At 45.1% G+C, this 144,179-nt stretch overlaps 2 protein-coding genes across 3 annotated transcripts; one reads left to right on the top strand and one right to left on the bottom strand.

The window, feature by feature from the left end:
- Positions 1–24,327: 24,327 nt before the first annotated feature.
- Positions 24,328–111,132, bottom strand: ALDH16A1 (aldehyde dehydrogenase 16 family member A1). Its single transcript, XM_073656454.1, has 17 exons — positions 110,858–111,132; positions 93,801–93,903; positions 83,619–83,745; positions 80,291–80,469; positions 80,020–80,097; positions 75,064–75,248; positions 74,767–74,919; positions 69,553–69,750; positions 67,933–68,031; positions 64,559–64,695; positions 63,923–64,028; positions 62,312–62,481; positions 54,690–54,857; positions 41,009–41,213; positions 40,397–40,582; positions 30,621–30,746; positions 24,328–25,563 (listed from the first exon to the last, which is right to left on the bottom strand). The coding sequence occupies exons 1-17, from the start codon at positions 111,035–111,037 to the stop codon at positions 25,390–25,392; spliced, it is 2,574 nt and encodes an 857-aa protein (XP_073512555.1). The 5' UTR covers positions 111,038–111,132; the 3' UTR covers positions 24,328–25,389.
- Positions 111,024–135,760, top strand: LOC141172347 (PIH1 domain-containing protein 1-like). Of its 2 annotated transcripts, none has more exons than XM_073656457.1 (11): positions 111,024–111,320; positions 113,935–114,065; positions 114,276–114,342; positions 114,569–114,754; positions 115,112–115,173; positions 115,255–115,336; positions 119,748–119,847; positions 120,367–120,414; positions 120,816–120,906; positions 134,572–134,715; positions 135,607–135,760. In XM_073656457.1, exons 2-11 carry the CDS (start codon positions 113,985–113,987, stop codon positions 135,640–135,642), a joined length of 897 nt encoding a protein of 298 aa, XP_073512558.1. In that variant the 5' UTR covers positions 111,024–111,320; positions 113,935–113,984; the 3' UTR covers positions 135,643–135,760. The 2 variants fall into 2 exon arrangements, with proteins under 2 accessions (XP_073512558.1, XP_073512556.1); XM_073656455.1 differs by having other exon boundaries at positions 111,024–111,230; positions 135,607–135,759.
- Positions 135,761–144,179: the final 8,419 nt, after the last annotated feature.

Below are 144,179 nucleotides of genomic sequence, written 5' to 3'. Positions count from 1 at the left end.
ATTTGGAAACATCTTTATAAGCCTCTAAACATGAGAAAAGCTGAAAACTACAACGGGGTAGAGATACAGCGATTTCAGAAAATATTTCTGAGCACATCATGCTTTTCACAGTTATCTTACAGCCTTATTCTTAAATTAATAATATTCGTTCTTTCTCACACTGGGCTCCTGAACGACAAAGTGAAAGCAGATTGTTTAAATATATTTTTAAAAAATTGCATTAGAGAGGTTTTCCTGGAATAGCTTTTACCTCCAGATTGACTTCCACTAGGTTAAAATAGTAAACTCATGTGTTTTTTTGTCGTCTCCAGGTCTAACACTGTGTCTCCATCACTGCCCCAATTTTTGTTGACAGGCTGCAGCGGTGGCATCAAAACTACTAGTTAGAGATGAGCAAATATATGCGAGTAGAATTGAATTATACTAAAATTTTACAAAAATCCAAATTTTTCAAAACGCGGATTCAATGAAATTATGATAATAATGATGATAATAATGGAAGGATCATATTATGGGGATATTTTCGAATTGATGGAATGGGAGACTAGCCAGGATTGTGGAAAAGATGAATTACCATGAAAACCTAAAAAAAAAAAAACCACCTCCGGTATGAGGTGGGGTAAAGACTAAGTTTCTGTCACGCCAGTGAATCGCACAGCTTGTAAGCGCTGCCCTACTGACCACGTGCAATGCTCTGTTCCTCCCAGGGTTTGACCATCGCACTGGGCTGCCTCTTGACATTTCCAGCACTATTACTAATTGCTCCTGTTGCGTAAGAGTCTCCACCAAGCTATAGGGAGGCACGGCCAGACTCTGCAGTAATTTATAATCACTGTGTCCTCAGAGTTCTGGTTTCCTGGCCTATCCCCTGCCAGCAAGTGGCATATTAGGCAACTCCTCCCTCCATAAGTTGCCTGAGTTTAGCTTCTAGTTTCCATTTGCTCTAGTGCTCTGTCAAGGTGTTGTATTGTTCTGACTTTCCTGTTACTGATTCAGCTTTTTCTCTCATTTTTTTTGACCTCTCCACTCCTGAATCCGTCTTTTGAACTTGTGCAGCCTGCCCCAACCTCGGACTTCTTGACCACGTCTGTGCCTATGTGGCACCCCAGGGGGTCTGGTTGCCACAGTGGTAGAAATACCATGTCTGAGAGTGAGCATGGGTTTTCCTGGTCAGGAGCACATTTGCATGCAACGCCTCCTGCCCCAGTCCAGGGAGGGGAGGAACCTGCCCTTTATAAACTGGATCTGGGGCGGGGTTAGTTAGTGAGTTCCAGAGGAAGGGACAGAGCAGAAAGGAGCTCTGTAGGAGACGGGAGCAGGAAGCCAGGGATTGGAGCTGATAGAGCTCATCCTGGCAGAAGACGCAGAGAACCGGACACCGGAGTCCGAGGCTGTGAGGATATCCAAATCCAGCAGCAGAAACCACCTGGCAGGGAATGTCAGGTCCTCTGGCCATAGAAAGCCCGGAGGCTCAGTCACACGCAAGGGACCGGCACCACCATCGAGGAGCGGAAGGAACCAAAGGCCCCAAGTCACCAGCCATACGGGTGAGCACCACACGGTACACTCAGGGAAGTGGGCTACTACACGACTACAGCAGGGTAGCCAGGAAGAATGCAGTCAGACGGGAAGGCCTACACCGCCACCTGGCCAGGGGGACTGACCAGGCCTCTAATGTTAGCCAGTACTCCCGGCCGGGCCTTCTTCATTACCAATAGTAAAGACCCTGAACTGCACTGCACGGACTCTGAGTCATTTCTGCTGCGCCCATGCACCACAACCCTCACCATCTACACACGCTGCCCTGAGGCCATACTCCTCCCGTGGGGAGTTATACTACCCTCTGCTGCGCACACATCAGCCACAGCGGTCTGCCCCGCAGTGGCGGTTCTCAGTGACCGCAATCCACGGGTGGCGTAGTCAGACATTTAAACATTAAAAACCTAGTAAACAGATCCGCCACTGGTTTGACCACCCTGAGCCACGGGACCGGGTCGCCGCCACGGAGACTACAACCCCTGACATTACACAGAGACCCGGCTCCGGGTATGCCCCCACACACGGCCCAGGGGGCACCTACGCCCTCGGTGCCTCGTATCCCTGCCTTGACCCATTGGTCAGCCTCTGTAGGTCAGGGCATTGCTCTGGAGTGGCACCTGGTGGCTATATAACGAACCAAGCCTAACCTCACCATTATAGACTCTAGTGAAGACCAGGTAGCCACTTAATTACGTTCCTCCAGGGTAAGCCCGGCCAATGACGCATTGGGTCCACACCCACAGTCATCACTTTCTAACAAATCAACGCACACAGGACCAAGTCTCTGAATGATGTTCAATGATCCAGCCAGAGGAGAGACTTCAACCTGAGCGAATATTTATGGAAAGACATAAAATGGAAGTCTATCTGTGTTTTAACTGAAATATCTAAGCTTCAGAAGTTCTCCACAAAAAAAAGGAGCAAAAAATCCTCAAATACAAAATGTCCCAAGCTTGAAAATTCATACTCGAGAAGATAAAAGGCTGTAATTAAAAAAATACTAAACAAACTACTGACTAGCTGATGTGAATACGTATGCAAATTGGATGAGTTGTTTTTTTTAATTGCAATAAATTTGCACAGTCCTCATTTTGTTAGTGGAGCTCAATGCGTAGATAGTTGAACAAAAAGGTGAATGAGAAAAAATACGAAGGGGATTTCACCCTACGAAAGGATCACCATTTCCCATAGAAAATTTTTGAAAGAAAGTCTAGAAATAAAATAACTCCTTAATGGACAGATTTAACACTTGTGTCAAAGAAATAACTTCTGTTGCCATGTAAGAATATAATCATTTGACGTATTTCATTTATTAGTGCTGCAATATTAATGTTAAACACATGTTTTATGTTGCAACAAATGTTTTTAACATTTCCTATTATAAAGTATGACTATTTTATAGCCTCAAGCACACGGAGATCACCGATCTGGGTCTTATCCTTTTATTACTAGTTTTTGATTATTATTTGTAATATTGCCTCAATAGGCTTTTATGAGTAGTTCTTCTGGGAAAAAAACAAAATGATCATGTGAATACACCCTAAGTGATATAAGGGTGTTTATTACATGGGTGTTTTTTTGGGGATTTTTTCCCATGTGTGAATAAACTTTTATTGTGGTGCTGAATCCACCGACTGAATTCTGCTTTGGATTAAAACCAGAAATTCCAAAATTGAAATTCTGAGACAAAACTACAATTTTACCCATAGTGAAATACAAACATAATTGTTCCTTATTTCCAGCTGAGGGTAGACTGAATAAGTGTTTTTCCTACGGAGGAAGTCGAGAACAATTCCTGCTGCTATGATCGCTGATCTATCTGCCACATCTTCAGTTCCGAGAAGCTTTGAAGTGTATGAATTTCTTAGCAGCTTTTTTTTGAGTTGCACTTTAGCTGCAGAACTTGCTTTAGGTTTCGTGCACTTTGCAACGGAACATCTCTGAATTTCTAGAGGAAAGTACTGACCATAAAGCCCCTGCCACAAGCAGCTACATATACATTTGTGTAGGTCCCATGCTCTTTGATTCAGACCACAACCCACTCATAATGGAGCTATAATTATACTTTGTAGCAGACAAGGCTCTTAATTCTTAGTAAAATCTCCTGCACAGGAAGTAACCTTCACTTAATTGTTACACACTTGTGAAAATAAACAAAAGTTAACCTAAGAATATAGAATAGAAAGGTTTCAATTCAGCAATTAAAGGGAACCTGTTATGTCCCCAAATGCTTTTTACATGCAGATAAAGTGTTAATCTGAAGGTAAAGTGTTCCAATGCAGACCTCCAGCCACACTAAAGGCGTGGCTAATGGGAGAAACAGAACTTTATTCCTCCTGGGAGCCGCCGGCTTTCAGTCATACACGTGCGTCCAGACTAGCTACAGTCACAGTGGGTGACAACTGTAAGCACACCCCAACACTTTGATTGACAGCTTACTTTGCAGTGCAGTTGTGTACAGCGATTTGTCCATCAAAATGCTGGTGTCTGCTTACAACTCTGTAAGCGAGGATTGAAAGCCCGGAGCTCGCCTCTACAACTGAAAGCAAGGCGGGAGCTCGCCTCTACAACTGAAAGCAAGGCGGGAGCTCGCCTCTACAACTGAAAGCAAGGCGGGAGCTCGCCTCTACAACTGAAAGCAAGGCGGGAGCTCGCCTCTACAACTGAAAGCAAGCCGGGAGCTCGCCTCTACAACTGAAAGCAAGCCGGGAGCTCGCCTCTACAACTGAAAGCAAGCCGGGAGCTCGCCTCTACAACTGAAAGCAAGCCGGGGGCTCACCTCTACAACTGAAAGATGGCGGTTCGCCTCTACGACTGAAAGCCGGCAGATCGCCTCTACGACTGAAAGCTGGCAGCTCTCAGGAGGATTAAAGTTTATTTTCTCCCAGTAGCCACACTTTCAGTAAGGCACATAGACAGCATTGTAAAACTATTAACCTGTAGGTTAACCCCATATTTGCAACTTAGTAGTGTTTGGGGACATGACAGCTCCCTTTAAATAGGTTGTCCAGGCTTGTAGTATTGATGACATGGTCAACGTCATGATTGCCCAGTTTTCTCAGGCAACTCTCATCTGGCTTCTCTCAATTCACCTTTATTGAAGGAAGACAAAAGTGACTACCGCGAATATGCAACATATGTCATTGTATGCACTGCAATGTTATGCATCTGGGTTCTATTAACACACATTTTATTATATATATAAATATCTATATGTGTATCTATTATATACATATACATTTTACAATATAAAAAGTGTATATATATTATAAATAGTAATAAAATATAATTATATAATGTATAGTGTATTTATAAACGCTTATAATTATATTTTATTATTTACGAGCATCACAAGCTTAAAACAAAGTTGTTTACCCACAATTTTGGAAAGGTGTCAACAATTGTGTGGCCCATTTCAGTTCCAAATCTATTTTACTACTGTTTTGCTAATGTTTTTATGCATCCAATAAGTTTCCCTCATCTCTGTAATTAGATTTAACCAGTTCAGCCAGCAAGATTTTTTTTTGTGATAAGAATTTGATTATGCTTTTTTAAAGGAAGGTACTTTTTTTCTTTTTTTTTTTAAATCATCGCTGGGGTCTAGCTGCTGAGATCCTCACCAATGCAAAGAAGAAGGAACTCAAAATCCCCTGAGTGAATGGAGAAGCAGTGAGCATGTGCAACCGCTGCCCTATCAGTCTTATAGGCAGTAAATAGACCAGTGTTCGCACATGCTCAGTCCACACAAAACTTTAGGACCTACTTTCTCATGATTGCTGGGAGTCCTGAGGGCGGAATCCTTTAGAATATACATCTACTACTGTGTGGACAGGTGTCATATGGGATTTATATGATTTCGTTGGGATAAAACATTTTGTTAATTTTTCCCTTTTTTGTTTGCCTATAATTATTTTTCAATTTTTGTCCTAATCTTCCATACATTGGTACCTTAATATCAGCAATTAAAAAATAATATATATATATATATGTATATATGTATTCATCTAAAAAAAGTGATATGGTCCTTTATGCCCAAACTGGAGATAAAAATGGTTTTCTGCTTATTTGTCCTGGATGGTTGTTACCAGTGTCCCTTTTTCTTCAGTAATTTTTTCCTCCTCCCTCATTTTCTCCGTTTCATCCTCATCATTATGTAATTGTATTTGCTGTTCTGTTTCTATAGTCTCAGATTGCTTACGCATGTGTGGTGAGAATTAATTCCTAGCGGAGTTCAGAATACAGCTGGTACAACTGTTCAGGTGTATTTAGAACTCCAATAGACGAGAATGAAGAGAGCCGTGTTTGCGCGGACATTAAAGGTGATCAAAAAGATTCAAAGGACGTCAAGGGGGCCCTGTGAATGCCAAATGTGCCCGGGATTCTGGCACATGCCAGCTGAGAAAGTTTGCAGGACTGGGTATGGCTGCCATGGAGCGGCAAAGTGGAGGCTGAACCAGGGTCCTGCAAATCTGCGCGCTCATCTCTCAAGACTGTGCATGCGCGGCTCTCTTCATTCTCTTCTATGGGAGTTCTGAATATGGTTGAGCAAGTGTGCTAGGCAGTATTCAGAACTCCTCTAGAAACGGAGAAAGTCACTAAGATTTGCAGGACCTGATCTGGCATGCACATTCGTACTTTGCAATTTCCTCGGCTTACGCTAGAGTCCCAGCATCCTGAGCGCCTGTGACGTTTAGACCAGTCATAAGGCCATACGTCGAGTTATGACATCACTGAGGCCTTGTAAACATCGATGGTGCCCAGAATGCCACCATTCGAGTTCCAGCCAAGGAAGTTTGCAGGACCCTCGTCCGGCTGCCATGTAGTGCTGACGTGGGCGCAGGACCCGAGTCCTCCATACCTTTCAGCTCAACTCTAGTGGTCACCTTTCCATCCTCCTTGGTTGCTGGAGAACGTAATGGGTCTATCATCTATTTATTAAATATAATAGTTGGGCACTACAGTGGTAGCGGAAAGCCAACAAAATGGAAAAGAAAAATAACCAGGACATTCCCAAGAGATGCAATCAGAAAATCAAATTTAGCTTTATTGTAGGGTCAGCATAAAGCTCCAGTATGTATGATGGTCAACGTTTCGCTCATCTGTGGACCTTCCTCATGGCCTGTCTGTATCATGGAGCTTATCCTGTAGTGCGTGTTCTCCACATCCAAGAAAAAGGGTCCGATTTTTCTGATCAGACTTTGATCAGAGAAGCATCAGTTTTTCTCGGATGTGGAGAGGGAAAAAAGAAAGGTTTCTCCACTTTCTCCATTCTGTCACACCGTGAAAATCGATGTCATCCGAGTCCAGTCCAATTTTTTTCACAGTCCCATTAACTTGCATTGCCGATTTTGATCCAATCGTCAGATCGAAATAGGACTGGTCTTCAATTTTTTCCGCGGACCACTCGGTCCGAGGGAAAAATAAATTTGGACACATGCACAGCCCCATAGAGTATCATAGGTGGTTTTGACGGATAGCACTCGTATGAGAAAATTGGTCCTACGAATCTCTCATTCTTACGAATGAGAGAACAACCATTTCTCATTCAGAATGCAATAACCAATAAAAGATCCACATAAAAACAAACTGGGATGATGAGATGACAAATATATCTCATTTTATACGTGTAATTATTGCTGTTAAAAAATAGTTGCAAAATGTAAAGATAAGACACGAATAGGGCAGAGCACCGACTCCGCTGATATAAACCAAGCAGCATTGTTAGACTGCAGTGGGGCGCGGCGACCGTGCTTTATTGGCAGCCACAATTCATCTGTGCGGATATTTTTACAACCTTCTAGATCTTCTAGTAAACACTTTTTATTTAGCCACTAGACCACCAGGGAGAAATATATCACCACCACCTCCATACAATTTACCATAGGAAAACAAGAAAGGCCGTGCTACCCCTAAACCACCAGGATAGTGACATTTATACCCCTAGTTTTCTTTTTAATTAGGATGAAATATTGTTTTCTACGTTGCGTTGACTAATTCTGAATGCGGACTATAAAATTCATGATGATGAGGCTTGGCCTTGGCTTATAAGATAAATACAGGATGACATTTTGGAAAAACAATTTCCATTAAGCGTACACCCCAAAGGAAGCTGGACTGCGAAGGTCAGGGTTAGGAGGATCATTGGGTGCAACAACGCAATGATCTCGCCTCTTGGAGAAGCTTTATGGCTTAGATAATTCACCGAATCTCTATGTGATCTGATGGAGCAACAAGTGTCATCCTTGAAATTGTTCCAGAAAATGAAGTACTTCTCCCCGAAAATTATTACAATTACACATGTTTTGTTATACACATGTTTATTTCCTTTGCGTGTATTGGAAAAAAAAAAAAAAAAAAACTGGAGAAAAAAGGCAAATTGGACATAATTTCACAAAAAACCCAAAAATGGGCCAGACAAAATTGTTGGCACCCTCAGTTTACTATTTGGTTGCACACCCTTTGGAATAAATAACTGCAGTCAATCGCTTCCTATAACCATCAACTAGCTTCTTACACTTCTCAGCTGGAATTCTGGACCACTCTTCTTTTGCAGACTGCTCCAAGTCTCTTATATGTGACGGCGTCTTCTCCCAACAGCAATTGTAAGATCTTTCCACAGGTGATCAATGGGATTTAGATCCGAACTGGCCACTTCAGAACTCTCCAGCTCTTTGATTCCATACATTTCTGGGGGCTTCTTGAAGTATGTTTGGGGTCAATGTCTTGCTGGAAGACGTATTACCTAGAATGCAAACCCAGCTTTCTGACACTGAGCACTACATTGCCACCCAAAATCCTTTGGTAATTTTCAGATTTCATGATGCCTTACACACAGTCAAGGCACCCAGTGCAAGAGGCAGCAAGACAACCCCAAAGCATCTTTGAACCTCCACTATATTTGACTGTAGGTACTGTGTTCTTTTCTTTGTAGTCCTCATTCGATTATCGGTCAACAGTAGAATGATGTGCTTTACCAAAAAGATCTATCTTGATCTCATCTGTCCACAAGACGCTTTCCAAGAATGATTTTGGCTTACGTACATTTTCGCAAACTGCAGGCTACATTTTTTATGTCCGTGTCAGCAGTAGGGTCCTCCTGCCATAGGTCATTTCATTCAAATGTTGACGGATAGTTTGTGCCGACACTGCTGGACCCTGAGCCTGCAGTGCAGCTTGAATTTCTTTGAAACTTGATTGGGGCTTCTTATCCATCATCCAGACTATCTTGCATTGCAAACCTTCATCATTTTTTCTCTGCCGACCATGTCCAGGGAGATTAGCTACAGTGCCATGGGTTGTAAACTTCTTATGTTGTGCACCGTGAACAAAGGAACATCAAGATCTCTGGAGATGGACTTGTAACCTTGAGATTGTTGATACTGTTCAACACTTTTGGTTCTCAAGTCCTTAGACTGTTATCTTCTCCTCTTTCTGTTCTACATGCTTAGTGTGGCACACAATGCAAATATTAAGTCAACTTTTCCCCTTTTTATCTGTTTTCAGGTGTGATTTTCATATTGCCCACACCTGTTACTTGCCACCGGTGAGTTTGAACACGCATCAAAGGCTTGAAACAAAGTTGCTTACCTACAATTTTGGAAAGGTGCCAACAATTTTGTCTGGACCATTTTGGGGGTTTGTGTGAAATTATGTCCAATTTGCCTTGTTTCTCCCTTTTGTGTGTTTTTGTAACACAAAAAAAGTAAACTAACATGTGTATAACAAAACATGTGTAAGGGTATGTGCACATGATGCAGAAATGCTCAGGATTTTTTCCTGAGCGTTTCTGCATCTCTCTGGCAGGAAAAAACGCATGCGGATTGTACATGCGGTTTCCTGCCAGGGACATGCGGAAATGAAGCGGTCTTCACTTTCATTTCCGCATGCGGGTTGACAAGCGCTTCCCAAGCGATTTTAGCATCACTTGGAAAGTGCTTGTCAACTTCACACTATATAAATCCATGCAACCGGCATGGATTTATATAGTGTGTGATGTCAAAAAATAAAAAATAAATCTATACGTTACCATCTGATGGCCCCCGGTGTCCTGCTTCATCGGTCCCGGCTGCCGGCAGTGAAGACTGTAGGACCTTCCGACGTCAGCGTCACGTGACCCGTCACATGACTCTGACGTCAGCGAAGGTCCTTCATTCAACCGCGAAGTGCGCGGGAAGCCGGCAGGACGCAGCGCGGGCCGTCAGAAGGTGAGAATATATATATTTTTTATTTTATTCTTTTTTTTTTAATGGTACCTGGGTCTGGATGAGAGTCCTCTCATCCACACCCGGGTACCATCCGCACATTAGACCGCATGAAAAGCGCATCAACATATACAGTGATGCGGATTCCATGCGGTCTAATGCAAGTCAATGGCGGCAAAAGAGCAGCGTTTCCGCAAAATTAATTGACATGCTGCGGATTTTTGACCGCAGCGTTTACGCTGCGGAAAAATCCGCATCATGGGCACAGCACATGCGGATTTCCATTGGGGAACATTGCTGCCCTTCTACCATGCGTTTTTCATGCGTTTCCGCGGCGTTTACGCAACTGCAAAAACGCCGCGGAAACGCATGAAAAACGCATCGTGTGAACTCAGCCTAATTGCAAAAGTTTTCTGGGAGAAATACGCATTTTTCTGGAACAATTTCAAGGGTGCCAACACTTTCGGCCATGACTGTATGATTCAACAGAGCAAAACTGCCTGAGATTAAAAGGAGTGTTCAGTATTACAAAAACATGACTGCATCATTCCAAAAACAGCTCCCCCTCTAGTACACAGGTAGTTTATGATATTGCAGATTAGCATCATTCAATTTAAAGGAAGTCTTTCAACCCCAAAATGCAAATTAAACTACTTACACATTTACAGTATACAGGGGACTTAGCTCCTATAAAAATCACACACATTATATATATATATATATATTGTATAAGAAATTGTATAAGAAATTGTATAAGAAATTGACCTATTTTCATCCTCTGTTCACCATTTAACCCTCCAATTTTTAGATTGAGCAATTTCTCTGGTTTTGAATGAAAGAGCTCACTTTCCCAGGGTGAGCACTGCTTGGACTCAATCTGTGCTCTTGCGTTTGCGCACTGACACTGGAGGAGCCCAGTGGCACACACAATGCAGGGTTGTGTGCGCACTCCTGATTTCTGGCTCCTGTTTGCGGTCACCTCTTGCTACACGTAGAAGTATAGCGAGTGGCTTCAGAGAAGAGCCTGGGATCAGAGCGAGCCCACAACCTGCATTGTGTGCGTCGCTGGACTCCTCCAGTGTCGGTGCGCATGAACATGGATTGATTACAAATATGAAAGTAACTGTGCACTGACGGACATTCATTTGCAAACAAAAGTTGATTTCTCTGACACAAATGTATTCTGCTGCTATGATTTATATAAGGGGCATTATATGGGGGGGTGACATGCTGCATGGGGCATTATATGGGGGGGTGACATCCTGCATGGGGCATTATATGGGGGGGGGGTGACATCCTGCATGGGGCATTATATGGGGGGGGTGACATCCTGCATGGGGCATTATATGGGGGGGGTGACATCCTGCATGGGGCATTATATGGGGGGGGTGACATGCTGCATGGGGCATTATATGGGGGGGGGTGACATGCTGCATGGGGCATTATATGGGGGGGTGACATGCTGCATGGGGCATTATATGGGGGGTGACATCCTGCATGGGGCATTATATGGGGGGTGACATCCTGCATGGGGCATTATATGGGGGGGGTGACATGCTGCATGGGGCATTATATGGGGGGGTGACATGCTGCATGGGGCATTATATGGGGGGGTGACATGCTGCATGGGGCATTATATGGGGGGGTGACATGCTGCATGGGGCATTATATGGGGGGGTGACATGCTGCATGGGGCATTATATGGGGGGGGTGACATGCTGCATGGGGCATTATATGGGGGGGTGACATGCTGCATGGGGCATTATATGGGGGGGTGACATGCTGCATGGGGCATTATATGGGGGGGGTGACATGCTGCATGGGGCATTATATGGGGGGGGTGACATGCTGCATGGGGCATTATATGGGGGGGGTGACATGCTGCATGGGGCATTATATGGGGGGGGGTGACATGCTGCATGGGGCATTATATGGGGGGGTGACATGCTGCATGGGGCATTATATGGGGGGGGTGACATGCTGCATGGGGCATTATATGGGGGGGGTGACATGCTGCATGGGGCATTATATGGGGGGGGGTGACATGCTGCATGGGGCATTATATGGGGGGGTGACATGCTGCATGGGGCATTATATGGGGGGGGTGACATGCTGCATGGGGCATTATATGGGGGGGGTGACATGCTGCATGGGGCATTATATGGGGGGGTGACATGCTGCATGGGGCATTATATGGGGGGGTGACATCCTGCATGGGGCATTATATGGGGGGGGGGTGACATCCTGCATGGGGCATTATATGGGGGGGGTGACATCCTGCATGGGGCATTATATGGGGGGGGTGACATCCTGCATGGGGCATTATATGGGGGGGGGTGACATGCTGCATGGGGCATTATATGGGGGGGTGACATGCTGCATGGGGCATTATATGGGGGGTGACATCCTGCATGGGGCATTATATGGGGGGTGACATCCTGCATGGGGCATTATATGGGGGGGGTGACATGCTGCATGGGGCATTATATGGGGGGGTGACATGCTGCATGGGGCATTATATGGGGGGGTGACATGCTGCATGGGGCATTATATGGGGGGGTGACATGCTGCATGGGGCATTATATGGGGGGGTGACATGCTGCATGGGGCATTATATGGGGGGGTGACATGCTGCATGGGGCATTATATTGGGGGGGGGTGACATGCTGCATGGGGCATTATATTGGGGGGTGACATGCTGCATGGGGCATTATATTGGGGGGTGACATGCTGCATGGGGCATTATATTGGGGGGGCGTGACATCCTGCATGGGGCATTATATTGGGGGGGGTGACATGCTGCATGGGGCATTATATGGGGGGGGGTGACATGCTGCATGGGGCATTATATGGGGGGGGGTGACATGCTGCATGGGGCATTATATGGGGGGGTGACATGCTGCATGGGGCATTATATGGGGGGGTGACATCCTGCATGGGGCATTATATGGGGGGGGGTGACATCCTGCATGGGGCATTATATGGGGGGGGTGACATCCTGCATGGGGCATTATATGGGGGGGGGTGACATCCTGCATGGGGCATTATATGGGGGGGGTGACATGCTGCATGGGGCATTATATGGGGGGGGGTGACATGCTGCATGGGGCATTATATGGGGGGGTGACATGCTGCATGGGGCATTATATGGGGGGTGACATGCTGCATGGGGCATTATATGGGGGGGTGACATCCTGCATGGGGCATTATATGGGGGGGGTGACATCCTGCATGGGGCATTATATGGGGGGGTGACATCCTGCATGGGGCATTATATGGGGGGTGACATCCTGCATGGGGCATTATATGGGGGGGTGACATGCTGCATGGGGCATTATATGGGGGGGTGACATGCTGCATGGGGCATTATATGGGGGGGTGACATGCTGCATGGGGCATTATATGGGGGGGTGACATGCTGCATGGGGCATTATATGGGGGGGTGACATGCTGCATGGGGCATTATATGGGGGGGTGACATGCTGCATGGGGCATTATATGGGGGGGTGACATGCTGCATGGGGCATTATATGGGGGGGTGACATGCTGCATGGGGCATTATATGGGGGGGTGACATGCTGCATGGGGCATTATATGGGGGGGTGACATGCTGCATGGGGCATTATATGGGGGGGTGACATGCTGCATGGGGCATTATAAGGGGGGGTGACATGCTGCATGGGGCATTATATGGGGGGTGACATGCTGCATGGGGCATTATATGGGGGGGTGACATGCTGCATGGGGCATTATATGGGGGGGTGACATGCTGCATGGGGCATTATATGGGGGGGTGACATCCTGCATGGGGCATTATATGGGGGGGTGACATCCTGCATGGGGCATTATATGGGGGGTGACATGCTGCATGGGGCATAATATGGGGGGGGTGACATGCTGCATGGGGCATTATATGGGGGTGGCATCCAGCATGGGGCATTATATGGGGGTGGCATCCAGCATGGGGCATTATAAGGGGGGGGGGTGGAACAGCCTGCATGGGGCATTATAAGGGGTGGAACAGCCTGCATATGGCATTATAAGGGGGAAACAGCCTGCCTATTGGGGGCATTTACCTGCCCATTGAGGACCTATGCTGCCTATTGGGGACATTTACCTGCCTATTGAGGACATTTACCTGCCTATTGAAATACCGGTTGATTTAACTTTACTTGTTCTTCATTTTAAATATTGTATTTGTTCCTGTATTGTTTTTTTTACTACAAAATAAGATATGTGCAGTGTGCATAGGAATTTGTTCATAGTTTTTTTTAAAAAACTATATTCCAGCCCTCCAATGGTCTGAGGGACCGTGAACTGGCCCCCTGTTTAAAAAGTTTGAGGACCCCTGATCTAGAGGATCAAACTAAACAGGGTTTGTTTGTAGAGCGCTACCACTGAGACACATCGGTGTGCGCAGACAAAAAATGGTGGGATATTTGTAGTGTAAACGAACAGGAAGCCTTCATAGATGTCCTGTTTAAAAGATGATGAAATATCGTTGGTTTTAAACCCTTCCCGATGTAGGACGTGATGGTGACCTGACAAAGGACGTACTACGTATGAAGCAGCGATGTCAGGAGCAGAGCCCACATTATCAGCCTGGAACGGCAGCGACCAGAGTTTGAATCGATTGCTGCTGTTAAATCATCTTGTTTCTGCTATTAATCACTGAGTGCCGCAATCAATTGGCGCCAGTATTGGCAAGTGCGTGCAGTGGCTCCCATTGACCCCCCCCCCCCCCCAGCCCACATGTGCGTGCACTGGCTCCCATTGACCCCCCAGCTCACATATGCGTGCACTGGCTCCCATTGACCCTCCCCAGCCCACATGTGCATGCACTGGCTCTTATTGACCCCCCCCAGCTCACATGTGCATGCACTGGCTCTTATTGACCCCCCCAGCTCACATGTGCGTGCAGTGGCTCCCATTGACCCCCCCAGCTCACATGTGCGTGCACTGGCTCCCATTGACCCTCCCCAGCCCACATGTGCATGCACTGGCTCCCATTGACCCCCCCAGCTCACATGTGCGTGCACTGGCTCCCATTGACCCCCCCCCAGCCCACATGTGCATGCACTGGCTCCCATTGACACCCCCAGCCCACATGTGCATGCACTGGCTCTTATTGACCCGCCCAGCTCACGTGTGCGTGCACTGGCTCCCATTGACCCCCCCCAGCCCACATGTGCATGCACTGGCTCTTATTGACCCCCCCAGCTCACATGTGCGTGCACTGGCTCCCATTGACCCCCCCCAGCCCACATGTGCATGCACTGATTCCCATTGAGCCCCTCAGTCCACATGTGCATGCACTGACTCCCATTGAGCCCCTCAGTCCACATGTGCATGTACTGGCTCCCATTGACCCCCCCAGCCCAAATGTGCATGAACTGACTCCCATTGAGCCCCTCAGTCCACATATGCATGCACTGACTCCCATTGACCCCCCAGTATACATGTGCATGCACTGGCTCTCATTGATCCCCCCAGCCCACATGTGCATGCACTGGCTCTCATTGACCCCTCAGTATACATGTGCATGCACTGGCTCCTATTGACTCCCCCAGTATACATGTGCATGCACTGACTTCCCATTCATCCCCCAGCCCACATGTGCGTGCACTAGTTCCCATTGACCCCCCAGCCACGTGTGTGCACTGGCTGCCATTGACCCCTCCCAGCCCACATGTGCATGCACTGACTCCTGACTCCCACTGACCCCCCAGCCCACATGTGCATGCACTGACTCCCACTGACCCCCCAGCCCACATGTGCATGCACTGACTCTCATTGACCCCCCCAGCCCACGTGTGTGCACTGGCTCCCATTGACCCCCCCCAGCCCACATGTGCATGCACTGGCTCTCATTGACCCCCCAGTATACATGTGCATGCACTGACTCCCATTGACCCCCCAGCCCACATGTGCATGCACTGACTCTCATTGACCCCCCCAGCCAACATGTGCATGCACTGATTCCCATTGAGCCCCTCAGTCCACATGTGCATGCACTGACTCCCATTGAGCCCCTCAGTCCACATGTGCATGCACTGGCTCCCATTGAGCCCCTCAGTCCACATGTGCATGTACTGGCTCCCATTGACCCCCCCCCAGCCCAAATGTGCATGTACTGGCTCCCATTGACCCCCCCCCAGCCCAAATGTGCATGAACTGACTCCCATTGAGCCCCTCAGTCCACATGTGCATGCACTGACTCCCACTGACCCTCCAGTATACATGTGCATGCACTGGCTCTCATTGATCCCCCCAGCCCACATGTGCATGCACTGCCTCTCATTGACCCCTCAGTATACATGAGCATGCACTGCCTCCTATTGACTCCCCCAGTATACATGTGCATGCACTGACTTCCCATTCATCCCCCAGCCCACATGTGCGTGCACTAGTTCCCATTGACCCCCCAGCCACGTGTGTGCACTGGCTGCCATTGACCCCTCCCAGCCCACATGTGCATGCACTGACTCCTGACTCCCACTGACCCCCCAGCCCACATGTGCATGCACTGACTCCCACTGACCCCCCAGCCCACATGTGCATGCACTGACTCTCATTGACCCCCCCAGCCCACGTGTGTGCACTGGCTCCCATTGACCCCCCCCAGCCCACATGTGCATGCACTGGCTCTCATTGACCCCCCAGTATACATGTGCATGCACTGACTCCCATTGACCCCCCAGCCCACATGTGCATGCACTGACTCTCATTGACCCCCCCAGCCCACGTGTGCACACTGGCTCCCATTGACCCCCCCCAGCCCACATGTGCATGCACTAGCTCCCATTGACTCCCCAGCTCACATGTGCATGCACTGGCTCCCATTGACCCCCCCAGCTCACATGTGCGTGCACTGGCTCCCATTGACCCTCCCCAGCCCACATGTGCATGCACTGACTCTTATTGACCCCCCCAGCTCACGTGTGCGTGCACTGGCTCCCATTGACACCCCCAGCCCACATGTGCATGCACTGGCTCTTATTGACCCCCCCAGCCCACATGTGCATGCACTAGTTCCCATTGACCCCCCAGCCACGTGTGTGCACTGGCTGCCATTGACCCCTCCCAGCCCACATGTGCATGCACTGACTCCTGACTCCCACTGACCCCCCAGCCCACATGTGCATGCACTGACTCCCACTGACCCCCCAGCCCACATGTGCATGCACTGACTCTCATTGACCCTCCCAGCCCACGTGTGTGCACTGGCTCCCATTGACCCCCCCCCCCAGCCCACATGTGCATGCACTGGCTCTCATTGACCCCCCAGTATACATGTGCATCCACTGACTCCCATTGACCCCCCAGCCCACATGTGCATGCACTGACTCTCATTGACCCCCCCAGACAACGTGTGTGCACTGGCTCCCATTGACCCCCAGCCCACATGTGCATGCACTGGTTCCCATTCAACCCACCAACCCACATGTGCATGCACTGACTCCCATTGACCCTCCTCAGCCCACATGTGCATGCACTGACTCCCATTGACCCTCCTCAGCCCACATGTGCATGCACTGGCTCTCATTGACCCCCCAGTATACATGTGCATGCACTGACTCCCATTGACCCCCCAGCCCACATGTGCATGCACTGACTCCCATTGACCCTCCTCAGCCCACATGTGCATGCACTGACTCCCATTGACCCTCCTCAGCCCACATGTGCATGCACTGGCTCTCATTGACCCCCCCCAGCCCACATGTGCATGCACTGACTCTCGTTGACCCCCCCCAGCCCACATGTGCACACTGGCTCCCATTGACCCCCCCCCAGCCCACATGTGCATGCACTAGCTCCCACTGACCCCCCAGCTCACATGTGCATGCACTGGCTCCCATTGACCCCCCCCCCCAGCTCACATAGAATCATAGAATCATAGAATGGAAGAGTTGGAAGGGACCTCCTGGGTCATCTGGTCCAACCCCCTGCTCAAAGCAGGATTCACTAGATCATCTCAGACAGATGTCTGTCCAGCCTCTGTTTGAAGACGTCCATTGAAGGGGAACTCACCACCTCTCGTGGCAGCCTGTTCCACTCATTAATCACCCTAACTGTCAAAAAGTTTTTTCTAATATCTAATCTGTGTCTCCTCCCATTTAGTTTCATCCCATTGCTTCTAGTCTTTCCCTGTGCAAATGAGAATAAAGATGATCCTTCTACAATGTGACAGCCCTTGACATATTTGTAGACAGCTATTAAGTCTCCTCTCAGTCTTCTTTTTTGCAAGCTAAACATTCCCAAATCCTGCAACCGTTCCTCATAGGACATGGTTTGCAGACCAGTCACCATTCTGGTCGCTCTTCTCTGAACTTGTTCCAGTTTGTCTATGTCTTTTTTAAAATGTGGTGCCCAAAACTGTACACAGTATTCCAGATGAGGTCTGACCAAAGAGGAGTAAAGACCGATAATGACTTCACGTGATCTAGACTGTATGCTTCTGTTAATACATCCCAGAATTGTATTTGCCTTTTTTGCTGCTGCATCACACTGTTGACTCATGTTCAGTCTATGATCTATTAGTATACCTAAGTCTTTTTCACATGTACTGTTGCTTAGCTCTATTCCTCCCATTCTGTATATGCTTTTTTCATTTTTATTGCCCAGATGTAGTACTTTGCATTTTTCCCTGTTAAAAACCATTCTGTTGGTTGCTGCCCACTGCTCCAGTTTATTTAGGTCTTTTTGAATCCTCTCTCTCTCTTCTCTAGTATTAGCTATCCCTCCTAGCTTTGTGTCATCAGCAAATTTAATCAGTTTACCCTCAATTCCTTCATCTAAATCATTGATGAAGATGTTGAACAATACAGGTCCCAGGACAGAGCCCTGTGGTATCCCACTTGAGACATTCATCCAGCTGGATGTGAAGCCATTTACAACCACCCTTTGAGTCCGATCACTAAGCCAGTTATGAATCCACCTAACAGTTGCCTGGTCCATTGCATACTTGGTCATTTTTTCAATAAGGATGTTGTGAGATACTTTGTCAAATACTTTGCTGAAGTCAAGATATACTATATCTACAGCATTTCCCTGATCCACCCAGTCAGTGATTGTCATAGAAGGAAATTAAGTTAGTCTGACATGACTTGTTAGTTACAAACCCATGCTGACTCTGGTTAATCACTTCATTCTTATCCAGGTACTTACATACATGATGTTTAATAATTTGTTCAAAGATCTTTCCTGGTATAGAAGTCAGACTCACCGGCCTATAGTTCCCTGGGTCCACCTTCTTCCCCTTTTTGAAGATAGGAACAACATTTGCTCTTCTCCAGTCTTCTGGGACTTCTCCTGTTCTCCAAGAATTTTCAAAGATTATGGAGAGTGGTTCTAAAATTTCTTCTACGATCTCCTTCAGTACTCTGGGGTGTAATTCATCTGGACCTGGAGACTTGAACTCATTTATGTTAGCTAAATATTCCCTCACAATCTTTCTGTTTACAGATAACTTGGATTCTTCTATTCCTTTAAAAGGACAGTGAAGATCAGTTGATGTTACATTTTCTTTCTGAGAGAAAACAGATGCAAAATAGGAATTAAAAAGTTCGGCCTTCTCAACATCCTCTCTTACCATTTCTCCATTTTCATCCTGTAAAAATCCTATAGCATCTTTGACTTTTCTTTTACTTTTGACATACCCCCAAAATCCTTTTTTATTGCTTTTGACATCTCTTGCAAGCCTTAATTCATTGTCAGCTTTAGCTAACCTGATACGTGCCCTGCAGGATCTGCAGACTGCATTATAATCTTCTTTAGATATGCCTCCCTCTTTCCATTTAATAAACATTTCTTTCTTTCTTTTTAGCATGTGTTTAAGTTCTGTGTTCATCCATCCTGGTTTCCTTAAATGCTTCCCATTCTTCCTACTTTTCGGGATTGTTAACGATTGTGCTTTGAGAATCTCATTTTTAAAAATTTCCCATCCTTCCTGGACATTTTTGTCCTTAAGGACATCCAGCCATTGGATCCCTCCTATTCTCTTTCTGAGTCTCTTAAAATCTGCCTTTCTAAAATCTAACCTTGAAGTTTGAGTCTTCACATGTCTTCCTCCTCTAGTTATCCAAAATTCTATAATAGCATGATCGCTGCCTCCTAGGGTCCCAGCCACCTTTACCTCCTCAACCATTTCCTCCCTGTTTATAAGGATTAGATCCAAAGTAGCAGATCCCCTTGTTTTCGCCCCTACCTTTTGGAAGATAAAGTTGTCAGCAAGAGAGGATAAGAATTTGCTTGACCTGTTAGTTTTACTTGAGAGAGATTCCCAACAAATGTCTGGATAGTTGAAATCTCCCATGACCACTACGTCATATTTTTTGGAGAACTTGGTCATTTGATACATAAAGAGTTCATCCATATCTTCAGCTTGCCCAGGTGGCCTGTAGTAAATGCGTACAATGGTGTCCTTTCCGTTGTTCTCTCCTTGTATTCTTACCCAAACAGTTTCCACAGAACTCCCAGTCTCTGAAGCATCAATCTCTGTGCAGATATACGCTTTTCTAACATAAAATGCGACACCTCCTCCTCGTTTATCAATTCTGTTTCTTGCAAATAAGTTGTATCCTTTTAGCCTTTTATTCCAATCATGTGTATCGTCCCACCAAGTTTCAGTGATTCCAATGACATCATATTTCTTTTCCTGCATTAGTAGTTCCAATTCTCCTTGTTTGTTGCCCATGCTTTGTGCATTTGTATAAAAACATTTTAGTTTGTGATTGGTTTCTCTTCCTCCCATATTTTTATTTAGATTTTTTTGTCTTTGTTCTTTCTTTCCACTTCCAGTAGCAGAGATCTCAATAGTATTTGTCAGCTGTATGGCTTTTTCTGGCCTTTTGCTTCCCTTCCCACATTGTTCTAGTTTAAAGCTCTCCTGATGAGTGTAGCAAGGCGACTTCCAAATACATGTTTTCCAGTCTTCGTAAGGTGCACCCCATCTCTAGCAAGTAGTCCATCGTATAGGTAATTCATCCCGTGATCCAGAAATCCAAATCCTTGTTGACGGCACCATCGACGTAGCCAGTTGTTCACCTGTAGAATCTTATTCCACCTCATTGTTCCATGGCCATCCACAGGGAGGATGGATGAGAAGACCACCTGCGCTCCCAATTCTTTCACTTTCTTGCCTAAGTCTTCAAAGTCACTGCAGATGGTTTCCAGGTCCTTTCTTGCGGTGTCATTTGTCCCCACATGTATTAGCAGGAATGGGTAGTGATCTGTAGGTCTGAAGAGTCTTGATATCCTGTCAGACACATCTTTAATTTTTGCTCCTGGAAGACAGCACATTTCTCTTGAGGTTATGTCTGGTCTGCAGATAGCGGCCTCTGTTCCTCTTAACAGGGAATCCCCCATGACCACCACTCTCCGTTTTTTCTTCACAACATTCTTCTTTCTCCATCCAGGAGGATTCTGAGGGCTTACAAGGTTATTCATTGCTGGCAAAGTCTTATTTTGCTGTATTTCTTCATGGTTCTCCTGCGTGAGAGCCTGGTACTGGTTCCTGAGCAGTATGGGTGCTGACTGCCTCTCGATCCTCCTGCTTCTGTGGGTCACATGCTTCCATTCCTCTGTTTCGTCAGGTGCAGTTCGAATTTCTTCTCTTTCTGAATCATGAAGAGATAATTCTGCTCTGTCTAAGAACTCTTCACCTTCCTTAATGATTTTCAAGGTAGTTAACCTCTCTTCTAGATTTCGCAACTTTTCCTCCAACAGGGACACAAGCTTGCATTTCTGGCATGTGAAGTTTGGCTTTTCCACTGGCAAGTCTGAACATGTAGCAGGATATGCAGCTCACCAAATGGCTCCTGGACTCTTCCATGTTCTTACTGTTAATGTTCTGAAAACAGTGAAAAAAGCTTCAAAATGCGCGCGGTTTACCGATGTCCTCTTTTCAGCTCCAACAGCCAAAATCCAGTGTTCTTTGAGCTCGCGGAGACTCTTCACTTACCCCAAAATGCAGTGTAAATATGCAAATTATCTCCTCAGGACTCCTCCCCTGGTTTACCGATGTCCTCTTTTCAGCTCCAACAGCCAAAATCCAGTGTTCTTTGAGCTCGCGGAGACTCTTCACTTACCCCAAAATGCAGTGGAAATATGCAAATTATCTCCTCAGGACTCCTCCCCTGGTTTACCGATGTCCTCTTTTCAGCTCCAACAGCCAAAATCCAGTGTTCTTTGAGCTCGCGGAGACTCTTCACTTACCCCAAAATGCAGTGGAAATATGCAAATTATCTCCTCAGGACTCCTCCCCTGGTTTACCGATGTCCTCTTTTCAGCTCCAACAGCCAAAATCCAGTGTTTTGAGCTCGCGGAGACTCTTCACTTACCCCAAAATGCAGTGGAAATATGCAAATTATCTCCTCAGGACTCCTCCCCTGGTTTACCGATGTCCTCTTTTCAGCTCCAACAGCCAAAATCCAGTGTTCTTTGAGCTCGCGGAGACTCTTCACTTACCCCAAAATGCAGTGGAAATATGCAAAATATCTCCTCAGGACTCCTCCCCTGGTTTTCCTCCCCTGCGTGCACTGGCTCCCATTGACCCTCCCCAGCCCACATGTGCATGCACTGGCTCTTATTGACCCCCCCCAGCTCACGTGTGCGTGCACTGGCTCCCATTGACACCCCCAGCCCACATGTGCATGCACTGGCTCTTATTGACCGCCCCCCAGCCCACATGTGCGTGCACTGGCTCCCATTGACCGCCCCCCAGCCCACATGTGCATGCACTGATTCCCATTAAGCCCCTCAGTCCACATGTGCATGCACTGACTCCCATTGAGCCCCTCAGTCCACATGTGCATGCACTGGCTCCCATTGAGCCCCTCAGTCCACATGTGCATGTACTGGCTCCCATTGACCCCCCCCAGCCCAAATGTGCATGTACTGGCTCCCATTGACCCCCCAGTATACATGTGCATTCACCGACTCCCATTGACCCCCCAGCCCACATGTGCATGCACTGACTCCCGTTGACCTCCCCAATATACATGTGAATGCACTGGCTCCCGTTGACCTCCCCAGTATACATGTGAATGCACTGGTTCCATTTGACCCCACAGCCTACATGTGCATGCACTGAGTCCCGTTGACCTCCCCCCAGTATACATGTGCATGCACTGACTCCCACTGACCACCCAGCCCACAGGAAGCATTTTTCTGGCTACTTTCTTTCAAAAATAGTTGTCTGGTTTTACCGCTTAGCCTAATGACAGGTGCGCCGCTGCTTTTGATAGAAGCCACCATGTTTTTATGAATTCTAGACAAATCCTTTAAGCTGTTGTGGAAAAGATAGAAGAATATTAAAGACTCAACTAGTACAAATATTTTGAAATGTGGAATTTTATTGTAAATCAAAGTTTTTGGTCGGCATTCTTCATTAAAGGACCAATCATCTGTTTTCACCCTCCTCGTTTCGGAAAACTGCTGGCTTCTCTGTAAATGTTGCGGGAAATAGCGATCCCCCAATAAAAGCCAACAACATAAGATATTTGATGAAAGATTCATCTATATTCTGTGCAATCTGCTGACAATCTAATGTGTATTGTGAGAAACAGATATTGGATTGTAAGGAGATCCAGCAAATATCTACATCCACCTTAAAGGGATTGTACGATTTTAGAAAAGCATGGCTGCCTTCCTCTGCAAACAGCGCCACTCTTGTCCATGGGTTGTTTTAGGTATTGCAACCTATCTCCATTTAAATAAATAGAATTTAAAGGGGTTGTCTGGTCTTCTAATAATAGTCTGCAGTCACTCTATGTAACTGCAGACTTCTAAATCCTTACAGCACGCACAACACATGCTGTCAGGACTCATCAGTACTGCTGCTGAGAAAGGGCGGTCATGCATACTTCCGGCCACATTCGGACTAGACGTGCTCGGCCTCTCAGTCCAAGTGTATTAAGCGAGGCCGAGCATGTCTAGTCTGTAAAACAAATATCTCTGGTCACGTGATTGCCAGCTCTCGCCAGCAATACCGGGAGATCCTGACAGCGTGTGGTGTGCGCACTGTAAGGATTCTTAAGTCAGAAGTCACAGAAACTTTAAATTACAAGACCAGTCAACCCATTTAAAACCGCCAAACATCACAGATAAAAATCGTAAAGATCAGTCGACCATTGAATGTGGATGGAGGTTTCCTGACTGTGCCCTGACAGATGATGTTGGGTAAAGAAAGGATCGGGCTGTTGGAAGTCAAAAGGCTCAAATTTCTTGCTCGTCAGTGAGATTATCAGATCATTGTCCTAAAGAACACAGGAACGCTCGTCTGAGCCCAGCATCCCCGTATATAGGGAGTCCGGAGACCTATCCATCTATGCTCATCTGAACCAAGCTGCCTCGTGTATAGGCAGTTCGGAGACATAGCCATCTACACTCGTCTGAGCCCAGAGTCCCCGTATATAGGTAGTCCGGAAACTTAGCCATCTACGCTCGTCTGAACCCAGCGTTCCTGTGCATAGGTAGCCGGAAACACAGACATCTATGCTCGTCTGAACCCAGCGTCCCCCGTGTATAGGGAGTCCGGAGACCTATCCATCTACACTCGTCTGAACCAAGCGGCCCCGTGTATAGGCAGTCCGGAGACGTAGCCATCTATGCTCGTCTGAGCCCAGCATTCCTGTGTATAGGGAGTCCAGAGACATAGCCATCTACGCTCGTCTGAGCCCAGTGTTCCCGTGTATGTGGAGTTCGGAGACCTAGCCATCTACGCTCGTCTCTGCCAAGCAGTCCAGCGTATAGGCAGCCTGGAGACATAGCCAGCATGGCGTCCCCTATGTACAGGTAGTCCAGAGACCTAGCCATCTACGCTCGTGTGAGCAAAGCGTCCCTGTGTACAGGGAGTCGGGAGACATAGTCATCTACGCTCGTCTGAGCAGAGCATTCCTGTGTATACGTAGTCTGGAGACAAAGCCATCTACGCTCGTCTGAGCAGAGCGTTCCTGTGTATACGTAGTCTGGAGACATAGCCATCTACGCTTGTCTGAGCAGAGCGTTCCTGTGTGTAGGTAGTCCAGAGAAATAGCCATCAATGCTCGTCTGAGGCAAACATCTCAGTGTATAGGCAGTCCGGAGATATAGCCATCTACGCTCGTCTCTGCCAAGCAGTCCAGCGTATAGGCAGCCTGGAGACATAGCCAGCATGGCGTCCCCTGTGTATAGGTAGTCCAGAGACATAGCCATCTACGCTCGTGTGAGCAAAGCGTCCCTGTGTACAGGGAGTCGGGAGACATAGCCATCTACGCTCGTCTGAGCAGAGCGTTCCTGTGTATACGTAGTCTGGAGACAACGCCATCTACGCTCGTCTGAGCAGAGCGTTCCTGTGTATACGTAGTCTGGAGACATAGCCATCTAAGCTTGTCTGAGCAGAGCATTCCTGTGTGTAGGTAGTCCAGAGAAATAGCCATCAATGCTCGTCTGAGGCAAAAGTCTCCGTGTATAGGCAGTCCGGAGACATAGCCAACTTTTTTTTTTTGCATAGACAATCGTGGCGCTGGTTATATGAAAAGGCAGCCATGTTTTTCTCTAAGAGATAGGGGGCACATAATGTGTGATGGGTTTACTGGTCCTTGTAAATGCACTGAAGTATGAATTGTAAGACATAGGGTCCCCTGATGGCAATAAGGCTGTAACCAGGTTAGTTTGCAAATATTTCCCCCATGGGTATCCAGATGTTTTTGCACTGGGTGGCATGATACAGGAACTCTTCTCCTTCTCCCTGCTGGGGGTTCTCCCAATCTCTGGGCAGCCCGTAGTTTACCCACGTTCGCTTACAGTTTTCTGCAGACGACCACTCCATGAATTTCGATCCCTGTTGAAAGTGGGAATAAAAATGATTGTCACGAGTCTCTGGCATCTGATCACAGCTGCAAATAGTCACGGACTGGAAATTGTAGAAGTATAAGTTATATGCTTGGTGCTCGTGTTTCTTTTCTTCGCTTCCATGTTGCCAGACTTCTGACCTGAACTTTGGACAAAGTGATTAGTGCACTGATCATTACTATTCGGCTTACAGAGACTCCGGCGCGGGTAAATCTGAGCTTCAATCCAAACTCCATACCCATGTATTTTTTAAACTGAGACAAGTCTCGATGTAAAAATTCCCTCCAGAACTTTACATTTACATCAAAAGTATCACATTTGGCAAAGTTAAGGTTTAACCAGACCCAAGAAGTCACTTATACCCATGTCTACCTGCATTCTTAAAGCATCATCAGGTGAAAAGTGAGTAGTTCTTGCTTTCATTTTATTTCCGCAGCTCCCCTGAGTATTCCATTTTTTGTTTTTTTTAAATCCGCCATATGGTTCCAGAGATATTGGCCATTTTATTTAGTGCTAATTTTTATGGTTTTTATCAAGAGGGCCGTGGCTCACAGGATCCTCGGGGGGCCGTGGCTCACAGGATCCTCGGGGGGCCGTGGCTCACAGGATCCTCGGGGGGTGTGTCTTTAGGCTGCCCAGCATAATTATTCTGTGAATAGCTCTGCAACCGTATGACGGATTTTTAAAAAACAAAAAAAATTGTATACTCAGGGAAGTAGCGGGAATAAAATAAGACCAAAACTAGGCCATTTTTGACCTGGCGGCAGGGTTGTCTTAAAGAAAAGTTCCAGTATCCTTCTTGGGGGTCATTGTCTGCTATACAGGGGTGAACTGACAGTTACAGGATGAGATTTTTTTCATCTTTATGTCACTTGTATCAGAAATTGCCATTGTGGAAATTTTTTTTTACATGACGGATCCACTGTCGAGGACCCAATGAAGTCTTTAAAACCCAAGTAAAAACTAAGTATTATTCCAGCACACTGCGAAGTGTTTGACTCAGAATAATACAGCAGGGTCCTGAGCAGAGTAACTCCTATATACAACAGCCAATCAAAATAAAATAGAGTATTTAAAGGGGCTGTCCAGGACTAAATTTGGATGACGCATGCCGGCACGCCCACCATCTAGCTGTTATCTGCTCCATCAGTGGTGTGATGTACACAGCGTATGGAGTGGATCACCGCAGCTCATTACACGATGTACTGCAGCTCAGCTCCCATTCACTTGAATAGGAGCTGAGCAGTATTCCACAGCCAGTATAAGGAGTGATTTTTTTTTTTCCCCACCATCCAACATCGATTTTTTTTCTACCACCAGCCATATATGGGCTTGCTCTTTGCGGACGGCCAAGTTTTTTTGTATGGAACCATTTAATCTACTACATATAATGTATTCTAAATCTTTTTTTTTTTGTAAAGTGGAATATGAAATTATCAGCAATTCTGCATTTTTCAGGTACAGTTTATCAGTTTAGTTTTCATAGAGTTCACCGAGTGATGAAAAGGTGAGTTTTACAAGAAAAGGGGACCAAAAAAAACATTGACATTGTTACTTTTCACAATTATTGGATATTTTAATAGTTTGGTCCGTTATGGGCATTGAGATATCATTTGTTTGTGCATACTATTGTAATAAGCGGAAAAAAGTTATAATTATATATAAGTCACTTAGCGGGACCATAATAATAGTAAAAAAAAAAAAAGAAGGTTTAATAATTTGCTAATCTATATGTTAATGTTAAAATATACATATACACTGCTCAAAAAAATAAAGGGAACACTTAGACAACAGAATATAACTCCAAGTAAATCAAACTTCTGTGAAATCAAACTGTTCACTTAGGAAGCAACACTGATTGACAATCAATTTCACATGCTGTTGTGCAAATGGAATAGACAATAGATAGAAATTATTGGCAATTATCAAGACACCCTCAATAAAGGAGTGGTTCTGCAGGTGGGAACCACATCTCAGTACCAATGCTTTCAGGCTGATGTTTTGGTCACTTTTGAATGTTGGTTGTGCTTTCACACTCGTGGTAGCATGAGACGGACTCTACAACCCACAAAAGTTGCTCAGGTAGTGCAGCTTATCCAAGATGGCACATCAATGCGAGCTGTGTCAAGTAGGTTTGCTGTGTCTGTCAGCGTAGTGTCCAGAGGCTGCAGGCGCTTCCAGGAGACAGGCCAGTACACCAGGAGACGTGGAGGGGGCCATAGGAGGGAAACAACCCAGCAGCAGGACCACTACCTCCGCCTTTGTGCAAGGAGGAACAGGAGCACTACCAGAGCCCTGCAAAATGACCTCCGGAAGGCCACAAATGTGCATGTGTCTGCACAAACGGTTAGAAACCCACTCCATGAGGGTGGTATGAGGGCCCGACGTCCACAGATGGGGGTTGTGCTCACAGCCCAACACCGTGCAGGAAGCTTGGCATTTGCCACAGAACACCAGGATTGGAAAAGTCGCCACTGGCGCCTGTGATCTTCACAGATGAAAGCAGGTTCACACTGAGCACGTGTGACAGACGTGACAGAGTCGGGAGATGCTGTGGAGAGCGATCTGCTGCCTGCAACATCCTTCAGCATGACCGGTTTGGCAGTGGGTCAGTAATGGTGTGGGGTGGCATTTCTTTGGAGGGCCGCACAGCCCTCCATGTGCTCACCAGAGGTAGCCTGACTGCCATTAGGTACAGAGATGAGATCCTCAGACCCCTTGTGAGACCATATGCTGGTGCGGTTGGCCCTGGGTTCCTCCTAATGCAGGACAATGCCAGACCTCATGTGGCTGGAGTGTGTCAGCAGTTCCTGTAAGATGAAGGCATTGAAGCTATGGACTGGCCGCCCGTTTTAGGAAACCGCAGAAAAATTATGGTTTTGGTGCAGAAAAAGCCCCCTAGGTACATACCAGTCCTTTAGATATCCATGCAAAAGTGGAGGCAGCACACAAAGTAGAATAAAATGATGAGGTTTAATAGCCCATGTGGCAACGTTTCGGTCCAAAATTGTGGACATTTCTCAAGCATAGGTAAGGTGCAAGTGCAGAGTATTTAAGGTTTATATAGGATATATAATTCATAACACATTAAGTTCTCAATAATATATATATGGGAATGAGTCATGTCCTCCGTTGTCCTACAGCACCAGCAGATCTAAAGAATCAAAGATAATGGTGCGATCATGTGATCACCATGTGACAGATGTTTTGAGCGATATGCCCTTTACCAAGATGGCGCCGGTATACCTGGTCTTCTAGTGCACAGATGCGGAAGTCCTTACCTCCTGTTCTGACATGCGTGGTATTAGCTACAGGAACGCCGAGATTTTGGCTCAGTATGACTTCAATTTTAAATAAATCCCCAACAGTGTCACCAGCAAAGCACCCCCACACCATCACACCTCCTCCATGCTTCACGGTGGGAACCAGGCATGTAGAGTCCATCCGTTCACCTTTTCTGCATCGCACAAAGACACGGTGGTTGGAACCAAAGATCTCAAATTTGGACTCATCAGACCAAAGCACAGATTTCCACTGGTCTAATGTCCATTTCTTGTGTTCTTTAGCCCAAACAAGTCTCTTCTGCTTGTTGCCTGTCCTTAGCAGTGGTTTCCTAGCAGCTATTTTACCATGAAGGACTGCTGCACAAAGTCTCCTCTTAACAGTTGTTGTAGAGATGTGTCTGCTGCTAGAACTCTGTGTGGCATTGACCTGGTCTCTAATCTGAGCTGCTGTTAACCTGTGATTTCTGAGGCTGGTGACTTGGATAAACTTCTCCTCAGAAGCAGAGGTGACTCTTGGTCTTCCTTTCCTGGGGCGGTCCTCATGTGAGCCCGTTTCTTTGTAGCGCTTGATGGTTTTTGCAATTGCACTTGGGGACACATTCAAAGGTTGCCCAATTCTTCGGACTGAGTGACCTTCATTTCTTAAAGTAATGATGGCCACTCGTTTTTCTTTACTTAGAAATTGTATTGTGACAAGAAAAAAGCAGCGAACAGTCTATTCAGTAGGACTATCAGCTGTGTATCCACCAGACTTCTGCACAACACAACTGATGATCCCAACCCCATTTATAAGGCAAGAAATCCCACTTATTAAACCTGACAGGGCACACCTGTGAAGTGAAAACCATTTCCGGTGACTACCTCTTGAAGCTCATCAAGAGAATGCCAAGAGTGTGCAAAGCAGTCATCAAAGCAAAAGGTGGCTACTTTGAAGAACCTAGAATGTAAGACATATTTTCAGTTGTTTCACACTTTTTTGTTAACTATATAATTCCACATGTGTTAATTCATAGTTTTGATGCCTTCAGTGTGAATGTACAATTTTCAAAGTCATGAAAATACAGAAAAATCTTTAAATGAGAAGGTGTGTCCAAACTTTTGGTCTGTACTGTAATATATCTATATATATACACACACACACACACACACACACACACACACACACACACACACACACACACACACGGGGAACAATTTATTAACCTTTTTTTTTGTTTACCATCTTTATGGTCCCATTAAGTGACTTGAACAGGCAATCGTTTGATCATTCCTACAATATAGCTCACCACTTCTGCGTGGCCTTTTAGGAGTCACAAGATGGCAGACCTGGGAAGCTTCATTACACCCAGTACGCCACGATCTTGTTGAACTGTTGAGAGGAATGCATGGGTAAACCACCGAGGCTAGCGATTCGCTGCAGCGGTCATGAGTGGTAGACGGCATATCATAGGTGCAGGCAAGTAAACAGTGATCAGATGGATAGATGGGAAATCTATGGAACTTTTACAGAGGAGAACACTTTCTTTATTACTCACTTCCACCTTGGGCAAATTTTACATCATCCCACGTGCCGTGACCATGCTCTGTGACCTGTGCAGTGGTCAGTGCGCAGAGAGCAGGAGGAGGTGAGTCGTGATCATCACCGATTGTGGAAAATGGATCTGGAATTGCCATTGTGATTTCGGTATAAAACAGAACTTATGACACCAGTGTGAATACCGCATGACGGAAAGGAAAAGGACCAACGAATAAAGCGCATTACCTGCTCAGATCCAAAGTACCACATGGCTTGTATATCTTGATGCTCCACAAGGTATTTGGACAAGTGGTCCCGTCCACCGGTGAGTATGTTTACCACCCCTCCTGGAAGGTCAGAGGTGTCAAATACCTGATAAACGAATAAAAAACAACAATCAGAGCCAGAAATGTACATTAAATAAAGTCGAAAGGGAATTTTTGAAACTTTCCTGAAGGACCTTAAAGAGAAACAAAACTTTGGATATTTTTTTAGTTACTCGTTAAATTGTGACTCAGACTCTTAAAACTGGATTTGTCCTTATACTTTACCCTAAGTCTTGAGGTAAAATCCAACTGATGATCGAGGTCAACTAAAGGGCTACGGTAAACTACAAAGACAGATATAGTTTATATGCCACAATTAAGGGGACAAACAGTTTGATAATCTGGTGTCTGAGTGGAAAAGGAAGAAACGAAGAGACTTTGGAGAAAAGACAATGTTCATAGTTTTACATGTGATTATATATATGTTAGTAAAGTCGGGGTAAAAGAGAATATATATATTTGTAACTTTTATATTTTTTGTAATTTTTATACGCTTTTTTGCTAATGTACTAACCACCATTTTGTGTCATATAACAATAAGCTTTCCTTGCTACGTAATACTCAAATCGAAACTTAAACTAAGACAGTTCCAGTGTTGCCAAGACTTATTTCAGAGAAACGAAACAAGATTATAAGCTGACGGCTGCAATATCTGCCCAGAGACTGAGATAAGGAGATGTGGACCAATCAGGAGTGGCCAGACATTGGACTTTCATGGCTTACCCCGCTCCGGACAACCTCTTTCCCCTCCCATTATGTAGTGTATTTAGATTTGTGCATGTAAAAAATAAATTCAGAACATTGCTGAGAACGTTGTCTGTAGTAGCCTTCTGAGCATGCTCTGAGTTTGAACCAGCTTGTTGTCTGACTCATTCTTTGAATGGTTGACCCATGCTCATAGTTTGAATTTGGAGTGACTGGAGGACGAGTGGAATGTCATCACGACCCCCACAAATGGCGCCCAACGTGGGGCGTGGCTAGCGGTACGCCGCCCTCCCGGACCCATATTGCTGACTTCCCTGGTGGTGACCGCGGTGGCTGAATTTGAGGCCTGATCAACCTCCATCGAACACGGTAAGTTGAGATGTATTTTATATGTCTCACTTGCCTGTGTGTCAGCCGCAGCGGTTCCTGTGGGATTGTCAGGTTGGATCTGGGTGGGTGACCGGTCGAGTGGTGAGACCTTGGGCGTCCCGCACCACGTCCTGAACCAGCAAGTGTTAAAACGAGTGACGTCGCATGCCTGCGCGTGCTCGTGTGCACACCAGCTCCTCCTCCCCCGGTCACTGTACTTTTCTTAGATAGCTGCCTCCCGTAACTGATAGTCGAAGTTTCGAAGCATTCCTGAATTGTAGTGTAAAGGAGGTGTTGTGCTGTCAGAATCTGTGACGAATTGAGGAGTACTCTTCGTCTAACACAGAGACTGCTGTAAAGTCAAGGTTAGGAAACCGTGTATTGAGGAGTACTCTACACTGACGGGTGGTGCCGTAGTAGGAAGGAAGACGAATTGAGGTGTACTCTTCGTCTTATACAGAGAAACCTCATAAGGAGGGGTTCTGCTGTAAGGGTCTGTGACGAATTGAGGTGTACTCTTCGTCTTATACAGAGAAACCTCATAAGGAGGGGTTCTGCTGTCAGTCAGGGTGCCGTGGTGAGTCGTACTGTAAAGTCGCCATTCAAGGTTAGGGAAGGGACGGATCGAGGTGTACTCTCTGTCTTATCAGTGTATTGAGGAGTACTCTACGCTGAGGAGTGGCGACCTGTAGACTGCACCAGTGATCTGAGTCGCGACAGATCATTGCATTCTATAAGAAAATGTTGTGTATATTTAAATTTGAAAGATCTCGTAAGTTGTGGAATGCTGCTGTAGGAGTTAAGCCAATTAGTGGAGTTACGGGAAGGAAAGAAGAATGTTAGGAATTTGTATAACATGATAAGCTTATCCAGTACAGGCAGGCTTTAGTTTTCAGTGTAGAAAGAATGTGTGATACAGAAGTTGGGAAAGTTGGGTGAGGATTTTTGCACCAGACTCAAGCACATCTTAGAGTAGATGGTGCAGGGGGGAACAGAGAATGCCGAGCCTTTGTTCGGATACATGAAAGCTGCAGAATGTGATTTGTTATGTGCCCCCAAAATGGCCGTTGCACCTTTGATGCCTGTCACTACACTGAGCCCTCAGTCACCACCCTATAATGGCGCCGACGCCAAATTACCGGAGGGGTGGACGTGTCGGGTGTGTGGAGAGCAAAACCCACTCTGGGCGGGCCGCCCATGGCACGATGCCCAGCCTGCCCCCAAGAATAATCCCACCCCCACTCCCACCTCCTCCCTCCAACGGCCATCTTGCTACACCTCTTACTTGTTGTGGGAGGCCCGGAAAGCCCCAATCCGGCCTATATCCACTACTAGATCCGTCCGGTGCATATTACCAGCCACCAGCACAGGTGGAAAAGCCCGCAGTCCCAGAGCACCCATCTGAAACTAATGTGACACCCTCTGCTCCAGTCCACGATGCTGAGACGCTTCCCCTGTTTCCTATGGGAGTCACCCACAACCCTGGGGATATCCTCCTCAACTCCCCAGAATTTCAGGCCAGACTGCTCTCCCTCCGCCAACATACTGTTACTCAAGACGATACGGAGCCAGATGAGGGATGGGCTCAAGATACTCCAGCCCCCCCCCCCCTCCTTTACCCCATACGTCTCCTATGGCATCCTCCACCCCATATCCATTACCCGTACTACGGCCCTTGCTCCAAGCAACTGCTGAAAGAGCACCACCCCTCAGCCCCTCAGAAGTCTGGGACCCCTGCCGCTCCCGTAATCTAGTAGACCCATCAGGACGCCCTGTCACTCTGTCAATAGGCTATGGTGACATCCTTACACATCGGGTGGGGGCCATAGTCAACCCTGCAAACACCTGTATGAGCCATGTTGGAGGATTGGCTCGCAAAATTTCCCTTGCTGTTGGTTCTACTCTGGCTGCAGAATGCCAGGCTCACTTAGCCGAAAACGGAGAGCTTTCAAAAGGCCATGGTTTCCACAAAAGCAGGACCCCTTAGTACGTATGAATCCGGCCTAGAATACATGAAACAGTTAAAAGCCTGGGCTCAGGATCGCTTGTCAGATCAAGCTGGGTCTGTACAAGATGTTCAACAAAACCCTGATGAATCTGTGGAAAAATATGCTGCAAGACTCAGCATGCATTTTGAGGATCTCGGATACAGTCTTCACGTCAGGACGCAGGCCGCCCTGTTGGTTCAGGCCCTAGTAGATGGCCTACAAGACGCTCTCAGAGATGAAGTCCTGAGAGTACGGCCCGAGATTCGTTCTTCTTCTTTCAACGACGCGGTGGACATCGTTAAAGCTTTCCAAAAATCAATGCTAAAAATGGAAAAAGATACTAAGCCAAAGAAGAAAGCCGCACCTGCCATGCTATATCAAGCTCAAGAAAGCTACCCACCCCCTGGCAACCAACATGGAATCAAGTGGGTAATGGTTAAAGGCACAGGTGATGATACTCCTCCCACATATAGAAAACAAGACAGAAGAGATGACAAGGGATCATCTAGAAACAGAAGACAATCTCGTGATTCTGAAGGATGAATGTTATGTTGGGAGTGTGGTAGCCTTGACCACATCCTCAGAGACTGTCACTTTACAGGTGGACCATCAACCACTGGAGTTACAGGTGGACACTGGGGCGGCCACATCTGTCATTTCCTCTGCACAGCTCCCTCCTTCTGTATCCCTATCACCGGATACCCTCACCTGTGTTGGGGTAGAAGGCCAACATATTTCTTCTCCACTCGCAGTCCCTGTGTCTGCAGGACCGTTCACCGGAGTACTCACAAGATTCTTGGTCTCTGAAACTTGCCCTGTCAACCTGTTGGGAGCCGATCTCTTAGAGCGGATGAAGGCAACAATTACCTTCGGAAACCATGGTATGGAGCTTCTTTTGCGGGACCCTCATTCCAAACAAGGGACTGAAGACCGCGGTGTTCTTAAAGCCTTCCCTCTCATGATGATGACCATACAACCTCACAGTTCCCTCACTCTCTGTGGTCCAGCGGGCCAGAGGACGTTGGCCTCCTGCAGGTTCCCCCGGTCCAGGTACACCTCAAGCCTGGACACAGGTACCCACGGTTGCCACAATACCCCCTCAAGGCTGCACAAGAACAAAGCTTGAGTACCCAAGTCGCTTCCCTCCTGGAATCAGGAGTCCTTGTCAGATGTGTATCTCCATGCAATACACCCCTCTTTCCTGTAAAAAAGAAAACCGCTCCGGGAGAGCCTCCAAGATACCGGTTGGTTCAGGATCTCAGAGCCGTCAATGCAGCTACCATTTTAGAAACTCCAGTGGTACCCAACCCAAACACCCTCTTGTCTCAGCTGCCTCCAACGGCCACTTTGTTTACGGTGTTAGATCTGGCCAACGCCTTTTTCAGTATACCCTTACATGAAGATTCGTGGTTTCTTTCTGCCTTCACCTTTCAAGGAGCACAGCTTACATGGACCAGGACTCCGCAAAGAGCCCAGAACTCTCCTAACCAATTCACTCATTCTATGAAGTCTATTCTGGAGCCATGGGTTCAAGAGAACCCTCAGGTCACCCTTCTACAGTATGTGGATGATCTTTTACTCTGTGGCACTGAAGAAAATTTGCCAGAGATGTCAGTATCCCTTCTCTGGTTTCTTCACTCAGCTAACTGTAAAGTCTCGAAAGGCGAAGTCCAATGGTGTCTGCCCAAGGTCATTTTTCTCGGACATTGTATATCACAAGGTGCTAGACATCTGACTGAAGAAAGAAAACAAGCCATCATGGATATCACCTTCCCAACCACCTACTCCGCTATGCAGACTTTCCTTGGCCTCATCACTTACTGCAGGCAATGGATCCCTGATGCCTCAAAGCTCATGCAACCTCTGTACGACTGTCTCAAGAATGAAGGCTCAGTTTGGCTTCATGCTGAAGATCCACGTGTTTCTCATCAACACAGACTATGTTTTGACCGTCTTAAACAGGCTGTTGTCTCTGCCCCGGCCTTGGGCTTACCAGACTATACTCAGCCATTTCACTTTTTTGTCTCGAAATCGGAAGGTCATGCCTCTGGAGTTCTAGCACAACGCTATGATCATAAGTATCGACCTTTGGGCTACTACTCAGCCCGCCTGGACCCTGTCGCCCGAACTGCCCCCATGTGCCTTAAGGCGGTCCACGCTGCTCACATTCTCCTTGACAAGTCAGCTGATATCGTCCTTGGCCATGATCTCTCAGCTGTTCTGCAACAAACATCTCCGAAACATCTCACCAACCAAAGACACCTGCGGCTGCAGTGTTCCCTATTGTTGCCCTCCAATATAACATTTACCAGATGTCTGACTATCAATCCTGCCACTTTGCTTCCACCTTCTAGGGGGGAAGGTGAAGAGGGTGAAGATCCATTGGTGGAACCTCATGATTGTATAAAAATTTTGCAGGAAGAGACTTCTGCTCCAGAGAATATGGTGGCACATCCGCTCGCAGACCCTGCCTTGCACCTATGGACTGATGGATCCCGTTTCGCAGACCCTCAAGGGAAGTTCCACACGGGATATGCTGTCACAACGGACCTAACAGTCCTCAAGGCTGAAGCTCTACCACCATACATGTCTGCACAAGAAGCTGAACTTGTGGCTCTCACAGAGGCCTGCCACCTGGCAGCAGGAAAAAAGGCGAATATGTATATACCGATTCCAGGTATGGACATGGAATTTGTAATGATTCTGGACTCTTGTGGAAGTCTAGAGGATTCATCACAGCTGCAGGTACACCAGTGAAACATGTCTCATGGATTAAGGCCCTAATGAAGGCCCTGGAACTACCCATTCAGGTTGCTGTTATCAAGGTCAAGGCTCATGGAAGACTAGAATCCAGAGAAGCCAGGGGCAACCACCTAGCTGACCAAGCAGCCAAGACTGCAGCAGTGGAGAATGTGTCATCAAAGTGGCAGGAAAAGGAAGAAGAGATGGGAGAGACTCTGCAAACCGTAGCTGTGGCGCTCACTAGAGCAAGAGCCAAGGAACAGCCGGCGGAAGACCATGCAAGTCCAGCGGAGACACGAGTGGAATCCAGGGGGGTCAGGATGCCTAAAGAAAAATTGTGTGAGGAACAAAGGAAGACCCCCCACGGAAGAAGTCAAGCAATGGAAAGCGGCAGGAGCTGTGCTGGCAGGTTGCAAAGATTCAAAGGTCAACTCGACTCTTTACCAAGTGGATGGGAAGCCTTGCTTGCCTAGACGCATGTACTCAGCTGTGGCAGCATGGGCTCACGGGCCTACACACAGAGGAAAGAATCAAGCTTTGGCATGTATCAAGAAACTGTACTTTGCACCCGGAATCTCTTCCACTGTGACTGCGTACTCAAAATCCTGCTCTGTCTGCGCTACCTGCAACCCAACGTGTATGGCACGGGTCACTCTTCAACATCTGGCTAAACCAGACTACCCTTGGCAGAGAATACAAGTCGACCATATCCAAATGCCTAAAGCAGGAAAATAGGAGTACGTTTTGGTAGCCGTGGATATGTTCTCAGCCTGGCCCGAGGCCTACCCGGTTGTGAACATGACTGCTAAAGTCACAGCCAAGAAACTGATCACCGAAATTGCCTGCAGATTTGGAGTTTCCCCAAGTCATAGAATCGGATCAAGGACCAGCTTTCACAGCAAATATCTACGAAGAACTCTGGAACATGTTGGGAACAGATTTGGGCCTCCACACTCCATACCATCCTGCCAGTTCAGGCAAAGTGGAGAGAATGAATTCCACACTCAAGACCCAGCTCTTGAAAATGACCTAAGATCATCCCCTCCCCTGGCCCGACCTACTCCCTATAGTATTGTATCATATCACACACACTCCTCAGGCCAAACATGGGCTGACTCCCTATAAAATTTTGTTTGGGACCCCACCCAAGATAGGAGAGATTAGGCCCCAAGAGCTGTCTGAAACACATGATAGAGTGGTAAAATTTGTGATTGCCTTGTCTAGAGAATTGACTAACACCCGCTCTCCAGTATTTTCTTCTCTCCCAGAATTTACAGGTGATGCAGTACATGATTTCATCCCAGGCGATCTAGTGTATGTGAAGAAGTTTGTCCGGAAAGACTGCCTCCAGCCGCGGTTCGAGGGACCGTACACTGTGCTTCTCACCACCCCGACGGCTCTGAAGCTTGAAGGCAAGAGCACCTGGATTCACGCCTCCCACTGCACGAGAGACAGAACGAGTCTATAAAAGATGACTACCTTCTTCTATATCCTTTCCATATGCTTACTGTCTGTCCCAGGGTGGACAGCTACCACACAGGGGTAGATACCTCCTTTTTCTCAAGTTGGTTGGGAGGGCTCAAGGGATTCCTCCAACAAGTTTGTCTAGTAATGGGAGGCCTACTAGTATTGGGCCTGGTGGTCCTGTGCTGCATAGTCCCCTTATATAGAGAAATATACTCCTTTGAACAAGCCTGACCAGACCCCCCCCATGATAAAGTCCAATTGAAAGATTCAGTTTAGGATCAGTTGGGAGAACTCCATGTGTCATTCAGGATAGGGCTCGATTGTCTGGGGGCGTCCCATAAGGGGGCAGCTTCTAAGATGATTGGGTGAAGAAATCCACCTCCCCTCTCCCCACACATGGACAGTCTCAAAGGCCCCGAAGCAAAGGAAAGCTTAGTGTTTAGGGGGGAATGTCGGGGTAAAAGAGAATATATATATTTGTAACTTTTATATTTTTTGTAATTTTTATACGCTTTTTTGCTAATGTACTAACCACCATTTTGTGTCATATAACAATAAGCTTTCCTTGCTACGTAATACTCAAATCGAAACTTAAACTAAGACAGTTCCAGTGTTGCCAAGACTTATTTCAGAGAAACGAAACAAGATTATAAGCTGACGGCTGCAATATCTGCCCAGAGACTGAGATAAGGAGATGTGGACCAATCAGGAGTGGCCAGACATTGGACTTTCATGGCTTACCCCGCTCCGGACAACCTCTTTCCCCTCCCATTATGTAGTGTATTTAGATTTGTGCATGTAAAAAATAAATTCAGAACATTGCTGAGAACGTTGTCTGTAGTAGCCTTCTGAGCATGCTCTGAGTTTGAACCAGCTTGTTGTCTGACTCATTCTTTGAATGGTTGACCCATGCTCATAGTTTGAATTTGGAGTGACTGGAGGACGAGTGGAATGTCATCACGACCCCCACAGTAATATTGCTTTACTCATCTAAGAGAAAAAAACTGTAAACTATATGTAATATGAGTATATAGCATTGCTGCATATACATATAATACACTACGCGCAGTACAGCTAGAGAGCAGTACACTACGCGCAGTACAGCTAGAGAGCAGTACACTACGCGCAGTACAGCTAGAGAGCAGTACACTACGCGCAGTACAGCTAGAGAGCAGTACACTACGCGCAGTACAGCTAGAGAGCAGTACACTACGCGCAGTACAGCTAGAGAGCAGTACACTACGCGCAGTACAGCTAGAGAGCAGTACACTACGCGCAGTACAGCTAGAGAGCAGTACACTACGCGCAGTACAGCTAGAGAGCAGTACACTACGCGCAGTACAGCTAGAGAGCAGTACACTACGCGCAGTACAGCTAGAGAGCAGTACACTACATGCAGTACAGCTAGAGAGCAGTACACTACATGCAGTACAGCTAGAGAGCAGTACACTACATGCAGTACAGCTAGAGAGCAGTACAGCTAGAGAGCAGTACAGCTAGAGAGCAGTACAGCTAGAGAGCAGTACAGCTAGAGAGCAGTACAGCTAGAGAGCAGTACAGCTAGAGAGCAGTACATGCAGTACAGCTAGAGAGCAGTACATGCAGTACAGCTAGAGAGCAGTACATGCAGTACAGCTAGAGAGCAGTACATGCAGTACAGCTAGAGAGCAGTACATGCAGTACAGCTAGAGAGCAGTACATGCAGTACAGCTAGAGAGCAGTACAGTACATGCGGTGAAAGTAGAAAGCAGTAGAGTACATGTAGTCCAGGTAGAGAGCAGTACTGTACAGGTAGAGAGCAGTACAGTGCATGCAGTACAGGTAGAGAGCAGTACAGAACATGCAGTCCAGGTAGAGAGCAGTATAGTATATGTAGTACTGGTAGAAAGCAGCACAGTACAGGTAGAGAGCAGTACAGTGCATGCGGTACAAGTATTAGGCTGTACAGTGCATGCAGTACAGGTAGAGAGCAGTACAGTACATGTAGTACTTTAGGACAAGGCTGCTCTCGTCACGTCAGCCCCTCCATCTAATTTGCAGCAACTTTGACCAAAAGATATTCTGTCCCCACTGGCCAATATTCCTACCAAATGGCTACAACATATAGTGGACTCTATGCCACAATGAACTCTTGTGGTTCTGAAGGCCAAAGGAGGTCCCAATGCTCTACTAGAAGGGCGTCACTAATAAAGTGGCCATTCAGTGTGTGTTCACTTTTTTTGGAGACTAATAACCATGTAACGATTGAACTAGTTCAGTCCTTCAGGACACAACGTTTTTCACTTATAATACACTTTATAGTCCAGATCCCATTATTGGCAGATTAAGGAATTTTTATCTCTCCAAAATGTGAACAAAAAGGTATTACACCGCATATCATGGAAATCTCAACAATGCACTCCGATTCAGACCAAAATTGTGGTACCTGGTAAAAGTCGAGAGCCGGAAGAGGGAACTTTTCACTTGGTATAACCACCGCAGCGTTTCCCCGAACTATTGCTGGGGCAAAGAGGCTCACAAAACTGAGGAGAGGGTTTTCATCAGGGCAAGCGATGCCCACGACTCCTACAGGTTCTCGTATAAGAACAGTCGCTCCATAAAGTAACGTTTCCTTAAAGAGAAAAAAGAATCAAAAGCTTCAACAAACCCAATTACGTATGAGCCTACAGATCCTAAATCTGCAAGCATGATCCCTAAATATAGATTTCAGGGTCCTGAAGAATATCATACAATGGTTTGTGGAAAGATGATGCAGAAGATAGGCAAACCAAGAGTTGGGTAGGTCAAGTTACAACCTCTCCAATCAAGTTTTCTTGAGAAACAAAGCGCCACCATTGTTGTCTCCTTACTTTTGGTGGACAAGTCTTGGAACATACTAATTGCCTGACCATAGCTATGTTATGAGTACAGCTTTACTCTGGTCAGGTCTTCTTCTAAGGTCACCAGGTGGAAACCGTATGTGTTCTCACCACTGAGCACATTCATGGCAGATTACAAAAAAAAGAACCACATGATTTCATGGACTGGTGCATCTTACCTGTACAGTGCCACCATATTTATCACAATACGCTCCCCAGTAGAAGAGTCGTTGGATGCTCAGGTCCACCTCTTGTAAAGCCTTCTCCTTACAGTGTCCAGTCAAGGTACTAAGTCTTTGAGCTACCTCTTCCCTCCGCAGCTCAAGATTTTCAGCCATATAGTACACAATCTGGGCTCGATTATGTGCGGCCCTTTTGCCCCACCTGTAAATTTTAAGAATAAAAGGAATTTTAAGGCTAGAACTTAAATGGTAACTGAGCAAAATTGTATGGAAGGACAGGAGAATACCTTGTCCTATACCCTAATATTTCTGATCTATGCATAGAAATTTACAGTCTGTTGAGGGTTGTAGTCATAATATTCCTAATAACACAAATGGTAAAGTTTCCAAAGTCAAGGTCAGTCGGCTGAACCTAAAGCTAGCAGAATTTTGTTGTGCATTGGTATGAAATGGTCATATGCTGCCACTGAGAGAAGGGAGCAAAAAAGATCTCTGTTAAACGGAAAGCCTGTCCAAATCTAATGAGAGGAAGCCACCATACACATTAGACTAAAGTCAATATCGACAAGTTCTGCCGATAGTCTAAGGTGAATGGACAACTAGTGGTCGGAGAAGATGTAGATCTGGCAGGTCCGATTTTGGACTGCCGATCGGTTTGTTCTCATGTAGATAAGCAGTCACCTGAGACGACTGTCGGTGGCTTTCTCAGAGAATACAGGAGCACATGGTGAAGCGAGCGCTCCTATGTATGGGAGAAATGGCCAAGATGGTTGTTGGCCGAACAATTAGCCGAATCACCAGTCGACCAAGAGTGATCTAATGTCTATGGCCGGCTAAAGACTAGCTGTAATTTTGTTTTCTGATAACCTCATAGGTAGTAAACAAAATGTGAAGATTCCTGCTGTTGGAAAGGCAGAGATGGGTCATGGTGTTGTAGGACCATGTCTTAAAAGAAGACCCATCTGCTTTTCTGACATGTAGGCTTCAGTAAATTCTTGTATTCCCTATTATATCCTAGCTCTAGAGATCTTTTTTTTTTTTACTCAACCGGTTTGTCCTTTATTATATACCATCTTCATAATAAAGTATTCATGATAAAAACGATAAAATTAGTGGATGGAAAAGCCCCTTGAAGAAGCCATGGCGAAACGTGCGACTCAAGGCTGCAGTACCATAGGACATTCTGTACTAGGCACTTACTTTTGGCTTTAGTCATTATGTCATTTACTAGCGATATAAATGTGGCGCCCCTGAGGGTTCGACCGCCACAGGAATGCTGCACTTCTTTAATGGAGTGTGGTGTTCCTCCTCTGAGGTAAGGCCAGTGTGATGGTAGTGATCCAGCCTCTTGCATCCAACACCACATTTCTCCACCAGAGGGAGCTAGTATGCACTAGGTGCTGCTCCCCTGGTTACAGGGAAGCCTGGGGAACACAAAGTGGTAGGAACCAGTTAGTGGGTGTGGGTGGAGGAACAGTTAGTTAGTGACATTTCTAATTTGATATTTAAAAGAATGCCATCTTTGATCTTGGTTCTTTGTTGGCTCGTCTTTTGCTGGTCCTGATGGTTGTGTGTGGACCTGTCCTTCTAAGTGGTCGTACTGTGCTGTCAAAATACTGTGTGTAAAGTGACTTCCCTCCGGGAGCGCAGATCCTGTGTGGGCCTGCACCGGCATGGGACACAGCCCTAGTACCCCGATCTATGGGACGAGAGGGAGGTTGCAGACAAGGAATGTCTCAACCCGGCCAAGGACCAGGATCAAGAAGGCCCGGGAGCTTTAGAGTGTGGCTCCCTAGCAAATGGGTCCCGGGGAGGATGCAGACGGAGCGGAGCACGCCACTTGTCCTCTTCTACCTGATCTATTCAGAGGGATTCCGGCTGCAAGAGGGGTACCGGCCCCCGACACCCGACCTTGTACTCTACGTCCAGGACGGGAAAGCCCGGTTAGGCCCTGAGGATCCCGCTGGGCCTCTGATGGAGAGGAATTGCCACCCGAGCCCTACACCTGGGAGGAGCTCAGAGGGAGACCCGGCCTATCTACACACTCACAGACGGGAAGGGGTAAAGTCTGTAGTGCAGGAACACTCTGGTGTAGGGTCGCTACCAAACACTGGACTTCCTCGGAGGTAGTCGGACCCCCGTCCCTGGTGGCCGCAGGACTCCGCGAGGAGCAGGGAGAAGCCTTGCGCTGCTTATGAGAACTGTGAGTAAAGCCTTGGAAATTCATCCCTTTGGCCTCCGGACTGTTCATTACACGCCATACCACGCGACACGGTGCCCGCACTCCCACACTACTACCCCCCTGTATCCCGCCTTGCCTGCCCTGAGGCCACGCTCCGCCTGTGGGGAGCAGCGAGAACTTTAGCCGCCATGACATCGGGCCTCAGCAGACTGCTAGAGGCGCTTCACCAGACACCACAGGTGGCGTAGTCGACAATTACCACTCAACCCGGAAAGCCCTAACATAATCTTCAATGTGACAGCCCTGGGCACGGAACGGGTCAAGGCCACGACTGCATCCCCCTTCTCAACATCTGACCCAGCTCCGAATACCCCATCTTCCCAGGGCAGGGCTTGCGAGCGTCACATAAGCATTTTAGGTTATTGACCATTACCATCTGCTTCATACTGTGAATAACGGGCATGAATGGTATTGAACTATAGGACTTTATGCACTTATTGTGAACCTGGGGCACATTGCAATTAACTAGTGATGTGCTAGATTAGATATTTACCACTGTTATCTATCTCAATCCAAGTCTGTCCCGTCTATATTGCGTTTACACTAAGTCTATAGGTGGTGGCCGGTTTCCTAAGCAAGGAGCGCAGCGCTTGCAAGCTCTGTTCTCCAGTTTGCAAATTCTGCTCTGAAGCTCTGACTATCGCTGGATCTGGATAGTTTCTGTGCTCCTCAGAAACTGCAGAGGCAAAGCCATCTGTGCAGCATCGGAGAGAGAAAACAGTTTGGACCAGAAGCAGAAAGCATACTGCTGGTCCAAAAGGTCAATGCACAGGAGCGCATTGCTCCCGACAAGCAGGAAGTGGGTGGCTGGGGAGCGGTGCGCTTCTGATGATTGTTGATAGGAACAACCCTTTAAAAAAAAAAATCTAAATTTCTTATAAACATGTAGTGCCTTTAAATGGACCAAACTACTATTAAATATCTTGTTATCCAACCGACCATTATAATTATGCTTCACTTCTAGCTTTCTATGCCATTCCTTCCCTCTCGGTTTGGAAAGGAAGGGAAAAGGTTTCTAAGGCCTACATCCTTCCTAAGGTATTATACGTAATAATCATGGTTCTTACAAAGATTCTCAAATCTTTTAAGTCTGTCAGCAAAATACTTTGTGTGTGGCAAGGTATACGCCTTAGAGTACCCTACTGCTTAATATCTAGATCCAAAAACGGTCAGGTGGTCTGGGTCATGAAACTTACTATCTAAAGCTGGCGATGGAATCAAATGGCCTACCAAGCGAGTAGTCCCCAAAACAAAAATTAATGAACTTCAACTGTTACGTGACTGCGGAGTCCGGTTAATATGGGTTGGTCATAACCACAATTTAAGAGAAAAAGACACTCTAAAGAAATTTAAAGAGGATCTGTCAACAGGACAAAATCGGACAGTTTTTTTTATCTTATTTTATTCCTACTGCTCCCCTGATTATTCAATTCTTTTCTAATTTGCCATATGTTTCCAGAGATGTTGCATTTTTTTTTTTTATTTAGTTCTAATTTTATGGATTAAAAAAAGCGTAGTTCACAGGATCCTCGGGGGCATTTCTTTAGGCTAATTACCCTGTAAGTCACACCCCCTTGTAAAAAAAAACAAAAACATAAAAGCCCATATCTCTGGAACGGTATGGGGGATTTTAAAAAGACAAAAAAACAGAATACTCAGGAGAATAGCGGGGAAAACATAAGACCTAAAATTACCCACTTTTGCCCTGATGACAAGTCCTCTTTAAAGTCTCAGCTTTCTTTCCTCTGTCTCCGGCCAGCATGATTCCTTTTATATGCTCTTCCTCACTTTCAAGATAGCTATGGTATATGGCCTTCACTTGGTAATGCCACCATTCTTCAAGTCTTGCCCGAAAAGAAATCTTTTTTGACTCTGCCAATTAGAAACCTAGCTATTTTTTCACTACAAACTCATAAATCCTAAAACTGTGAATCATTTTTAGAAAACTGTAACCCAGAGAAGAATCCTCCAATTTGGCTTGAATCCATGCTAAAAATGTCAAAATCAACTCCTAAACTACTCTACGGTGTATAGGAAATTAACTTCTCCCTTCCAGCTAATGAAGCCTTCCTTTCTCCTTTTTTGGGAGAAGGAATAGCATATTTCTTTTTTCAAGACAGATGCTAATCTAATTCATTGCTATTCACATGCATTTTCCATATTTGTCTTGCTCCAAGAGAATATAGACAAGTTACTTTCTAGGTGGTCAAGGACCTCAAGATATTTCTTGGATAATCTGTGGTTGGAGGTGCACAACTCAACTGGGCTCAGTGTCCCATATTTTGGGGTTTTGTCAGGATTTATTCCCCTTTGGAAATATGTACAATCTCATTTGAGCCAATTAGATGCATTCACAACAGATGGATGGAGTCTTGATCTTCAGACCTTCACCTCCCTCTGAGCATGAATGGATACCTCTCTTCACCGGCAAAAAATTTCCGTACCAGTCATTCAAGAATGGCAGTAGAAGACCTTCAGATTTATCATATGGAAGCTTCCATTTGGGAGAACCTTAAACAAACTTTTGGGCTTCGGGTTCAAAATGAACCCAAATACAGAACTCACCCCATAACCACTCCCGCAATTTTTCCTAATGGTTAGCAATCACACAATCTTCCACTTCGCCTTTAAGTGGCCATTAAGGTAACCCTACCACCATACTCAACCCCTTCCAGCCTTAATCAATTTTATGACCGAACGATCCCAGAAATGAATAGCTTTGATGGTAAAGAATCCTGTCTTCTCTTTCTCCAGACGGAGAGAGTGCCCCCTTTGTCCATTGAGGAAGTTTTACATGAAACAGCTTTTGAGCATTCACAATAGCTTAGGAAAGTATTCACCCTCCTTGGCATTTTTCATGTTTTGCTACGTCACAACCTGGCATTTCAGTTTTTTTTAGGGTTTGAATCAGTTCGGGTAAAGAACATGCCTGCAACTGTGAACATTTGATTTTCTTTTTATTGAGAAGCAAACAACAAATAGGACAAAATAACGGAGAACTTCAGTGTGCATAACTCTTTAACCCCCTAAAGTCAGTACTTTATAGAACCTACTTTTACGGCAATTACAGCTGGAAGTCGATTTGGATAAGTCTTCATGAGCTTTCCTCATGTTGTCACTGGGATTTTTGCTCATTCCTCAAAGCAAAACTGCTCCAGCTCCTTCAAGTTAGATGGTTTCTTCTGGTGAACAGCAATCTTCAAGTCTGACCACGGATTCTCAATTGGATTAAGGTCTGGGCTTGGACTAGGCCACTCCAAAACATTTACCCGTTTCCCCTTAAAAGGGGATGCTTTGGATCATTGTCTTGTTGGAAGGTGAACCTCCGTCGCAGTCTCAAATCACTAACAGACTGAAACAGGTTTTGCTCAAGAATATCCCTGTATTTCGCACCACCCATCTTCTCCTCGATTCGGACCAATTTTCCTTGTCCCTGATGCCAAAAATCATCCCCACAGCATTATGCCAAAAATCATCCCCACCATGTTTCACTGTGGGGATGGTGTTTTTGGGATGATGAGCTGTGTTGATTTTGCGCCAGACATATTGATTACCTTGGTGACCAAAAAGATACATTTTGGTCTCACCTGACCACAGCACTTTCCTCCACACATTTGAGGTGTCTCCCACATGTCTTTTGGCAAACTCAAAACGAGTCTTACAATTTTTATGTGAAAGTAAAGGCCTTATTCTGCCCCCTTTTCAATAAAGACCACCTCTATGGAGTGTACGGCTTATTGTGGTCATATGGACAGATAGTCCAGTCTCTGCTTGAGAACTCTTCAGCTCCTTCAGGGTTACCTTTGGTCTCTGTGCTACCTCTCTGATTAATGCCCTCCTAACCTGGGCTGAGACTTTTGGTGGCCGGTCCTCTCTTGGTAGGTTTGTTCTGGTACCATGTTCTTTCCATTTGATGATAATGGATTTGATGGTGTTCCAGGGGATCATCAGAGTTTGGGATATTTTTTTTTTTAGAGTCCAACCCTGACTTGTTCTTCTCAAAACTTTGTCCCTGACTTGTTTGGAGATCTCCTTTGTCTTCATGGTGTTGTTTGGAGATCTCCTTGGTCTTCATGATGCTGTTTGGTTAGTGGTGCCTCTTGTTAATGCTGTTGCAGCCTCAGTGGCCTTTCAGAAAAGGTAAAGTGTGTATACTGACAGACATGTGACACTTAGACTGCACACAGGTGGATGTCCTGTCACTAAGCATGTCACCTATGAAGGTAATTGAATGCACCAGAAATTTTTAGGGGCTTGATAGCAAAAAAGAGGGTGAATACATATGTACATGCTAATTTTTAGTTATTTGATCCCATGAATTAAATTTATGCCTATATTTTTCTCACTTCACTAACTTAGAATGTATGTATGTATTTGTCCAATTAATCATATCCCTTAGACGTCTCTTCTCAAGACTAAATATATGTATATCTTTTAGCCTTTTCTCATAACTAAGATCTTCCAAGCCTCTTATCAGTTTTGTCAATCTGTCATCAGATGAAGGTGGCTGTGTCCACCGAAACGCGTTGTGTGTATTAATAAATCAGTCCTTTTAATAATTTTGCCCTGTTATTGGCGCTCTGGTACCGCTATTCATATTCACCGATTGTCCTTTTCCCCCTGTTGGGGTGCGGTAGAGCTGCCTTTAATCTATTGTTCTTTCACCTGTGGGAGCAATTTAATTAGAATTACTACCCTGGTTTTCCAAGCTGCGCTGCCCTAACCCCTCCGGAACGCTGCCGGGGGTGTTGGTGAAGCTGGGCGTCCATCTCGGCGTTACATGCTACTAACCTGACCACGTGATCCACCACCGAGAGATCAGGATCTGTGAACGCCGCTGGAAATAGATGACAGCCACCAACAGAGCGGAGCTTGTGGAGCTTTACACTGGGGTTGTGCAGAGGTGCACAACTTCATAAGATTAGTAGCCATCCCCACACCCCTCTAACAACTGCAATATTGAGTCACCCATTGCGCCTTGTTCTCTCCTCTCTTTACATCTTATCAGTTTTGTGACTCTTCTTTGTACCTTTTCTGAACGGTACCCAAAGTGGAACTGCATATTCCAAGTATTACGTCCCCGTCCCGTGACTACATGCCTCTTAATAGATGACAATATCCTGTTGGCCTTAGAAACTACCAATTATTACATGCTGTTATTTTCTCAGTGGTCTACCAGTACACCCAGATCCCTCTCCACAAGTGACTCTCCTAGTTATACTTCATCTAAAACATATGATGCCCACATATTACAGGTGCATAGCTTTACATTTGTCCACATTAAATCTCATTAAACATTCAGTTTCTCCAAGGGATTTATCTTCTTCCAAAACATATCTATACTAGCTATTGAACCCGTTCTACACCCAGATGGCGAGCATTTTTATTGGTATATGGTCCCCTATCCTGGTATATGCTACCCAATCCTTGTCCCCTATCCTGGTATATGCTCCCCCCCCCCATCCTGGTCTATGCTTCCCCCCATCCTGATCTCCCATCCTGGTATATGCTTCCTCCCATCCTGGTATATGCTTCCCCCCATCCTGGTCCCCCATCCTGATATATGCTCCCTCCACCCCACCCTGGCACCCTATCCTGGTATATGCTCCAAAATCCTGCTCCCCCATCCTGGTCCATGCTCCCCCACCCCATCCTGGTATATGCTTCCCCCCCCCCCCCCCCCCATCCTGGTCCCCCATTCTGGTATATGGTCCCCAATCCTGATATATGCTCCCCAATCCTGCTCCCTTATCCTGGTATATGCTCCCCAATCCTGGTTCCCCATCCTGGTATATGATTCCCAATCCTGGTCCCCCATCCTGGTAAATGCTTCCCCCATCCTGGTCCCCGCTCCCCTTCCATCCATCAATTAAAAAAACAAATAAAAAACACTCCTTTGGGTAATATGTTGTTAGAAATGTTAAAGCCTGAAGGGCCGCTCACACTTTATTGAGCACGTGCGCATAGGGCGATCTTCGGCGCAATTTTGAAGACAAATTTACAGCGTCTTCAACAAAATGCCACCGGATAGCACGGTATGCACACGTGCAGATTCCGACACCATTTTATTTTTATTATCTACGCTATGCGCAGATTCTGACGCCACGCTCCTCCTCCGGCCTCTCTGAAGATCACGGTATGTCCCCACTGGTACCGGAGACTGCGGCATGGGGTCAGGGCCTACACATAGCGCTATCTCCAGCATCATCCTCCTCCCTGTTTGGGATGTGTCTTTCTGTCTGGCCACACTGTTGCAGACGCAGTCTATAGAGGCTTCGGACAGAAGGACACATCCCTGCTTATATTATAGACTACACTGTGTTCCAAATTATGCAGATAATATTTTCTCAGATTTTCCCAAATTACCTATATGAATTGCAGTCATTGTAATTTTCCAGTCAAATAACTATGAGTACAATTGAAAGGTTTTTGTACAAACTGCCTATGATAACAGTATATTTTTAAAAAAATAAAAAACTCAAACTGCACTCAAAATGCATGTTCCAAATTATTATGCACAGCAGAGTTTTCAACCTTTTCATTTTAATAAAGAACAAAAAATGGTCATTTTTGAAATTATAAGCATTAGCAGGTTATTACAAACTGAAATCAAACAGTTTTCAACTCAAAACTTTATTCTAGGTGATGTTACATTTGCACATAGGACCCCTTGTTCGAAAGGAGCTTCTGAACTCTCTCGTCCATTGAATTTGTCAGGTTTTGGATGGTTTCTGCTTTAATTATTTTGCATAAAGGACAGAATACCCTGCCAGAGCTGTTGCTTAGATGTGAACTGCCTCCTGCCATCATAGACACTCCTTCTGATGATGCTCCAGAGGTTCACAATGGGGTTGAGGTCAGGGGAGCATGGGTGCCACACCATAAGTTTGTCCCCTTTTATGCCCATAGCAGCCAGAGATGCAGATGTGTTATGTGCAGCATGAGACGGGGCATTATGCATGAAATGATCTCGATGATCCAGATGGATGGAATGGAGGATGGCTGGTTGATGGACACCCCATGCAAACACGGCTACAGAGAGGTCTTAAATCTCCATCCCCTGCGCATTTGGAAGAGACCTAGATAGAACTCACTCTTTCCCCCAAACCAGGAATTTTTATAAACGCCATAAAACCTCAGCCCAGAACAAGCATTATAGTCTAAACTGGAAATCCCCTCCAAAATCCTATTGTCTAACTGTACAAACTTTTAATGTTGATTTTAATAATGCACATGACTGTCACAAACACAGGGACCACATTTTTGAGATGTTCACCATTTTCCAATTGTGATGGTGTGGTTTTCGTGGCTGGGAGACCACCAGGAACCTGGGAAATGGGTTCTGAGCGTCATAGAGATATCATATTTGATATCCATCTTCATGAATATTGGTGACGGCAAACATGATGTCTCCATCTTGGACGTGGGACACCCCCATACCAAGATATGAAATCTGAAGGATTGTTATGTCTTATGCAGCTGGGTGGGTTCACAAAACCGAGCCCTCGTGTGAGGTAAACAAGATGGGTGTCTCCTAGAGTTTTGGCCCCTTACTAAAAACCAGAACGGCCATTTTACTTCGTTCTTACCCCGGGACATCAGACGCATGCACTCCTCGCTGCGCGGAAGAATCACATTTAATTTCTGGGGAGCCGTCCCCCCACAGAATAGGAGACCATAACCTCGTGGCACAGGTTTTGCTATTATTTACCCCTTTTATTTTAAGAACTGTTTTATGAATATATGCAAATATTTTATAATATCTTGTATATCATTTGTAAACACTGCCCACTTTCAGGAGTAAATCATTATTATTTACCAGCTTCATTCTTCTTGTCCTATGTCGAGTAAACACATTCCTCACCCGCTAATTCACGTTACCTAACGGGTACCCGATCCATAAGTGATCGGTGGTGGCAATATACCAGCATTTATGTGATATTGTGGTTTGAGGGTGGCTGGACGGAGGTATATATACGTTCCTGGAAGGAACTGGTGGTATATATACGTCCTGTCACATCACGTGCCACAATAGTCGACATAAATTAGAGCAGCTGCACCCGTGCTTATCCTCGGTCAATACAGTGTTTGACCAGCAGGATAAGGGGGCGCCAGAGGGCTGCAAGGTCTGACCAAGTGTTTTTCGTGACAGAGCAACTGATGTATGCGCCATGATTATTGCCTGGGTAACCTAATTAAAGACAGCTGGCAACAGTATATTTAAAGTCACATGAACGGAAGCTAGGTACGCCCCCTTTTGGAAGAAGCCCAAGGCGAAACGGCGGTGTCGGGGTAAAGACCAGCACCACCACCCACTCTCTGATATTATACACTTGTAAGTAGACCTTTATATTAGTACCCATATAGATGTATATGTAGGAAATACTAAGTAAAGACCCCAGTGTGACTATAGGATCATTGATTTATCCTTTATGTTGAAAAGGAGTTCAGCATTAGCACTTTTATCAACGTATGGAACCATTAATTGTCATTTGTATATAGGGGTATAAAAGAGGTATTTAAAAACTGCATTTGCACTTTGTTTCCAAAGTTGGGGCTGCTGTACCCGAGGACGACAATTTTTCTGGTGATTTGGAGAGGGTTTGGACCAGTGAACGCCTGAATCTTAAAGAGGCTAACTGGAGATCAAAAAGGTATTTTGACAAAAAAAAAGAAAAAAGGAGTCCTTGTTTGCTGTTGGGGACATGGTTTGGTTGTCCTCTAGGAATCTTCATTTGAAAATTCCTTCTAAAAAGCTGGGGCCTAAATTTGTGGGTCCTTTCAAAGTGCTTCAGATTGTCAACTCGGCAGCGGTGAGGTTGGGCATTCCCTTGTCCTGGAGGATTAATTCTGTATTTCATGTGTCGTTACTTAAGAAGGCCGACACGCCTGATAAGCAGGTGAAGCCTACTGTTCCTCCTGTGAATTTGAGATTTTTCGCATTTTGGATTCCAGGTATCAGAGGGAGATTACAGTAGCTTGTGTCCTGGAGAGGTTTCGGCCGCGAGGGTAATTCCTGGGTGAAGGCCGAGGATGTCTCGGCCTCAAGGCTAATTAAGGCTTTTCACAGGAGATTTCCTGGTAAGGCTCGGCCTAGAGGATCGGGAGGATCCTCGTAAAAGGGGAGATACTGTTCGAATCTATGTTGTTTTACTTTTCGGCCATCTTTTTGTGGTTTGCTGGCTTCTAGTCTTTTCCTCTGGTGCTGGGTGTCTTGGTCACGTGATCTCACTCTTTATTACTCAGCACCTGTCTCCCATTCCCCGCTGGACATCAGTGTTGTTTCGCTTGTGCTCTGGCTAAGTTGCCTTGTTAGTTCTTTGGGCTTAGGACAATTGATATCCTGGGACTTCTTGTTCCACCAGTTTTGTTTCCTTTTAACTTTGTTTCTGCAACTTACTTTTCTTTGAGGAGGTCTCCTGTTTTTGCTTCCAGTCCTTAGATCTTTTAGGGACACCCTTTCCCTTTCCTTCTGGTCTTCATTTAAGTTCAGTGCAGGAGTGTCAGTGGGGCTATTCACAAGGAATAGGGCACCCACCCCAGGTAGGGTTTAAGCTTAGTCTCAGTGCAGGGACAGCTTTTCCCTCCTATTGCTTAGTTCTAAGTTGCAGAACATAACACTGAGAATACAGGAGGGTGTACTCACTCACGCTGAGTGCTGTATTTATAACGTACTGAGAATACAGGGGGGTGTACTCACACTGAGCGCTGTATATATAAGGTACTGAGAATACAGGAGGGTGTACTCGCGCTGTATATATCATACTGAGAATACAGGGGGTGTACTCACTTACGCTAAACGCTGTATATATAACATTGAGAATATGGGGGGGGTGTACTCACTTACGCTGAGTGCTGTATATGTAACGTGCTGAGAATACAGGGGTGTACTCACGCTGTATGTATAAGGTACTGAGATACAGGGGGTGTACTATATATATATATATATATATATATATATATATATATATATATATATATATATATATATATATATATATATATATACACATACATATATATATTATACATATTATACACACACATTATATATATCTATATCTCATATTGAGAATACAGGGGGGTGTACTCATTTACGCTGAGCGCTGTATGTATACTGTACTGAGAATACAGGGGGTGTACTCACTTACGCTGAGCGCTGTATGTATAAAACTATAAGTGCACATCCTGCATTCCTGGAGGAGCCAGAAGACTTTGGGATGTGATTTAAGTAGTTGAGCAAACACTTAAGATAAACTCAACTACATATTTTTTTCAGAGTAGAATTTTTGTCTGTGTTTTGAAAAAAAAAAATGTACATATGTTGCATCATCTGCCTCTTGCACAAAGATTGTGTTGGATAAATAGATTGCTTTATCCATTTAAACCTCTTCATCTTAATAGACTTGGGGATTTTTGTAATCCATCTACATCAATGCCTGGCTGATTGTATTTTCTGGCACTGGAGACCACGAGAAAAAAAATAAATCAATAGATCATTAAATATTCCTGTCCAAACAGAATGAGGTCTGACTGTTGGTTTGTGAAACTGGCCATAGATTAATTAAATGTGCACTTGACGGTGTCTTCTAAAGGTCTCAAGTTTCAGAAACAGACAAGATAAGTCAAAGTAGTGAGGCCGGACTGTGTCTGGCTTCTAAAACCCCCTCGATTACATAGTAGGATTGCATGGTTGCCATTCAAATCGATGGCAGTCTACGTAATAAATGTGAGGTTCAGTGTCCCCCTAAATCGGTGATCATTTAGGGCCCCGGGTCAGCCGATAAAAATATACACCTTAGATCTGTGGGACTGCAGATATCTTGGCCGTCTCTCCCACACACAAGAGGAGTGCTCAGTCTGGGTTTAGTCAATGCCAGGAGAACGTTACCCACCTGACTGCATTGTGCCAGCTGTACAGATGGTGGAGGAGGATAATGCTATGGGCTTGTTCCTCAGGGGTTGGCCTTGGCTCTTTATTACCAGTGATGGGACAATTGTAGCTTCCAGGTTTGTGAGAACAGGTTGAGGAAGACCCTTTTCTGTTCCCTATGACTGTGTCCAGTGAACAAGGTCCATACAGACATGGTTGGGTGGGACTTTGGTGGGAAGAACATGAGCCTGGACCTCAACCCTATCCTAGAATGAAGACTGTGAGCCTGCCCTCCCCCCAACATCAATGTCTGACCTCAAAAATGTTCTTCTGCATGGATGAGCAAAAAGTCCCCTAGATACCCTCAAAATCTTGTATAAACTCTTCCCAGAAGAGCGAGAGCTGTTAGATCTCCAGAGAGGCCCACTCCATATTAATGCCTACGGATGTAGAATGGTGGGGTCAGGAAAGTTACTGCAGTTGTAATGTTGAGGGGGCACATACTCTTTCCACATTTTATATATCTAGGTTTGTAAATCTCTTTCATCGTAAGTCCGACTTACCCAGGAGCAGCTTTGTGAGCTGCTTCCACTGCGTTGCGCACATCTTTCCTGTTGCCATCAGCTACATACGCCATGACAGAGCTATCAGATCCAAGGATGGGTCGGGAGTACATACTGTCTGGACGTTTTTGGGAGCCTCCATAATACAGCTTGTAGGTTCGATCAACACTGAAGGCAAACAAAAAAATAAAATAAACAATTTGCATAAAAAAAAAATAGAAATTTTGAAGCTTTCACACTGGGCATCGGGGCTTTTTTATACTCATACTTTGTTGTTTCAGGAAACAACACATGTACATAGCCACAATGGTCAAACCCTGACCCAATCTTTTATATTGAAGCACCTAATGAATATGTGCAAAGGTCATTATGAAGGAAGAAAAAGCAGGGTGAACTGTAACATCGCCGATCGTGATTGTTAAATCCTGTGTTATCAGCTATGTATTGTCTCTCATGATAAGGAAACCGCTGAAAACTCTTACAGAATGGACAGAAAGTAGGAGTCTAAAAATGACCCAGTGTGAAAACTAAGTGAACTAAATTTTTTTTTCTTTTTGAATTTTTTTTTTTAAATAAAGAATGTAATATGAAAAAAAAACACATTGCTGTTTTTTAATATACAAAAACCTGCTCATAAACCATACATGTATGGCATTTTCTGATGAATCGCTTACAATTAAAACGTAACTTATTTTAAATTTTATTTCATAAATCAATAGTGTACATGAAAATAAGTAACTTTGTAATATATCTTATGAGAGAGATCCGCTTCTTTTTTCGCCAGGACGGATCGATCATTCTCAATTCATGGGTAAAATCTGTGTTCATTGAAGATAGAGTTTTATATTATTGAGACAAAAGATGACAGTTGGTGCAGGTAAGACTATGCGGAGTGGAGGAAGGAAGAAGAGGGTTAGAGGCGGACCTCCACCCTCTAATCCCTCCCCTGTTTACATAGAATCTCATCAGCACCAACTGTCATCTCTATCAATAAAATAAAAATCTGCCTTTGCTAAATACAGATTTTACCAGTGAATCGAGAATTTTGAAAATTAATGATTAGTTCAGGAGGGGAAAGAAGCAGATTTCTCTGATAAGATACACTGTGTGTTCCCAAAAATAAGCCATAGCATTATTTTACAGGATTTTTGGAGAATGCTTGAAATATAAGCTCTACTCCAAATATAAGCCCTTGCTACAGCAGGACTGATGTTTGGGGGAGAGTGGTTAAACTGGTCAATTGCCCAGGGCCCACGCTCATTTAGGGGCCCCGGCATTTCTGTTCCAAGGTTAAAACTGCTTAAGAACCTGTGGTGACAACACCATCATGCGACAATGATGTCACCAAAAGTCCTTTAACTGCAGGAGCCTAGAGGAGACAGGCTGGTGTGCAGGGCCAAAGTTAAGGGGGAAGGTGGGCATAATGGGAAATTTCTCAGAACCCACACTCTTAGCATTTCTATTCTGAGGTTAAGACTACCTAAAGACATGTGTATGTGCAGCGTGTGCGTATACACACACACGTGTATGTGCAGCGTGTGCGTATACACACACACACGTGTATGTGCAGCGTGTGCGTATACACACACGTGTATGTGCAGCGTGTGCGTATACACACACGTGTATGTGCAGCGTGTGCGTATACACACACGTGTATGTGCAACGTGTGCGTATACACACACGTGTATGTGCAGCGTGTGTGTGCGCGTATACACACACGTGTATGTGCAGCGTGTGTGTATACACACACGTGTATGTGCAGCGTGTGTGTGTATACACACGTGTATGTGCAGCGTGTGTGTGTATACACATGTGTATGTGCAGTGTGTGTGTATACACATGTGTATGTGCAGTGTGTGTGTATACACACATGTGTATGTGCAGTGTGTGTGTATACACATGTGTATGTGCAGTGTGTGTGTATACACATGTGTATGTGCAGTGTGTGTGTATACACGTGTATGTGCAGTGTGTGTGTATACACATGTGTATGTGCAGCGTGTGCGTATACACATGTGTATGTGCAGCGTGTGTGTGTATACACATGTGTATGTGCAGCGTGTGTGTGTATACACATGTGTATGTGCAGCGTGTGTGTATACACATGTGTATGTGCAACGTGTGTGTATACACATGTGTATGTGCAGCGTGTGTGTATACACATGTGTATGTGCAGCGTGTGTGTATACACATGTGTATGTGCAGCGTGTGTGTATACACATGTGTATGTGCAGCGTGTGTGTATACACATGTGTATGTGCAGCGTGTGTGTATACACATGTACTGTTACATTTGTAATTCTGCTTAATATGGTTTCACATATATCTTGCATTGGTGACCTGTGTTCACGTTTCAGTGGTGAAAGCAAAACTAAAGTTTTTGATGCAGCTTCTATCCTACAAAAAAAAACAAAAAACACGCCTAGTGTGAACATTGACTTAGTTTGAAAAGTCATTCTGTGCTGATATAGTCCCTTTAAACGCATGAAAAAATTGACAGCTGAGTATTACCATCTGTGTACCAACAATATAGGACACAGACCAATCAGCGCTGCCAGTTAATGGGACATAACCCTTTACCCAAAGGGGTTGGTAACACCCAGTTTTCCACTGGCTCACACATTTCCAGGAGGACTAGCAGAGGAATGCATAAAGAAGAATTCTAAGTATCTACTAAACCAGACATGTTAGGAGTGCTCCTCTGTAAGACAGGACCTCGCTTTTATTATATGTACGAGGTATAAAAGGTCAAGATTACTGGTATTTGTCCAAAATTAGGAACAAAGGCCATGTGGTTCTACAGAACTCCCACACTACACAATTGTGCTGGGTGTTTTCTCCACTATGTCACATATCAAAAATACATCATAGATCAGTGATTTTCCACACAAAACATAGAAACCTGTGAGCACAAGAGACCGGGCAATAATATATTCATTAATTATATAAAATATCATGTAATTCTGTGACCCTTTAACAAAAACTTTTGGTGTGAATTAAGACTTTAACCCCTCAAAAAGGCCCTGTAACTTGCCATAAATATATATATATTTTTTTTACCCGGTGTGAATGCCTCTGTTCTCCTGAATCCTGCGTGGTTTTTAATTTTTTCCTGCGCCTCTCCGTTCCCGAGATACAGTCTCATCAATTTTAATCCAGTTTTGTTAGCCAAATGGGTGTATGCTTCAAAGAAAACTCCCATGAGGATGAGTTGATGACTCCGCCCACGAGGATCGCAAGACCAGATATGAGGCCATATCTCGGCAACAGAGTGGCGCAGGCATAAAAGAAAAATTATGCCGGATTCAGGAGAAAAGCAGCGTTTACACCAGGTACAAAAATACATATTTATAACAAGGGACAGGTCCTCCGCTCTATTCTTTAGCTGTGGGACAGTCAGAAAGAGAGAGGAGCGCTGAGCTCAATCATTTTAGGATCTTAAAAGATGAGGGACCAGAAAAAGGTTCTGATATTTATCGCTCGGCATTACAGAATGGTCACAGGGGTGGGGATGACGAAAAAAAAAAAAATAACATTTTTGATTTTTGTCTGAGCTTTGCGAATAAGTGATTACATTGTTGCTATGGTTGTGGGGAAGGAAAATCAGCATCTGTCATTAGCTGACTGGGAAGATGTTCAGAAAAATGGCTAAAACAAACAGAAATAATCCCTGGTATTCTATAATGGCATTTTTCTTTAATTGCTTTTATTTTTGTCACAATGCCAAACTATTTGCACTAAAATCAAATGTTAGGGAAAGGGTTGGGCGACACAACCTAAAAAGAAAAATCTTAAATTATTGTGACCCTTATGGTCGCATGTGAACAAGAGAGATTTCCTGATGATTTTATTCCTGTAGACTGAAAGTTGCTGTTTTTGCAGCAGAAATGGGTCAAAAATGTTCTTAAAGCCCCATTCACATGTATTATACTGTGATTTGCAGTGTGGAATCTGTGTCACAAATCCTGTCTCAACGCAACCTAAGGGTGACCGAAATAAGAGACAAGTTCACAAAGCTGTAATACAGGTATATCTGTGCCCCTATAGTCTAAATATAGGTGCAAAAATATATCCCTATATGTAAAACTGGATTTAGGGCTTGTCCACACACAGCAGTTTTTTTTCATTTATTTATATATGCAGGAAAAAAAATGCAGTGTTTTACAGCAAAATGAACCGCACATTTTTTTCCTTGTCCAGTTTTTTTTCTCTGCATATAAAAAAAAAAAGCATAACTGGAAAAGGAAAAAAAAAGTGCTGTTCATTTTTGCTGTTGCTGTAAAATACTGTGTTTTTTTCCTGAATATAAAAAAAGCATCAGTATTATACAGCAACAGCAAAAATGAACAGCACTTTTCCTTTGTTCAGTTAATGCTTCTTTTTTTTTTTCTTTCAAACGTAACATCAATTCTTTCATGCGCTGTTCATTTTTTGCTGTTGCTGTAAAATACTGCGTTTTTTCCTGCATCTAAACAAAACAGCAGTATTTTACACCAACAGCAAAAATGAACAGCACATTTTTTTTTTCTTTGTCCAGTTATGCTGTTTTTTTTTCAAACGCAACATCAATTCTTTCAGCGTTCTTACTGCAGTTTTTTTTCTCCCATTGAGATCAAAATGGCTTAATTCCAAAAAAAGCACCCAAAAAAAAAAAAATATCACAAAGAATAGGAAGAATTTATCATAGGGTGTTCCAGTCATAGCCTGTGCTCTACATTCAGAAAACAAAATAAAAACAATGTGCTTTGGTTGCGTTTTTTTCTTCATGAAAAACGGAGTGTTGACAGGAAAAATGAGGGGTTTTTTTCATGTATTTTTAGGTTTATTTTTTTAAATCTAATTAATCTTTAAAAAAAAAAAAAAAAAAAAAGAAGATGCAAAAAAAATTGACAAGGTGCATTTTGTGGGGAAAAAAACACTGGTAAAAAAAAAATGCAAAGAAAAATTGTAAAAAATGCAACGCATGTCCTGAATTTGGATGCTACTGTAAAATGCTGTTAAAAAAAAAAATGTTGCAAGAAAGATAAGTGCGATCAATCCTTTACTCTGATCTTTCCTTTCTCAGTAGAGAGGAGCAGAACAAGACGTCTTTGGACTGTATTCAGCTCTCCTCTATTTTCTGGTTGTCAGGGACGCTGCATTTGTTGCCCGGCTGTAGTAAGCAGTGCTCAGTACAGTCTGCAGGGATGTATTATGTATACTGTTTAATCTCACAGAGTTGGTGCACAGTTTGGTGGCGTTCAGGTTTATACTGCGGCAGGGGCTTGCCACCCCATCTGATAGCAGCATGATGTAGGGGCAGAGACCCTGATTCCAGCGATGTTTCACTTATTGTGCTGCTTGCTGTCATTTTGATACAATCACTGTTATCTGATGCAGATCTAGCAGTGTTCGGGAATGCTGGGGAATGCTGAGCTACGTACAACCCAACCCACACCACTGATTGGCAACTATCTGCCTTTGCACAGTGTACACAGCAAGCAGCCCAGTAAGTGACAGATCACTGGAATCATGATCTCTGCCCCTACATCATGGTGCTCTCAGATTGGATGGCAAAAACCTGGTGACAGATTCCCTTAGCGTTTTTTTGATCGTAGAGCGCAAAATCCATCCAACCATGTCAAGATGACCTTCAGGGCCCAGCATCCTTATCCACCCATCTTTCCCATACAAGGTTTTAATTGCAAGCTGAACCTGGTTTCCTTTTCACTCCCCATTTACATTAGGCTGTTCTGGCATATGGAGAGGCAAGACATATTAAAAGGTCACCTTGACGTGGTCGGAGGCTTTTACGTTTGCAGCAATCTTGGACTTCATGTATTCATTAGTCGCAGCGTGCTGACGCGTAGTGTATGTATATGTTCATGTATTGGCCACATAGCGTGTTTGATTTAAAACTAAAGGTATTTTTTCTTTTTTGTGTTAAGCAAACAGGTTATCTGCACCCCTCCTCCCCCCAAAAAAACGCTGAAAAAAAAAGTTAAAATGACCTAAGAAAACAGGTTTTGGCAGCAGGGAAAAAAACGCAGTGAAAATGTTGCATGTGAACATAGACTGAGGAAGTAAAAAAAAAAAAAAAAAAAAAAAAGGAAGATGTATAAGGAAATACAAATGGGGAGAAAAAACAGAGGAGACGATCAAAAGACAGGAGGTGGCGGGTCCTCCAGATCTGGGTATCAAGGACCCTGTAGAGCACAATGCCTGGTGCTTTAATTTGGAGTGAAGGAGTCATTAAACATTATATAGAACATGGAGGTAGGATCCAGCTGTTGTAATATCCCTCCGAAACATGTGCAGGATTTACAGCTGGCAGGGACCGAGATCACAGCTGACCTACATCATTTCTAGGGAAAGAGGACCCCTGCCTGAGGGAGGACACACTGTACTTTAGGCGTCTGCAGCTGTCAGTTTAAGAGCAGCTTCCGTCTTATGGATTGCATGTAAGGAACAAGATGTGACCCGTGATCTCAAGCAGGGGTCCACTGTCAATCTCAGCTAAGATCACTGACAGCCTCCAGTTCACATTTAGAATAAACACCCATGTAGCAGAGTTGAGTTTCTTATGATATTGCACACACTTCATGCTTTGCTCAAATATCTGCGGCATTTACTTGCTAATCGCATTTTCCTGTCTGAATGGAAATTATTTCCAACCCGAACTGACTTTCTGTTTAGTTTTCAGCCAATCTGAATCTACAAAGCTGCAGTGTAAAGCATAGGGGATAAGACCGAATGGTGTTCTGAGCCTCTAAATACAGACACAACGAAGCTAAATATGTTTTTAATGAGAAATATGTATAATGTAATTAGTTGTTACCTTTAGTTAATACAATTGCAAGTTTGCAGTCTGATTTTTTCCTTATGGGAGTTTCTCTCCCAGTAATATAGGCTGGGTGTGAGCTCTGTGTGTGTTCTAGGTGCTGCTGTCTCAACTTGCTTTCATGTTTTAGCACAGATTCTATCTTGTACTTATTTCCTCTCCACCTGTTTTCCGCCTTGCCTATAGTCTGTATTCTCTTCTCTCTATAAGACTTTAGATGCTTTCTCCTTTATCCACTGCAGATCTGTGTACACCCCCTTCCCTCCAGCTATCACGAACACTGAAAAATCGCAACTTTTCAGCCTGATTCAAGTTTTAGATTTTTGCCTTGTGGGAATTTCTCGCTCAGTATTACAGGCTGGATATAAGCGCTCTGTGAATTCTAGGTGCTGCTGTCTATGCTCGCCATCATGTTTTAGCACAGCTTCTATCCTGTACTTATTTCCTCTACACCTACTTTCCTCCTTTGTCTACAGTCTGTCTTCTCTGCCCTCCATAAGACTTTAGATGCTTTCTCCTTTATCCACTACAGATCTGGTGCTATCTTTAACACTGAAAAGCAAGGTGAGAGTAGAAAAAAGACAATCGGAACAAAAAGCTCTGATGGATTGGTGTCAGTTTTGCAAAAGCACTGAACTAGTCAAAGAACTTGCACTCTGCAGCATCAAAATGGTAGAAAAACTTCCATGAAGACTATTTGGAAAGTTGTTTAACTTCACATTTGAAAAGCAAATGAACAAAAAAATAAATGCAAAAACCAAGCTTTGCCCACAGATACCATGCTTTGCCATTTACCTACCTACCTTGGAATTTGGGAATCCTGAACCTGAATGACGGAGGCGCTAACGTTTTTTTGACCAGGAATTGGGGGAACGTCAACCCCATAAGTAACAGCAAATGTTTTGTAGTTCACATCACCTGGGTTTGGCTTGGCTTTGCTTTCCCAAGACGGTCGTACATATTCATACAGCCCCTGAAAATAAAGGATCAACTCATCTTTGCAACAGGTTGTAAAGTGAAGCTCTATTATTGTAAAAAAAAAAAAAAAAAAAAAAAAAAAAAAAACAGTTCTACAACTGCACTTGGATTAAAATGCATCAACAGCAGACCCTGATCCTTTGCACACGCTCATTAGATGCTTTGATACAATAGATAGGCTTGTCATTGATTATTGCTGCTAATGTACATGTGTTGTTTCCTGATACAACAGGAAGATAAGAGTCAAAAAAAAAGCCCCGGTGGTCAGTGTGAGAATTGCAAGATTTTTTTTTAATTTTTAATGAAGATTGTGATATGGGAAAAAAAATCTGTCATAAAAATATGGTGTCCTATGTAAGGGTGGTATATTAGAATGACGAATTCTCTGGGGCTATTATACTTCTCGCCCCCAATAATATTGTGTCACTTGGGTAAAGCTGCAACGAAGAACGAAAGAGGAGCTACTATTAAGTTATCAGCTTGACAAGTGATGGCATCGCCTGATGGTGTCCGACCTCTGGGGCTGCCGTATGATAGCGCCCTAGCACTTGGCTGTGTCCAACTGATCCCAATCACTTGGATAATGTCACACTCGAGTGGGTGGCAGAAAATCTACCCTGTCCCTGTTAATTTTTATTTATTTTACAAAATATTGGATTACTCCCCCGAGGGACTTGAACACATTATCCTTTGATTACATAGATAATACCCTGCACTACTTATGAAGTACGGAGCATTATCTACACTGCCAGTGGATCCAATGAAGTGACTGAAGGAGAGATCTCCCTCTGTTGCACTCCTAACATGCAGGGATCTTTATTGAACATGGCATGTAAGGGGTTAATGGAGACGCAGCAAACACTGACAGCCCTCAATCACCTATGCAATATCTTTAGACAGTGCCCTCTGATCACCATCCCAGGGTGAATAAACACTGCCTCTCAAAGCATAATGGAAAGTGGCACGTCCATTAGGACGTGATGTAAAGTGGATAAGTAAAGGCATAACTTAAAGGGGTATTTCTATCACCAAGATCCTATCCCAGTATGTAGTAGGTGTAATAATAACAGCAGATAACTCCAATTAGAAATATACTATAGTTCTTCTGATTCACTAGGTCACTTACCCCATGTGCAGGGCATTGCAGTAGCTTAGGTATCCATGGTTAGGACCACTCATATAGTGATAGTTAGTTGTTAGTGGTCGTAACTATGGATACGTAAGCTACTGCAATGCCCTGCACATGGGGTAAGCGACAAAAGGAATCAGAAGAACTATACTATATTTCTAACTGGGAGGTATTTGTCAATATTATTGTTATTGCACCTTCTACACATTGGGATAGGATCTTGGAGATGCTTAGTTAAATGAAAATAGCCCTTTAAAAAAGTATTAGTTCTGCTATATGATATAATTCAAGGAAGTCTCCCCTTTACCTCTTTTCCACCATCTCGGCCAAATCCACTTTCTTTATAGCCACCAAACCCAGCGGCCGCATCAAACATATTATGTCCGTTCACCCACACAGTGCCGGCCTTGATGCTGGAAAAAAAACAAAAACATAAAATACGTAAAAATAAAAACTTTTGTAAAAAGTGTCAACTTAGACTGGACAGTCTTAAAATTTGTTCAAAGTTTGTTCAGGTGTTCAAATTCTGTTTTGAAATTGCCCATTCTAAATTTGAGCCAAAATTTGACATTTTGGCAAAGACGTTGAGGAATTTATCAATGATATGGTATAAGATTGTATGAGAGGCAGAAACACTAAGTGAGCCACGGACTTCAATACTATGTGGAGAGGCGCTGCCACAAGAGGTGACTGGTATCGGCTCACTCTCCTCTCTTTTTGAATAAATGTATGGGGGACTCAGGACAGCCCGTCATTGGCTCACCAAACATTTGGCCCATCGTGATCTAAGGTGTATGGGCAATTTCATGGGGTTCTCCGGTTAAGACAAGGTGATAACTTGCTTATAAAACAAGGGGATACTTGGTGTTTATAAAGAAAAACAAAAGGAAACAAGAGAAGGGGAAAAGGGTAAAAAAAATGGGGTAAATCCAGAATTACTCACCTCAATGCCACTTCCAAGGCGAGAGGTAGGTTATCAGTCCACACGCTTGCTGCCAATCCATATGGGGTGTTGTTCCCCAGGGAAATGGCTTCTTTAGCTGTGCGGAAGGACATGGCAACCAAGACTGGTCCGAAAATCTAGTAAAAAAAAACAACAACACAAAAACAACATCAGGAGGCCTGAGATGGATGGATGGATGGATGGATGGATGGATGGATAGATAGATAGATATATTACACACACACACAGTACAGACCAAAAGTTTGGACACACCTTCTCATTTAAAGATTTTTCTATATTTTCGTGACTATGAAAATTGCACATTCACACTGAAGGCATCAAAACTATGAATTAACACATGTGGAATTATATACTTAACAAAAAAGTGTGAAACAACTGAAAATGTGTCTTATATTCTAGGTTCTTCAAAGTAGCCACCTTTTGCTTTGATGACTGCTTTGCACACTCTTGGCATTCTCTTGATGAGCTTCCAGAGGTAGTCACCGGAAATGGTTTTCACTTCACAGGTGTGCCCTGTCAGGTTTAATAAGTGGGATTTCTTGCCTTATAAATGAGGTTGGGACCATCAGTTGTGTTGTGCAGAAGTCTGGTGGATACACAAGCTGATAGTCCTACTGAATAGACTGTTAGAATTTGTATTATGCCAAGGAAAAAACAGCTAAGTAAAGAAAAACGAGTGGCCATCATTACTTTAAGAAATGAAGGTCAGTCAGTGCGAAAAATTGGGCAAACTTTGAAAGTGTCCCCAAGTACAGTTGCAAAAACCATCAAGCGCTACAAAGAAACTGGCTCACATGAGGACCGTCCCAGGAAAGGAAGACCAAGAGTCACCTCTGCTTCTGAGGAGAAGTTTATCCGAGTCACCAGCCTCAGAAATCGCAGGTTAACAGCAGCTCAGATTAGAGACCAGGTCAATGCCACACAGAGTTCTAGCAGCAGACACATCTCTACAACAACTGTTAAGAGGAGACTTTGTGCAGCAGGCCTTCATGGTAAAATAGCTGCTAGGAAACCACTGCTAAGGACAGGCTACAAGCAGAAGAGACTTGTTTGGGCTAAAGAACACAAGGAATGGACATTAGACCAGTGGAAATCTGTGCTTTGGTCTCATGAGTCCAAATTTGAGATCTTTGGTTCCAACCACCGTGTCTTTGTGCGACGCAGAAAAGGTGAACGGATGGACTCTACATGCCTGGTTCCCACCGTGAAGCATGGAGGAGGAGGTGTGATGGTGTGGGGGTGCTTTGCTGGTGACACTGTTGGGGATTTATTCAAAATTGAAGGCATACTGAACCAGCATGGCTACCACAGCATCTTGCAGGAGCATGCTATTCCATATGGTTTTTGTTTAGTTGGACCATCATTATTTTTCAACAGGACAATGACCCCAAAACACACCTCCAGGCTGTGTAAGGGCTATTTGACCAAGAAGGAGAGTGATGGGGTGCTACGCCAGATGACCTGGCCTCCACAGTCACCAGACCTGAACCCAATCGAGATGGTTTGGGGTGAGCTGGACTGCACATGTGTTAATTCATAGTTTTGATGCCTTCAGTGTGAATGTACAATTTTCAGAGTCATGAAAATACAGAAAAATCTTTAAATGAGGTGTGTCCAAACTTTTGGTCTGTACATACATACATACATACATAGCTGGCCAAAAGTATTGGCACCCCTGCAATTTTGTCAGATAATACTCAGTTTCTTCCTGAAAATGATTGCAATCACAAATTCGTTGGTATTATTCTCTTCATTTAATTTGTCTTCAATGAAAAAACACAAAAAGAATTGTCCTAAAGCCAAATTGGATACAATTCCACACCAAACCTAAAAAAGGGGGTGGACAAAAGTATTGGCACCCTTTGAAAAATCATGTGATGCTTCTCTAATTCATGTAATTAACAGCACCTGTAACTTACCTGTGGCACCTAACAGGTGTTGGCAGTAACTAAATCACACTTGCAGCCAGTTAACATGGATTAAAGTTGACTCAACCTCTGTCCTGTGTCCTTGTGTGTACCACATTGAGCATGGAGAAAAGAAAGAAGACCAAAGAACTGTCTGAGGACTTGAGAAACCAAATTGTGAGGAAGCATGAGCAATCTCAAGGCTACAAGTCCATCTCCAAAGACCTGAATGTTCCTGTGTCTTCCGTGCGCAGTGTCATCAAGAAGTTTAAAGCCCATGGCACTGTGGCTAACCTCCCTAGATGTGGACGGAAAAGAAAAATTGACAAGAGATTTCAACGCAAGATTGTGCAGATGGTGGATAAAGAACCTCGACGAACATCCAAACAAGTTCAAGCTGCCCTGCAGTCCGAGGGTACAACAGTGTTAACCCGTATTATCCGTCGGCATCTGAATGAAAAGGGACTGTATGGTAGGATACCCAGGAAGACTCCACTTCTTACCCAGAGACATAAAAAAGGCAGGCTGGAGTTTGCCAAAACTTACCTGAGAAAGCCCAAAACGTTTTGGAAGAATGGTCTCTGGTCAGATGAGACAAAAGTAGAGCTTTTTGGGAAAAAGCATCAACATAGAGTGTACAGGAAAAAAAAGAGGCATTCAAAGAAAAGAACATGGTCCCTACAGTCAAACATGGCGGAGGTTCCCTGATGTTTTGGGGTTGCTTTGCTGCCTCTGGCACTGGACTGCTTGACCGTGTGCATGGCATTATGAAGTCTGAAGACTACCAATAAATTTTGCAGCATAATGTAGGGCCCAGTGTGAGAAAGCTGGGTCTCCCTCAGAGGTCATGGGTATTCCAGCAGGACAATGACCCAAAACACACTTCCAAAAGCACTATAAAATGGTTTGAGAGAAAGCATTGGAGACTTCTAAGGCGGCCAGCAATGAGTCCAGACCTGAACCCCATAGAACACCTGTGGAGAGATCTCAAAATCGCAGTTTGGAGAAGGGACCCTTCAAATATCAGGGACCTGGAGCAGTTTGCCAAAGAAGAATGGTCTACAATTCCAGCAGAGCATTGTAAGAAACTCATTGATGGTTACCGGAAGCGGTTGTTCGCAGTTATTTTGTCTAAAGGTTGTGCAACCAAGTATTAGGCTGAGGGTGCCAATACTTTTGTCCGGCCCTTTTTTGGAGTTTTGTGTGAAATGATCAATGATTTGATTTTTGCTTCATTCTCTTTTGTGTTTTTTCCTTGCAAGCAAATTAAATGAAGAGAATAATACCAAAGAATTTGTGATTGCAATCATTTTCAGGAAGAAACTGAGTATTATCTGACAGAATTGCAGGGGTGCCAATACTTTTGGCCAGCACTGTATGTGGTAATAATATATCAACATATATGTGAGATAGTTTACAAGAAGTTGTTAGTAGTTACTTTCTTACCTCTTCTCGGACACAGCGAGAGGTGGTGTCCGCACCGGTGATCAGGGTCGGCAGGTAATATAGTCCTTTCTTAGGGAGAGGTCCTGGAGCTTGGAAAATCTAAAAGGGTAAGACAGTAGATCGACTTCATTCAGACATCAGTGTAACAGAGAGGGCGACTAGAGGTCTTAAAAGGGTTTTCCGGACTTGCGAATCCTCACATGCACATTGCGGGCTGTCCGGATTTTCCAGGGGCTTGTTACCGCAACTGTTAGACCTGCACACTTCCGGCCACATTACCACTAGACGTGTCTGACCTCACTCAATTCACTTATATTGAGCGAGTTCGTGCACGTCTAGTCGGAATGTGACAGCACGTCTGCAAATCAAATTCTTGCAAAAAAGCCCTAGCCCGCTCCAGGCAAATCTTGACCATGCGCATTGTGCGTGCTGTCAAGGTTAGGATTCAGAAGTCTGCAGTCACATAAAGTTTAACCCCAATCCCAAGTCTGGACAACCGCTTTAATAATTCATTTCTAGATTAAAGTTCCATTAGAAGGTTAGTGGGTTTCTGAATATATTTTGGAAAGTGGTCAAGCAGAGAAGTGGAACTACCAGCTGCTGGAAGCTGTTCACACTGCATTTACACAGCGCATCCAAGGAGTTTTGTCTGATTCCTCCAAAAAAATTAAGATTCAGACGAATCCCCGCCAGAGCGATACACAGCAATGTGGAGTTTATGACTCCACCTGGGGGAAGGGGATTCCATTTCAATTCTATTTTTTGGGGATTCAAATTGACATCCAGACAATAGGACCTGTTCACACAGTGTCTATGCAAAGGTATAATAAAGAATTTTATACATTCACATATACTACTGATTTACGATATAATATATATTTATATATGTGATAGGCAAATTTTAATATAACTGTACAAAAAAAAAAAAACTTACGAAATCAAATTTAAAAGGGAATCTGCCACCCATTTTTTCTTTGTAATCTGAGAGCAGCATAATGTAGGGGCAGAGACCCTGATTCCAGCGATGTGTCACTTGCTGGTCTGCTTGCTGTCAATTTAAAACAAACCTTGTTTTCTCTGCTGTGGATTAGCAGAGCTCAAAATGCTAAGCCCTGTATGACCCCGCCCACACCACTGATTGGCAGCTTCCTGCGCTCACTGACAAAAAGCTGCCAATCAGTGGTGGGGGCGTGGTTATACAGCTGCAGGACTAAATGGCACGACACACCTAGTCTTGTAGAGATCATCTCCTGCTGATAAAACACTGACTGTACTGAAACAGCAAAAAGCAGCCCAGTAAGTGACATCACTGGAATCAGGTGCTCTGCCCCTACATGATGCTGCTCTCAGCTTACATAGTAAAAACCTGTAAAGATTCGCTTTTTAACCTTCAGTTTTTGGGACAGTAAGGCCATATTCATATGACAGTATCTGGATCCGTCTACAGATAGACCCGAATGGTCCAAATCTAATCCACAAAAACAGACCAGAATAAGACTTGCGCAGAGTTTGAGGTGAGCGAGAATAATACCATAATATAGAAAAAGTTTCCATAATTGGACAACCCCTTGAAGTTTTACCATTGATAACATGTCCTCCCTTTTCAGTGCTGCCGCTCACCTCAGCCCCTTCTGATCGAGCCTCCTCCACAAAGTCACTGATCGTCTTCTTTTGACTTTCGTCCACCAGGGCTCCCATGTCGATGCATTTATCTAGACTGTCCCCGACCCTCAGGTGGGACATCCTCTGCTTGAGTCTACGGATTAAATCTTCAGCAATGGACTCCTGCATGAGAAGCCGGGACCCCGCACTGCAAACCTGGAGTAAAAGAAGCAAAGCAAATCAGCCTATGCAAAGTTCACACCGATTGAGCTTGTAAGCGCTGCTTTGAAGCTGGTTGGATCGCTGAATCCATCCAAACTCCTCCTCTGCCTGGAGCATCGGACATTGCACATTTCGGGACGACGATGACGCTGGTCCGAACTGTCAATCAAGGAGGCTAAAAAGCGCACCGACGGTCCCGATTGGAAAAGTCCTACCATATAGCTCTTTTTTCCGTCATCCAGCGCACTGTTTATTCCTCTGTTAATTACATGGCGGGTCTAATGATGAACGAGCGGCTAGACAGACCATTCCTCCGGTTGCACATAAATCATCAGTACAGCTCGTCACTTTTGGTTTGTCCCCAGAGTAATCTGTGATTTAGGTCCAGCAATTTCATTCATCGGCCTTTAAACTGTACAACCTCCATATGCTTAGCACTAAATCGCTCTGATATGTAGGCTGGGGCCACTGACCTTAGAGATAAAAAAAAACATACGGCTCCTGACGGCAAGCCGAAATGAGACAGCCAAGGGAAGGCCTCAGTTTAAGGGGGTTTCCAGTGGCAGAAAACCGTTGTCCCCCTCCATGCAGTCAAAAAAAAAAACACAAACTGTTCTTTACTTCCCCTCCCCAGGTCTAGTGCTGAGAATCCACGGTTGCTTCTGTTGTCTGCTACTGCCCGCAGCACTGAGGTCACGTCAAAATCGTTGCAGCTAATCTTCATAGACTTCAACCGCTGCAGAGCCCCTATACACGGCGTGAGCCCCCACGCAGCCCCCTATACACGGCGTGAGCCCCCACGCAGCCCCCCGTACGCGGCGTGAGCCCCCACGCAGTCCCCTGTATGCAGCGTGAGCCCCCACGCAGCCTCCCATATGCAGCATGTGCCCCCACGCAGTCTCCTATATGCAGCATGTGCCCCCACGCAGTCTCCTATAAGCAGCATTACCCCTAAATAACCGCCTATGTACATGCAAACGTCTCAAACATGAAAGAAAAAACACATACTCACCTCACTCCCATTTCCCTAGCGCTCTATTTCGGTTCGCTGACACACTCTACACAGAAGACGCTATCTGCATCGCGAGGATAGCGGTGACAGGCAGCGGCAGTGGATGGATGGCGGGCGAGGGCATGGTGCGGCCCGCTGTTTTCAGCCCTCCCGCTGTCTTGATCCACAGGCCAGACTGGAACAGCCAAAGGGTTGGTTGTTGCCCGCGGGCCGCACTATGCCCAGCTCTGCACTAAAGGAAACTTCATATGCACTAAGCAGGTGCAGTTGTGGCCAAAAGTTTTGAGACTGATGCAAATTTTGGTTTTGCTGCTTCAGTATTTTTAGTTTTTTTTGTCTATGATTACTGGAGTACAATTATCAGCATTTCATAAGTTTTTACACTTTTAGTGGCAAATACATCAAGTTTATGTATTGACTCAATATTTACAGTGTTGTCCCTTATTTCTCCAGACTTCTGCCCTTCACGACGGCAGCTGGATATCAGATTCTACAGTAAGCCAAATCCTGACTGGATGGATTTTCAGATCCCATTTTTTATTCCTAGCCATGTTCTTAGGCAATATTTTGAGCGATCCGAAGAACCCATTCCTGAATGATCTCAGGATGCTTTACTGTTGGCAGACACAGGACTCATGGTAGCGCTCACCTTTTATTCTCCGGACAATGGTTCTTCCAGATGTTCCAAACAGTCTGAAAGGGGCTTCACCAGAGAAAATAACTTTAGCCCAGGTCCAATCCTTGCAAAATATCAGTCTGTTCTTAATGTTTTTCTTGGAGAGAAGAGGCTTTTTTGCTGCCCTTCTTGACACAAGGTCAGCCTCCAAAAGTTTTCCCCTCATTGTGACACCTGCCTGCTGCCATTCCAGGGCAAGCTCTGCACTGGTATCAAACCGATCCCATAGCTGATTTTTGTTTTTTTACAAGACGGTTCTGGCACTTGCTGGATTTTCTTGGGTGTCCTGAAGCCTTCATCACAGCAATTGAATTTACTCTTGATGATCCAATAAATGGTTGATTTCAGGGCAATCTTAATAGCAGAAGTGTCCTTGTCTGTAAAGTCCTTTTGATGAAAAGCAATGGTGACTGTACTTGTTTCTTTAGAGTTAATCATGGATAACACAACATTTTCAAGCACCAGTGCCATTTTTAAAGCGACAAGTCTGTTTCTTATCACTCAGTCACGCTGATTGAATTATATCAGCTGCCTTGTCCTAGTTATAGCTTGCTCCTGAGCTAATGAGAAGGTCACTGAAATAAAGTAAGCAGAGCACTTTGTAGCAGGACAAATTCAGTTGAAACTGGGCTTTTCTGATTAACTTAAAGGGGTATTCCCATCCCAATATGTGATAGGTATAATAATAATAATAAATATTAGTAAACTAGATGGTGGCCCGATTCTAAACGCATCGGGTATTCTAGAATACGTATGCGGCAGACCGTGCGTGACTAATCAGCGAAGCAGTATTTAAATGGGTTGTGCACTACTTTAAATTAACCCCCCCAATGTATCCCCCCAGGGCCCCTAATGAATTTTGGAGGACCAGGGAGCGAGGCCGCCGGTCGGGGTACTTCTGCTGCGAGCAGCCGGGAGATGACCGGCTAGCACAGGGTGAACGGGTGAGCGTGTGGAGGTGTGCCTGAGTGGGGGTGAGGGGGTGTGGAGGTGTGCGTGGGTGTGGAGGTGTGCGTGGGTGAGCGCCTGAGGGTGAACGCCTGAGGGTGAACGCCTGAGGGTGAACGCCTGAGGGTGAACGCCTGAGGGTGAACGCCGGTCATCTCCCTGCTGCATCGCCGCTGACCTCCGTGCGGCAGATGAGCCGCTAACGGCCGCCATCTTGTTCTGAAATCCCGCGTCGCTGATTGGCCGCGGCCGGACCAATCAGCGACCCGGGATTTCCTGGACAGACAGACGGGATAAGACAATTATATATATTAGATACCACCATTTAGAAATGTAGTATAGTGCTTCTGTCACTTACCCCATGTACAGTGCATTGCAGTAGCTTAGGTGACCACTAACTGTCACTATATGAGTGGTTGTAACCATGGATACCTAAGCTACTGCAATGCCCTGCACATAGAAATGTAGTATAGTTCTTTTGATTTGCCCTATGTGCAGGGCATTGCAGTAGCTTAGGTATCCATGGTTACAACCACTCATATAGTGACAGTTAGTGGTCACCTAAGCTACTGCAATGCACTGTACATGGGGTAAGCAACAGAGGTATTTGCTAATATTATTAGTATTATACCTACTACATATTGGGTTAGGATCTTGAAGATGGGAATACCCCTTTCATTTTCATTGCAAGAGATGACTTTGCAATTTTTTACAATTCATCTGATCTCTCTCTTCGCAACAATTTAGAGTTAATGAAAATTGAAACTATAAAAACTGAAGCAAACAAAAGTTTGTAATCAGTCTCAAAACTTTTGGCCACGACTTTTGGTGACATTTGTTACTCAGGAAGGGTGGGTGACAACTCTGCAGGCTGCTGTACTGGCTGCCACTCAGCTTTCCAGGGAGCGATTACCCAAGCGACAGCTGCACAGATATTTTATCATTACTGAGGAATTTCCTGTCCTATTCGTATGAAATGCATCTAACCCTTTGAGTATATGGATGGACGCCTCTCTATTCTTGTAGATCAGCTCGTCTGTCCTCCCCAGGACTGTGTGAATGGGCTCAAGAAGACTCGTCCATGTGATGTGCAGAAATGAGATTCCTCCAGTGCAATCTGATTTATCAACAGTGATTGGAATGAAGAGGGCGGTCTATAAGAAAAGCCAAAATCTGCTCACAGGATGGCACCAAATACCCAGCAGCTGCTGAGCGGTCGCTGATTGCACAGTAAAACAATCCTACAATTAGGCAGTAGAATAGTTATACGCTGTCCAAATCACCAACCTAGTGAACACTCAGTCCCAGAAATGTGTGACAGCAGCTAAGGATAACAGGTTGGATGGCCCAAAGTCCTCCCCACTCCAGATTCTGCTAAGGCCACCACAATTAACAACAAGGGACGAAAAACTTGGTCTGTCTCTCTATCCAACCTAAAAGGGTTGTCTGATGAAAACTAGTTATCATCTATCCACACGATAGGTGATAACTGGTTGATCGATATGGATATGACCACAGGGACCTGCACGGATTGGCAGAAAGGGGAATTCTGTACCGCACATGCTCGACCGCCATTCCATTGATTCCTTTGAGATTTTTCTGGCAGCCAAAGGGCATCCGACTTGCGGTACCAAATTCCCTGTTCTGCCAATAAAACCGGGTTCCAGCAGCCACACCCTCACCGATCAGTATGTTATCACCTAGTCTGTGGATAGATGTTAACGTGTTTTCCCTGGACAACCCCCTTTAAAGTAGAACTCCAATTATATGTTTTCTAATTATTCATCCTGAGATTAGTTCTGCAATATATTTCAGCTAGTTTGTTTTGATCTGAAAATCCATGCTTTACTTCTCCTAAGTAATGTAATGGGATCATGCCTGCATGTTCTCGGAAGGATGGTAACCATTTCAGCCACCAGAAACTGCCACTAACGTTCTCCACGAATCTCCTATCACAGTTACTGATGATGACTGCACAGCTCTTGTCACACAGTTCTAAATTTATAAGGTTTTAGCTAATAAAAGGAGAAAACAGGAGAATTAATCTCCAGCTGCTCATGTAGTGCTGAAAGGATGTATCATGGGATTGATAGAGCATAGAGGAATAAAATGAAGGAGGAGATCTAGGAATAAAAGATGGAAGCTATAGCAAGTGAAGGCTGAATGCAGGTGATATACAATTGGATGGGAGGTGTAGGGATGGAAAAAGAAAAATGTAGCTGGACCGCTTTATTAATTACTCTGCTCCATCACTGTCCATTTTTCTATGGCAGTAAAGTTGGTGCAGGGACTTTCTGGAGGACAGGTAAAAATCATTATTGATTGGGTGAGGATTCCAATCAGGTTTACCTTTCATTGTGATATCTGAACCTACCTGGCCTTGGTTAAACCAAATGGCATCCACAATTCCCTCCACCGCACTGTCTAGGTCGGCCGTATCAAACACAATAAATGGAGATTTGCCACCGAGCTCCAGGGACAACTTCTTGCCGGTCCCGGCTGTTGCTTTACGCAGAATACGTCCAACCTGTCATCAGAGGACCACGATAAAGAAGTATGACTAAGGAAGAAGCCGACTAGGCGGCCACCGCATATATTTACTATAATGCTTGATGACTACTCCGCGGACAGTATTGCAGTATCTGATGACCGGTTCCGACTTGGTCATTACCTCTGTGGAGCCGGTAAATGCGACTTTATCCACATCGGGATGAACAGCCAGTTTCTCCCCAAAAGCTCCACCACCAGTAACCACATTGAAAACACCTGGAGGCAGACCGGCCTCTGCACAGATCTCCGCCAGAAGAAGCGCCGTTAACCGTGTGTACGTGGCAGGTTTCAACACTACAGTATTTCCTGGAGTATCAGAAGGAAGGAAAGAATGTGTGTGTGAACAGAGCCTTAGGCTTATTCTGAAAGTAGCAATAATAGTTCAGCTCGAAGAACTAACCACATAACTAAGTCCCGGGGACTGTGTCGGAATCCTTTCAGCACACAGACATGGCCTGACGGGGAAATGATCTGCCTCAGTAGTACCCACCCAAGAGGTGTCCAGCCATTGTGCATGGATACATTTTTACTCCCAAAATGCTACTCAGAGTCAATGGGACAGAGTTTTTGACTTGGAAGTAGACCTGGTACATTTTGTTCTCCACCCTGTCCAGACCGTCAGTGATCTACACGTGACTATGCTGTAAATCTATCATACACGGAAACAATCACCAAGCATTCATCAGAGTGTACGTTTTTTCACTTTATGAAGTGTTTTTGGCCACTATATTAATTAGTAGGCTTGTTTTTGGTGCATTATTTCCCTTTATATATTTTCACAAGCGGAAAAAGGTTAGAAAACCCAAAGTGTCTCAAAACCAGTTTATTATAGGGCAGCAAGGGTAATTTAAAACGTAACCTTTAATTAGTTTAATTTAAGAATATACAACACTTATTAAAACCATAATAGGACCAATCAAGGTCAATGTAGAAGTATAACAGTGTACAAGACAATAGTGTATGGTAATACTCAGATATACAATAACACTGTAACAGGATTGAGAGTAGAGCTCCAAAAAAAGAGAGGGCAATGAGTCCTATGGAGCTGACTCCCCGCCCCAAAAATGAATGCTCATATGAACCCATCTCAAGCCCATAGGCAATGGAAAAGACCATCAATATGCATCTGTTTTTGGAAAAAGCAAAACAAGGAATGTGTTTAGTAACCCCAGTGTTCATTGCATCTAACCATGTGCATATCAGTCAAAAACAGAATAATGTACACGGAGTGTGGGCTATTACCGTTAGATAAGATAAAACACTCCTAATAAATCACCCCAATGGTGAATAAGACAAAAATTAAATGTAAAGCAGAACGTCCTCACCCGTTGTAGAAGTCTCCGTGGTAGTTAGTCCTGGGACTGTCTCAGTGGAAGGAGCCATCATCAAAAGGGATAAGGAAACAGCAGCATGTCCGTGAAGGCATATGATTCTGCCCAAATTTAGCCCTAAAGGGGGATACTGCTCTGCCCTGTTCCCAAAGGCTCTCGCCCTGACAAGGACAGTCCACAGCTACCACTGCAATACACAGACCCAATCCAAGGGTCCCCTTCAATTCTTTAGTATATTTCTCAGTAGGATTGAAGGGCAAAATATCATAACCCTGTCGGTCACTCAGGAGATCTTCACGCATTGACTTATAGTGGGAGGTGTCGAGGACACCATGAATCAATTCCTTTATTCTATCCTACACTGCCAATGGTAATCCTATTTCTCAATTTTTGACACTTTGGATTATTCCAGTGTATAGTAGAATGACATACTTTCTGCATATGAGCTTATCAATGATGTGGTTGGTCGCTGATCTATGCTACTAGTGTAGATTTACATTGATTTACTCCACTATCGTGTAATATGATCTTTGTCTGAGGTTAGCTGTTTACCTACACTACTTTATGGACAAATTGCCCAGTTGGCGTCTATGTATTGTATTATATACGTTCATAAAGATTCTGAGGGGTTGCGTTATGCGGCTTGTGGTAACCAATTGGATAATAGCCATTGAGTGATATTTGGCCAGCTCATTGATGAGCTTTTTGATTGACAGCCCGGCTCATTGGCGGCATCGTTTATGGTGTCATCTTTCTGACGCTCCGGGAAGTGGGGACTGCCTCCCGGTATGTGTCTCACACTGACATTGCAGCCGGAGGACCGGAAATGAAGTGTGCGTCTCGGCATGCGTTCCAACCCGGATTTGCATGATGCTGAAAGTCAGCGCTCTGACCAACAGCCCGGCTCACCAATAGTTCCGGATGTGACGCTTGCGTTTCAGCATGCGTCTAACATTGATATCTAGCCTTGGTGTGAAGTCACAGGACCGGATATGACGTATGCGTCTCAGACATGCGTTCCAACTTAGGCGGGGATGATAGTGTCTAAGCTTCTTTCCTTGATGCCCGTCTTCAGAAGTGACACGTGAGCCTCCTTTGTGGGCGTGCTAGACTGGAGGCTCGCCGTTTGTCCACATGGCTATACTCCTCAGTTAAGTACTAAGATGGTGGACTCTTAATCTACATATACAGTACAGACCAAAAGTTTTGACACCTTCTCATTTAAAGATTTTTCTGTATTTTCATGACTATGAAAATTGTACATTCACACTGAAGGCATCAAAACTATGAATTAACACATGTGGAATTATATACTTAACAAAAAAGTGTGAAACAACTAAAAATATGTCTTATATTCTGGGTTCTTCAAAGTAGCCACCTTTTGCTTTGATGACTGCTTTGCACACTCTTGGCATTCTCTTGATGAGCTTCAAGAGGTAGTCTGACAGGGCACAACTGTGAAGTGAATACCATTTCTGGTGACTACCTCTTGAAGCTCATCAAGAAGACTCATTGCCCTCTCTTTTTTTGGAGCTCTACTCTCAATCCTGTTACAGTGTTATTGTATATCTCTGAGTATTACCATACACTATTGTCTTGTACACGGTTATACTTCTATACTGACCTTGATTGGTCCTATTATGGTTTTAATAAGTGTTGTATATTCTTAAATTAAACTAATTAAAGGTTACATTTAAATTACCCTTGCTGCCCTATAACTTTATATATTTTCAAAATATCCATCACAACTATTCTCATATGATATAGATAGATAGATAGCTATCTATCTGTGTATGTACATACATACAGTGCATTGTGAAAGTATTTGGCCCCCTTGAACTTTTCTACGTTTTGCCACATTTCTGGCTTCAAACAAAGATATAAAATTCTAATTTTTGGGGAAGAATCAACAACAAGTGGGACACAATCGTGAAGTGGAACAAAATTTATTGGATATTTTAAACTTTAACAAATTCAAAACTGAAAAGTGGGGCGTGCAATATTATTCGGCCCCTTTACTTTCAGTGCAGCAAACTTACTCCAGAAGTTCAGTGAGGATCTCTGAATGATTCAATGTTCTCCTAAATGACTGGTAATGATAAATAGAATCCACCTGTGTGTAATCAAGTCTCCGTATAAATGCACCTGCTCTGTGATAGTCTCAGGGTTCTGTTTCAAGTGCAGAGAGAGCATCATGAAGACCAAGGAACACACCAGGCAGGTCCGAGATACTGTTGTGGCGAATGTTAAAGCCGGATTTGGATACAAAAAGATTTCCCAAGTTTTAAACATCTCAAGGAGCACTGTGCAAGTGATCATATTGAAATGGAAGAAGTATCAGACCACTGCAAATCTACCAAGACCCGGCGGTCCCTCTAAACTTTCATCTCGAACAAGGAGAAGACTGATCAGAGATGCAGCCAAAAGGCCCATGACCACTCTGGATGAACTGCAGAGATCTACACAGTTGAGGTGGGAGAGTCTTTCCATAGGTCAACAATCAGTCGTACACTGCACAAATCTGGCCTTTATGGAAGAGTGGCAAGAAGAACGCCATTTCTCAAAGATATCCATAAAAGTCTCATTTGAAGTTTGTCACAAGCCACACCAAACATGTGGAATAAGGTGCTCTGGTCAGATGAAACCAAAATCGAACTTTTTGGCCACAATGCAAAACAATATGCTTGGCGTAAAAGCAACACAGCTCATCACCCTCAAAACACCATCCCCACTGTCAAACATGGTGGTGGCAGCATCATGGTTTGGGCCTGCTTTTCTTCAGCAGGGACAGGGAAGATGGTTAAAATTGATGGGAAGATGGACGGAGCCAAATACAGGACCATTCTGGAAGAAAACCTGTTGGAATCTGCAAAAGACCTGAGACTGGGACGGACATTTATCTTCCAACAAGACAATGATCCCAAACAAAGCAAAATCTACAATGGAATGGTTCAAAAATAAACGTGTCCAGGTGTTAGAATGGCCAAGTCAAAGTCCAGACCTGAATCCAATCGAGAATCTGTGGAAAGAGCTGAAAACTGCTGTTCACAAACGCCCTCCATCCAACCTCACTGAGCTCGAGCTGTTTTGCAAGGAAAAATGGGGAAGAATTTTAGCCCCTCAATGTGCAAAACTGATAGAGACATACCCCAAGCGACTTGCAGCTGTAACCGCAGCAAAAGGTGGCACTAGAAAGTATTAACTCAAGGGGGCCGAATAATATTGCACGCCCCACTTTTCAGTTTTTAATTTGTTAAAAAAGTTTAAAATATTCCAATAAATTTCGTTGCACTTCACGATTGTGTCCCACTTGTTGTTGATTCTTCCCAAAAAAATTAGAATTTTATATCTTTATGTTTGAAGCCAGAAATGTGGCAAAAGGTAGAAAAGTTAAAGGGGCCAAATACATTCACAAGGCACTGTATGTATCAACATTATTCCATTTATTTCTTTGCGTGATTTTCTAGCAGCTCTCCCATTTCTACGGTTTAGAAGCCATTAGTGACGTCTGTATAATGGTAAAAGCGCCACAAATTGGGTGTTGTAGCACACACGGCAGATTTATGCTGCGCCCTGATGAATACCTTATGATAAAATTTCTTGGAAATCCACCAGAAAATGTAACCTATTTATCGATGGAAAACCCCTGTCACATTAAATCAAATCACAAAGACAAAGAAGCTACAGGATTAAATAGAATTGGCACCATTAAAGTGCACAAACACAAGATAACATGCTTATCGTACCCATGGCCAGAGCAGGACAGATTTTCCAAGTAAGTAACATGAGTGGAAAATTCCAGGGAACAATGGCGGCAACAACACCTAGAAAACACCAGAGAAAATGATGTAAATAATAAAGAAATGCGAAATCGGAGGGTCAGGGGGAGGGCCCAGGCAAAAAGGTCAGGGGGAGGGCCCAGGCAAAAAGGTCAGAGGGAGGGCCCAGGCAAAAGGTCGGAGGAGCCGAGGGGGCCATGCGACAGGTCGGCGGTACAATATAACAGATCGCACCCACCAAGAGGCTTCCAGTTTGCCATCTCTGTGTCCCTGAGTTGAGCCCAACCGGCATGATGATAAAAATGGCGGACCACCAGGGGCACGTCGCAGTCGCGTGATTCCCGGATGGGCTTCCCGTTGTCCATGCTTTCCAGCACGCTCAGTAAACGTTGATGTTTCTGTATAGTGCGGGCAATACTGAAGGACAAAGCAAAAACAAAAACATTTTCTTAAAGGGAACCTGTCACGCTGGACCTGTAATCTGATCACCTAGTAAGGATTAGAGTAGGAAGCGCTAAGTACATGCATGGTCCTAGTCAGTGACTAACAGTCATGTCTATGCATGGTCGTAAAGAAAAGGCTGTCAGTCACTGAATAAGACCACCCACTGGACTCCTAAACACTGAGAGAGCAGGGACCTCTACATGATAATTAGTCAATAACAGATCGGTGTGGGTCCATCTAGAAGCATCCCCCACCCATCAGCTATCTGGATGGTACTTTCATGGCCACTACTCAAAGAACAGACCTATGAAAGCTCCAGTGAGCTGCAGACATTTTATCAGCTGATCAGGGGCTGCCAAGAATAGAAACAGCCACTGCAATATAAGCTCGGACCACTAGATGGCAAGATAATAGCATATTTGGCATTCCTCAAAATATGTCCTCAAGACATGGTATCTTCCTAAATGGTTAACCGTTCGGCTTCCTGTGAATATAGGTTGTATTTCTTGGAGAAGTTGGAGTACAGGTCAAATAGTGCTCAAATTAGTGGCCATCGTCTTTTCTATAGTACTGAATGGCAAATTCTGATTATTCCATTTCCACCTGAGACTTTCCTTTATATTATATACAGTGCTTCAAAGTTTGTGAACCCTACAGAATTTTTCATATTTCTACATAAATTTGACCAGATATTCACACCATTCCTGTAAGTAGATAAGGAGAAACAAATCAAACAAAGGAGTCAAAAATATTAGTCTGTCATTTTTTTAAAATAAGAAAATGATCCAGTATCATATGGCTATTAGTGGCAAAAGTATGTGAACCTTTGCTTTCAGTATCTGGTGTGACCTCGTTGAACAGAAATAATGGCATCTAAAAATTTCTGATAATTGTTATTAGTCCTGCACATCGGATGACGGAATTTTAGCTCATTCCTCTCTACAAAACAGTTTCAACTCTGTTGTGTTGGAAGGTTTCCCCTATGAACTGCTCGCTTCAGGTCCTTCTACAACATTTGTATAGGACTAAGGTCAGGACTGGGACTTGGTCGGTCCAAAACTAGTTCCAAGGTCAGGACTGGGACTTAGTTATAACAAAACTTTACAGTTTTTCCTTCTTCAACCTTTCTTTTGCAGAACATCTTGTGTGCTTGGAGTGGTCATCTTTCCGCATGACCCACGTGCTCTGTTGTTGTTTAGTGTCCTCCTGTTGGTGGACGCATGAACATTAACTAATTTGAGAGAGGCCTTTAGTTGCTTAGAGGTTACCTTTGGCTCCTTTGTTATCTTACAGACTTTTATACGCCTCGTTCTTGGAGTGATCTCTGTTGGTTGACCACTTCTGAAGAAAGGTAATAATGGTCTTGAATGTCCTACATTTTTACACAATCTGTGGATTGGTGGAGTCCAAACTCTTTAGAGATGGTTTTGAAATGTTTTCCAATATGATGAGCATCAACAATTCTACTGAGTTCCTCAGAAATTTCCTTTGTTTGTGCTATGATAAAAATTCCACAAAGGTGTTATGAAGATCAGACTTTGGTGTACTTTATCTAAAACAGGTTGCCTACTCACGCTTGATTGTTAACCCATTGGATGAAAACACCAGACTAATTTCACCTTCAAATTATCTGCTTATCCGAAAGGTTCACATACTTTTGGCACTCACTGACATGTGATACTGGATCATTTTCTTCAATAAAAAACAAAAAACAAAGTCTTATATTTTAAACTTGATTGTTTGATATAGGACTTTGTGTAGTTTTAGGTCAAATATATGCAGAAATACAGAAAATTATAAAGGGTTCAAAAACTTTCGAGCTGCACTGTAAGTGAATGTTAGAAAGTATAACTAAGGAAGATATAGGATTCCGATCATGTTCCTACCACAGTGCTCTTAGTGACATCTGGTGCTGCCATCTATTGGTGGGATTTAGCAAATTTAGAAATTTCCAGAAGATTCGATGTCTAATTTTGCAATAAGTTTTTAATTAAAGGGGTTCTTCTATCCTCATAAGGCACTGCTTCACTGCCTCCGGGCTTCCTGCTCGCTCATAATTGACAGTTTGGACCAGCGGGCATGGTTGCACCGCCGGTCCAAACTTTGCACTCTTCCATGCTACAAAATCAGAGGAGCACGGAGGCACTGACGCGGGCTGGATCGTACTTACAAGCTCTGTAACACAGAGCTTGTAAGAGCTGAACTCCTTGCCGACTTTGCAACTAACTGTACACTATAAAATTAAACATCTATACAAGCACTTTGCAATTTTACCTATTTATGAGAAAACCATTTAAAGATGACCTGCCACTTGCGCAAAAAAAATGAGTTGAATACCATGTAAAATCTCTAAGCTCCCCTGATTCTGCAGCTTTTTTCTGTTTTGCTCCACGTCGCTCCATTGCAAAGATATTCATATTTGTTGCTTTTAGGGTGCAGTATGTGAAATCTCTGCCTTTAGCGCACGGAAAAAAGCTGCAGAATCAGGGCAGCTCAGGGATTTTTACAAGTTTTTAAAAGAAAAAAAAACATTGAACCATTTTGCTTCTACAGCCTCTATATATCACAGTACAAAGCAGCCAGAAGGATGAGTTACCACTGCATCCATAAGCATGCTCATTGTACAGCAGTGTCCGTAATTCCCATCTCTCCTGAGCGTAAATATCTTCTAAGCTGATTGATGATCAAGCTGAATTTTGATGATGTCATAAATCAGCTTAAAATATTCAAAAGAAAAGAAATAAAGTGCAACAGACCCTGCTGTCGGCTGAGCTTACTGACTGGTTTTACTGGTAACTTATTCTTTAGCCAGCCATGTACAGTGATACATAGAAACTGCAGGATCAATATGGTCCCACACTTACGGAAACTCATTCAGCATCCTGCTATGCACTGATACATAGAGGCTGAAGAAGCAAAAATAGCCAATCATTGTAATGAGACCATATTGCAAGATTATTTTCTACACAAAATTCATGCATTTAGGTAAAAACATCCTAAAGCTTTCCATAGCATTTTTAGGACATTTTTAAGAATAAAAAGCGATGTCCTCCTTTTAGGACCGACCAACCAATAGAGCAGAGAACTTCTCTTTTGTGCACTGGGTGACCCCTGATGCCCACCTGTACATATATCGTGCCCGAACATGACAAGGAAGTTGGCTCCAACTCCCGTAGGCTTTCTGTGCTGTGCTGACCGCCAGCTCCACGTCCTCCTCATTTCCCTGGATGGTGGAGGCCAGAACCTCTCCTAAGGAAAACACAAGAAATCACCAAATAGGCTGATGTGAGGATAAAGCTGCCGGCGCTGGGGCATTATTAGCTGTACTTCACAGACTTATTCATAGGGCTGTTCCTCTGTTATTCCTCCTGAACATTAATAAATTGATACCTGGATTTTATCAGGTTGGGCTGTGTTGCTGCATAGTTTGACATAGACAGCTCTGATTGGACAGTGTTGTGAGTGCCCCATCAGAGTTACCAGTATCAGTGTGCAGGGACACACCCCCGACACTGTCCAATCAGAGTTACCAGTATCAGAGGGTGCAGGGACACACCCCCGACACTGTCCAACCAGAGCTACCAGTATCAGGGTGTGCAGGGACACACCCCCGACACTGTCCAACCAGAGCTACCAGTATCAGGGTGTGCAGGGACACACCCCACCTGATAACACCCAGTTATCAAATTATTCAGAATTTTCCAGGAGGAGGAATAATAGATGGACAGACTAATGTTGCTCCAGAAATGTGATTTCATGCTGAATTCATACAGCATGTGTTGTAGGTAGGCCATGCAATACACCAATAATATCACATGATCACGTTCTGTACGTGGACCGAAAATACATGTCCCACTGAGCACAATTCCCAGTATGTTGTATAGGGGGCGCTGTGCCAGGCCAGGATTTCCCCTCCTCGATGCAGTGTCCTACATCTTCTCCAGTACAGCTGCTCACAGATTAACCTTGGAATAAACCCGCAGCGTCCCCAATCCCTCCCCACTCACAATGTCGCTGATTACTGGACACACGGCCCCGGGATGGACGTCGTGACTTACCAGGGTCAAGAATCAATGGAGAAAAGACGACTTCATGGGAATGTGACCTGTTAATTAAGTGCCAGGTTTTTATGTTTTTTTTTAACATATTATTATCTATATTAAAGTCTTGCAAATTTTCACACTGGCAATCATTGTACAGGAGGAGGAGGAGGTGAGCTGTGACATCACCTATTGTGAATGGTGGATCCTGTGTTATCTACTGTATATAGAGGTGTTATCAGTCATTGTACAGGAGGATGTGAGCTGTGACATCACCTATTGTGAATGGCGGATCCTGTGTTATCTACTGTATATAGAGGTGTTATCAGTCATTGTACAGGAGGAGGAGGAGGAGGTGAGCTGTGACATCCTCTACTGTGAATGGTGGATCCTGTGTTATCTATGTGTGAGTGTGACGCTGACCGGCCGTGACGCTACTTCTGGTTTGCCGCCGCATTCAAAACCGCTGCCACGACTGAACTTGCACAACTATAAAAAGACCACATCTCCCCCTACCACTATACTTACTATACTCAAGTAGATCAGGGGGAACCAGTGGATGTCGTGTATCTCGACTTCTCAAAAGCGTTCGATAGCGTGCCACATAATAGGTTGGTATACAAAATGAGAATGATGGGGCTGGGGGAAAATGTCTGCAAGTGGGTAGCTAACTGGCTAAAGGATAGAAGGCAGAGGGTGGTTATAAATGGAATATACTCAGATTGGGTAAGCGTCACTAGTGGGGTACCACAGGGGTCTGTACTAGGCCCAATGTTATTTAATATCTTTATTAACGACATAGTCAACGGGATAAATAGTAAAATATCAATATTTGCAGATGACACAAAGTTATGTAAAACAATTAATACAAAAGAGGACAGTGCAGACCTACAGAGGGATTTGGATAAGCTGGGTAGGTGGAGCATTAAATGGCAAATGAGGTTTAACGAGGAGAAATGTAAGGTCATACATATGGGAAGGAAAAATGGAAGTCACCAGTACTCACTGAATGGGAAATCATTGGGGAATTCAGAGATGGAGAAGGACTTGGGCATCTTGATTGATAGCAAACTAAATTGGAGTGCCCAAAGTCAGGCCGCTGCTGTAAGGGCAAACAGGGTAATGGGATGTATCAGAAGAGGTATAGCTGCAAAGGATGAGAACATTGTTCTTCCACTGTACAAAGCACTGGTCAGACCACACTTGGAATACTGTGCTCAGTTATGGGCCCCAATATATAGAAAGGATATAAATGAGCTTGAAAAGGTACAAAGGAGGGCAACAAAATTAATAAAGGGAATGGAGGGACTGCAATACCCAGAGAGGCTGGCAAAACTAGGACTATTCAGCCTGGAAAAGAGAAGGTTGAGGGGGGACATAATGTGTACAAATATGTTAGGGGACAGTATAGAGATCTTGCCCGGGATTTGTTCAAAAGGAGGGATATTACGGTAACAAGAGGGCATTCACTAAGACTGGAAGAGAAAAGGTTTCAGCACCAGCATAGGAAGGGGTTCTTTACGGTAAGAGCAGTGAGAATATGGAATTCACTGAGTGAGGAGACGGTAATGTCGGATTCACTACACCAGTTCAAGCGGGGACTGGATGCATTTCTAGATACCAGGCAGATTTCAGCATATACTCAAAAATAAAATAGTAGGTTGATACAGGGATTTATTCTGACTGCTGGTTTCAGAGTCGAGAGGGAATTTTTCCTCAGGTGAAGATTGGCTAAATCATTTGGGGTTTTTGCCCTCCTCTGGATCAACTTTAGCAATTACAGAATTAACAGGTCGAACTTGATGGACGCTAGTCTTTATTCGGCTTTACAAACTATGTTACTATGTTATCCTCCTGGAATCACTGAAACTTGGTGGGACGATACACATGATTGGAATAAAAGGCTAAAAGGATACAACTTATTTGCAAGAAACAGACTTGATAAACGAGGAGGAGGTGTCGCATTGTATGTTAGAAAAGCGTATATCTGCACAGAGATTGAAGCTTCAGAGACTGGGAGTTCTGTGGAAACTGTTTGGGTAAGAATAGAAGGAGAGAACAACGGAAAGGACACCATTGTAGGCATTTACTACAGGCCACCTGGGCAAGCTGAAGATATGGATGAACTCTTTATGTATCAAATGACCAAGTTCTCCAAAAAATATGACGTAGTGGTCATGGGAGATTTCAACTATCCAGACATTTGTTGGGAATCTCTCTCAAGTAAAACTAACAGGTCAAGCAAATTCTTATCCTCTCTTGCTGACAACTTTATCTTCCAAAAGGTAGGGGAGAAAACAAGGGGATCTGCTACTTTGGATCTAATCCTTATAAACAGGGAGGAAATGGTTGAGGAGGTAAAGGTGGCTGGGACCCTAGGAGGCAGCGATCATGCTATTATAGAATTTTGGATAACTAGAGGAGGAAGACATGTGAAGACTCAAACTTCAAGGTTAGATTGCAGAAAGGCAGATTTTAAGAGACTCAGAAAGAGAATAGGAGGGATCCAATGGCTGGATGTCCTTAAGGACAAAAATGTCCAGGAAGGATGGGAAATTTTTAAAAATGGGATTCTCAAAGCACAATCGTTAACAATCCCGAAAAGTAGGAAGAATGGGAAGCATTTAAGGAAACCAGGATGGATGAACACAGAACTTAAACACATGCTAAAAAGAAAGAAAGAAATGTTTATTAAATGGAAAGAGGGAGGCATATCTAAAGAAGATTATAATGCAGTCTGCAGATCCTGTAGGGCACGTATCAGGTTAGCTAAAGCTGACAATGAATTAAGGCTTGCAAGAGATGTCAAAAGCAATAAAAAAGGATTTTGGGGGTATGTCAAAAGTAAAAGAAAAGTCAAAGATGCTATAGGATTTTTACAGGATGAAAATGGAGAAATGGTAAGAGAGGATGTTGAGAAGGCCGAACTTTTTAATTCCTATTTTGCATCTGTTTTAGCTCAGAAAGAAAATGTAACATCAACTGATCTTCACTGTCCTTTTAAAGGAATAGAGGAATCCAAGTTATCTGTAAACAGAAAGATTGTGAGGGAATATTTAGCTAACATAAATGAGTTCAAGTCTCCAGGTCCAGATGAATTACACCCCAGAGTACTGAAGGAGATCGTAGAAGAAATTTTAGAACCACTCTCCATAATCTTTGAAAATTCTTGGAGAACAGGAGAAGTCCCAGAAGACTGGAGAAGAGCAAATGTTGTTCCTATCTTCAAAAAGGGGAAGAAGGTGGACCCAGGGAACTATAGGCCGGTGAGTCTGACTTCTATACCAGGAAAGATCTTTGAACAAATTATTAAACAACATGTATGCATGTACCTGGATAAAAATGAAGTGATTAACCAGAGTCAGCATGGGTTTGTAACTAACAAGTCATGTCAGACTAACTTAATTTCCTTCTATGACAGAATCACTGACTGGGTGGATCAGGGAAATGCTGTAGATATAGTATATCTTGACTTCAGCAAAGCATTTGACAAAGTATCTCACACCATCCTTATTGAAAAAATGACCAAGTATGCAATGGACCAGGCAACTGTTAGGTGGATTCATAACTGGCTTAGTGATCGGACTCAAAGGGTGGTTGTAAATGGCTTCACATCCAGCTGGATGAATGTCTCAAGTGGGGTACCACAGGGCTCCGTCCTGGGACCTGTATTGTTCAACATCTTTATCAATGATTTAGATGAAGGAATTGAGGGTAAACTGATTAAATTTGCTGATGACACAAAGCTAGGAGGGATAGCTAATACTAGAGAAGAGAGAGAGGATTCAAAAAGACCTAAATAAACTGGAGCAGTGGACAGTAACTAACAGAATGGTTTTTAACAGGGAAAAATGCAAAGTACTACATCTGGGCAATAAAAATGAAAAAAGCATATACAGAATGGGAGGAATAGAGCTAAGCAACAGTACATGTGAAAAAGACTTAGGTATACTAATAGCTCATAGACTGAACATGAGTCAACAGTGTGATGCAGCAGCAAAAAAGGCAAATACAATTCTGGGATGTATTAACAGAAGCATACAGTCTAGATCACGTGAAGTCATTATCGGTCTTTACTCCTCTTTGGTCAGACCTCATCTGGAATACTGTGTACAGTTTTGGGCACCACATTTTAAAAAAGACATAGACAAACTGGAGCAAGTTCAGAGAAGAGCGACCAGAATGGTGACTGGTCTGAAAACCATGTCCTATGAGGAACGGTTGCAGGATTTGGGAATGTTTAGCTTGCAAAAAAGAAGACTGAGAGGAGACTTAATAGCTGTCTACAAATATGTCAAGGGCTGTCACATTGTAGAAGGATCATCTTTATTCTCATTTGCACAAGGAAAGACTAGAAGCAATGGGATGAAACTAAATGGGAGGAGACACAGATTAGATATTAGAAAAAACTTTTTGACAGTGAGGGTGATTAATGAGTGGAACAGGCTGCCACGAGAGGTGGTGAGTTCCCCTTCAATGGACGTCTTCAAACAGAGGCTGGACAGACATCTGTCTGAGATGATCTAGTGAATCCTGCTTTGAGCAGGGGGTTGGACCAGATGACCCAGGAGGTCCCTTCCAACTCTACCATTCTATGATTCTATGAATAAGCTAAATCGCAAAACGCGCGTCGGGGCCTGTACCACATCTTCAGGTAGTATCTCTTACTCTCTGCACTATGCAGCTATGTATTAATCTGTTTTAATTTATACCCTGCCCAGTACCTTTCTGCACATTTTTCTTAAAGCTATTGGTCTTGCGACCTATTCTTATAAATTTACAGGATATATTGCTCAGACCTTATTTGTGTCTAGCAGGATTGTTTTCCGCTTAAGTACATTGCTATGTCCTCAATATATGTGCAGTCTGGGTACTCCACTGTGTAATTATCACACGATGTTAAGCACTTTTCTATCCTTCTACTTGTAGTTCTAAAAATGTAATTATTGTAATTTATGCTCATTATTGAATCATTGGTTGCATACCATTTCTTTGCAGGAATTTTTCCCCACTCTTACTGGACTTGTTCTCCGTGAAATACGTCTTAGGGCAGCTTATACATGCAAACTTTAACCGGTTCCCGACCGCCCACTGTAGATAAACGTCGGCGCTTGCCGGGCTCTGTGCAGTGCCGACGTTTAAAAACGGTGGGTGGTCTCGCAGTGCTCAGGACCCCCAGGGTCCTGCAAGCACTGCGATTCCGGTGCAGAGCGTTAGCTCTGACAGGGTACATCATCGGGACCTGATTAGATCAGGTCCCAGTGATGTTAACCCTTTGCTGTCTGCTATATGCTGTGATCTATAGTGATCGCGGCATATAGGAGACAGCAGGAAGAGAGGGTGTCGTCTTACTTACCTCCGAAGACCTCCGTTTCGTTTGAGGACCTGGGGTTGCTATGGCAGCTGGAGGTCACATGACCGCCTCCAGCTCTGCCATATATGGTGTCCTTCCTGTCTGGCTTCAGCCTGTATGTAGCTGATACCAGACAGGAGACTCTGACTGAAACAGTCAGTGAAGATCTCATATAATGTAATATATGTGTATTACATTACATGAGATCAGTGATCAGAAAAATAAAAATTAATGTCCCATACAGGGACTAAGTAAAAATGTAAAAAAAAAGTTTTAAACTATTAAAAAAAAAAAAAAAAAAAAAAAAAAAAAATCACAAAAATAAAAATAAATAAATAAAATATTAAACCAATAAATCCGTAAATTATTACAAAACCAAAAAAAGTACACATATTTGGTATCGCCGCGTCCGAAACAACCCGAGCTATAAAACTGTCACACTAATTAACTCCTTCTGTGCACACCGTAATAAAAATAAATAAAAAACGGAGCAAAAAAATATGCTTTTTCATCATATCGCCAAACAAAAAGTGGAAAAAAATGCGATCAAAAAGCAGAATAGAAATAAAAATGGTACCACTGAAAACGTCATCTTGTTCCGCAAAAAAAAGCTGCCATACAGCTCCATCAGCCAAAAAATAAAAAAGTTATAGCGCTCAGAATAAAGCAATGCAAAAAAAATATTTTTTTTTCTATAAAATTGTTTTATTGTGTAAAAGCGCCAAAACATAAAAAAAATACAGTAAGTGTAGTATCGCTGTAAACGTACTGACCCGAAGAATAATGCTGCCTGATCACTTTTACCACACGCAGAACGGCATAAAAAAAAACTCAAAAAACAATTCCTGACGTGTTTGTTTTTGTTAACTTTACCTCCCAAAAAACGGAATAGAAAGCGATCAAAAAATGTCACGTGCCCAAAAATGGTTCCAATAAAAATTTCAACTCGTCCCGCAAAAAACAAGCCGTCACATGACTATCGGCCGAAATATGGAAAAATTATAGCTCTCAAAATATGGTGATGCAAAAACTAGATTTTGCAAAAAAAGCGTATTTTAGTGTGTGACAGCTGTCAGTCATAAAAACCCGATATAAATCTGGTAACTCTGTAATCGCACCGACCCGAAGAATAAAGTAATCTAATCAGTTATATCACACTACGAACGGCATAAAAAATAAATAAAACAAATATTATTCACCTGCTACTGATTTGTTTATTATGTCTCCCAAAGATCCCAGTAAGGCTCTGCTCACATTTATCCTGTGCTCTGCGCTGAGCACTTACACCAGAGTTTCCGTGTAAATCTCTGAAATACGTGATTCAGCCAGAACCCATGATGGAAGATTCCCTGTAATGAGGCAGATATATGCCACTGTGGATGCCGTCTAGCCTGGGATCCCACGGTGTCATTTGTTTTAGGCGTGCATAAAAGTGCGGTTGGCCACAGTTTTGTGCACTTCTGAAAAAAAAGGACACCACTAAACAGAGGCCAGACGGAGTCCAGAGTAACTCTGCTGCCTCATTACAGTGAATGGATCCTGCAGGGGTTTCATCTGAATTACATCACTTGGAAATTTAGATGGAAACCCCGATGTAAGTGCTCAGCCTAGAGCGCCGGATAAATGTTACGTAAAATGTTCCCAATAAAAGCTTCAACTCAGTCCTCAAAAAAAGCTAGTCCCCACTCAGGTCCATCATCTGTTAAAAATATAAGGGACTTCCAAGTTACTGGTAGCAGAAAGGCTCTGGAAAAGCAAAATGACCCTTGCCCCCCAAAAGAAATTCAGAAAATTTTGTGCTCCCAAATCCAAATGCCTATTCTACAATAATTTGTTCTCCAATTGTCAAATAGCACTCCTTCCCCCTCAAATCTCACCGTATGGCTGAGTGGTACGATACAGCCACATATGGGGTATTGCCACTTTTAGAAGAAATTGTGTGACACATTTCGGCACCATTTTTACCCATTGCCCTGTGTGAAAATGTAAAATCTGAGGGTAAAACATTTTTTTGTGGTAAAAATATTATTATGCTTTTTTCACTGCCCAATGGTATAAATTTAAAAATTAAAAAATGCTCACTACTTCCCTAGATGAATTCCTTGAGAGGTGTAGTTTACAAAATGGGGTCATTTGTGGAGGTTTCTGCTGTTTCGGCATGTCAGCGACTCTTCAAATGTGACATGGTGTCTGCTGCCTATCCCAGCCAACATAGCGCTTCTTTCTCTTCCGAACCCTGCCGTACACCAAAGCAGTGGTTTTCCCCCACATATGGGGTATCGGCGTACTCAGGAGAAATTGTACAATAAATTTCATGGTGCAATTTATCCGATTACCCTTATGATAATACAAAATTAGGGAATGAAAAACATTTTTTATGGGAAAAATGTGAAAATTTTATTTTTTTGGCTCAATATTATAAACTTCTGTGAAGCAGCTGGGGGTGCAAGGTGCTCACCACACATCTAGATAAGTTCCCTAAGGGGTCTAGTTTCCAAAATGGTGGCACTTGTGGGGGGTTTCCGCTGTTTAGGCACATTAGGGGCTCTCCAAATGTGACATGGCGTCCGCTAATTATTCAAACAAATTTTACATTCAAAAAGTCTAATGGCGCTCCTTCCCTTCCGAACCCTGCAGTGCGCCCAAACAGTGGTTTTCCCTCACATATGGGGTATCAGCACGCTCAAGAGAAATTGCACAAAAAAATTTGTGGTCCATTTTTTCATGTTACCCCTGTGAAAATAAAAAAATTGGGTCTAAAGTAACATTTTTGTGAAAAAAGTTAAATGTTCATTTTTTTCTTCCACATTCCAAAAATTCCTGTGAAGCATCTGAAGGGTTAATAAAGTTCTTGAATGTGGTTTTGAGCACCTTGAGGGGTGCAGTTTTTAGAATGGTGTCACTTTTGGGTATTTTCTGTCATAAAGACCCCTCAAAGTCACTTCAAATAAGATGTGGTCCCTAAAAAAAATGTTTTTGTTAATTTTTTTGGAAAAATGAGAAATCGCTGGTCAACTTTTAACCCTTATAGCTCCCTAACAAAAAAAATTTGGGTTCCAAAATTGTGCTGATGTAAAGTAGACATGTGGGAAATGTTATTTATTAACTATTTTGTGTGACATATCTCTCTGATTTAAGGGCATAAAAATTCAAAGTTTGAAAATTGCAAAATTTTCGCCAAATTTCCGATTTTTTCACAAATAAACACAAGTTATATCGAAGAAATTTTACCACTATCATGAAGTACAATATGTCACGAAAAAACAATCTCAGAATCAGGGGAATACGTTGAAGCGTTCTAGAGTAATTACCTCATAAAGTGACAGCGGTCAGAATTGAAAAAATTGGCCCGGTCACGAAGGCAAAAACAGGCTCTGGCGCGAAGTGGTTAATAGGAGTTGTTACTAGAAAATGAATTAATCTGTACCGCTATAACTATACACAAATAGTGCTTTGGCTCCTCCATGTGGATCAGTTTGGTACTGCCAGTGGATGTGATTAATCCTGCTTGGTTTCCCCTTGTTTTAAGTATGTTTTATACATCTTGGTTTTGATTAATAAAATACTGTGTATGTTGATTCTGGGTGGCATTTGTTTCCATTCCTTTATAGGTTTTTGCAATTATTTGGAGGTGCCATGACAATATGGGCCATTTCTAGGTTAAATCTATTTGGAAGAGAAGCCATTGAGGTGACCATATCAGCTGTCACCCAGTTTTCCCAGGACCTGATAAATTCAATGTCCACTGACAGATTACATGTGCTGAAGATTATAGATGTATAATGGCAGCATCTAGTGGTCAAAGGCGGTATTGCCATTATCATATACTTAAGCCTCATTTACACTTTGCAGTTCAGGACGATCAGGTTACGTGTAGATTTGATTACATTATTCTGAAAGTGACCACTCACCCGTTGCTGGATTCTTAGTAGCGTACGTCTGTCTTCCATCCGGTTTTATCCATTTGCCACCGATAAAATGACCAAAGCTTCGTTCGTGACTGTCAAGCCAGGCCTAGAGAGGGGAAAAAAAAACAAATAAAACCATAAGTATAAAAAGATAAAAATAAAATCATAAATTCAGGGAAAAAAAAAAAAAAAAAAAAAAAAAAGACTGATCATGAGAAATCAGGCCTTGCTCGAGAGGCGGCGCGCACTCACCATTCGAGAGGCGGCGCGCACTCACCATTCGAGAGGCACTTACGGCCAGTGGTGTTGTCACGCCACTGATTCCAGCTGTGCTCTTCCCCATACTGGAGGAAAGAGCTTGTAAGCGCTGCTCTCTTTGCCTAGGAGATCAGTCACTAACGATAGACTGCAGCGGTATCCGGTAAGTTAGACAATGAGCCATAAACTATAGAATTAAAAATCCAAGGGTATTTAGCAAAGTTGCCCGTTATCAAGAGGATTTTGACATTTTTTAGCCAATTATCCTGATGAGAAAAGAGGGATATTTGGTACTCACCGTAAAATCTCTTTCTTGGAGCCTTCATTGGGGAACACAGGACCATGGGTGTATGCTGCTGTCTCTAGGAGGTTGACATTATGCAAAAAAAGGAAAATAGCTCATCCTCCGCAGTATGCACCTGCCTACAGGCACCAAGCTCACCAGTTACTGGCTAGAGCAGTAGGAGAAGCACAATAAAACGAACTATGTAATGCCCAACGGGGCACAACTGTGAAAAACTAAATGAGATGCCCAACAGGGCCAACAGGACATAGGTCCAAACACAGGGAGGGTGCTGTGTCCCCCAATGAAAGCTCCAAGAAAGATTTTACGGTGAGTACCCAAAAATCCCTCTTTCTTTATCGCTTCATTGGGGGACACAGGACCATGGGACGTCCCAAAGCAGTCCCTTGGGTGGGAGAACAGAAGATCGTCACAGACTAGGTCATACTTCGGCAACTGCCGCCTGCAGGACCTTCAGTCCAAGACTGGCATCAGCTGAAGAATAAGTGTGGACCTTGTAAAACCTTGAAAAGGTGTGAAGAGAAGACCACGTTGCGGCCTTGCAGATTTGAGAGGCCGAAGCCTGATGGCGAACCGTCCAAGAGGCCCCCACCGCCCTGGTGGAGTGAGACCTTACTCCGGGAGGGGGAGGTTTGCCCAAGATGTGATGTGCCTCCAAGATGGTCGAACGTATCCAACGGGCGATGGTTGACTTGGAAGCAGGGAGACCCTTGCGATGCCCCTCAGGGATGACAAAAAGGGCATCCGAGCGCCGAAGGGAGGCCGTTCTGGAAAGGTACACACGTAGAGCTCTGACCAGGTCCAGTTTGTGCAGAGACTTCTCCCGTGGATGCAATGGAGCAGGGCAAAAGGAAGGCAAAACGATATCAATGTGAAAAGCGGAAACCACTTTTGGCAAAAAGGAAGGCACCGGCCTGAGCACTACCTTGTCCTGATGGAATACCAGAAAAGGCGACAGACAAGAGAGGGCTGCGAGTTCTGCGACCCTTCTAAGAGAGGTAACAGCCACCAGAAAAGCCACCTTCCAGGAAAGGAGAGAGGCTGGAATGTCCTGAATGGGTTCAAAAGGAGGCTGTTGTAGGACGCTTAGGACCATATCAAGGTCCCATGGTTCCACTGGAGGGCGATAGGGGGGCGCCAGGTGGGCCACCCCTTGTAGAAAGGTCCTGACCCGAGGACGGCTAGCTAAGCTACGTTGGAATAGAATGGACAAGGCCGAAACTTGGCCCTTGAGAGTGCTGAGAGATAGTCCCGCCTCTAGGCCAGACTGAAGAAAAGCCAAAATGACTGGCAAAGAAAAGGACATAGGAGTCAGTTGATCTTGTTCGCAGTGCCGAAAAAAGGCTCTCCAAGTTCTGTGGTATATGCGCGAGGTAGCGGGTTTTCTGGCGTTAATTAGGGTCTGAATGACATTGTCAGTAAAGCTCGTCGTCTTCAACACCGCGGCCTCAACGGTCTTACCATTAAGTTCAGAGAACGAGAACTCTGATTTAGAATAGGACCCTGAGAGAGGAGGTCCGGAAGGTCTGGTAGTCTCCACGGGGAGTTGACAAGCAGATTTACCAGATCTGCGTACCAGATGCGTCTGGGCCAATCTGGGGCTACTAGGAGAACTAGTACTCCCTCTGTCTTGACCTTTTTAATGACTCGAGGGATCAAAGGTAGAGGTGGAAAGAGCTAGGGCAGTTGGAACTGTGACCATGATATGACTAGCACGTCCTGAGCGATTGGTAGTGGATCGCGGGACCGAGCTACAAAGGACAGGACCTTGTGGTTTAACCGGGACGCCATGAGGTCGACGTCCGGCGTGCCCCACCGCAAGCAGATTTGGTGAAACACCTCGGGGTGGAGAGACCATTCTGAGGCGAGGCCCTGCCGACTGAGGAAGTCGGCCGCCCAGTTGTCGACCCCTGGAATGTGGACTGCTGAGATTGCGGGGACCGTTTTCTCGGCCCAAAGGAGCACTCTTGCCACCTCCTTTAGGACGGGCTTGCTGCGCGTTCCTCCCTGATGGTTTATGTATGCCACGGCCGTGGCATTGTCCGATTGTACCCGGACTGGGGACCCTGCCAGGATCTTCTGCCAGTGACGCAACGCCAGGTAAATCGCCCTCATCTCCAGAATGTTGATGGGAAGGGAGACTTCGTGGGGACTCCACAGGCCCTGGACCGTGTGTTGTACGAAAACTGCCCCCAACCAATGAGGGTGTGTCACACTGTCTCTGTATACTGGAGGTAGGGGGCCTAAGCTGACCCTAAGCAGGGGCCCTGACTAATCCCTCAACCTGGAGGTACTGATAAAGGTACAGAGGTCCAGGCTGCCAGCGTAACCCCTACCTCCTGAGGATCCCTGCACCTAAGTAATCTAGTCCTGAGAAGGACCCCGATCACAACAAAAGAGGACAAGTAATAATATGCCCACACACAGTACTTAGACGAACGAGACAGTACAAGGGAAAAACCAAAACCACCTTGCATACAAAAACTACACAACTACAACAGAGGGAACACGAACGGGAAAGGAGATAAATGATAAAGCGAGGAAGGGAAAATACACTCCAAATACACTTATCTCAGAAACTCCAAATACCACGATCCGCTCTGTAAGTCTGTATGAAATGCTTTCACCGACACTTCCCAAACAGACCAGCAGGCATTTGAAGGAGACTCACTACAGCAGCATTGATTGCAGCTGGGCGAGGCTGGACCTCGTCTAGCACAGAGAGAGAGAGAATTAACTCCCTCACTGCCGAAAAACACAAAGCACCAAAAAGTCAGCTGCGAGAAGTCAGGCTGTGTAATCGTGACGATCTTCGTGGCGACACACCCGTGACAGGGTGGCATCGGTCGTAACCACCTGCCAGCGAAGCGGAAGGAATGATCTCCCGGGTCTGAAGGAAGAAGGGCGGGACCACCAGGTTAGCGACCGTCTTACTTGAGGAGGTAACCTAATGAGTTGATCTAGAGATGACGGATTCTTCTCCCAAGCTGAGAGAAGGGCTAGTTGAAGGGACCAGGTATGAAACTGGGCAAACGGAACTGCCTCCATGGCCGCTACCATCTTTCCCAGGACACTCATGCATAGGCGAAGGGAGTGTGGACCTGGGTCGGAGAGGATGTGGATTGCTTGTCGTAGGGAGTTTCTTTTCCCTCGGAAGGTGGACCCGGGCACGGGTCGTGTCAAACTGCATCCCTAGGAAGGTTAGGCGTTGGCATGGGACCAGGGAGGATTTGTCCGTGTTGATCAGCCAGCCTAACCGGGAGAGAGTGTTCAAGGCGATCTGTATGCTGTGGAGACAGTCCTTGAATGTGGGGCCTTTGATTAACAGGTCGTCGAGGTAGGGGATGATTACAATTCCCCTTGTTCGAAGAATGGCCATAACTGTCGCCATCACCTTCATGAAAACCCTCGGGGCTGTGGCGAGGCTGAAGGGGAGGGCAGTGAACTGGTAATGCGCGTTCTTGAAGGAAAAGCGTAGGAACTTCTGATGTGACGCGCAGATTGGGATGTGAAGGTATGCATCCTGAATGTCCACTGAACATAGATATTCCCCGGCCTCCATCGAAGCGATTACCGATCTGAGGGACTCCATCCTGAAATGTCGGATGCGTACATGTCGGTTTAGCTGTTTGAGGTCCAGAATCGGACGTAGTGAGCCGTCGTTTTTTGGGACGACGAAGAGATTTGAGTAAAAACCGGAAAACCTTTCCTGAACAGGAACCGGGACTGACTCCTGAGCGCAGAAGAGAGGTGATGGCTTGGAGGAAACCGGGAAGCAGAGATGGTTGTGGTGTGCGGGACCTGAGAAAGCGTGATCGTGGGCTGGAATCGAACTCTATTTTGTAGCCGGAAGTAACAATTTCTTTTACTCGGGCATCTTCTATTGCCGGGAGCCAAGAATCTGTGAACAGAAGTAGAAGGCCGCCCACCCTGGGAGAAGTCCCAGGTGCGAGTGACCCGTCATGTTGAGGAAAACCTGTTGGATTGTGATCGTGATCCAGAGGACTTGGAGGAGCGACTCTTTGGGCGCCAGTTAGGCGTGGGTCTAAAGGAAGGTCTACGACTGTCCCGCCGTGCTGGAGTACAGTCCTGTTGAGCGAACTGACGAAAGGACCGGAATTGAAGGGGGGGGGGGGGTCTCCTAGGAAAAGGGTGTTTGGGTCTGGGCTGGAGGAGGGAGGTGCTCTTACCCCCAGTAGCATCTGGAGATGATCTGATCTAGCTTGGATCCAAACAGCCTGGAACCTTGAAAAGGAAGATTAGTTAGAGATCTTTTGGAATCCGGGTCGGCATTCCAGGCTTTAAGCCAAAGAAATCTACGTAAGGCAACGAGATTAATGGAAACCCGGGCTGAGCATGCAGCGGAGTCGAGGGACGCCGTAAGTAGATATTTTCCGACATGGCCGATCTGATCAGCTAAGTCGGCCAGATCGTCCGGGGAGGCGCCTGCTAGGATGCCCTGTCTGAGCTGTTTGGCCCAGGCGGACACCGCTTTTGATACCCAAGTTGAGGCGAAGGAAGGGCAGAGGATGGTGCCCGTAGCCTCAAAGGCTGACTTGGTGAGGGCCTCAACCTGTCTATCCGTGGTATCCTTAAGGGAGGAACCATCCAGAAGAGATAGTACAGTCTTAGCGGAAAGGCGAGAGACGGGAGGATCCACAGATGGGGACTCCGTCCATTTGCTGACAAGGTCCTGGTTAAAGGGGTATAGGATGTTTAACTGTTTCTTTCCTGTAAAGAGCTTTTCTGGATGCTCCCACTGCTTTTGAAAAACGATGTCAAATTCTGCATGGTTAGAAAAAGTGTGTGCAGGACGCTTAATCTTTTTGAAGGAAACTGAGAAGTCCCGGGACGGGCTCTCGTCTTCTGTAACATGCAGAGTCTGATTGACAGCCGTTATAAGGCTGTCTATCATGTCCTGGATCCTGGAATACTGGTCTGTGTCAGAACCAGAGTCTGAATCTGAAGCAGAGTTAGATCCCTGGGCGACCTCCGGGGAAGAGGTGTGAGACACAGGGAGCATCTTGGAGTCTGGAGAGCTGGAGGATGAGCTTGCGTGGGTCCGTTTCTTAGAACGTGTCGTCAGTCGGCCCCTGTGAGGAGGGAGCAGGGGTGCCTGCGAATCGTCTGTGGGGACGTTCGGAGGGCTGGTGGCCGTGGACAGCAAAGGCAAACATTCTGGCAAGCGTTCTAAGACCTGCACCAGAGATTGAGAAACCTTGGTGAGGTCAGAGACAGACTGTGACATAGCAACAGCCCACTCCGGCGGGGAATCTTGGGGTGTCAGCATGGCGGGAAGTTTGCAGGTCGAGCAGAAGGCCGTAGGGAGACGCGTGGGCCACTTAGTACCGCAAAGAGTACAGGCGTAGTATGTGACGATGTGAGAGGGGCGGACTGAGGGCTCCCTAGGTTTGGGCATATGTGCCTGACCAGGGATACTGCAGAGGGGAGCGCTGTGAGCAGGAGGGGAGGGGGGTCGGTGTCAGGGCAGAGCCTACCAGATCCTGCAGAGAAGAAGTCCTGTGTCCCCCTGAAGGCTCCGAAGGGGAGGCTGGAGCGGGTCGATAGGTGCCGATGGAGCGGAGAGCTGCGTGCGGCAGAGAGATGGCGTCGGTGCAGAGGACGCAGAGTTGATGACGGAGCGCGACGAGGCTCCGATAGGCAGATGGGAAGGGGGCGGGCTTGAGAGGCCCGCCGTGATAGGTCCACAGGCACAAGGGTGTGACGGAAGCGTCACTATGCTCCTTGGCCCTGGTTGGTCAAAAAGGAGGGGGCGTATAGCCGTCGGAGCAGGGCCGCCCACCGGACACGCACCCCCCCCCCCCCCCCGACGGAGAAAGCGCATTATGAGGGAGAAGGAGGAAGTGGCCCAGGGAAGCGCTATTAAGCGCCATGTTTGGTGAGAGGGGGTGGGGAGAGGGAGGCAGGTAACGCCAGGGGAGTGGGACCTGCAGCTAGAAGGCAGGGAAGTACCTGTCTTAGCGGGTCCGGGAACCATCCCTTCCTTTCTCCTTCTGAGGATGGTCTCCCCCCTTCCTGGATAGGGGGGGATCCTGGCTTTTCCTCCTTCCCGCACTGTCCGGTCCTGGACAGTGCAGGAGACTGTGTCAACCCCAGAAAACTGGGGGAAGGTCACCCGCAGGGACCACCGTCTCCCTCCCAGGCCGCTCTGAGGAGGGGGCTGGGGTGGGGAACAGGCTAGGACTGGCCACCGAAATCACCCTGAGACACCCTAAGAAGACAGGGGATAAGTCCTGCCCAGCGGGTCCGAGAGTGGGCGATGTGGGGGTAGCCACATTGCTCTCTCGGTCACTAGTGGGTTAACAGGGGACTCAATGTGCCCTGTTAGCCTGAAGAGCTGTATCTGAAAGAGAAAAAACAAACATTAATAAAACACAACAGGGTTGGATCAGTAAAGATCCAGGTCTACCTCCTACAGACACTAAGCTTAAACTGGTGAGCTTGGTGCCTGTAGGTGGGTGCATACTGCGGAGGAGGAGCCATTTTCCTTTTTTTGCCTAGTGTCAACCTCCTAGCGACAACAGCAAACACCCATGGTCCTGTGTCCCCCAATGAAGCGATAAAGAAAAGCGTTTATTGCCCGCCTTTTGATGGAAACCACGCTTAGAAATGACCAGAGAGGGATTGTTTGGTTTAAAATCTCCTTCTATTGTAAAAGTCATCTAAAAAAATCAGTAATCCACAAGTGAACCCCACGGCAAGTGTTCACTTTTCCTGCAGCGCCACCACAAGCAAAGTGAAGAATTGCAGTTGCTATAAACATCAACAACAACCTACAAATTTAATGGAAGCAAACAACCAGTAGCATAAAAATAATCTTTATTAACAAAAATAAAAAACATTTTTAAAAAGGGAAAATAACTAGCAGAATTTTTTTCCCCAAAAAACTTGTCATATCAAACTGCACCACTGGAGGGAGCCCATGTTCACAAGTAGTTATAATTCATAGTGAAAATCAAGAGTAAGCTCCATATGTTAGCAGCATATGCATAGGCCAGTATCCTAAGTAATTCCAAATGGTATTAGCGTCTATACATATAAAGCTCGCAGGTCCACAATACCATCATTCAAAATAAATGGGGGATAGGTACATCAAAGTGCAAAGTACTAAATAAATATATAAAGTGCTATGTGCAAATGCATTTAAATCAATGACATTAGACAAGGTATAGTGCACAGGATTACACATCCAATATAGTCACAAAGAATATAAAGTGCTTATAGTGAAATAGGGAGCAGCAGGTACGACCTGAGTTTGAAAATAATGGCCTCAACGCGCGTTTCACACGATGCCTCTTCCAGTGGGATGGGTATCCTCCCCTTTATTTTGAATGATGCTATTGTGGACTTGCTAGCTTTATATGTATAGACGCGAATACCATTTGGAATTACTTAGGATACTGGCCTATGCATACGCTGCTAACATATGGAGCTTACTCTTGATTTTCACTATAAACTATAACTACTAGTGAACATCGGCTCCCTCCAGTGGTATAGTTTGATATGACCATTTTTAAAAAAAAAAAAAAAAAATTCTGCTAGTTATTTTCCATTTTTAAAAATATGTTCGTTTTCTATTGTTAATAAAGATTATTATTTCTATGCTACTGGCTGTTTGCTTCCATTAAATTTGTAGGTTGTTGTTGTTTATAGGGAGGTGCCGTATATACTAATTGTGCCTGTAAGGAGGCTTAATGCTCTTAAAATGAACAGGCTGAGCAAGTGACGCACCATGTACTTGACAGTATTACAGCTCCTAGATACGTGGAGCCATCATGTGGGACAGATAGATTGTGGATTACAGCCTCCAGTGATATGGGGGACACGCGCGGCTCGGTCTTATCTTTAGGTCTCTTACACTCTGCAATCACCGAAAATCCACCAGACTGTGAAGGTCAGTGATGAAATACCATGAAGTGCAAACAGATTTTCAACTCCTTCATTCTGATGTTCTTGGGGGTGATGACCCACCGGGCTGCGGGGGAGTGACCCCATATAATGAGAGGACAAGGCCGAGGAGGAAGACACAGTGTGTACAGATCATGGGGACTTAATGATACCGGGGAGAAAAAACCATGGACCAGGGAGCAAGATTGTGACCACTGTAAAAGTCAGCATATATGCAGAGTTAGAAAAAGTTTATTTTTTCAGTAGGAAAAGTTATAAAACTTTTTAAATCACTTTATCAGGGAATTTGTCCTCATTCCTGTAAAAAAAAAAACCATGCTGGACAAAATAAATGAAAAAAAAAATTGTATTTAAATTACTCTTTAAAGGGAATCAGAGCAGCATGATGTAGGGGCAGAGAGTCTGGTTCCTGTGATGTGTCACTTATTAGGCTGCTTGCTGTAGTTTCAATTCAATCTGTTTTATCACTTGCACAGCAGTCCAGTTAATTTGTAACTCCACCACTGATTGGCAGTTTGCTGACAGTGTACACAGGAAGCAGCCAATCAGGGGAGTGGGCGGGGTTATACATGGCTCAGCATTCCGAGATCTACAGCAGAGAAAACAGGGATTCTATCATAACTGCACCAAGCAGCTCAGTAAGTGACATCACCGGAATCAGGGTCTCTGCTCCTATATGATGCAGTCCTCAGATTACATAGTAAAACCTGCTGACAGATTCCCTTTAAGGGTAATCTAACAAAAAAATCTTCATTGTGGCTGCACTGGGACAAGCATATTCATAAAATATTTGCCTTAAAGAACTGAAGATTTATTTTTTTTTTTAGCTTTAAAGCTGCAGATCAACTTCAGACAAAGGGTTACAAGATGACGCCGGGCTCCTGGAGGCACGAGGATCCTGTTAAAATGTAGCCTGCACTGACTAACAAGAAAGGAACCTTTGTCCGTTCCCGGCCATTGTGATGTATAGGAAGCCATGTACACAGGGGAGGCCGCGGCTCCCAGCCAATCCCTGCAGACCTGGGGGGCGAACGCTCTCAGGTCGCCTCCGTCACGCACTGCTATACAATACAGGAGCAACAGCGTTAACTATTTGTGGACGAATTTCAAATGTTTGAAAAACTTGATCAATTCAGGGCCCCATAGAAGGTAAAATCATTATAAACTCGCCTCCCGCAGCGGCACCGCTCCAGCATTGTCAGCACTGCTGCTACCAGAAGTGTCAAGTGACCACTGCAGCCAATGAGCCGTTGCTGATCGGCTGCAGCGCATCAATATTCCGTAAAATCGAACAAAATAGTAAAGGCTGCAGCCAGTCAGTGGCCACTGATTGACAGTGTGGTGCCATGTAACTGCTCCTGCCAATCAAAGAGAACAGCAGCGCCGACAATGAGTGATGGAGGCATGGTTGGACCAGGAGGCACGAGACACCTCGTCCTGTAGTGATAATCTCCTGCTGATAAATCACTGATTTTAATGAAAAGGCAAAACACAGCCTAGTAAGTGACACATCGCTGGAATCAGGGTCTCTCCACCCTCATAGTGCTCTCAGATTACATAGCAAAACCTACTGACAAATTACCCTTTAAGAAAAGAGTGGCGATACAAAGTACCTTAGAACTCTTCCAAAATGAAGAGAAACCCGTCAGCTGTTTTGGCGTTCTCGTCAGTACAGGGCAAGGCTTTAATTTGGATCTTAGGGGGTACTGCAGACACCACTAGATTGTGAAGAGAAACATGCCAGCAATACTGAAGCAGCCGCCTATAAATGGTGCTTCAATCTTTTTTGAGGAGGCTCTAGCTGTACTTTATACTACATTCACTCACAGTGCACCCGTCTCCAACCAGTGGCAGTATTTTTGCCTTTTGGTGTATACCTTTTTTATCCCCAGGGAGCATTGCCTCGCTTTAAGACTCTGCGCATCAGCTGCTGTTGTCCACACCTTCACCACAAAAACCCCCTGTCCTGGAAAAATAAAGGGGCTCAGTGTCCCCCCTTCTTTTTTTTAACTTCCAAAATGCAATGATCTTGATTGGCCATTTTTTGTTTTTGGAATTAAGGAAGGAAAAGAGCTCACTGATACCAGCGCGGTCCTGTAATAAGAGTCCAGACCTCCTCTGGTATTAATATGAGCACAAACACTGCGCCCCTGCCGGAAGCTTCATGCAGCCGTATATCACCAAGCACAATGCAGAGTGTCGGATGGAGTGGTGTAAAGCCATTACCACTGGACTCTGGAGGAGACGTGATCTGTGCAGTGACGGATCACACTTCTCTATCTACGTCTGATGGAGGAGTCTGGGTTTGGTGATTCCAGGAGAACACGACGGCTCCTTTCTGATCTTTCTCAAGGAGAGAAGACGCCTCCAGGAAGTCGTGTACAAGTCATGTGCAATAACGAAGAGGAACTGGAGGATTACACAGAGCAAAACCTTACCAAGCCATCACGTGAATCTGATGAGGTAAACAGTCAGCAATCTGTCCTCAACAACCTCCAATCTGACCTCAATCAACATCTGGATCGGAGGTCTACAACTCCAAGAAATGGCCACATCATGGCATGATGGGTGTTATAGTTCCCCAACAGCCTTAAGTTACATATACAGAGAAGGAGTCATCTACTGTTAAAAAAAAAAATCCCTTGGATCCTGAAGTTATTTGTTATTGACTAATGAAAACTTTCACAAACATTAAAAAAAAAAAAGTTTCTAAAAGTTAATTAACTTCTGATGCTTAAATGTTTGATCAAAATTTAAAAAAAAAAGTGTTTTTTTCTTTTCTTTCTAGAAACAGCGCCACTCTTGTCTGTTGGCAGTGTATGGTATTGCAACCCAGCAAGATGGTTGTACGGTCTGATACAGAGTGCAATGTAATATGACCTGGTGGTAATATCCAGGTAATGGAAACGGGCTTTGTATATAGACAGAAGGTGACGATTTGCCGGAGACTCTCTCACACCATTAAGCCGCATTCACACATTGGTCTTTGTCACCTTGTTGTGCATTATCCCGACTGATGCACATTTTATGGGGCTATTCTCTTTTTTCGTGGACTGAGGGTCTGCATGGACCAAATATGGGAAAAGAACGGAACAACAAATAAATTAAAAATACTTTTTTTTGTCACAGTATGGTTTAAAAAAAAAAAAAAAAAAAAAAAAAAAAAATCACAAAAAAATTGAAAAAACTCAAGTCCCAGATTCATCATTTGTATATTTTTAAGTCACTTATTTATTTTTTTGTCTTATGGTCACCTATTTTCTTTTGAGCACGTGTTCAGGACTTTTGCCCAGAATAAAAAATGCTCTATTTTTTCGCTATTTTTTTAGTGCAAAAAGCCACAGGTTGCAACATTTCAGCGAAAAATTACAGGTGGACATTAAAAAAAAATCCCTCTGGGGTGGGAGATGGATACATTTAAGCAAAAACAGATAATTCAAAAACATCCGAGACCTCCAACCTGTGCCGACAATGGGAAATAAATAAATAAATGGACATATAAAATAGACTTTAACCCCTTTAAAGCCCATGACGTACTAATACGCGTCAGTGCCCTGGGCTTTAAGAGCCTGACCCGTATTAGTACGTCATCACGATCGCGCGCGCAAACACAGGCTGTGCGATCGCCGCCGGGTGTCAGCTGATTGTCACAGCTGACACCCGGTACTATGTGCAGGGATCGAAATCGATCGCAGCATTGCGGTGGCAAGGGGAGGTGATCGGAATACTCACCTCCTCTTCCGGCCTCCAGCGCTGTCTGCCGCGGCTTCCCGGGTGTTGCCATGATGACCCGATGTCGTCATGGCAACATCCGGGTCACCAGACAGCAGTAAGATTGTTTGGACATGCGCAGTGCATCTCCAAACTATCTTCTCCCTGTCCAGCGCTGACTGCCTGCATGGCACAGGGATGGTGCTGCATTCTTGTGCCATGCAGGCGATCAGAATAAAAAAAGTGAAAGTCCCATAGTGGGACAAAGTCAAAGTGGAAAAAAAAAAAAAAAAAAAAAAAAAATTGTAAAAATATTTTAAAAAAATAATCCACTAAAAATAAAAATATAATGTACCCATCAATAAATATTATTATGAAAAAAAAAAAATAAACAAACAATAAAAGTACACATTTGGTATCGCCGTGTCCGTAACGACCTGGCCTATAAAACTGTTCCACTAGTTAACCCCTTCAGTGAACACGGTAAAAAAAAAACAAACAATGCTTTATCATCATACCGCCAAACAAAAAATGGAATAACACGTGATCAAAAAGACGAATATAAATAAAAATGGTACCGCTGAAAACGTCATCTCGCCCCGCAAAAAACAAGCTGCCATACAGCTCCATCATCCGAAAAACCTAAAAGTTACAGCTCTCAGAATAAAGCGATGCAAAACAAAATTTTTTTCTATAAAATAGCTTTTATTGTGTAAAAGCGCCAAAACAAACTATATAAATGTGGTACCGCTGTAAACATTCTGACCCGAAGAATAAAGCTACCTTATCAATTTTACCACATCCAGAGCAGAATAAAAAAAATGTAAAAAAAACACAATTCCTGAATTGTTGGTTTTTGTTTATTCTGCCTCCCAAAAGCTGGAATAGAAAGCGATCAAAAAATGTCACGTGCCTGAAAATGGCACCAATAAAAACGTCAACTCATCCCGCAAAAAACGAGCCGTCACATGACTGTCGGCCAAAATATGGAAAAGTTATAGCTCTCAAAATATGGCGATGCAAAAACTAGATTTTACAAAATGTGTCTTTTAGTGTGTGACAGCTGTCAATCATAAAAACCTGATATGATTCTGGTATCGCTGTAATCGCACTGACCCGAAGAATAAAGTAATCTCGTCACTTATACCGCACGAGGAACGGTGTAAAAAATAAAAGCTAGGGCTGGGGTTGTGCTAATGTTAGGGCTGTTTTTTTTTTTCAAAAGAAAAAAAAAAAAAAAAAAAAAAAAAAAAAAAGATGACGATATGGCGACTAGTGTTGAGCGCAAGTGCTCGCTACTTGAGTTTGCATCGGGTGCGCATTGAGTATCGTGGGTATTTGAGTGACATGCTCGAGTCTCCGCCCCATATGCTTCGCGGCCAAAAAAAACATTGAGGGGATTGCCTGCCATGCACGAGCGATCCCCGCATGTTTTTTTGGGGGTGTCTAATAACCGTGAAACATGCGGGCGGGGACTCGAGCATTTCACTTGAGCACTCGTGATACATGGTGCATACCTGAGTACCTGATGCAAACTCAAGTAGCGAGCACTTGCGCTCAAGAGTAATGACAACTTATTCAATATGATGACCTAATGTCATCAAATTCTGTGTCGTACCTCTGGGTTCAAAATGTTCACTATACCCCTTAATAAAATCCTTGAGGGGTATAGTTTCCAAAATGGGGTCACTTGTGGGGGAGCTCCAATGTTTAGGCACACAGGGGCTCTCCAAACGCAACATGGTGTCCGCTAACAAATTGAATGGAAAATCGGCTCAAATTGTTAGCGGACACCATGTTGCGTTTGGAGAGCCCCTGTGTGCCTAAACAGTGGAGCTCCCCCACAAGTGACCCCATTTTGGAAACTAGACCCCCCAAGGCACCTATCTAGATGCATAGTGAGCACTTGGAACTCTCAGGTGCTTCACAAATGGATTTGTAAAAATGAAAATTATTATTTTTTCCACTTTTTCATTTTTACAAATCAATTTGTGAAGCACCTGGGGGTTCCAAGTGCTCACTATGCATCTAGATAGGTGCCTTGGGGGGTCTAGTTTCCAAAATGGGGTCACTTGTGGGGGGTTTCCACTGTTTAGGCACATCAGGGGCTCTCCAAACGCAACATAGCGTCCACTAATTATTCAAGCAAATTTTACAATCAAAAAGTCAAATGGCGCTCCTTCCCTTCCGAGCCCTGCCGTGCGCCCAAACAGTGGTTTTTCCCCACATATGGGGTATCTGCGTGCCCAGGGGAAATTGCACAACAAATTTTGGGGTCCATTTTTTCTTGTTACCCCTGCGAAAATAAAAAAAAAATTGGGTCTAAAGTAACATTTTTGTGAAAAAAGTTAAATGTTCATTTTTTTCTTCCACATTCCAAAAATTCCTGTGAAGCACCTGAAGGGTTATTAAAGTTCTTGAATGTGGTTTTGAGCACCTTGAGGGGTGCAGTTTTTAGAATGGTGTCACTTTTGGGTATTTTCTGTCATAAAGACCTCTCAAAGTGACTTCAAATGTGATGTGGTCCCTAAAAAAATGGTTTTGTAAATTTTGTTGGAAAAATGAGAAATTGCTGGTCAACTTTTAACCCTTATAGCTCCCTAACAAAAAAAAAATTTTGGTTCCAAAATTGTGCTGATGTAAAGTAGACATGTGGGAAATGTTATTTATTAACTATTTTGTGTGACATATCTCTCTGATTTAAGGGCATAAAAATTCAAATTTTCAAAAATTGCAAAATATTACAAAATTTTCGCCAAATTTCCGTTTTTTTCACAAATAAACGCAAGTGATATCGAAGAAATTTTACCAAAATCATGAAGTACAATATGTCACAAAAAATAATCTCAGAATCAGCAGGATCCGTTGAAGAGTTCCAGAGTAATTACCTCATAAAGTGACAGTGGTCAGAATTGAAAAAATTGGCCTGGTCATTAACGTGCAAACCACCCTCGCGGGTAAAGGGGTTAAAAGAGGCGCCAATGGAAAGAAAAATACGATTTCAGGAATCTCATTCACTTTGCTGGTCCTATAAAATGCAGCGATTTTTTTTTTCCTACGGAAAAATTGCAACATGTGAATACGCCTTTAACCCCTTTCCAACCCATGACGTCTTAGTACGCACATTTGCGTACCCCCCGCTCAGTGAGGGCTGAGCTGAGCCCTCACTGAACCGAGCACATGTCAGCTGATTCTTACACCTGACATGTGCCCGCAACAGCCGCAGGTGGAATCGCGATCCACCCGCGGCTGTTAACATGTTAAATGCTGCTGTCAATCTCCAACAGCGGCATTTAACGCGCGCTTCCGGGTAGCGCGTCATAAGCCCAGCCCATCGGCGACCCCGTCACGTGATCGCGGGTCACCGATGGGTGGGCATGACAACCCAGGGTCTGCAGCAGACGCCTGTGGTTGTTGCATGCAGGGGACCTGCTCGTCCCCTGTATGTAGCAGAGCCGATCGGACAGTTGCTGCTTCTAGTCTCCTATGGAGACTATTGAAGCATGCAAAAAGTAAAAGAAAAGTTTTTAAAAATATAAAAAAAATACATATAAAATTTTAAATCACCCCCCTTTCGCCCCATTCAAAATAAAATATATATATATATATAAAAAAAACCTACATACACATTTGATATCGCAGCGTTCAGAATCGCCCAATCAATATAAAAAAAGAATTAATCCGATCGGTAAACGGCGTAACGAGAAAAAAAATTCTAAATGCCAGAATTACGTTTTTTGGTCGCCGCAAAATTGCAATAAAATGCAATAACGGGTGATCAAAACATCGGATCTACCCCAAAATGTTATCAATAAAAACGTCAGCCCTGCGCGCAAAAAATAAGCCCTCACCCGGCCCCAGATCACGAAAAATGGAGACGCTACAGGTCTCGGAAAATGGCGCTTTTTTTTTTTTTTTTTTTTTAACCAAATTTTGGAATTTTTTTTTCACCACTTAAATATAAAAGAACCGATACATGTTTGGTGTCTATGAACTAGTAATGACCTGGAGAATAAGAATGGCAGGTCAGTTTTAGCATTCAGTGAACGTGGTAAAAAAATAAATAAATAAACAATTGTGGTATTGCACTTTTTTTGCAATTTTACCGCACTTGGAATTTTTTTCCAGTTTTCCCGTACACGATATGGCAAAACTAGTAATGGCGTTGAAAAGTACAACTCGTCCCGCAAAAAATAAGCCCTCACATGGCCATGTTGACCAAACAATAAAAACGCTATGGCTCTGGGAACAAGGGGAGCAAAAAACGAAAAAGCAAAAACGGAAAATGCTCCGGGGCTTAAGGGGTTAATAAAACTTAATTGACAAAGTCAGCAGATTACAAACGCATATAAATCCGGATGCATTTTTTTTTTTATTTATTAGCGGGTTTTCCCAAAACTTGTGTTGTGGAGTTCAATATCCGCGATGTTGTTCGTTTATTTTAGGCGACCTTGCTGCAAAAAAAAATGCAAAGTTGCAGAAATCTTTCCGTGTTCACATGCTGCAGTTTTTTTTATGCCAAAATACATTTTTTTCTGATTATTGTTGCATTTTACCCTTTATTTAATGCAGATTTAAAGCTAAATTTTAATGCAATCACTAAATTTATTTATTTTTTTACCAAAAAAACGCACTATGTGAACAGGCCCTTACAGCAGACAAACAATCAGGCAAGTTTAGATTATTTTTTTGCAAAATGTCGCATTATTAGAAGAGCACAATCACTGCACTGAAAAAAAAGCGTCATCGCACGACACTTTTCCCATCAGTCTTGTGCACACCTGCAATTTGTAGCCTGCGGCTCTTACAGGTGATGCCGGAGCCCCAGAACACAGAGCAGCCCGCACTGACGCCTCACCTGCGCGACACTGGCGGCCTCAGGAGCCGGGCCGTACTGCATGGAGGTGAAGATCTCCCGCACTGACGGTCTGTCTGTCCCCGTAGAGGCGGCCATGACTTTCAGCAATGAGTGAAGTTCTTCCTGACTGTGGACTGGGAGGAGTGGAGGAGGAGACTCAGAGCCGGGCTTACAGCCCATAATGCTTTGTGACTAGGCTCCTCCCACATGAGCCCAAGTGATTGAAGTCTGGACTCCTGCAGGTGAAGAGTATTGTGTCCTGGATCCGCCTGCCCCCCGGAAACTGACAGCTGCGCCCCCCGCACTGCACACTGACACTGCACCCGGAGACGGAGGCGGGGCTCTGACTCACCCACTGCCCCACAGCCTGCAGGTACTGTACAAGAGGATGACAAGACCCCCCACCACTATGCTCCCTGCTTTGTGGCTGGCGCTGGGCATGTGCCTCACATGGGTCCCACAGGTGAGCTACTGGCATCTGTGGGGCAAAACTACAACTCCCAGCATAGTTGTCAGGAAAGGTCATGCTGGGAGTTATTGTTTCACAAGCCTGAAAGTGACAGGGTTTGCCGGGATCTGTAGTTCTGTATCTGTATGATTGCTGCGATCTGTAGTTCTCTGTATACTTGCTGGGATTTGTAGTCCTTTATATAATTGCTGGGATCTGTCAGTCTATAACTTTATACGATTGCTGGGATCTGTAGTTCTACTAAGACACGACTGCAGGTAGAGGGAGGATATCCATACATCACGTGACATTCTCTCGGTCACACTATATATGCCGGTTGCATGGATTTATATAGTGGGACCAAGTTGTCAAGCACTTTCCAAGTGATGCTAAAATCGCTTGGAAAGCGCTTGTCAACCCGCATGCGGAAATGAAAGTGGAGAACGCTTCACATCCGCATGTCCCTGGCAGGAAAAATGCATGTACAATCCGCATGTACAATCCGCATGTGCAATCCGCATGTACAATCCGCATGCACAATCTACATGTACAATCCACATGCGTTTTTTTCTGCCAGGGAGATGCAGAAACACTCAGGAAAATATCCTGAGCATTTCTGCATCGTGGGCACATAGCCTGACACTGTAAGAGCCTGTAATAGGTCTCCAAGTATTTATTTTTAAGAATTCCAATCTTCTCCAACACTGACAGATGTCACAGCACTGACTAATGTAGAAATGAACTGTGCAAATATCAGATATTAGAAAATAACACAAGTCAGCAATACCGACTAGGGGTGAGTTCCTGTTCACAGGAGCTTACAATCTGAGAAAATGGCAATACTAAAAAGCTGTCTTTAATGCTTCACTAGACACCTGTACAGGAGTATTATGGGGCACAGGCTTTAAAGTGAAATGACTGTAGTGTTAACCATGGGAAAAGCAACACTATTTGCAAGAAGAGCCGTTTATTGAGCCAAAAAGAAACGGCTCTTTTTGGTGAGCGGAGCCGAATGAGCCGGATCACCTAAAAGAGCCGGACTGCCCATCCCTAGTGACAGCCCGTCAGCCCACTGTCAACCACAAAGGGGAGCTCTAACACCGTAGCGCTGCAGTGTACGTACGTCACTTCCGCTGGAAGAAGGTCATATTATTACACACTAACAGGATTGTAATCCTCCATTCACCACGTCTGGTCCCTATAGGTGTTAGTGTATTTTTTTTTATATCTGTAAATTGCTGCGTTGTGCTGTAAAGTACTGTGTGTCAGAAATAGTGAGGGGAGGGAAGGAAAAGGGTCAAACGGAAGTGAGTGTCCGACCCGGAAGTGTGCGCATGCGCGGACCACCTGTTGCTGAGGCGTGGTGACGCTGTAGCTGGGTGATTGCAGTCAGAGTAGTGGTGTTTGGCGTCTGTACTACAGGTAAGAAGATGGGACTGTGCCAAGGTTATTACTACATTCAGGACAATAAGTAGCTAGATGTAGGTGTGCAGAATCCCACTCCCAATATTGTCAGGGTCTCGCGCCCCCTCGTGTCGTGGGCTGTCGGGCTCCCGCGCCCCCTCGTGTCGTGGGCTGTCGGGCTCCCGCGCCCCCTCGTGTCGTGGGCTGTCGGGCTCCCGCGCCCCCTCGTGTCGTGGGCTGTCGGGCTCCCGCGCCCCCTCGTGTCGTGGGCTGTCGGGCTCCCGCGCCCCCTCGTGTCGTGGGCTGTCGGGCTCCCGCGCCCCCTCGTGTCGTGGGCTGTCGGGCTCCCGCGCCCCCTCGTGTCGTGGGCTGTCGGGCTCCCGCGCCCCCTCGTGTCGTGGGCTGTCGGGCTCCCGCGCCCCCTCGTGTCGTGGGCTGTCGGGCTCCCGCGCCCCCTCGTGTCGTGGGCTGTCGGGCTCCCGCGCCCCCTCGTGTCGTGGGCTGTCGGGCTCCCGCGCCCCCTCGTGTCGTGGGCTGTCGGGCTCCCGCGCCCCCTCGTGTCGTGGGCTGTCGGGCTCCCGCGCCCCCTCGTGTCGTGGGCTGTCGGGCTCCCGCGCCCCCTCGTGTCGTGGGCTGTCGGGCTCCCGCGCCCCCTCGTGCCGTGGGCTCCCGCGCCCCCTCGTGCCGTGGGCTCCCGCGCCCCCTCGTGCCGTGGGCTCCCGCGCCCCCTCGTGCCGTGGGCTCCCGCGCCCCCTCGTGCCGTGGGCTCCCGCGCCCCCTCGTGCCGTGGGCTCCCGCGCCCCCTCGTGCCGTGGGCTCCCGCGCCCCCTCGTGCCGTGGGCTCCCGCGCCCCCTCGTGCCGTGGGCTCCCGCGCCCCCTCGTGCCGTGGGCTGTCGGGCTCCCGCGCCCCCACGTGCCGTGGGCTGTCGGGCTCCCGCGCCCCCACGTGCCGTGGGCTGTCGGGCTCCCGCGCCCCCACGTGCCGTGGGCTGTCGGGCTCCCGCGCCCCCACGTGCCGTGGGCTGTCGGGCTCCCGCGCCCCCACGTGCCGTGGGCTGTCGGGCTCCCGCGCCCCCACGTGCCGTGGGCTGTCGGGCTCCCGCGCCCCCACGTGCCGTGGGCTGTCGGGCTCCCGCACCCCCTCGTGTCGTGGGCTGTCATGCTCCCGCACTCTCCCCTTGTCGTTGTCTGTGGAGAAGATTAATACATATTTTCATTTTTCAGGTTTTCTCTTATAAAACAAGATCCCTGAGCTTCTGTCTTTGACCGAAAAAATGGCGTCTGACAAGTCGCTGCTGTCTGCAGAAATGAACACAAGCATGGAGGAAGCGCTGTATGAACAGATGCTGATGAAGGTACGAAAGATGAATTGGAGAGGCCAGCAATCACCGGGTGAATGTCTCCTCCGTCAGCCGCCGGGGGCGCTGCAGTCTCCAACATTTAACTAATGTGTATTGTTGGCTTTAGACCCCTCATAGTTGTACTATTTTGATGCAGGAAAAATCAGTTTGCAGAACCATCCTGTTCATGTTACTCACTGATTCTCACTTGTTGCCTCATTTCAGGCCAAACAGGAGATACAGAGCAGAATACCGAACTTACCAGAAAGCAGACAGATCAGACCCCAGCCGGGTGAGATGGGCGTCCTCTGATTATTATCCAGATTACTTTGTGCATATTATGTGACAGATACCACAGTGGGGCAGTGGCGTCTTATTGACTACAACGGTCACATGATGCAACCAATGTGGGGGGTCACATTGTTTTTTCTTATGCAGTTGATTACATGTAAATGCTGCTTGGCTTTTGCCGATTTTATTGTGTTTTTGTTCACTTTTTGTTTTTATTTCGGTGTTAGGTTTCTGCATTAAAACTCGCACATCCAAAAATACCAAAATCTTTATTAACATCTGCAAGTCGAACCAGATCCCAGCGCCCCCGGACCTGACGGAGCAGGAGTTAGTCAGCATCCTGGAATCTGATGATCCCTCCGGCTATCGAGTCCCCATGAGCCTTGGAGAGCCCCACGTTGAAGTTGATAATAGTACATTTTTTTTTTTTTTTTTTTTTTTAATACAGCGTGTCTCTTTTTAAAGGGGTAGTCCAGAGATATCCTTAAAGGGGTTAAAATAGCAAGTATTACAACTTACTAATCCTCAATGGTCAAAGGTGCCATCTCCACAGGTTCTGGTAGGTCCACTTCCAGTCTGCGGAATAAAGTTTGACATCTTGTTGTTGACTTTTGAACTTTTTTGCTTTAGATTTGGGACTTAAAGGGATTGTCCACTACTTGGATTCCCCTTTAAGAACTTATACCACTTATTCATAGCAGCCCTACTAAGGTCAATGGATTGAGTCAGCACCGCAAAGTATCTAAGTCCTGGTGCACTTTGTCCTACAGGTGGAGGCGGCTGCACGGCGTACGACATAGTGATTAATGGCACCTTCTTTGAGAAAATTAAGGTAACTGCAATTGCTTATTCTGACATACAAGCTGTCTGCTCTCCTTTGTGTCAGCTCCTTACTTTGTATTTTTTTTATTAGAATAATGAGCTTTTCAGGGAATTTTTTATCACCGTGGCCATGGAGGGACTAGAGAACAAGTACGAAATGGAGCTGTCAAGAGGTAACGACCGCATCACTGATATTTTCCTTGATTTTTCCATCAACCACACAAGGACTTGTTCTTTCGTGGAGCAAGTTTACCATATAATATACTGAAATTTTTATGTACTAACCTGTTGCATGGCACCGTATCAAATGTCTTTGAAAAGTCCAGATAGACAACATCCACTAAGTTTCCCTGGTCCAACCTAGAACTTACCTCCCCATAGAATCTTTTCAGATTAGTTTGCAGGACAGATCCCTCATAATCATATGTTTAGGTTATTCTTATTGAGGTGCGCCAGGTTAGTATCTCTTAGAAAACCCTCAAAGATGTTGCCCACAGTACAAGTTAAACTTACCGGCCTATAAATTCCAGGCTCAGATGTTATTCCCTTCTTGAATATTGGTACCACATTTGCTATGTGGGTGTAACGCTGGTGGATATGGACCCACTGCCCCATGGGAGGGTTGTGACTAGATGTCTACTGGGTCTCCACTAGAACCTCTGGTGGTGAGGATAGACTGGGCCGCCGGTAGACACCAGGTACCACTTCAGGGCAGTCCCCAGGAGTGCAGCAGCATTCCGGAGGTACCAGGGTACCAGACACATGAGAGCGAAGACAAGGACTAGGTCAGACAGTCTGAGATCAGGGCAGGCTGCACAGGTTCAGGATACAGAAAAATGGCAAGGGGGACAGGGGTTTTTGATACCAGAAAACTCCTTTAACGCTTGCCACCTCTGTTGCTTGACTGCAACTCGGTCAAATCAGTCAGTAAGAATTTAAGGCACTTCCATGGTGATATTTTGCCTCTGTATTTGTTAGCAGACGCCAGGAGTGGATCCAAAACAGAAGAGGTGAAAGTGTTTCAGTTACTATTTTTCACTGTGTTTGTTCCCCTCTGGTTTTCAGCTTACAAATACTGATGTAAATTAGTGCCCAAAATACTCACTTTGTAAATGAGGCGAGGAAGCTGCTTGTAGTACTGTAATAGAAGTCCTTATTCTGAGGATGAGTGCTGTAATTCTTGTCTTCTCTGCTCCATCAAACTCCCCAGAGCAGGGGCAACCCCTGGGGCAAAACTGCTGGCGGAAGATGTCCAGACATATGACTCAGTGATGTGTGATGGACCCCGACTCCCAAACAAAATGAATCAGACACATACAAAATAAATACACAAATCATTGCAATTAGGTGTCAAACGTTCTCAACTTTATTTAAATTTACATGACACCGAAAATGGCTCAACCCTCGACTCATGAAAAGTCACCCTCCAGCGCTCAGGAGAGGAAAACCCCCTGTGGTGGAAACCTCTAGGGAACCATGGCTGGAGGGCTGCCCTTCCCTTGGGCTTAGAGAGTTAGTGCCGATATATGATGGAGTTTTAGAATTTGTACATATTTACAGAGAACGAGATAACAAATATAGACTATAAATGTGATAAACTGGATGTGGGAGAGATCTGGCTGCGATATCTGTCACCACATTTATTGTTAGAACGAATTTAGTTGATCTGATTTCCCAGGTGAATCTACCACTTCTCCCTTACAGATCCAGCTCCGTCTCTCAAGAAGTTGGGCACTTGGTTACAGGGGTTGCTCATTATGAATAACCCCTAATAGGATGAGTATCCCCTCCCCCTCCCAATTTATCACCCATTAAAGTTAAGGATCCATCTATGAATTCCCAAAGAAGAGCAGCTCTTTGTACATAGTAACAGAAGGGGATCCTGTTTTGGGGACCCCTCCTCTGTTACCTTCCCTTCCCCCCGGGGTGTCTAAGAAGACAACCCCTTTCCCTGCTAGAACCTCCAAATTACACCAACGTTGGCACATTACGTGGGGTGGTCAAGCTCAAGGTCCTCAGGCGCATCATCAGTAATGGCGCTGATCGTGGCAGCGCGGCATTCTTTTATGGAATCTTCTTTATGACACTTGTTTATGCCCTCACAATAGTTGTCATGGTTACTACAAGGGCCATTACTGATGCAGGGTCCAAGTATTAACCCTTTCATCATTGGTAATTCACTTTCATTATGGAGGCAAATAACTGCACTTGTTACCAAGCAGGAGTCTTATCATTACGGCTTCCGTTAGGCACCATAAGAAATACAGATTATAGAACATACGTACAAGTGTTTCAGGAGTGTTTTGCACTTTTTAGATCCATAGATTGGGCTTATAACTAGCACTTTACAAAGCAGAAAATTAAGAGGAAATTACTTGTTAAATAATATTATAGGGAATTGCATTTCAAGCATTTTCCTAATGTACATTCTACATACTTGCATAGTTACATAGGTTGAAAAAGTTTGAGCTTTAATGTCCTAGGTCTATCTCCAAAGTTATACATTTTCTATTACTAGATTATTTATAACCCACAATGTCATGTTTTGTTAAAAAAGTATCCAGCCCTTCTAGAAATGCTGTTATACTATCTGCCATTACTATATCTTGTGGTTGGCATTCCACAGTCTGACTGCTCTATCTGTAAAGAATCCTTTCCTATTAAGTTGCCAGAATCGCCTCACCTCCGCTTGTTATGAATGTTCCTGGTGCTTTGTAAGGTCCCGGAAAGTGATAAGTCATGTGCCAGTACTATGCATTGACCACATATGTATTTATACATATAAATGTATATTTATGAAGGAGATGATAATTACCCTTCATAGAGGTGTTATGATCATTCATACATTTTTTTCTTAGGTTTGATCTCCAAGATTAGGAGAGATTTGGGGTGTAAACGTAATAACCAATGAGTAAAACATCAAAGCCAACGAAAAAGGGTTTGTGACCCAAACTGGTAGGTGAGACCGGCTAGCCCCAGATTATACGAGGTCACAACCAGGTTTCGCCTGAGGAGGGCAGCACTAATGAGTCCTCAGGAGCGCATAACCCTGAAATATGCAGCGATTCTACACTACCCATTATAAAAGGGTCTAATATGCTACTTACTACCATGTTTTAGCTAAGATACAAGGCATACTTGTAAGGAGAGATGAAAAAGGTGATGGGGGGCAACATATAAATATACTGAGGAACGCTATACACTAGTGGCCAAAATTGAGGCAACACCCCCAAGATTTATGAATTTTTAGCATTTTGCCAATACAAATAATTTGTTCATTTGTCAACAAATTGGACACTATTGTCACTCAGATGACTGTGGGAGAAAAGCCATTTATTTGTCCTATTTTCATATCTAACACTAAATGTTATTACTCAGTTGGATAGCTCTTGGCCTTGATGACTGCCTGGCATCTACTTGGCATGCTATCTACCAGTTTGTGTAAATCAGATGGTGTGATGATATGAAGCCATGATTTGATGATGGCTGCAATGAGTTCCTGCTTGTGTGAAGCCCGCTGTTTTGACACCGCTCTTTTGAGCCGAGCCCAGAGATTCTCAATAGGATTGAGATCTGGGCTGTTTCCTGGCCAATTCAATAGCTGGACGTTTTTGTCCTTGAACCAAGAGAGACGACATTTTTTAGCTGTATGGCATGGGGCTCCATCTTGCTGAAAAATAAACGGTGTTCCTTCACTAAATACATCATGTGCCGAAGGAATGAGTTTAGGCTGAAGGACTTCCTTGATGTACTTTTCAGCATTAACTGTTCCTTCAATTACCTGCAGCCTACCACCTGCATCTCTGGACACGCAGCCCCTTACCATAACACTCAGAGGAGGCTTCATGGTGGGTACTGTACCCTCTGGCAACCAGTCCTCTCCAGGTCGTCGTCGAACGTAGCAGACACCGTCGCTGCCAAAGATGGATAGGCGTGTCTCATCGCTCCATATAACATTTCTCCATTGTTCAATGGTCCATTTACAATGTTCTTTGGCCCACTGCAGACGTTTCTGACACCGTGGGGCAATCAAAAATGGCTTTTTACCTGGTATTCTGGCTCTTAACCCCGCGTTTACCAATCGCCGTCGAACCGTCCGATCGGACACTGTCAAGGGAAGAACATTTCTGCACAAAAAACGTGTCGCTCGGCAGGAAAATCCCCTTGATATTGCGTTTTTTGAGATTTTTATTTTCCCTTTCTTTAGAAACCCTGCAAAAATACTGAAAGAATAGACATGAAACTGCTTCAAATCTGGAAGGATTCACTTTTCCTGCTTTTCCTGGTACTATCAAACATAGCGTTTTTGGGAACTTGGAGCTCTATATTACAAATATGTCCACCCCTCCAGTTGAAAGAAATTAACATTTTCCTGGAGGGAAGTTTATATTTTACATTATGTCAGTTTTTGTCTATCGATGATAAAGTGCAGTTTGCAGCAATTTTTATTGTGACATATACCCAAATCATTCACGAAAATATTTCACATTCAACGCGCGTCGGATGGGCCTGCGTGCTCTCACATGCCAGGGCTGAGTTTCAGTTCCAGTCCGACCCTGTTAATCATCTATGGTTTCCCTTCAGCGTGGAAAATGCTGAAAAATCGGAAGTTCCTGGGATCCATTTTTGAACAGAATATCAGAACCAAATCAAAACCGATGATTCAGGAAATTGACACAATGGGGTAAGTCCCAACTCTAAGGTACAAGTCTAAGGCATACAGTCTGTAAAAGACGACAGAGTAGGCTGCTGTTGAGCATCGGCGGCTTCTTCTCTGATGTTCTTCGCTCATCCATGCAGTATATGGTCAGCCATTCAATTGATTGGATGTCTTATAATACCACATTTCCCCTAGGGACACAAAGTATGACGAGCGCCACTCCTCCCGGTGATAGGTTATACCCAACAGATGGGGGAGCGCCACTCCTCGTGGTGATGGGTTACACCCAACGGATGGGGGGAGCGCCACTCCTCGTGGTGATGGGTTACACCCAACGGATGGGGGGAGCGCCACTCCTCGTGGTGATGGGTTACACCCAACGGATGGGGGGAGCGCCACTCCTCGTGGTGATGGGTTACACCCAACGGATGGGGGGAGTTGCAGAATGGCTTGTTATGGTGCAAGAACAATGTGGACATTTGTTGTTTTTTTTTGTTTTGTTTTAACTATTATGCCTTTATGTTCTTTATTTTTTTCCTACAGACCCTTCCAGCTAACTCCAAGCAAGTCCCTCATCTCAGAAGTTAAAAGGTTTGGGTTACTTTGAGGTTTAATGCATGCATTTACTTTTTTTAGAATCCCATCTTACAAAAGATATAGGATATCCAACTTCTTGGACTCAAAGAATAAGGGGGCTGCAGCCTGGAAATAACCCCGCTGCCCTTCTTAAAGGATATGCTGGTGTGGGGCAGCTACCCGGATATTCGCTGTGCAGGAGAACTGCAGCTAAGCCCATTCACTTTGCTGGATCTATGCTGTCGTTCCGCTGCACAGTGGAGGCCATGATGTCAATGTGCAGGGAATGACTGTGAAAGGGGCTGTTCCTCATTACAAGCATCAGTGCCCCTTTATTATATTAGAGATTGACCCCAACAGATCATAAATTGATGGTGTACCCTTGCAATATACTGCTTACTTCCTTTTTTTATCAGTTCACCCGTGAAACCTGATTACATGATTGTGGCGGAACCTCCTGTAGGACACCCAAGTTTTCTGGTGGCTGAAATCTCTTTACCTAAAGTGGTGAGACCCTCAGATGTGGTTTAGGATTGTGATCTTTTTGCATTTCATGTATTTCCAATAGTCTTCCCTTATTAAAAGTCTGTGCCAACCTCATGCTACCAGTCCTCCTCTGCCAACTTTTATCATCACAGCTTTGATGTGTCCACAGTAGCCAATTGCTGGCAGCTGTGACACATTTGCTGGATGATGATATCATTTTTTTTTTTTTCATACCATGGTGGGTTGTTTGCAATCTGTTGAAATGGGAAAATTAGATTTTTGTGTACTCACCGTAAAATCTCTTTCTCTTAGCCTCTAATTGGGGGACACAGGACCTTGGGTGTTATGCTGCTGTCCACTAGGAGGTGACACTAGGCTCAATCTGAAAAAGATTAACGGTGGCTCCTCCTATGCAGTATACACTGTGTTCCAAATTATTATGCAAATAATATTTTCTCAGATTTTCCCAAATTACCTATATGAATTGCAGTCATTGTAATTTTCCAGTCAAATAACTATTAGAGTACAATTGAAAGGTTTTTGTACAAACTGCCTATGATAACAGTATATTTTAAAAAAACTCAAACTGCACTCAAAATGCATGTTCCAAATTATTATGCACAGCAGAGTTTTCAACCTTTTCATTTTAATAAAGAACAAAAAATGGTTATTTTTGAAATTATAAGCATTAGCAGGTTATTAGAAACTGAAATCAAACAGTTTTCAACTCAAAACTTTATTCTAGGTGATGTTACATTTGCACATAGGACCCCCTGTTCGAAAGGAGCTTCTGAACGCTCTCGTCCATTGAATTTGTCAGGTTTTGGATGGTTTCTGTTTCAATTGTTTTGCATGAGGACAGAATACCCTCCCAGAGCTGTTGCTTAGCTGTGAACTGCCTCCCGCCATCATAGACACTCCTTTTGATGATGCTCCAGAGGTTCTCAATGGGGTTGAGGTCAGGGGAGCATGGGGGCCACACCATAAGTTTGTCCACTTTTATGCCCACAGCAGCCCGAGTTGCAAATGTGTTATGTGCAGCATGAGACGGGGCATTATCATGCATGAAAATGATCTTGCTGCGGAATACACGGTTCTTCTTCTTGAACCATGGAAGGAAGTGCTGTTTGAGAAACTCAACATACATTATGGAGTTCATCTTTACCCCTTCAGGGATCCTAAAAGGGACGACAATCTCTCTCCCCATGATTCCAGCCCAAAACATTACTCCACCTCCTCCTTGTTGGTGCCGTAGCCGTGTTTGCATGGGGTGTCCATCAACCAGCCATCCTCCACTCCATCCATCTGGACCATCGAGATCATTTCATGCATGATAATGCCCCGTCTCATGCTGCACATAACACATCTGCATCTCTGGCTGCTATGGGCATAAAAGAGGACAAACTTATGGTGTGGCACCCATGCTCCCCTGACCTCAACCCCATTGAGAACCTCTGGAGCATCATCAGAAGGAGTGTCTATGATGGCGGGAGGCAGTTCACATCTAAGCAACAGCTCTGGGAGGGTATTCTGTCCTCATGCAAAACAATTAAAGCAGAAACCATCCAAAACCTGACAAATTCAATGGACGAGAGAGTTCAGAAGCTCCTTTCGAACAAGGGTCCTATGTGCAAATGTAACATCACCTAGAATAAAGTTTTGAGTTGAAAACTGTTTGATTTCAGTTTGTAATAACCTGCTAATGCTTATAATTTCAAAAATGACCATTTTTTTGTTCTTTATTAAAATGAAAAGGTTGAAAACTCTGCTGTGCATAATAATTTGGAACATGCATTTTGAGTGCAGTTTGAGTTTTTTATTTTTTTAAAAATATACTGTTATCATAGGCAGTTTGTACAAAAACCTTTCAATTGTACTCTAATAGTTATTTGACTGGAAAATTACAATGACTGCAATTCATATAGGTAATTTGGGAAAATCTGAGAAAATATTATTTGCATAATAATTTGGAACACAGTGTACACCACCTGAGGGCGTCAGCCATGTTCAGTTTTGTGCAAAAGCAGTAGGAGGAACGTAACATGGATAACATAAACATGCCTATAAGGCAACTATGTACGAGCTCAAGGAAAAACACCAATATGAGAACTCAACGTAACAACGGCCCGACACGGGCAACAGGATGGGTGCTGTGTCCCCCAATTAGAGGCTAAGAGAAAGAGATTTTACGGTGAGTACACAAAAATCTGCTTTACTCTGTCGCCTCATTGGGGGACACAGGACCTTGGGACGTCCCAAAGCAGTCCCTGGGTCGGAAGCAATGGACGAATATTGTGTAGACAGGCCCCTATAATTGGGGCACTGCCGCCTGCAGGATACGTCTGCCGAGGATTGGGTATGAACCCTGTAGTGTTTGGTAAACGTGTGTAGACTAGTCCAGGTAGCTGCCTTACACACTTGTTGCGCCGAAGCCTGGTGCCGAATGGCCCAGGAGGCCCCTACCGCACGTGTAGAGTGTGCCGTAATACCTGCTGGAAGAGGAGAATTTTTGAGGCGGTAGGCCTCTTGTATGGTGAATTTGATCCACCTAGCAAGGGTAGCTTTGGAAGCTGGCAGACCCTTGCGGCCGCCTTCCAGAAGAAGAAAAAGAGAATCAGACTTCCGGAAGGGCGCAGTCCTAGACACATAGATACGTAATGCCCTGACAAGGTCAAGCGTATGCTGAGCCTTTTCCACTCTATGTATCGGGGCCCGACAGAGGGATTGAGGTGGAAGTCGGACACAACCTTCGGAAGGAAGGATGGAACCGTACGGAGAACTACCTTGTCCTGGTAAAAAGCCAGGAAGGGTAGTCTGCAGGAGAGTGCTGTCAGTTCAGACACCCTGCGTAGCGAGGTGATTGCCACTATGAAAACCACCTTCTGGGATAGAAGGCGGAGTGGGACTTCCCTAAGGGGTTCATAAGGTGTTTCCTGTAATGCAGTCAGCATGAGGTTGAGATCCCACGTCTCTAGTGGTCGTCTGTAGGGGGGAATCAATCGGAAAACCCCCTGAAGAAATGTCTTTGCTTGCTGCTTGTTAGCAATGCGAGTCTGAAAAAGCACAGAGAGAGCTGACACCTGGCTCTTAAGGGAGGCCAGAGACAGTTTGGCCTCCAGACGCGATTGTAGAAACCCACGTACCCTGGGAAGGGAATAAGGGAAAGGGGTCTAGTCACAAGAATCGCACCAGGTAAAGAAAGCTTTCCAGGTACGGTAATAGATCTTTGCAGAGTTTGGCTTCCGTGCTCTGATCATGGTTTCAATGACGTCAGGCGAGAACCCTGACTTGGTTAAAACCCAGGTCTCAATGGCCATGCCATCAAATTGAGGGCCCCTGAGTTCTGGTGGTAGAACGGGCCCTGTGACAAAAGATCCGGTCGGTTTGGGAGACGCCAAGGGACGTCTGCTGTAAGCTGCACGATGTCGGCGTACCACGTACGTCTGGGCCAGTCTGGTGCGATGAGGATGGTTGGAACTCCCTCTTGCTTGATCTTCCTCACCACTCTGGATATTAGGGGAAGAGGTGGAAAGATGTACAGGAGCTGAAACTGAGTCCAGTCCTGAACTAGCGCGTCCGCTCCCAACGAACACTGGTAGTGTGTTCTGGCCATGAAGTTGGGGACTTTGGCATTGAAGTGGGATGCCATTAGGTCCACGTCCGGAGTCCCCCAGCGGTGGCAGATCTGTTGAAAAACTTCGGGATGGAGAAACCACTCCCCCGAGTCCATTCCCTGCCGGCTGAGGAAGTCTGCTTCCCAATTGTCTGCGGTCCACATCCCGAGGGTAGAGATGCCCCTTGGTGATAGAGATGCCCCTTGGTGATTATGCCACGGCCGTGGCATTGTCTGACTGTACTCTGATGTGAGAGGCTCCCAGTAAATGATGGAAGGCTCTCAACGCCAGGAAAATGGCACGAATTTCCAAGATGTTGATGGGCATGGTCGCTTCTGTTGGGGACCACTTGCCCTGTGCTCTGTAGTGCAGGTGTACCGCACCCCAACCCGTCAGGCTCGCATCGGTGGTCAGAACTTTCCATTGACTCGTGAGAAAGGATTTCCCCTTTCACAACGAGGTTGGTTTGAGCCACAAGTGCAGGGATCTCTTGGTTGATGACGTCAACTGAAACTCCCTGTCGAGGGAAAAAGGATTCCTGTCCCATGACTTGAGGATGGCTAGTTGGAGAGGCCTGAGGTGAAGCTGGGCAAATGGGACCGCTTCTATTGCCACCACCATCCTGCCAAGGACTCTCATGGCAAACCGGAGAGACCAATGGGGTTTGCGAAGTAGGGTGCGAACTCCTATTCGGAGAGGCAGTGCTTTGTCCTTGGGGAGTAGTACTAGATCCTTGAAAGTGTTGAATAACATTCCCGAAAAAGGGGAGAGACTGACTCGGGGTTGGTGATGACTTTTTTAAGTTGACTAACCAGCCCAAACGACTCAGAATGTAGATTGTTATCGAGACGCTGATTTCGCAGTCCCTGAAGGTGAGAGCCTTGATGAGGAGATCGTCCAGATATGGAACGGCTATTATGCCTCTGGAGTGCAGGATGTCCTTGGTGACTGCCATGACCTTGGTGAATACTCTGGGAGCCGTGGCAAGCCCGAACGGGAGAGCCACGAACTGGTAGTGTTCCTGGTCGATTGCGAATCTGAGAAATCTCTGATGAGCTGGTGCAATTGGTATATGTAGTTATGCGTCTTGAATGTCTATGAAGGCGAGAAATTCTCCCTTCTCCATGAACGCAATGATGGACCGAAGGGACTCCATGCGAAAGTGACTTACCCGTACATATTTGTTGAGCTGTTTTAGATCCAATATGGGCCGTACGCTGCCTCCTTTTTTGGGGACTACGAATAGATTTGAGCAGAACCCTTGGAAGCGCTTGGCCGTGGGGACCGTTGCTATGACACCTGCTTGGAGAAGTAATGAAACCGCGTGGTGGAAGGCACGAGCCTTGGCTGGCTTTTTTGGGGGAACAGACAGGAAGAATCTGTTTGGCGGGTTGGAAGTGAACTCTATCTTGTATCCTGAAGACACTAGTTCTCTGACCCACCTGTCTTCTGTAATAGGCAGCCAGAGCTGGTGAAAGAGCAAAAGACGGCCGCCTACAGGTGGAGTGTCTTCCAGAGTTAGTGAGTCATGATAGGGAGGAAGTGCAAGACTTTCCTCCCTTAAATTTTGACTGGCCTGCCTTTGATTGCCAGGTCTTGTCCGACTTTTGCGTTGACCTCGAGTTGTCCCTGCGTGGAGCGCGGCTGTTATTCTGTGCTGGTCGCGAGACGGACCAGCCGGAAGAGTTCCGAAAGGATCGGTAACGTGCCTGATTACACTTTTTATAAGTGCGTTTTGGCTTCAGTTGAGGGAGAGAGGTACTTTTACCCCCGGTCGCGTTGGATATCATTGTGTCCAATTGTTCACCGAAAAGCCGACCACTGAGGTACGGGAGGTGAGTGAGGGACTTCTTTGAAGCTGCATCTGCTTTCCATTCTCGCAGCCAGAGGATACCCCGAATCGTGATAGCGTTGGAAGCTATCCCGGCTGCACCCCTTGCAGAATCCAGAGCTGCATGGAGGACGTAATCTTCCACGACTGCTATTTGGGCCGCTTGGTCCGACAGTCCAGGGGTAGATGTTTGAAGGGTTGTTTGTAAATTTTGGGCCCAGGCCAGGATTGCTTTGGCAGCCCAAACTGAGGCGAACAAGGGAGCCAGGGAGGCCCCTGTGGCCTCGAAAATTGAACGAGCCATGCGTTCTACCTGCCTGTCTGCTGTGTCCCTGAGGGTTGAGCTATCTGGCAGAGAAAGTGCTGCTAGTCTGGAGACTGGAGGGTCCACTTCAGGTGGATCTGTCCACTTTTTGGTGACCTCCTGTGGAAAGGGGTACCGTGCCTCCAGATATTTGCGATTAGTAAACTTTTTCTCAGGTTGTGAGAACTGCTTTTTAAGGATCGCATTAAACTCTGGGTGGTCAAAGAAGACCTTAGGCGGTTTCAGGACTCCTTCAAAGAAAATTTTATGTCCGGGTGTCTCCAGGGGTGGATCGGAGATGTCCAGCACCCGATGGATAGATGAGATTAAATCATCAACTAGTACTGTATTGCCCGGGGGAATAGGGATCAGGGACCCTTCGGTTTCCTTGTCTGAGTCGGAATCACAGATGTCTTCCGAATCCTGTATCTCGCTGAGGCATCTCCTGCTGGGAGAACTGGAGCGGAGACCCTCTCTGGTTTGCGACATCTGAGTGACCCATTCCGGTGTGGTATTAGGCAGCGAAGTATTGGCAAGGGCTTCATGGGGCTCTGGCACAGCAGTTTGCATGCAGTCCTGACAATGCGGATACGTGCTGCCACTAGGGAGAGTACTACTGCAGGCTGTACAGAGTGCATAATAGCAGTCCTGCCTGGTTCTCTTGGACTTCGAGCCCGGCATTGTATCCAGAAGTGGCTATGCAGAGGAGCCAGCGATGCAGAGGGGGCCAGCAATGCAGAGAAAGTTCTAGACTTCACAGCCGAGTCGAGACTCTAGCTGTGGATTTATCCCACCTTAGTGTGCTGTAGTACAGCGCCGGTAAAATCCAGGATCCTGTGCCCCCCGGAGACCGGCTGGCAACCGGTATGTGAAGCGTTAACTTCCTTCCGTGTTCCTCTGCTGGTTAATGGCCGCCGGAGTGTGGAGAAGAAAGGGGGGCGGAGCGCTGGAAAGGCGGCAGTATTGCTAGAAAGCGTGCCCTTTCAGTTCGTCTCCGCCCCCTGTTTGACACTGTGTAGTGTCATATTGGTCATCCGGGGGGCGGAGAATGGGCGGCGGCTTCGGCTAGGCAGGTGTTAGAACTCTCCTGTTAGGTTTTTTTTAGTTTGCTGGTCACATGACCATTTTTGCCTATTTAATCCGGCTCCGCCCTCCTGGCCTTGCTGGACTTCATTGTATTTACTACTCTTGAGCTAGCTTGGTGCTCTGTTGCCGTTCTCTGTTAGTTTTGCTAGGTCTTCTGACCTCTATGCTTTTTGTTGTGTGTTTGTCTCTGACTGCTACTATTTCTGCTAGGAGGTGTCCAACTTATCCCAGTCCCTAGTTCTTGTAGGGATCCCTCCCTCACCTCTATAGGTCTTCGTACAGACTAGCCGAGGACTTTAGCGGGTCTGATCGCAGGATCAGGTTCCCCGTTACATCGTAGGGATCTAGTTTAGTTCTATTGTAGGGACAGATCTCCTGTCTTTCCTTAGTCCCTGTAGCAGATCATAACAGTAAGTCCAGCCATAAAAGAAAAAAAAAATAAAAATTTTCTCTAAGGAAAGACCTCCAGTTTTCCATCATGGTCTCGGTTCAAGATTTGGCTCAACGCTTGCAGGGACTCTCTCTGGAGGTGGCCAAGCTCCAACAACACGTGAGTAGCTGTTCTGGAGCACATTTTGTGGAACCAAAGGTACGTCTGCCTGATTTATTTTTTGGCGAACAACAAGATTTTTTTTCTTTTAAAAATGCTTGTTTATTGTATTTTTGTTTGAGACCCGGATCCTCTGGTGATGAATCACAGCTCATAGGGTTTATAATGTCACTTTTGCGCAAAGATCCTCAGGGATGGGCCTTCTCTCTCCAACCTAGTGATCCGTGCTTTAGATCAGTGGATAGTTTTTTTTCTGCTTTGGGTTTGTTGTACGATGATCCTGATCGTGTCTCATCTGCTGAGTCTGAATTGAGACGTTTGAGGCAGGGATCAGGTAATGTGGAAAAATATTGTTCTCACTTCCGTCGGTGGTCTGCCCAGGTGGGGTGGAATGATTCAGCTTTGAAAAGCTTGTTTCTTGCAGGGCTAGGTGAAAGGGTTAAGGATTTACTGATTGCTTATCCCACACCTGGAAACTTGCAGGAGGCAATGCAATTAGCTATACGGGTGGACAGGAGACTGCGTGCAAGGGTTAATGAGAGCAAATCCTCTGCTATGTCAGCTCCGAGTCCTGAGAGGGTCTGTGCTGACAATGGAGAGCTGATGGAGATTGGGGCGATGGCACCCCGCTGTCAGGAAAAAGACCGCAGGCTTTCTGAAGGCTTGTGCTTCTATTGCGGAAATTCTGGTCATTTTATTAAGAACTGTGTGCTTCGTATGAAGAAAGAAAAAAAAATGGTCAGTTTTGCACGTATTGCCTGTTTAAATTCTAAGGGAGTATTCCTATCTGCTACTACTGCTGCTCAGGATGAATTAATTGAATTTCGGGTATTTGTGGATTGTGGTTCTACTCTGAATGTGATTGATCGGGGATTCTTGGAAAAACTTAGATTAGAACCCAAACCTTTGTCATCCCCTATTGCTGTGGTTTCTGTTGATGGCTCTCCCTTGAAGAGTGTTACTCATAAGGTCTGTGAATTTCCCCTCACTATTAATGGTATTCATCAAGAGAATTTGGATTTGGTGGTATTGGATAATTTGCCTTCTCCAGTAATATTGGGGTTACCCTGGTTAAAATTGCACAATCCTGTACTGGATTGGTCTACCAATGAAATTAAGTCCTGGAGCCCTAAATGTTATGACAAGTGTTGTAAAGGGCGCATTGCTGCTGTGGATAAAGGGGAATTACCTGTACCTATTCAGGATTTTTGGAGAGTTTTTTCTGAGGAGGAGTCACAAATTTTGCCTCCCCATAGAGACTATGATTGTACCATTGAATTTGTTCCTGGAGCGACTCTTCCTAAAAGTCGTTTATTTAATCTTACTATTCCTGAGAGAAAGGCTTTGGAGGAATACATACAGACAAGCTTGGCCGCCAGTCACATTAGGCCTTCCAAGTCTCCTGTGGCTGTTGGATTTTTTTTTGTAAAAAAAAAAGATGGCGGTTTACGTCCTTGTCTGGACTTTCGTGAGATTAATAAAATTACTGTACGCAATCCTTACCCACTGCCATTGATTCCTGATTTATTTAACCAGTTAGTGGGGGCCAAGTGGTTCTCTAAAATTGATCTCCGGGGGGCATACAATTTGTTGCGCATGAAGGAGGGTGATGAATGGAAGACTGCTTTTAACACTCCTGTGGGTCATTTTGAGAATCTGGTGATGCCTTTTGGTCTTACCAATGCTCCAGCATTTTTTCAGAATCTTATTAATGACATCCTTGGACCTTTAATCGGCAAAAATGTGGTTGTGTATTTGGATGACATTCTGATTTATTCGCCTGATCTGGAGTCTCATTGGCGGAGCGTACGTGAGGTATTACAGTTATTAAGGGACAATTCGCTTTTTGCTAAGCTGGAGAAATGTGAGTTCGCTGTTCAGAGAATTAGTTTTTTGGGCTACATTGTCTCCAGCGAGGGCTTTGAGATGGACCCGGTGAAAGTTCAAGCTGTGCAGGATTGGCCTAGGCCTATTGGTTTGAAATCGATACAGAGGTTTTTGGGTTTCGCCAATTATTACAGAAAATTCATAAAAAAAATTTCTATTATTGTCAAACCGCTGACCGATCTCACCAGGAAAGGTGCTAATGCGGTTCAGTGGACTTCTGAGGCCATTGAAGCTTTTGTGTTTCTAAAGGAGAGGTTCAGCTCTGCCCCCATCCTTATGCAGCCTGATGTGACTAAGCCGTTTTTGGTTGAGGTTGATGCTTCTTCGGTGGGGGTCGGTGCGGTGTTGTCTCAGGAAAACAAGGATGGAGTACATCCCTGTGCCTTTTTTTCAAAAAAATTTTCTGAGACTGAACTTAATTACGATATTGGTAATCGGGAATTGCTGGCTATTAAACTCGCATTTGAACACTGGCGTCACCTCTTGGAAGGTGCTGAATTTCCCATTCAGGTTTTCACTGATCATAAAAATCTGATCTATCTTGATGCTGCCAAGCGCTTGAATGCCCGTCAGGCTAGGTGGGCACTTTTTTTCTCGCGGTTTAATTTTTCTGTTACTTACATCCCGGGTACCAAGAATGTTAAAGCGGATGCTTTGTCTCGCAGCTTTTCTCCCATGGTCGGTGTTGAGGAGGAAGAGGAGAGCATTTTACAAGAAGGTGTTGTGATTGCTGCTTTGGACTCCGTTTTGGAGGATGAGATTCTTAAAGCTCAGGAGAATGTCCCATCTAACACTCCCCATGGGAGGTTGTTTGTGCCTAGGACCTTTAGGAGAGATTTGTTTATTGAGTGTCATGAGTCTCGGTTGGCAGGTCATCCAGGAATTTCTGAGACCAAGAGACTTGTGGGTCGCAGTTTTTGGTGGCCTGGATGGCAGAAGGAAGTCATTAAGTGGGTGCGCCAATGTACTGTGTGTGCTAGATCTATGTCTTCGCATGCTCCTGCTGCGGGGTTGCTTTGCCCTCTGGAGGTTCCTAGTGCACCTTGGACACATCTGGCTATGGACTTTATTACTGACCTTCCCCCCCCTCTGAAGGTTTCACGGTCATCTGGGTGGTCGTGGACCGTTTTAGCAAGATGTGTCACTTGGTTCCCTTCATCAAACTGCCTTGCGCTAAGACACTCGCTAAGGCCTTTGTCAAGGAAATTGTCAGACTACATGGTGTTCCTACTGACATTGTTTCTGATAGGGGACCTCAGTTCGTGGCTCGTTTTTGGCGTGCCTTTTGTGACAGGTTGGGAGTTCATTTGTCGTTTTCATCCGGATATCATCCTGAGTCTAATGGCCAGACAGAAAGGAAGAACCAGGATGTTGAGCAGTTCTTGCGTTGTTTTGTGGCAGACAATCAAGAAGGGTGGTCTGAGTTTCTGCCACTTGCTGAATTTGCTCTTAACAACCATACATCCTCTTCTGCTGGGTGTTCGCCTTTTTTTTGTTGTTCTGGGAGACATCCGTCTTTTGGGTCATTCTCCAAATTGGTTTCGGCTGTGCCTGAGGAGGAGAGTTTTTCCCGTGATTTGGAGAGAGTTTGGACGGATGTTCGTGGTAATCTTCAGGAGGCTAACAAAAAATCTAAGAGGTACTTTGGTAGGAAACGGCAAGAGGTTTTGTTTGCTGTTGGTGACATGGTTTGGTTGTCCTCTAAGAATCTGCGATTGAGGATTCCTTCTAAAAAATTGGGTCCCAAGTTCGTAGGGCCCTTAAAGGTGCTTCAGATAGTTAACCAATCTGCTGTTAGGTTGGAGGTTCCTACGTCCTGGAAGATTAACCCGGTGTTTCATGTTTCTCTGTTGAAAAAAGCTGATGTGTCGAATGGTGACGCCTCTGCCACTGTTCCTCTGGTGGTGGAGGACGGGGAATATGAAATTTCCCGCATCCTAAATTCTAGATGGTATAGAAGGAGTTTGCAGTATCTCGTCGCTTGGAAGGGTTTCGGACCTGAGGATAACTCATGGGTGAGGGCGGATGATGTTTCTGCTTCCAGACTTGTCAGAGCTTTTCACAGGAGGTTTCCTGGTAAGCCTGGGCCTAGGGGATCCGGAGGATCCTCTTAGAAGAGGGGGTACTGTTAGAACTCTCCTGTTAGGTTTTTTTTAGTTTGCTGGTCACATGACCATTTTTGCCTATTTAATCCGGCTCCGCCCTCCTGGCCTTGCTGGACTTCATTGTATTTACTACTCTTGAGCTAGCTTGGTGCTCTGTTGCCGTTCTCTGTTAGTTTTGCTAGGTCTTCTGACCTCTATGCTTTTTGTTGTGTGTTTGTCTCTGACTGCTACTATTTCTGCTAGGAGGTGTCCAACTTATCCCAGTCCCTAGTTCTTGTAGGGATCCCTCCCTCACATCTATAGGTCTTCGTACAGACTAGCCGAGGACTTTAGCGGGTCTGATCGCAGGATCAGGTTCCCCGTTACATCGTAGGGATCTAGTTTAGTTCTATTGTAGGGACAGATCTCCTGTCTTTCCTTAGTCCCTGTAGCAGATCATAACAGCAGGAGCCGCGGAGTAAATTTTGAATGTATGCCCAAAAGGGCTCCAGGCCGGCACGGTAGTCCGGGGGGTACCGGATCTCTGAATTGGACCCCCCCCCCCCCCTGGTTTTTAATGGCAGGAAAGGCGGTGGGATACTATATTAAAAGGGAGCCCTTAAAGGGTTCCTCTGAGGCACCGTAGCGCTGGTGCCGGCAGAGAGACAGAGCTGAAGCCAGCCTGTGTCTCTGTGTGCCCTTCTGCCAGCACTGTCCCCCGGTCCATCAGGAGTCTGCAGCGAAGCTGCGATTCCTGAACGTTGGTGCAGAGCGACAGCTACTGGGAGCTGTATATTGCTGTCTGCACACATCCTACCTGCGGTGTCTCAACCTAATTCCCCCATGAGGGGGATTAGGGAGGGTGCTGCTGTCACAGTCAGGAGGCTCCCTCGACCTCAACCCAAGACCAAAAGGAATTGGGGAAGGAGGGGGGGGTCTCAACTTCGAACCAACACCCGAGGGGCTGGGGAAGGAGCGACATGGTAAGGAGACGTCTCAACTTCAACTGTGCACCCCTAGAAGGGGGCAGAGGAAGAAGCCATGCCCGGGGTCTCTCCAGAGACCCACTTATCTTCATCTGTAACTCCGTGGAAAATATCAGAAAAAAAAAATGGAGTAAAAATATTTAGGTGTGCCTCCTTGCTACACTAAGCAAAAACTGAACATGTCTGACGCCCTCAGGTGGTGTATACTGCAGAGGAGGAGCCACCGTTAATTTTTTTCAGATTAAGCCTAGTGTCGCCTCCTATTGGACATCAGCATAACACCCAAGGTACTGTGTCCCCCAATGAGGCGACAGAGTAAGAAGATCTCTGTAAATGACTCTGTCAGCAGAGAACGACTGTTCAAACCAAGCACAGACGCCCGATGCTTCACGGCGGGACCAGTCATTTATATAAGCCTTCCCCCCCCTGCTTGTTTCCCCTCCATCTCCACCATCACCTCTTCTTTGACAGTTCTGGCTTCATAGATCCAGAGAGGAGATAGAGGGAAAACAAGCTGGTGGGAAGATGTATATATTATATTATTATTATTTAATTATATAATGCCATTGATTCCATGGTGCTGGTGCATATAAATGATGTTATAATGATGATATAAATGATGAAAGAGGCTTGTTGTGATAGTGTAGAACACGCCGCTCTTTATTTTTTCTATGTTAATGCGACATTTGGAGGAATCGCACAGAAAATGCTTTAAATGTCTTTATTTTTTCATTTGATTTTTCTCATGTCCATGATTCACATTGCGTTAAATGAGGCATAATGAAGATTAAGAATGTTTCAGCTAATGTAGCCTTCATCAGACAGGATAATGTAGCTTAAGGGGACCCACTTGGTTAAATATAGGGGTCAGTTCTGGTCTTCCCAAAAAGGAGATTAAGTAGTCACCACAAGGGAATCTGGTGATTACTGGGTTTGCTTTTGGGGACCCCAGATTTCTTCATATAATCGAGTGGGCCTTCTGCCTAATGAAGGCTACATTATCTGAAATTCTGGTACCATTCATTATGCCTCACTTAAAGGGGTTGTCTGGCACTTTAATATTGATGATCTATCCTAAGGATATTCCATTAGTATTAAAGTGGTGGACAACCCCTTTTAATGCCGTGTGAATCATAAAAAATATTTGAAGCATTTTCTGTGAGCAGTTCCTCCACGTGTCAGATTTAATGTATGAGACGTCAGGAGCTACACAGTAACTTCTAGTTGGCCACGTATCAAGATAAAAGTTTAGATTTTTGTGCACTTGTTGGTTACAACTTTCTTTCCCGTACAGAAGCATTCAGCGACATAAGCGTTGTTACCACGCTGGTCTTCTCTTTACAGGCTTCTGCTAGATCTCTTGTGTTGGACTTGGGTGAAGACAGAATAGTCTTAGTCGGACGTCCCGATTTGTATCATCTAGACGTCTTCATTCCTTACAATATCATCCAAGAACAAAGTGGAGCTCAGTTCAGCAAGGACAGTAAGGTGAGACAATAAAGCAAAGTTGGACATGTCTTATAGCCCATTCTGAAATCTCCTTCTTAAAGAGGTTCTCTGAGAAAATGTATAAAATAAAATTTAAAAAAATGTATACATTTATTTAGCAAAAATAAATTGTTTTAATTAGGGGATAATTCTATGTGAATACTTTTATGCCCAAAAATAGCAAAAGTATTCTCGGAGTGATACCTTTATTGGCTAACAAGAAAAAAAATATATGTATGCAAGCTTTCAGAGCACAGAGGCGCCTTCTTCAGGCGATATTACAAATGAATTCATAACATTTGTAATCCTGCCTGAAGAAGGAGCATGTGTGCTCTGTAAGTTTGCACATATATATGTATTTTTTTCTGGTTAGCCAATAAAGGTATCACTCCGAGAATACTTTTGCCATTTTTGGGCATAAAAGTATTTACATCAAATTTTCTGGCTAACACGGTACCACAATATAAATTTGTACTGTACATCACAATTAGGGGATAATAATTGCGTATGGATATAATGGCCAACGATGTCAGCAGCCATCCATCCTAGATGGGTGAAGGTAAACTGTTTGAGACGGACATCTCTGACCTACCTGTCGGAATCAAGAACGTGCATCTATGTCAGCGATTGACTGACTGATCACGTCCATGAGTCAACATGCTGTAAACCTGTCATGATGAGTGAGAAGATAGATAAGTTCCTGTCAGGGTGAGGGGCAGCATCCTATCACAACATATAGTTGCCCAGAGACATCTGAATGCATCAGCTTTCCTTTATGCCATTCATCAAACATGTCGTATATTGTGTGTATAGCGAGTCACAAGCCTTGCACTGCTCTGCGTCTTATCATTTGGTTCTGTGAGCTGCAGTAAAACGTGACGTATATTCCAGGTGCTGACGATCACAATGCCGGTCCAGCCAGCATAGCAGTGGGCTCAGAAGATCAGCTTTGGAAAACGTTCCTCTTATATAGATCCAGTGGATCCTACTTACATTCGCTGCTGTTTACATTGTATGGTTACAATTCTATTTAGACTTCAATATGACTCCCGAATAAATTTTTGTCTTTCTTATACTTGTCGTATATTTTTCCCAAGGAGGGGGTTTAGGTATTGTGCTTTTTTCTTTTTTTTATTATTTCTACTGTAATATTTCATAATATCTGTGAATAAGTCTTGAAAATAATTTGCATTGAAAAGGTTGAGATCCTCTGAATCTATAGGGATTTTTAGGAATTAAAAATCTACAGCAGTAAATCTGCAGCAGAATTTAAATTTTGCACCATGTCTGGATTTAGTAGCAGCTGCCCCTTTTAAATGGAATATGTCAGCAGGTTTTTGCTACCCCATTTGAGAGCAGCATAATCCGAGGCCCTGATTCCAACGATGTATCACTTACTGGGCTGCTTGGTGTTATTTTGATGACATTACAGTTTTTTTTTCCTCTGAATGCTGAGCTCTGTATAATAACCCCACCCACACCACTGATTGGCAGCTTTCAGTGTACACTGTATATAAACTGCCAATCAGTGGTGGGGGGCGTGGTTGGACTACCTGGCAGCAGGTTTACTAGTCCTCTAGTGATAATCTTCTGCTGATAAAAGTGTGATTTTTATCAAAACTACAACAAGCAGCCCTGTAAGTGAGACGTCCCTATAATCAGGGTCTTTGTCTCTACATCATGCTGCTCTCAACAACAACCAATATATAGTACATCCGACAAGGGGTCAATGTGTTAAAAAAGACCTTTATTATAACAATTTGGAAGTGCATTGAGGTGAAGGGTGCATTGCTGGAAAAGGGAAAAAAAAAAAAACCTCTTTAAATCTCTTAGTTTGCGAGTGTGAACGAGATGCGTGTGTCCGGAGCGTAAGTGCGAACGAAAGTAAGTGTGTGACTTGTTTTTCAGTGACTTGGATTCAGGGAGTTTGGAAGGGAGGACTTTGGACTGAATTGCTGACTGTATTTCATTAATTCTTTACTTTTCTTTTTACTTAACATTCTGTCTATTGCAATCCCCATTAGAAAATGAGCTCCATTATTGACAATGCTATCCAGTGTACATCTTGCCACATGTATGCAATCCTTGAACAGCCGGTCGTGGGTGCATACTGCTGTTCGAGATGTGTGCACGTTGTGCGTTTGGAAGCCCAGATACTGGATCTAAATGAGCAGCTGGCAACACTGAGATCCATTGACAACATGGAAAGGAGTCTGCTGCTCACTGAGCAGCAGCTCACTGGGGTAGATGTGGGGGAGGGTGGTAGTCGGGAGCTGCAGGACAGTGAGGTCGCTAGTTGGGTGACAGTTAGAAGGGGTGGTAGAGGGAAGAGTGCCAGGGAGGTTAGTCCTGATCTGGCACACCTCAATAAGTTTGCAAAGTTGGCAGATGAGGGGAGTGACGGTACAGGGGTAGTACTACTGCAGCAAGGCATGTCCCCTGAAAGCCGGAGGAGTGTCAGCTCCAGTAAAGAGGGAAATAGGAGAGTAGGGCAGGCCAGGCAGGTGCTGGTAGTGGGGGACTCGATTATTAGGGGAACAGATAGGGCAATCTGTCACAAAGACAGGGATCGTCGAACAGTGTGCTGCCTACCTGGCGCTCGAGTCCGGCACATCGCTGATCGGGTTGACAGATTACTGGGAGGGGCTGGTGAGGACCCAGCGGTCATGGTGCACATTGGCACAAATGACAAAGTTAGAGGTAGGTGGAAGGTCCTTAAAGATGATTTCAGGGAATTAGGCTGCAAGCTGAAAGCAAGGACCTCCAAGGTGGTATTCTCTGAAATACTACCAGTACCACGTGCCACGCCAGAGAGGCAACGGGAGATTAGGGAGATAAATAAGTGGCTCAAGAACTGGTGTAGGAAGGAGGGATTTGGGTTCCTGGAGAACTGGGCCGACTTCTCAGTTGGCTACAGACTCTACGCTAGGGACCGGCTGCACCTTAATGGGGAGGGTGCCGCTGTGCTGGGGGAGAAAATGGCTAGAAGGTCGGAGGAGTGTTTAAACTAGGGATTGGGGGGGGAGGTTATTCATCAAATGCAACATGGTATCCGCTAACAAATTGAATGGAAAATCGGCTCAAATTGTTAGCGGACACCATGTTGCGTTTGGAGAGCCCCTGTGTGCCCAAACTTTGGAGCTCCCCCACAAGTGACCCCATTTTGGAAACTAGACCCCCCAAGGCACCTATCTAGATGCATAGTGAGCACTTGGAACCCCCAGGTGCTTCACAAATTGGCAACACCCGGGAAGCCTTTGCAGACAGCGCTGGAAGCCGGAAGAGGAGGTGAGTATCTGCGATCACCTCCCCTTGCCCCCGCAATGCTGCGATCGACTTCGATCGCAGCATCGCGGGGGTTAATGTGCTGGGAGCGGTGCAGGACCGCTCCCTGCACATAGTATCGGGTGTCAGCTGTGACAATCAGCTGACACCCGGCGGCGATCGCGCCCGCACAGCCTGTGTGCGCGCGTGATCGCCATGACGTACTAATACGGGTCTGGCTCTTAAGTCCCAGGGCACAGACGCATATTAGTACGTCAGATGTTGTTAAGGGATTAATAAGATGTGTAGTAGAGGGGTTACAAGGATACTAAACTTCAGGAAGGCAAATTTCCAACGGTTAGGAGATGATCTTAGTGCAATAAACTGGGACGATATCCTGAGACATAAAGCTACACAAAGCAAATGGGAGACATTTATTAACATCCTGAATAGGACCTGTGCACAATATATACCCCTTGGGAATAAACATGCTAGTAATAAGAGGAAACCACTATGGCTAAATAGAGCTGTAAGGGGCGCAATAAGTGACAAAAAGAAAGCATTTAGAGAACTAAAGCAAGTAGGTAGTGATGAGGCATTAAATAAATATAGAAAATTAAATGAATTATGTAAAAAAACAAATCAAGGCAGCAAAGATTGAGGCAGAGAGAATCATTGCCAGAGAAAGTAAAAATAACCCCAAAATATTCTTTAACTACATAAATAGTAAAAAACTAAAAAATGATAGTGTTGGCCCCCTTAAAAATAGTCTGGGTGAAATGGTGGATGAGGATGAGGAAAAAGCCAATATGCTAAATGATTTTTTTTCAACCGTATTTACACAAGAAAATCACATGACCGAAAACATGATTAGTGATAACAAAAATTCTCCAGTAAATGTCACTTGCTTAACCCAGCAGGAAGTACGGCGGCGTCTAAAAATCACTAAAGTGGACAAATCCCCGGGCCCGGATGGGATACACCCGCGAGTACTGCAGGAATTAAGTAACGTCATAGATAGACCATTATTTTTAATCTTTAAATATTCCATAATAACAGGGTCTGTACCACAGGACTGGCGTATAGCAAATGTGGTGCCAATATTCAAAAAGGGGACAAAAACTGAACTTGGAAATTAGAGGCCAGTAAGCTTAAAATCTACTGTGGGTAAAATCCTGGAGGGTTTCCTAAGAGATGCTATGATAGAGTATCTGAAGAAGAATAACCTCATGACCCAATATCAACATGGGTTTACGAGGGACCGTTCCTGTCAAACTAATCTGATCAGTTTTTATGAGGAGGCAAGTTCTGGACTGGACCAAGGAAATGCAGTGGATGTTGTGTATATGGACTTTTCAAAAGCTTTTGATACGGTTCCACACAAAAGGTTGATGCATAAAATGAGAACAATGGGGATAGGGGAAAATATATGTATGTGGGTTAAGAATTGGCTCAGTGATAGGAAACAAAGGGTGGTTATTAATGGAAAACACTCAGACTGGGTCTCAGTTAACAGTGGGGTACCACAGCGGTCAGTATTGGGGCCCCTTCTTTTTAACATATTTATTAATGACCTTGTAGGGGGCATACAGAGTAATATTTCAATATTTGCAGATGTCACTAAACTCTGCAGGGTAATCAATACAGAGGAGGACAATTTTATATTACAGGAGGATCTATGTAAACTAGAAGCTTGGGCTGATAAATGGCAAATGAGCTTTAATGGGGATAAATGTAAGGTAATGCACTTGGGCAGAGGAAATAAAATGTATAATTATATGCTTAATTGTAAAACACTGGGCAAAACTGTAACTGAAAAAGACCTGGGTGTATTGGTGGACGACAAGCTCACGTTTAGTGGCCAGTGTCAGGCAGCTGCTGCAAAGGCAAATAAAATAATGGGATGCATTAAAAGAGGCATAGATGCTCATGAGGAGAACATAATTTTACCTCTATACAAGTAACTAGTGCGACCACACTTAGAATACTGTGTACAGTTCTGGTCTCCAGTGTATAAGAAAGACATAGCTGAACTAGAGCGGGTGCAGAGAAGAGCGACCAAGGTTATTAGAGGACTGGGGGGTCTGCAATACCAAGACAGGTTATTACACTTGGGGTTATTTACTGTGGAAAAAAGAAGGCTTAGGGGTGATCTTATTACTATGTACTAGTATATGAGGGAACAGTACAAAGACCTGTCTACTGATCGTTTTACTCTGAGGCCTGAGACGGGGACAAGGGGGCATCTTCTACGTCTGGAGGAAAGAAGGTTTAATCATAATCACAGACGGGGATTCTTTACTGTAAGAGCAGTGAGACTATGGAACTTTCTGCCGCATGATGTTGTAATGAGTAATTCACTACTAAAATCTAAGAAGGGCATGGATGCCTTTCTTGAAAAGTATAATATTACAGGTTATAAATACTAGATTCCTTGATAGGGCGTTGATCCAGGGAACTAGTCTGATTGTTGTATGGAGTCGGGAAGGAATTTTTTTCCCCAATGTGGAGCTTAGTGTTTGCCACATGGGTTTTTTTTGCCTTCCTCTGGATCAACAAGTTAGGCTATGGGTTGAACTTGATGGACTTAGTCTTCCTTTAACCTTAAAAACTGTTATTATGTTACTATGTAATTTGGGTACATGGCGGCAAAAGAAAAGAGCACACACACATATATATATAGTAATACCATATAATAGTGAGGAGGTATAATGTAAATATTTGAATTGCAGAGACATCAGGGCTGGATAGTAGTAGCTCCAATTGTGCTAATGCATACTGATAGTATATCCTAGGTCACATAGTAAAAGGATATAATCCTAAATAATAAAAGCCAATATAGGCATTCCCAAGATAATGACCTTTTGGTATATACATATATCAAGGGATGTATTATATCCAAGTAGGTTAATTCCCAAGTAACAATAATGTTGCATTGGATTCATTCATACCTGGTATATATTGTCTGCACGTCTTGCAATAGCTCTGGGCTCAATGGTCCTACTCCTAGTGTGGCGCTCACCCCATCATGCTGTCTCAGAATAGCCAAGAAAAACCTGCTGACAGATTCCCTTTACAAATAGCTGAAATGGCTCCTAGATACCAGAGAAGGAAAACTCTACTAAAACGGTTTTGTTTCCTACAGTTGTATGAAAAAGTTTGGGCACCCCTATTAATCTTAAGCTTAATGTTTTATAAAAATTGGTGTTTTTGCAACAGCTATTTCAGTTTGATATATGTAATAACTGTTGGACACAGTAATGATTCTGCCTTGAAATGAGGTTTATTGTACTAACAGAAAATGTGCAATCTGCATTCAAACAAAATTTGACAGGTGCATATGACGCGCCCCTGGGCCTTCTGTGTCGTGCGGCATCGCGTGCACGGGGGCTTACCTGGAGCCGGATCAGATGGGGGTAGTAGTCTCGTGGCGGTGACCCGGTCCGTGCCCAGGGAGTCAAACTAAGTGGCGAGTCTATTAGCAGTAGATGTTGGATGACTACGCCACCCGTTGAATGCAGCTTTGGAGCTGCCGCTGCAGGGCAGACCGCTGAGGCCGGTGGAAGGATGGTGCAGCGGGGATGGTATAACCCCCAACGGGAGGGGTATGGCCTCAGGGCAGCCGACGTGGATGATGGGGGTAGCAGGAACCACTCAGAGACGATGCGTGTAGTTCAGGGTCTTTACTGGTGACAAAGATAGACCCTCCCGGAGTACTTGCTAGCGATCGGGGCCTGGTCAGTCCTTGAGCAGATGGGATCTCCCCTGGCCAGGCGGAGTTGTAGGCCTTCCCAGCTAACTGTACTCTTCTGGCTACCTTGCTAGAGGCGGGTAAAAGTAGCCCACGTCCCTGAGTGTACCGTGTGGTGCTCACACGTATGGCCGGTGACTCGGGGCCTTCTAGTAGCTTCCGCTCCACGACGGCGGTGCTGGTCCCACGCGTGTGACCGTGCCTTCGGGTTTCTGGGCCAGAGGACCTGCAATCCCCTGCCGGTCGGTTTCTGCTGCTGGATAGGAGTTAGTCCCCACAGCCTCGGACTCCGGGTCCGGTGATAACTTCTCAGTCAGGGCGAGCTCTGCAGCTGCCAGCCCCTGACTCCTTGTAGCACTGCTCCCACAGAGCTCCTGATGTTCTTTCCTATATCTGCTTCTCTTCTCTGTCTCTACTTCTTCTCTACTCCTGGCATGGCCCAGGAGCTGGGCCCAGCCGGAGCCACAGCTCCCTGTCAGCCCTCCTGGCTGAACTCTCCCTCTCAACTCTCTAACCCTGCCTCAGCCCCAGGTTTATATAGGGGAAGTTCTTCCCCTCCCAGGACTGGGCAGGAGGTGTGGCATGCATAGGATTCCTGACCAAGAGACCTCCCACCTGCTCTCAGACATAACATTGCTGTTACTGTGGAAACCAGACCCCTGGGGTGCCACATTCCCCCCTAGTGAAATTTAGTACTCCGGGACTAAACATATTTTTAGAAAAACATAACAAGGTATAAACAATAATAATACAATAAGAAAAACACATAAAGATGGTTACGGCGTGTCCGCAACCGGGTGCAGTCTTTGAAGAAAGCAAGGTGTCCATTTCACCAAAACAGGGAGACGTAACCAGGTAGGGGTCTGTCCTGCCCCGAGTCCTTAACAGTCTTTAGTCCGTCCTGGGTTACGCTCCAACTATGTACAAAGGATTCCCGGCAAATCCACCAAAGACTCCCATAAATTACTAGAAACACATAATTATTTACAGGATATGGCCGCTCTCAGTCCTCAGCCAGTGGGGATAAGGAATGGCTGCTCACAGTCCTCAGCCTGGTTTAAGATAGGGGCACATGGGGAACAATTCACTAATCCCAACGGGGACCATATTTTAATTAGCAGCAGTCCTTGTACCCTTACGGGTAACTATTTACAGCTCTTTATTCACGCTACTTCCCTTCAGTAGCTATGTCCTCTTTGTGCTCCCTCCTGAGGGTAGTCCTCAGACCCGTCCGGGTCCTCTTGGCTTTCCTCGTATTGGTAGTACTGCAGCTCCTCCTCGGTTAGCTGGGTTAGTATCTCTGCGACAGTCCTCCCCCCAGGTGGCCAGGACTTTACCTCCCTTTGGGCTGCCCCGGTTAATTGGGCCACCAGGATGCTCACTTTTTGCTCCTCTGTGAGGGGGTACACCTGGAAGAGGCTATCCAGCTTTTCTCTAAAGTCATGCAGGGTATGTGACTCCCCTGAGTACTGGGGTAGCCAGGCTGCCCCCGGGATATAGGGCATGGTGAAAGGCATGACCGCAACAGCGGTGGCGCTGGCGGGGGTTGAAGCGGTGAAGCTCTCCTCCGTATCCGACATCCTTCTCCCCCCTAGTGGACCGTGGCCTACCTTGCGATGATCCTCTTCCGTAGGCCGCGGCTCCGCAGTGGATCGTCAGGGTTGAGGACCTTCCGTCGCGCTCCTGTGACGTCGGCGTCTGCTGGGCTCCTTCCAGGACCTTACGCAACGTCCAGACGTGAGGCGGGGCTTCAGTTCTCGCGCGCTTTCGGAGTCCACGCCCCTCTTCTTCCCGCGCGGCGTCCTCAAGATGGCGTCCAATGGCGGGAAAACTCCACGTGTGGCGGGAAGAAGGCTGAAGATGGCGCAGGATGGCGGGAAAACTCCACCGATGGCGGGAAGGAAGCGGAAGATGGCGCCGGATGGCGGGAATCTTCACCACAGGTAAGTTTGAACAGTCTTTTTCAGGCACGCAGTACCCGGTGGTTGCGGGCACGAAATCCTGCCGACTATGCCAAGAGTTGACGCGCCCCTGGGCCTTCTGTGTCGTGCGGCATCGCGTGCACGGGGGCTTACCCGGAGCCGGATCAGATGGGGGTAGTAGTCTCGTGGCGGTGACCCGGTCCGTGCCCAGGGAGTCAAACTAAGTGGCGAGTCTATTAGAAGTAGATGTTGGATGACTACGCCACCCGTTGAATGCAGCTTTGGAGCTGCCGCTGCAGGGCAGACCGCTGAGGCCGGTGGAAGGATGGTGCAGCGGGGATGGTATAACCCCCAACGGGAGGGGTATGGCCTCAGGGCAGCCGACGTGGATGATGGGGGTAGCAGGAACCACTCAGAGACGATGCGTGTAGTTCAGGGTCTTTACTGGTGACAAAGATAGACCCTCCCGGAGTACTTGCTAGCGATCGGGGCCTGGTCAGTCCTTGAGCAGATGGGATCTCCCCTGG

This window comes from Phyllobates terribilis, unplaced genomic scaffold (assembly GCF_046119375.1).
Source record: "Phyllobates terribilis strain yellow unplaced genomic scaffold, ASM4611937v1 Scaffold_12__6_contigs__length_324123572, whole genome shotgun sequence".
Taxonomy (NCBI): Eukaryota; Metazoa; Chordata; class Amphibia; order Anura; family Dendrobatidae; genus Phyllobates; species Phyllobates terribilis.
This window is presented reverse-complemented; position numbering and strand designations above follow the sequence as displayed.

Excerpts from the sequence above, each read along its gene's own strand:
- LOC141172347 (XM_073656457.1), top strand. The coding sequence starts at position 113,985 with ATGGCGTCTGACAAGTCGCTGCTGTCTGCAGAAATGAACACAAGCATG. Across the intron at positions 114,755-115,111 it reads CCACGTTGAAGTTGATAATA|GTGGAGGCGGCTGCACGGCG; the intron begins GTACATTTTTTT and ends TTTGTCCTACAG. Across the intron at positions 120,415-120,815 it reads CTCATCTCAGAAGTTAAAAG|TTCACCCGTGAAACCTGATT; the intron begins GTTTGGGTTACT and ends TTTTTTTATCAG.
- ALDH16A1 (XM_073656454.1), bottom strand. The coding sequence starts at position 111,037 with ATGGGCTGTAAGCCCGGCTCTGAGTCTCCTCCTCCACTCCTCCCAGTC. Across the intron at positions 75,249-80,019 it reads CTGTCCTGCTCTGGCCATGG|GAAATACTGTAGTGTTGAAA; the intron begins GTACGATAAGCA and ends CTGATACTCCAG. Across the intron at positions 41,214-54,689 it reads GCTCACAAAGCTGCTCCTGG|GTGGGGCAAAAGGGCCGCAC; the intron begins GTAAGTCGGACT and ends TAAAATTTACAG.